The 144179-nt window shown below is 35.4% G+C and overlaps 4 protein-coding genes and 1 pseudogene across 5 annotated transcripts; 2 read left to right on the top strand and 3 right to left on the bottom strand.

The window, feature by feature from the left end:
* The first annotated feature begins 22224 nt into the window (after positions 1-22224).
* Positions 22225-25505, top strand: LOC100775479 (protein SMAX1-LIKE 3). Its single transcript, XM_006605652.4, has 3 exons — positions 22225-23691; positions 23796-24027; positions 24137-25505. The coding sequence occupies exons 1-3, from the start codon at positions 22493-22495 to the stop codon at positions 25274-25276; spliced, it is 2571 nt and encodes an 856-aa protein (XP_006605715.1). The 5' UTR covers positions 22225-22492; the 3' UTR covers positions 25277-25505.
* A 32036-nt stretch (positions 25506-57541) lies between these two features.
* Positions 57542-110240, bottom strand: LOC100797989 (exocyst complex component EXO70A1). Its single transcript, XM_003555648.5, has 12 exons — positions 109815-110240; positions 109052-109147; positions 107827-108032; positions 93467-93727; positions 91574-91712; positions 91286-91498; positions 83174-83379; positions 77287-77478; positions 77097-77196; positions 59159-59274; positions 58926-59072; positions 57542-57963 (listed from the first exon to the last, which is right to left on the bottom strand). The coding sequence occupies exons 1-12, from the start codon at positions 109974-109976 to the stop codon at positions 57846-57848; spliced, it is 1956 nt and encodes a 651-aa protein (XP_003555696.2). The 5' UTR covers positions 109977-110240; the 3' UTR covers positions 57542-57845.
* LOC106797718 (uncharacterized) lies at positions 88883-91123 on the top strand. The gene is made up of 2 exons (XM_041013611.1): positions 88883-89467; positions 89560-91123. The coding sequence occupies exon 2, from the start codon at positions 89953-89955 to the stop codon at positions 90334-90336; it is 384 nt and encodes a 127-aa protein (XP_040869545.1). The 5' UTR covers positions 88883-89467; positions 89560-89952; the 3' UTR covers positions 90337-91123.
* LOC102663196 (probable L-type lectin-domain containing receptor kinase S.5) lies at positions 114979-118693 on the bottom strand (annotated as a pseudogene).
* On the bottom strand, positions 121215-126077 carry UR2 (uricase-2 isozyme 2). Of its 2 annotated transcripts, XM_006605215.4 has the most exons (9): positions 125797-126077; positions 124550-124576; positions 124362-124454; positions 124094-124169; positions 123791-123900; positions 122773-122864; positions 122367-122540; positions 122118-122208; positions 121215-121552 (listed from the first exon to the last, which is right to left on the bottom strand). In XM_006605215.4, the coding sequence occupies exons 1-9, from the start codon at positions 126004-126006 to the stop codon at positions 121469-121471; spliced, it is 957 nt and encodes a 318-aa protein (XP_006605278.1). In that variant the 5' UTR covers positions 126007-126077; the 3' UTR covers positions 121215-121468. The 2 variants fall into 2 exon arrangements, with proteins under 2 accessions (XP_006605278.1, NP_001235948.2); NM_001249019.2 differs by lacking the exon at positions 124550-124576 and having other exon boundaries at positions 125797-126058.
* Positions 126078-144179: the final 18102 nt, after the last annotated feature.

Here is a 144179-nt window from a genome sequence, read left to right as displayed (position 1 = left end):
TTGCCCGAATTTCTCCACCATCAAAATCCACAACATCAAAAGAAAACACCTACCAACATAATAGAGCTCCACATTCTTGGCCTATAGAGTTTTACTATTGAAAGGCTAACATAAGGTAAAAGTGATGGAAGCTTGCTTGTGGGGCTTCTATGCAGGCTGGATCTTTGAGCTTTAATGAGGTCCTTTAATGGTGGTTTTCCACCATGGAGATGCAGCGGAAGACAAAGGAGAAGAGGTGAGAGGAGGCGCCATCCACTAGGGAATAAGCCATGGAAGAAGAAGCTTCACCACCAAGATGAGCCTTGGATAAGAAGCTTGGAGAGGATGCTTCAATGGAGGAAAAGAAAGAGGGAGAGCAAGAGAGAGGGGGGAGCACGAAATTTAAGGAAGAAAAAGGGAGAGAAGTTGAACTTTGAGTTGTGTCTCACAAGACTCTCATTCATCAAAGTTACAACAAGTGTTACACATGCTTCTATTTATAGACTAGGTAGCTTCCTTGAGAAAACTTCCTTGAGAAACTTCTTTGAGAAAACTTCCTTCGGAAGCTAGAGCTTAGCTACACACACCCCTCTCATAACTAAGCTCACCTCCTTGAGAAGCCTCCTTGAGAAGATTCCTAAAGAAGCTAGAGCTTAGCTACACACACCTTTCTAATAGCTAAGCTCACCTCCTTGAGATGAGAAGCTAGACCTTAGCTACACACCCCCTATAATAGCTAAGCTCACCCCCATGACAAAATACATGAAAAAACAAAAAAAGTCCCTACTACAAGGACTACTCAAAATGCCTCGAAATACAAGGCTAAAACCCTATACTACTAGAATGGCCAAAATACAAGGCCCAAACAAAGGAAAAACCTATTCTAATATTTACAAAGATAAATGGGCTCATACTTAGCCCATGGGCTCGAAATCTACCCTAAGGCTCATGAGAACCCTAGGGCCTTCCCTTGGATCTCTGGCCTAATCTACTTGGAGTCTTTTATCCAATCCCCTTGCGGGGTAGGATTGCATCATTCCCTCCACCTTGGAAAGGATTTGACCTCAAATCCTGAGGTTCTTCATACTATGGGCTCCTTCCGTGAACACCTGTAAAAAGAACAAAAACATATGTATTAGTGGTGTTTGGTATGTTGAAGTAAGGTAAGGTCTGAAAATCCATTTCCTGGGCATTTTCCCATGAAGGAACATGGTTCCTCACCAACTCAATGAGTGGTGCTACAAGTATAGAAAAATATGGGACAAACCTTTTGTAAAAGTTTGTTAAGTCATGGAAGCCCCAAATTTTTCTTATACTTGGTGGAGTGGGCCACTCAGGAATGACCTTTATTCTCTTAGGGTTCATGGGAACCCTTTGATCACTATTTGAAAAATTAAGAAAAGTAACACAATAAAACATACCTTTTTTTGTATTTTCATATTGATTATTCCTACCAAAAAGTATGACAAACCTAAGGTGTCCCATATGAGTACCTAAGTTTGTATTGAGACTAAAAATAAGAACAAACCTACCTAATGGGTCCCTATGTACACACACCATGAAGATGTTAGGTGCACGAGTGATTTTACAAAAGAGGGTTGCATCACTCAAAACATTCATCATACCACCTATTTTAAGGACTTGGTGCCTAATAATACCTATTTTGGGCACCAACAAAGCACAAGGATTTAAGCTCTTGCGAACCAAACCCTCATCCAACAACTTCTTTACTTGAGGAATAAACTCAAGCCCAAGAGGTGTGGCAATGCTAGCAAGTGTCTTTTTACAAAAGAGAAAATGTGGAGGTTGTCTAAGAGGGAAAGTTTCTTTAATGTTTATCTTTATTGTAAAATGAGTTTCCTTCTTAGCTAACCTCTTGGAGGAAACACTTACCTCCTTACACTTCTCTTTAACCACTAATGGTTGTCCTTCTTCTTGGGAGTAGATTTCTTCACTAGATTCTTCCCCTTTTTCTTCTTCACTTTCACTAGAGGAAGGTGAAGTAGTAGCCTTATCTTGGCTACTATAAATGTCTTGGCCCCTCATAATCATGGTTTTTGTGGTGGGGCATTGAGAAGTAATGTGTCCTCTTCCAAGACATTTAAAGCACTTTATAGAGCTAGTTTTCTCTTGCATACTAGCCTTAGGGGCTTGCTTTTCTATTGTCTTCCCCTTATCATCTTTGGGCTTAGAAGGTGTCACCCCTAAGATGCCTTGACCTTGGTCTTTCTTTGGATAAGAGTGAGAGCCATAAGATTTTGACGTAGACTTCTTTTCAAGTTGTTGCTCTACCCTTATTTCCCAATCTTAGTTAGCCTCTACATTGTCCTTCCTATGGAAGTATGGGAGGTTAATGTTAGCCTCTTGAGGCTTTCTTTCCTTTTCTCTCCTATGGGAGTGAGGTCTAAGATGTGACCTATGCCTTCCTTCGTAATAGTCATGAAGTTCTTCACTTAGGCTCTTGCAAGAGTTATGACTACTATAGGAGGCATATTTTTCTCTTTTCATTTCTTTCATTATTTTTCTTCTTTCTTCCTCTCTTATTTTCTTTCTTTCATCTTGACTTATTTCTTCCACTCTTTTTTTTCCTTTTTCTTTTCTCTCTTGTTTTTCTTTCCATAACTTGAGGGAACTCAACTCATCTAAGATTCTAGATAAAGGGTCTTTATGACTAGTACCCTTGCCATTAACACTAGATGAATGATGACTCATGTTAGTTCCTAAGTTGTGGTTCTTTCTTGTTGGAGGTTTGAAAACAAAAGGTAAAAGAAACTATGGTTGAAACTAGCCAAAAAAAATACTAAAAGAGGTGTGAAAGATAAGGTAAAAAAATAATTGGTAAAAGGAAAACTATCTAGTCGGTTTGAGAATGGAAGGTAAAGGAAATAAGCTATGAAAGTAAGCAAGTAAACTAGGCAAATCGTAAGAGTGTTTGGATGACCACATTCAAGGTTCCCAACAAAACACTCACTATCCTAAGGAAAAATTGCCTAAAATTATTACACACAAATGGAAGTTTGGTAACCTATTGGAGGCTCCCATCACACTTCCAATGAAAGGCCTTTTTGTTACAAAACTTGAAAGCAATGAAGGTAAGTAAATTGCAAATTACAAAATTACAAAACAGTCCTCAATTTTGGTGGTTGTTCTCTCTTTGGTGATTCACTCAATTTGGAGTGCTTCTTAGTCCAATATCTCTTAAGGTGGTTGTCCCATTTCTTCTTGACTCAAATTCTTCAAGGGATGACACCAATCCTCCTTCCAATTCCCTATATGGCAACCCACAAACAAGGAAACAAAGAGACAAGCAATAACCAAAGACCATAAAAAATGAAATGAAATCTAAACCAATGGAGTTTTAATAAGACAATTTTTTCAAGGATTACTCAACAATTAAAACAATGAAAAGGACATAGAAGCAAATTAGGACTCAAAGAGAAACTTAGAATGACTCTAGAGTAGAGTAAAAAAACTATATAAAAAAAGACTCAACAAACCTCTAGCTTTGGCACTTGTTTTCAGAGTAATTTTTAATTGAAATTTCGGAACTAAGATTGGTATAACATAGGCACCAATTATAGAATAAATTTTGAGCCAAAACAACAAGCACACTTCCCTTTCACTTTATTTTTTCCTGGATACTGATTTTTCTGCCAAATTGTGTGATTTTTAGTATTTTTTACTTTTATCCAAATCACTTTTTTCTTTTTGTATAACTTTTTTCCAGATGTCTAGAAAATTCAGTAAAAATTTCAGCTCAAAATTCGAAGTAACCAATTCTCAGTAATTTTTACAAGTTTGTATGTCCAAGCTGCCAGCACCAGCGATTTTTTTTATTTTAAGCATGGTATATTGATTGTCTTGGGCTTACTTTCAACCTTCATATGTATGTTGAACTCTCTAGTATTGTTTACCACAGTTTTAGGAGTTCAATATTCACTCAGGATCAACATTTCAGCCAGCAATTCAATCACCAAAACTCAAATTCACAATAGACACAATCATAAAGAAACCTAAAAGTTCAAGAAAAGGTTCACAATGAAAGACTCTCTAAGAATTTTGCATGAACATGTTAAGGACTAATTAACATGAAAGATTTGACTCAAATCAAATAATAGGCTAAAATAATTTCATACACTCATGAACAAATGAGTTAGACAAAGAAACAAGAAAATAAAATTCAGAACAACATAAGAAATCTTGTGACAAGTTTCATGACTAGACATGACTTCTATGACAAAACTACAATAGGTGAACAAGTCACTCTAGATTTTTGAGGTTTTCTTCTACTTTAATATTTTTGTAAGAATTTTATGGTTTAGGTTTCAGCCACAAAAAATAACAAGACAAAACTCAAAGGAACCTAAAGTCAACACAATTCATGGTTCAAGAAAAAGAACAAGAAATTTGAACCATAGAAAATCAAATCTAGCTTCTATAGCATGTTTAATCAGTGGAAACTCTAAAGAATCATGTTAACAACATTTATCACAAGACATGTGAGGAGATACATGCAGAAAAATGAAGAAACAAAAATGGAAGAGAAGGTAAAGCAAAAAAAATTAATGGAGGTTTAAGGAGCACCTACTTGAAGCTCTTGTGCTCTGATTACCACTTGATGGAAGCTTGCTTGTGGGGCTTCTATGGAGGCTGGATCTTTGAGTTTCAATGAGGTCCTTTAATGGTGGTTTTCCACCATGGAGATGCAGCGGAAGACAAAGGAGAAGAGGTGAGAGGAGGCGCCATCCACTAGGGAATAAGCCATGGAAGAAGAAGCTTCACCACCAAGATGAGCCTTGGATAAGAAGCTTGGAGAGGATGCTTCGATGGAGGAAAAGAAAGAGGGAGAGAAAGAGAGAGGGGGGAGCACGAAATTTAAGGAAGAAAAAGGGAGAGAAGTTGAACTTTGAGTTGTGTCTCACAAGACTCTCATTCATCAAAGTTACAACAAGTGTTACACATGCTTCTATTTATAGACTAGGTAGCTTCCTTGAGAAGCTTTCTTGAGAAAACTTCCTTGAGAAACTTCTTTGAGAAAACTTCCTTGGGAAGCTAGAGCTTAGCTACACACACCCCTCTCATAACTAAGCTCACCTCCTTGAGAAGCTTCCTTTAGAAGATTCCTAAAGAAGCTAGAGCTTAGCTACACACACCTTTCTAATAGTTAAGCTCACCTCCTTGAGATGAGAAGCTAGAGCTTAGCTACACACCCCCTATAATAGCTAAGCTCACCCCCATGACAAAATACATGAAAAAACAAAAAAAGTCCCTACTACAAAGACTACTCAAAATGCCTCGAAATACAAGGATAAAACCCTATACTACTAGAATGGCCAAAATACAAGGCCCAAACGAAGGAAAAACCTATTCTAATATTTACAAAGATAAATGGGCTCATACTTAGCCCATGGGCTCGAAATCTACCCTAAGGCTCATGAGAACCCTAGGGCCTTCCCTTGGATCTCTGGCCTAATCTACTTGGAGTCTTTTATCCAATTCCCTTGCGGGGTATGATTGCATCAAAAAGGCAATCAAAACTAGGCCAAAGTATATCATAGGCCTATCTATCATTGGATATTAATGGTTGACAAGGTCAAAAGATATAACTGGCAAGCCAAAATTCGTATGCCACAACTCTCCTTAGGAACCATCAGAATCCTATCATCGTGTGGTAAATTAGTTTCAAGCAGAAGTGTCATACAGAAACATTCAAGCGGCAGACCCAATGTTTTAAATATGAAATTCTCCATACCAAACATCTATGGGATATTACAATAAATTTGTATACGTATTTCCATAATTAGGTGATAAAAACTTAGAGGAGTTCAAATTTTGACAAACCTGGAGGACCTAATGTGTACAAATCAAGAACCAAAAACACCAAGAGCAAAAACATAGTGTGCTGTGAATGGTTCAACAATCTAAAAGTTGAATTTAAAAATTAAATCCAACTTTGTTTAGAAAGACTAACAGGCAAAGTTGAATGATAATTGTATTTATGAAGAGTGAAGACTAACTAGCAAAAGAATATATAATAACCACATCATAATCACCATTTAAAACATTCAAAAGATAATAAAGAAAAGGTAAAAGGCAGAAATGTATATCTTTGAGACCTTAGTGTTTTGCACGACCCGCAACTGAGGGAGAACAAAAATAGCTTCAAGATAAACACAAAATCAAACATTAAAATATATGTTTTTGAACAGCTTCAATAAAGATTTCAAAAACAAAAATTTGAACTAAGCACGCCTCCAAAATCACTGTCCTCATAATCATACATTAAAATATCTGTTTTTGAACAGGTAATCAAGCCAAACAAGCTTGCAGGAATGACAAAGCACACAATCAAACAATGCCCTTCCCTTCTCCTTTTCTGGAAAACTGTACGATCAATCAACAATAACAATCACAAACTAAACTTTAGTTTCAAGCTTTAAGGTGCAGTTTCTATGCAAGGAAAGATAAATACAGTTAATAATAACCATACAAATAATAAACTTAATAATTTTATAAATTTAAGAAGTTCCAAAACTGTTTTTAACACAATCGTACCCTAAAAGTTTGCAGAATAAATTACATTTTCCACCAATTGCAGTTTTGTAGTTAAAAAAATAAAAGTTTCTTATATAAGAGTTGATTAGGCATTGGATAACTGACCACATAGTATATTGCAAGGTTGTCCTTATCATCTATATAACTAGATTTCAATTTGAAACGTATCACTTGGACTATGGTTTTTTTTCAGGTTATCATATACTACTTTTAATTCGCATTGCTGTTGAAGCTCTTTAAGGTTATAGCAACTCCAGGTACGTATGTAGGAACTAGTATATACATATTGGTGTTTGATTTAAAATCTTATATACTGGTGTTTGATTTAAAATGTTGCATACTGGTGTTTGATTTAAAATATTATATGCAACACCTTTAAAAGGACTACACCAAATATAATGTTATGATTTGAAAGGGTACCTGAGATTTCGATGATGATTGTTGGACTGCCTTCTTATATCCCTTAACAACTCCTTGATGGCTGGCAAGGTCTGCAACAATGTTGTCCAACGACCATAGCACAAAGGAACCAAGTGCTTCATATACTAAAATTGTGTGTGTACGTAAACTAGAATTCATTCAGAACTTCCAACATTAAAGATTGCAACCTTAATTAGTCACTACTTGCCATTGCTGATCTTCAATAGTCTCTCAATCTATTTAGGGTTTTGTAGCACCAGCAACAACATTCTGGTATATTCTCAGTATTTTGAGGTTCCAAGAGCATTCCCTAGGACCAATCTCTTACTATAAGGGAAAATCTAGTCTTCTCTTCCAATCTATTTAGTAGCCTATCTCTGCCACATTTTGTTAGAAAGTTAACTAATAATGAATAAATAACTATAACTCTTACAACGAGCAGAATCAGCCCATTAGGGTTACCTATTAGAATTGATTTGATAGGATATGACTTTTTCTGTAAACCATATCAATTCAGAGATTGTAGCAGCTGTTTCTCTCTCTCTGAATCTCTCTATGCCAGCAATTGAAATTGCTCATGAGCATGGATGGAAGTGTTTATAGTTGGAGTGTGATTGAATCGTTGTTAACTTAGCTTTTGAGAATCTGAGTGTTATCCGTTGGTAGTTGCATAATAGATGGGAGAATTGTAGTGTCCTCCTAAGAAGGTCAATTCATGCTACTGCAAATTGATTATAATGCTTGTTTTGGCCTAATTGGTTTAGTAACTCTTCAATATAGGAGTGCATCGTGTGGGTGATGATGTTTAGAATATGATGATCCTTTGGTACCCTCGAATGACCCCCCACACACGCAGACACACACACACACACACACACACACACACACACACACACAACTGTTGATGTCCTTGTATGTCATGAATTTTATATGTTATACAAACAACTGTTGATGTCAATATTTTTCTGTAATCGAAATTTAGATTTTTTATGTTGTTGTACCTCATCAATGTAATTTTCTCTATAAACAATTGTTCCTCATGCTGAGTGAACCTTAGATTCCCGTTTGAGACTGAATGCAATGATTCTTGCGGACAGTTTGCATTAGTCATTGTATTTAGTCTTGAATTGTCCATTTGGACAGTTTGAGGAGACTGGTATTTTCATGTTAGATTCATTTGTTAAGGTTATTATTATTTTGATTAATTTGATGAAATTTCGGTACAATGCATTTCAAGTTGTTCTCTGAGTGCATACTTGATTATCAGGAAATTACTTCCACCGATGTAATGTCGTGTACTTGGAGACCAATGTGAAATGCTGCCGAAATTTAGTCAAATTTTTCAAAATAATGTTAACCCTGACGTATGAAGATAACATAAAAGACAGTCTTACTAAATGTGATAGGGCCACACCTATAAATATAAAAGTGAGATTTTCATGCATGGAATTGCTTAGATGGATTGAAGTTGGATGAGTGAAAGTCGCATGAGCCCAGAATATGAGGATGGTGTCGAGCAGTTCTTGCAATTTGCTTCAGAAAGAGGTCGACCAAATGAAGAAGGAAAATATTATTGTCCTTGCATCAACTATTTGAACGGAAGATGACAACTACTAGACGACATACGGGAGCATCTATTGTGTGATGGGATTAAGAAGAATTACACAATGTGGATATGGCATGGTGAAGTGAAAGACATGCAGAGTGGGTCCCAAGCTAAATCGTTTGATGTATAAATGGGAGATGCTTGGAGGACATGATTCGTGACCTTGGACAAGAGTCTTTTCAGCAAGCACACGCCCATGTGTATGAAGGATTGCAGAGTGATTCAAAGAAGCCTTTGTATATAGGGTGCAAGAATTCCTTAACTCTGTTGTCTGTAGTGTTAAATCTGGTTAATGTGAAGGCCAGGTATGGGTGGAGTGACAAAAGTTTTACCTCACTGCTTGAGGTAGTGCACAATCTGCTTCTAGAGGACAACACGCTGCCTAAAAATTACTATAAGGCGAAAAAGATACTGTGTTCGATAGGTATGGAGTATTAGAAGATTCATGCTTGCCCCAACAATTGCATATTGTACAGGCATGAATTCCAAGAAATGTCCAAATGCCCTATCTGTGGGACTTCACGGTACAAAGTGAAGGATGAAGAGGAAAGCAGTTCTGATGAAAACTCAAAGAAGGGCCCTCCAACAAAGGTTTTGTGGTATCTTCCAATCATTCCAAGGTTTAAGCATCTTTTTGCTAATGAGGACGATGCAAAAGACCTTACATGGCAAGCAAATGGAAGGATTTATGATGGAATGGTCCGTCATCTGGATGATTGCTCGCAGTGGAAGAAGATTGATGGTTTGTATCTAAATTTCGGGAAAGAGCCACAAAATCTTAGACTTGGACTAGCCAGTGATGGAATGAATCCATATGGCACCTTAAGCACTCAACACAGTTCATGGCCAGTTCTGCTAGTAATTTACAATTTTCCTCCTTGGTTGTGCATGAAGCGAAAATACATGATGTTGTCTATGATGATATCGGGCCCAAGACAGCCAGGAAATGACATTGATGTTTATCTAAGTTCGTTGGTTGAAGACTTGAGAAAGTTGTGGGACGAGAAGGGTTTTAGTGTTTCATGCGTTTCGCAATGAGATGTTTGAAATGCGTGCAATGCTTTTTTGTACCATTAATGACTTTCCAGCATGTGGGAATCTCAGCGGTTACAGTGTTAAGGGTCATCATGCATGCCCCATTTGTGAAGAAAACACAAGCTACATACAACTAAAACATGGAAGAAAAATAGTCTACAGTAGGCATCGCCATTTTCTAACACCCAATCATCCTTATAGACGACTGAAAAAAGCTTTTAATGGAAGTCAAGAGCACAATATTGCACTGAAACCGTTGACTGGTTAGCAAGTATACCAGCGGGTTCAACACCTAAATACTGTATTTGGAAAGACCCAAAAGAAGGATAAAAGTAAGAGTTGCATATGGAAGAAGAGGTCCATTTTCTTTGATCTTTCGTACTGGTCTGATCTAGATGTTAGACATTGTATTGATGTTATGCATGTGGAGAAAAATGTTTGTGACAATGTGATTGGGATGCTCCTTAACATTCAAGCCAAGATGAAGGATGGCTTGAATACCTGTCAAGATCTAGCTTATATAGGGATTCGATCACAGTTGCATCCAAGGTCTGATGGGAAGAAAATTTACTTGCCCCCAGCTTGTCATACTTTTTCCAAAAAGGAGAAGATAAGTTTTTGTCAGTGTCTTCGTCAGGTGAAGGTTCCACAAGGATACTCTTCAAATATTAAGAGCCTTGTTCAATTGAAGGAGCTTAAGCTTGTAGGGTTAAAGTCTCACGATTACCACATGCTCATGCAACAATTGTTAGCCGTGGTTATACGAGACATCTTGCCAAACAAAGTCAGGTTAGCCATAACTCGCCTGTGCTTTTTCTTCCATGCCATATGTAGCAAAGTCGTTGATCCTGTCAAGTTTGATGAGTTGGAAAATGAGGCCGCAATTATACTGTGCCAGTTAGAGATGTATTTTCCCCCTGCTTTCTTTGACATCATGATTCACTTGATTATGCATCTGGTCACACAAATCAAATGTTGTGGTCCTGTTTATTTGCGGTGGATGTACCCGTTTGAGCGATACATGAAGATCTTAAAAGGGTATACAAAGAATCTATATCATCCAGAAGCATCTATTGTTGAGAGGTACATTGCAGAAGAAGCCATTGAATTTTGTTCAGAATACATTGAGAAGGCTAAACCTGTTGGCCTTCTTAAGTCTCGGCATGATGACAGAGTGGGTGGTAAGGGTTCAAGAGGACTACATGTGATCACTCCAAGTCTAGAAGATTTATTACAAGCTCACTTGTATGTCTTGAACAACAGTAATGAAGTTTTGCCATACATACTTAAGCATGAAGCTTTAGTCAAATAGAATAATCCAAAAATGTCAAAGAATTGGGTGTTGAAAAAGCATAACAAGACTTTTTGTGCTTGGTTTAAAGATACAATCTTTGCAGATGAAAATGCTTCAGAAACATTAAGAAAACTAGCAGATGGGCCTAAAAGAAATGTTATAACTTGGCAAGGATGCGACATAAACAAGTATTCATTTTACACAAAAGCACAAGACGACAAAAGTACAATGCAGAACAGCGGGGTCACCCTAAGGGCTGAATCTCAACACTTTGCAAGTATGCATGACGCCAATCCCTATGTAGCTTCCATCCCTTACTTTGGGTTCATTGATGAAATTGGGGAGCTTAACTGTGTGAAATTTACTGTATGTATTTTCAAATGTAAATGGGTTGACAGCAACACCGGTGTGTACACCAATGATATAGGATTTACATTGGTAGACCTAAAGAAACTTGGTTACCACAATGACCCTTTCATCATGGCAGAACAAGCTAGACAAGTATTTTACGTGCAAGACCCTTATGATGAAAGGTGGTGCGTGGTTCTCTAGGGCAAAACAATTGGAGTTAATGTAGAAGATGATGATTCATACATGGACACCTATGTTAGTCCTTTGACCGCACAAATCACTCCTAACATTGTCCAAGAAGAAGAAGCTGACGACGTTCATGCTAATCGTAATGATCATGATAAAGGAGAATTAATTAACATCGTCTAATGTAATTTTCTATTTATATATTTGATTTTGCTAGATTCATTTACATAAGTCATACACATTATTCAGATTGATTAATATTTAATCCACATTTAATATCAATCCATAAAATGAAGCAAATCAATACTAGATTACTATTTAGAATAAAACATTGAAACTAAATAGAGTGTACACAAACCAATCATATGTGATTGGTTATTGTATGATTGGTTTGTGTGATCGGTTTACTAATTGCATTATTGAAAACATGCATATATTTGATGAAAGCTTTGAAAATGGAACTTATGCCATTTCATGTTTTTGTATTCAGTGGATCTCATCAATTGTTTTCTGGAGAAAGAGAGCTCACCAAAGCAAGTAAGTGACAACTACACTTTCTCTGATTGTTTAAAATTATATGTTTAGCTGTTGCAAAATTTATTTATAACTTTGTCTTGTTATTTATGGGTGGTTTACTAAAGAGGGAGTGAAATCAGGCATAATTCACCACTCCTATATTACAGTGGGTTGGGATAGTCAAAGTATTGAGTGTATTTAACACAAAAATCAGGTAGGGTTATGACAATAATAGGATTCCTGGGAGAGGGAGAAATATTGACCAAATTAAGACAAATGCAGACTAAATCTATTAATATGAATCAAATATTCTTAAAACAAATATTGTGGTGGTGCTAAAGAACAAGTTGTCAAGAGTAGATTGCTAATATTATTACCTCATGTGACTTCCTGATTTCCACCATATGTTCCTTCAAATCATCAAACTTGACATTCCCCCGTACTTGCATATACTGAATGCTAGAAGTAGTTGTCAATTGCCTCACTTTCAGATCATCGCTCACAACAAATAGACACAGCCTCTTCATAAATCTCACAACAGCTTCTCTTGCTCCATCATAACATCTTGGCTCAAAAAGTTTCAGTTTTGTTGGATATTGTAACATTTCTTTTTTCTTGAAATCATTTCTTGCATCTTGAGACATTTCTTGCATCTTGAGGCACACACCTTCAAGATTACATGTTCGAATCTCTATCACTAACAACCTAACAACTATTAATTAAAAAGATAATTAAAACTTTGGAAAATAGCTTTTAAATGGTTTGCTATGAACTATAAAGAGTGACACTTATCTTTTGTGTCTAACTAATAGAATGAAAAAGGTATTTTTAATGTACCTATTTTGAAGCAAAAATTAGAGAAGAAAGAAACAATGTAATTAGAGAAATGGCCACTGCTTGTTCCATATCCAATGTATTAATATATTCTTTTGGTTGTTCAAAAACAATCGTAATGGTTGGTAGCTCTTAAATTGTTGCAGGTCAGTGTAATATATATGTATCAAACTTGCTTTACGCAATTATTCCGTTTGTTCAATTGGTTTGTGCAATGTAACTGAAACCTGTCTACTGTTTGAACTTTAGCACTATAAGAAAGAAAGAAAAATAATTGTTGTGAATGTTTTGAACCAAAAGTTACAGAGAATTTATTAATTTCTGATTATTCGACCTTTTCTGATTTGTATAGTTTAAAAATCCAACCAAGCTCCGGATTCTTCAGATACTCTTCCTTCTTCGTAGCAGCTAGTGCCTCAATCATCTTCTTGTTAGCTCTAGACATTGACCTTGCTGTCCACAATGCTTTTGCAATCAGGTTACTCAACACAAATCTTATTGACATATTGTTCTTTGATTTTCCATAGATTAAATGTGTAAACATAGATTAAATTCTTATCCAAAATTTGGTTTTAAGTTTTTGGTAGGAGCAAGCTAATTGAGTTGCTCACCTTTTTAGTTAGGTAGTTGCAATTTTATATTAGTCACCATATTTTTTGTTGCTAGGTATGAATTACCAATTTCTGCTTTCTATTCATCCATTAAAATATCCTGGAGGCCAAGCTGATTGAATGAGAGAAGGCTAAAATAGAATGTTGTGGTCTATTTTGCAATTTTCGTTAAAAGATTTAATTATAGTCTGCGCTTGTACAATGATTTTCATCTACAAATGACATGTTTGACAAAACTATGATTGAGTCGTGTTCGAACATTATTTAACAACTAGAGGACTAATTTTACAAAAAAATTAGAATAATTTTAAGCAATTAGAGTTTTAAAGGGACCGAGTCACACAACCTACCTTTTAAGTTTGAAAGAGCGGAAAACAAGATGAATGAACAATAAAATGAGGTGGGATCCACACTTTTATTCTCTACTTTAATGAAAACTTTCATCTCAAATCACATTCATGTCATTTCTTTTTATTCAAACGAATAGACCCTTGTCATATACGGTATTCATATTCCTTGCCACCAACAAAGCCCAACATGACATCCACAAAATCCTAATGCACTTTTTCCAGTGAATTATGAGTCACCTTCACTGTTTTCCCTTTCCATCCTTTGTAGTATATTCTTGCCAAATCTTAGTTGACAGAATTTATTTGTAGCACCCATTTGTCGTTGCTTAAATTGGGCCTTTAGACTACTTGACCCCTAACATCATGCATCTTGTTATTTAAAGAATTGATATGTTCTTTCTTTGTCATTTCATTATAGCGAGGAGCATAATATGGTTCTTTACTCCTAAATCATCACAAAATATATTGAAGTAGGCAAAGACGTGTACTTCTCCCAATTATTAGTTGAGTTTTTCTTTTAATAAAAATGTAAGTAAACACACAGACACAGACACAAAGAAAGAGAGAGAGACACATACACACACAGAGCGAGAGACCTTTCCTCTCCAATCCAAAAGCCTCAGATAACAATGAATCACAGATAAAATGAATATGTCAAGCCTCTAACATATTCACAAAAGAAGACACATACCCAACTACAATAATAAAGCATAAGCACCCCAAAACCCAGATTTCCAATTTAGTTGCATAAACAGCTGTTGATGTCGATATTTGTCTGTAATTGAAATTTACATTTTCATGATGTATAAAGGATCATGGCTTCTCCACTGCCTCGCCTCCTCCTCCTCATCCTTCTCCTTCTCCTCCTCCTTCTCCTCCTCCTCTTCCTCCTCCTTCTTCTTCAGACGCATCAGCTTCGCCGTCTGCCGTGAAGCAGACACGCAAAGCCTCATGTCTACGATCCTTGTCTACCAGACCACCTGGTGCTGATAGACCAGTGGTCCACGTTGATCCTACTACCGACAAGGCCGAAGGTCCCCACGGGAAGAAATTAAGAACATATTTGGGGATTGTGGCGCGTGATAAGGGGGACGTCACATATGAGAACTGGAAGGAGGTCCCTACTTCTCAGAAGGACTTGATTTGGAAGGATATTCAGGTATTTTTCTTTTCTTATTTGATGTTGTTTAATTAATAGCCAAAAAATACATTATTGTAACAAATAAACCTTATTTGTTATTGTTAGGCAGAATTTGAAATCCCAAAGGCTTCTGACAGTAGGACGATAAAGAAGTTGCTTCAGACTGTCGACGAGAGATGGAGGCAGTTTAAATCAGACCTCACGAGGAAATGGGCCCTTGCAGCCGATTAGGATGGTGTGGACGACACTGTCTGTGAGAAATACGGCATAAGCAAGGAAAAATGGGCCCATTTTTGCCAGACTCGCAAAGACCCTTCTTGGGAGGTATGTTCCTTGCCATTTAAGTTGTTTTTCAAAAAACATTAACTTGTTATACTTCACTCTAGCAATTTGAAAGATTATTGTTTTATTTTTGCAGGATGTGCAGAAAAAGGCACAAGCCATCCAGAAACAGAACACTGCCCCCCACATTTTATCTCATGGGGGTTATGAATATTTGGAGCAGAAGCTCTTGGTTGAGAAAACCAAGAAGAAGCTGGAGGAAGATGCACAGTCAGGAAGCGTTGATAGCGTCATCGACCCTCCATCCCCAATCAGATGCCACGTGAAGTGGAAGATGGCCCACATGAAGAAAACAGGGGAGATGACGACTGAGGCCACAGAGGAAATTGTTGAGAAGATCGTAAGTCATTTTGAACTAACCATTAGAATTATATTTCAATATTTTGTGAATGTCATGTACAACTGTGTGTTTTATGTGCAAGATTCCTTTGAGGAGCAGGTGACACAGGGATCCTTCATACCCCATGGACGTCAGGATGTTCTCACCGCTACTATTGGACGTCCAGAGCACCCTAGACGTATCTGTGCTGCTGGAGCCGGTATCACCATCAAGAAATACTTCGGATCGGCTCCACGGACGTCCCGCAGCTCTTCCTCCCTACCTTCTAAAGAATTGCAACAACTCACCCAGCAAATCAGGGACCAACTAGAGGAGTTGATCACAGAAAAAGTGACGCGGCAGCTCATGGCATCGTTCAACCAGATGCAGTCCCAGATTCAGTCCCAGATGCAATCTCAGGGACTTGCACTGCCTCCAGAGCCTCTGGTTGGTCCCTCAGGTCCTCGAGTAAGCACAAAGGGGAGTTGTGTTGATCCCTCAGGAAACGATCTTGAGACAGGTGACTCAGATAGGTGCTATGGTTTGTACATCGAAGCAAATCCTGCCCACCTGGTTGCCTTGGGGAGAGTTTATGAGGGATCCACTGTTGTTCATAACACTCCTTTGTTGCCTGGCCAAGTAAAGGTGGGTGTGGAGGAGGTTAAAGATGCAGATGCTCCAGTTCCTGTACCCACTGATGAGGTTTCCTTAGTGGGGCAGGCAATTTACACCTTCCTTGCTTGGCTGACACATCTGGTCAAGTCTTTATCACAACAGGCACTTTACTCTTACTATAAGTTTCTTCTTTTAGAATTAATTCATTCAGCGTGCCTCAAATTAGGCCATTTAACTTTGTTTCATGAACAGGTAGCCGTGTCTCCGACAAAACCACCTCAAAAGCCGAATCCAGAGGTCGATGATCCGCTTTATCTGATGAGATCGACCATCCCAGAGCTTTTCTTGAGGCCTTACCAGGTTATATGGGATGCCACTGTGTTTGGGGTCTTTAATCTAGACTTCCCGCTCTACATAAAGCACAAAAACCTCTCCAAAATCGCACACGGTGGTCAATGTCTCAGCATATCAGTGTTACAACTGTGGATTCTATAAGTCATTTTAGATTACTTTTAATTACCTAAGTTATTTCTTAAAATTCATAAATATTTAACTTTGACTTAACATAAACAGGCATCTGACTGAAACAAGTATGCAAGTGGGGAATTCTGATATTTATGGATTCCTCGAGCCACAGCCCATTCTGAGGTCTGGGCAATCGCAGTTTGAGACTGAAAGTTACATAAAGAGTTGGATGCAAAGTTCAAAACACGATGTCTATCTTGGAGCCTACCTGAATGGGTAAGTCACACAAAATAGCTGAATTTAATTAATGTTTACTAATATACTAACTCATATTCATCCCCACTGCAGTGGACACTGGCAGATGGTGGTCATTGTGCCCAAGGAACACCTAGTTGTCTAGTTTTGTTCATTGCATAATAGGCCAAACAACTACCTTAAGGGGATAATTAATAGGTCAATATTATTTTCAATGCATTTGCATTCAAATACCTCAGCAACACCACTTTTTAATTGTTACTCGCCTAGAACAGTGCTTTAAAGGGTCTTGATGATGCTCCACAGCCTAAATCAAAGGCTCCTTCTAGGTGGATCGTCGTCAAGGTACGTCATTTACATAAAACTTCCACTTATATATACTTTTTATGTGTCTGTACACCAATTGTTTAATTTATATCCAAATTTATTATGTATTTAGTGTAATAGACAAAAAGGAAGTACTGAGTGCGACTATTATGTCATGCACTAGATGTCCATCATCATTTTAGGAAGTTTCAGGAATAATTGGGAAGCGGTATGTTTATTTCAAACAAATTCGATTTTTTTATAATTTGTATTACATTATTAACTTATTATCATTTATTTCGTCATGCAGTATTTTAACGATCCTAGACCATTGGAGCCAGAGAGATTAAAGGCGTTGCGGATCCAGTGGGCACAGTATTATCTTCGAGTTACATATTAGAGCTAGGATTTAGGGACATTAAGTTTAACTTAGTTTACTTTGGTTGGACATTTCCTATGTAATTTGAACATTGAATTCATTTGTTGATCGATGTTTATGATAAATCAATTATTCAATGTTTATTGTGGTTAAAACTGCTTGAAAGCAGAATAAAATGTTTATTTGCTGTGAATTGGGTCTGAAATTGCATTTTATAGGTACAATTTTGGGTTTATTGTAAAAACAAAAAGTTTATATAAAAAAAATCTTGAAAACAACATCGGTTATTAACAAAAACCGATGTTAATATAGTAAACAACATCAGTTATTTACAAAAACCGATGTCAACTTCTTTGTATATAACATCAGATATTTAGAAAATCGATGTTATCATTTTTATGTTAACATTGGTTTTGAAAAACCGATGTTAACAATAATACATTCAACATCGGTTTTAAAACCAATGTAGAATACCGTAAATAACCGATGTTGAAAGTATATTTTCTAATAGTGTCAGCACCATTGCCTCTTATGAGACTTATGATGTTATTCCTATGCAAGAAAAGAAGAAACTACATGATATTGGTCGTATTCTGTATATTACTGCCAAGACTACCATTTCTTCTTGTAATGTTGTGTTTGAAAGTCTTTTCTCTAGAATGATGAATAATTTGGGATTTTTTTGTTAGGTTTCCAAACGGTGATATTCCCCCCTTTTAGAGTCAAGTTCAGATTCTTTATGCCTGCATTGAACTACTTGCAGGATGCAGGGAGTTAATTGTTGGGTCTAATGAATCAACTCTGCAATATGTTTTTGAGCATGAAACATGTTGCACTATGCTTCATCGTTTTTCAACCCCATTGTTTAATGCCTTTGGTTTAGTCTTAGCAGTAAGTTCTGTTAGATGTCCTCTTGATCCGGATACATACATTGAAGGTGCATGCTCTTTTTATTTGATTATAACATTTTTTAAATACTTAGCTTTATTTTCCTGAATTTTAATCATATTTGTTCAATGGTACTTCTCCTAAGCAACTATCTATCAGAATGTATCTTCAACATTATGTATTTATGGGTTGAATGTGTTTGGTCCCTATAAAATGAATGAATTTTGGTTTTAGTCTCTAAACATTTTTTCTGTTTTTCATCCCTCTAAAATTTGAAATGATTAGTTTTTAGTCCTTGTATTTTTTTTTCCTGAGCCCACTTATTTGAATCTTGATCTTGTGAGTTTATTATTATATCTTCACATTACTGATTTCTTTTTGGTTCTTGGTACTGATTTGCAGTGAAGGGTTTGCAGATACTTGCCATGTTTCATTCTGATTTTTTTCCAATACAAAAATCAAAATTTGAGAATATTTTGAAAAAATTCATGTCAATTATCATAGAGGATTTCAACAAAACAATATTATGGGAAGCAGCATTGAAAGCATTATATCATGTCGGCTGATTTACAGTTCAAAACTGATTTTTTAAAACTAATTCGGTTTCAGACCACCAGTTTGAAGACCTGTTCGCAAATTTGGATTAAAAATCAAATTGGTTACTAGTTTGAAAATCAATTCGGTTCGGTTTTTTCTGAACCGGTTTTTGCAGTCCAGCGTATCTAGATTCATGCTAAGCTCTATGATTGTTCAATGAAAAGGAGATTTAGTTTTTGCGAGAAAACTAGCATCTACCTTATGAGTATTAGTGCGTTTTAACGATGAAAAAAATTATTTGTTCACTTGTTATTAAGAATGAAATAAAAAAATTACTCACTAAGTGGAGATAGAGACATCTCGAGACGTTTAAAATTCAAGGACCAAACCCATTAGGGGCACTCACAAAATCCATAGTTCCATCTAATATTAATCACTAAGTGAATTGTATAATAATGAATAAATGAATTCTATTTCTCAAGAATAGTTGTTGGTGAAAAGGATTAAAGCATAACTCAGTTGCACCTGTGACTAACCAATATTTATGACTGATTAAACAACATTAAAACCACGCTTTTTTTTTATTCCTAGTGAGCTTGAACACTTGAGCGTATGTCTCCACGGGATACTTTTTCACAAACCAATATAGAAAACTATGGTGTCTATCCATGATCTATGAAATACACCACCCTTGTCACTTCATCCGCGGTCTGACCTACTTCATCACCTTGAGTTAGTCTCCTGTGACGGGCAAATCCATTTATCTCAGTCCCAGTGAAGACATATCTGCCTTTTTTGTGAAGACCAGTTCAACCATCACTTCCGAATCCACATCATAAACTTGGAGTAGAATCCTATTTTGGAGCCGATCCTACGTGAGATTAAGTTTTCTATTTATAAACTTTTGAGCCTTCTTTTTGTACGTGGATCAGCCAAAATGCTCAGAAGCCATATAGAAAACCACGGTGTCTCTCCATGCTTTGTGAAATACATCACCATGTCACTTCATCCACGGGCAAACCCATTATTCCAGTTCCCATTAAAGACATATATAAGATCTGCCCCTTTTTGTAAAGACCAGTTCAACCATCACGTCCGAATCCACATCATAAACTTGGAGAGGAACACGATTATCAAGCTGTCCCTATTTAACATTAAGTTTTCTAATTATAAACCTCCGAGCCTTTCTTTGTAAGTGGATCAGAAAATGCTCAGAAGTCTTATAGAAAGCATGGTGTCTCTCCATGCTTTGTAAAATACACAACCCCTGTCACTTCATCCACCGCCAGACCTACTTCATCCCCAACCCCAAATGTGAATATGCAAGAAAACATGGGAAAATATTCGATAGTTATAACATAAAGAACATAGAATAAGGAAAGAGGAAATAGTTACTATAGGATAGCTATAAAGTGAGTTAAACATGGAAAACACAAGAATTCCCCATCTAGGTACTTAAATTGAAGGGCGGACAAAGCTCTAAGGCTTCCTTTTGTGGATCAAAAAATTCTTAGAAACCATATAGAAAACAATGGTGTCTCTCATTGTGAGTCTCTTCCTAATTTCTCAATTCTGAGGAATGTTGGGAACTAAATAGCTGCGCCTATAATTAACCAATATTAATCACTAAGTAAATTGTATATTCATGACTAAGTGAATTGTATTTCTCAAAATTAGTTGTTAGTGAAGATTAAAGCATAACTCATTTTTGCACCTGGAATTAACCCAATATTTATGAATAATTAAACAACATTAAAATCACATCTTTTTTTATTCCTAGTGAGCTTGAACACTTGAGCATACGTCTCCACAGGACACTTCACAATTAATAAAAAGACACATGCAAGTTTTAATTAAAAGGTTATTAAATTAAAAAGGCTATTAAAAGGCACAAGAATTTTTTTTAGTAAACTTACCTTGATCTTGAGCTTAATTAGCATATGTCATTGGGTGCTTCACAACCAGTTACTTTTGTAACATGAGGTTGACTTGAATTTAGGGATTTAATGATGTGAGACTCAACACTACACAAGAAACACCGAGTACAACAACTAAGAACTAGTGAATGGAGGTCAGCGATATATATATCTATGTACGGTCATTCTTGTATTTTGACACTTTATTTGTCACAAGGAATCAACCAACTGATCGAAAACGATGATTCATGACAAGTAAACAAATATTACCTCTAACCTAAACATAAAAGCAACAAAAAAATATTTTTGGACATAAATATTATAAGTAAATTTTAACTAATTAAATTTTATTTAATGATATCATTCTAAAATTATCTTTCAATTAATTGTGATTATATATAACTCAAATTATTTATTTTTATTTTTAATATTAAATTCCAATTAATAGTACTTTAGGAAAAAATTATTATTTAGATATCATTAAAAAATAGCATTAACTAATTTCTTAATATGTTTAGTTACATTTTATTATGTTTAGATTTAAAGGTAATATCAGCTCATTTCCATGTGCTATATATACACTATATCATTCTTCTATTAATTTTGTCAGCATATATATATATATATATATATATATATATATATATATATATATATATATATATATATATATATATATAGTGAGACAGCAGAAAACCATGATTTGAACATATTAAATGTTGAAAAAAAGCCAACTTTTGGAATGAATTACAAGACAAATACAGAGAGACACATTTCAAGCACATTCACATGTTGTCATATAAACAGTTATTTTATTTGATTTTGTGAAACATTATTCCATCAATCATTCAAGGATTATTGTTATTATTATTCCTCTCCTTGATCTTCTCATTAGACAAAAAGAAAAGTCAATCAAACAACCACTGTTCACTGTCCATTCAAACAGACAGACCGTCCTCTTCTCTTTTTCCTCACTACCTCGTTATTGGCAGAAACACCCTCATTTTATACACTTCTCTTTTCTTTTTTTCACCCTCTTTTCTCTTTGTCTTTCCATCATCAAGTTTTGAGCTTATTCACGACAAAAGCAATTATTCCATTCACTGTGATTAAAGCTAGCTTGTTGCTTTGCAACATATTTTATAGTACCACAAGATTGAATAGAAGCAGCTTTTGATAATCCACATAACTTTACATACAAATCAGAGAGAGAGAGAGAAAGAAAGTTGCATCACATGCAATCCACTTTCACATGCAAAGCCAAAATTTGCCTCACTAACAAGAAAGGCATAAAACCCTCATCATATCAATGGCGCAGACACTAGTCTTGGTGTACTCAAATGCACTGCTATAAGCTAACACACACATATAAATATATACCTGCATCTTCCTCATACTACCAATATCTGAGAAATAGAATTTTACTAATTCTTTCAACCCAAATTGGCTGAACCTCATTGAACCAAATCTCCATTTAAGTTATTTTTTCTAAACCTAGTATCCCTTCGAAAAGTTTGGTTTAACCAAAACTCCAAATTCTCTTTGTGAGGTATTATTATATATTGTTGTGGAAGTTGCAACAAGTTGGAAAGATGAGAGCAGGAGTTTGCAGCATACAGCTACAGGCTCTGACACCAGAGGCTGCAACCCTAGTTAAACAAGCTGTTACTCTTGCCACAAGAAGAGGTCATGCTCAAGTGACCCCTCTTCACATTGCCACTGTCATGCTTGCTACTTCCACAGGCCTTCTCCGCAAAGTTTTCCTTCAATGCCACTCTCACCCTCTCCAATACAAGGCACTAGAACTTTGCTTCAATGTTTCCCTCAACCGTTTGCCAGCACCCACACCAAGCCCTCTTCTGAGTCCTCCATATTCCACCACTCCCTCACTTTCCAATGCCTTGGTTGCAGCCTTCAAGCGTGCTCAGGCTCACCAACGCCGCGGTTCGATTGAGAACCAGCAGCAACCCATTCTGGCCTTGAAGATTGAGATGGAGCAGCTCATAGTCTCTATCCTTGATGACCCTAGCATTAGTAGGGTCATGAGAGAAGCTGGTTTCTCTAGTGCCCTTGTTAAAACAAGGGTTGAACAAGCTGTTTCAATGGAAGTTTGTTCACAGCACCAAGCTTCCAAGGAAAACACCACCACCAAGCTTCAAGTTCTTGGTGGTAGCAGCAGCATGTCCCCATCTAGATCTTTTGGTCAATTTGGGGCATCATTCAAGTCTATAGACCATGTTGGTGATCATGTAGATGATGTAACTAGTGTTTTGAGTGAACTTGTGAGCAAGAGGAGAAACACAGTCATTGTTGGGGAGAGTCTTGCTAGTGCTGAGGGAGTAGCTAGGGGAGTGATGGAAAGGTTAGAGACAGGGAGTGTTCAAGGAGAGTTGAGGTTTGTGCAATTTGTGAGTCTTCCTCTTGTCTCCTTTAGGAACATTAGCAAGGAGGAGGTTGAAAGGAAGCTTGTGGAGCTTAGAAACCTAGTAAAAAGTCATGTGGGGAGAGGGTTAATTCTATACTTGGGTGATCTGAAATGGTTGTTTGAGTTCTGGTCTAGTTATTGTGAGCAAAGAACAAACTATTACTGTTCTGTGGAGCATATGGTGATGGAGCTTAAAAAATTGATTAGTGGAAATAGGGAGAATAGTAGGTTGTGGCTTATGGGGATAGCAACTTTTAGAACATACATTAAGGGCAAAGCATGTCACCCCTCCCTTGAAACTATTTGGGATCTTCACCCCTTTACAGTTCCAGTTGGTAGCTTGAGCCTTGCTTTAAATTTTGATAGGTACGTAATTAATTCATTCTTCTATGTACTATTTTCTGCTTTGAATATTATTATTGTATTTTTTTTAGTGATATTGAATTTGCTTTTGTTTTTCTTTGTTTCAGTGATTTTCATGTTCAGGAGAGAAGCAAGGTAACATTCAAGGACGAATCTTTTGAAGAACGAGCCAAAGTGCGCAAGTATCTAACTTGCTGCAGAGATTGCTCATTGAATTTTGAAAAAGAAGCTAAAAGCATTGCTAGTAGTTTTACTATAAGCAAGAGAGATTGCACCACTAGCTTGCCAACATGGCTCAAAAATTGCAAGGCAGAGAGAAGTCGCATGATGGAGGATCAGGTTATTATTATAATTAACCACTCTTGCTTCAAAATAATAACAAGACATGGATTAATTTATGGATAAAAGTCTTGAAACTGATGTTTCTGTGTTTTTTGTTTTGAACCAGGAAAATGCTAAGCTTTGGGATATTTGCAAGAAATGGAACTCATTTTGCAGTTCAGCACATGGATTTCCGTCCAATCTTGAGAAACCATTTTTGTTCATTTCATCCTCTCCTTCATCCCCTACTTCAGTCTCTTCACATGAAAGAAAGCCTAGTTTAAATCTGAGCCACCTAAACTGGCCAGTCATTTCTGAACGAAAAGAAGTACCTAAAGAATGTGAGTTATACACTGAGACTACTGTTAGAAATGATTCCTATGAAGGAAACTTGATAATGTTCATGCCAGAGAGGAACCATCCTAAGCCAGACCTTTTATCAAATCCAAATTCTAGCCCCAATTCCGCTTCTTCAAGTGAGGCAGTGGAAGGTTTGGACAGCACTCAAATGTTCAAGGACCATAATGATGAAAATCTGAAGATTCTATGTGATGCATTGGAGAAAAAGGCTCCACAACAGAAAAAAACAGTGAAGGAGATTGCAAGCACTGTGCTTCTTTGCAGGTCAGGAATGAGAAAAGTAGGGAATCACTTAGTGAAGAGAGATGATAGGCAAGAAACTTGGTTTTTCTTTCTAGGTGTGGATTCTCAAGCAAAAGAAATGGTCTCAAAAGAGCTAGCTAAAGTAATTTTTGGCTCTTATAGTAACTTTGTCTCCATTGGTTTAAGCTGTTTCTCTTTAACTCATGAGGAGTCCAAAAATAAAAGGGCAAGAGATGAGTTTGGTGGCAGTTATCTTCAGAGATTTGGGGAAGCACTGAATGAGAATCCTCATAGGGTGTTCTTTATGGAAGATTTGGAGCAAGTTGATCACTTTTCTAAAAAGGGTGTTAAGCAAGGAATTGAAAGTGGAGCTATAACCCTTCCTGGTGGTGAATCTGTGCCTCTCAAGGATGCAATTGTCATTTTCAGTAGTGAATGCTTCAGTTCAGTACTGTCAAGAGCTTGTTCTCCTGCAAGAACTACTTCTCCATTTTCAGATGAAGACATGAAAGAGAATATTAACAACTCAGAGGAGAAAATTTCATGCCTCTCTTTGGATCTGAACATGGCCATTGAAGTTGATGTGCAAAAAAATGTGCATTTAGATGGAGAAACTGATGAGATCCTAGAGTTAGTTGATAAGAAAATTAATTTTAAAATATGAAGGGAAATAGTTTTCTATATTTTTTTTTCTTTTTCGGGTGATAATTTTGTTATATATGTTTTCCACTTATTTAGTGTTGCTTAGTTAGACACTTGGTGAGGGAATGAAAGAAAAACTGTTAGATATAGGTACACAACTTTATGTGTAATTTACATGCTTTGATGGGGTTGGCACACTTGGGAGATTACGCATCTGTATAAATGTTAAGTAATTTGATCTTCTTTCTTCATGTGCCAGTGTGCCTATTGTTTTATATGTTAACAACACTAATATAAATTATGCATTTTCATGAAATTTATCATTTTATTGCAATTATATTCCACACATGTATATCATGTACCAGTGTGAATAAAAAATTAATTTATTGCCGTCAAAACACATCTCTAATTAAATTAATGTATTATTATATGTTTAATTTTCAAGAAAATTAATTTATATGATAGTATAACATAACTATCGGAGTTTATAAGCATGTGACACAGAAAGTTAAACAATCAGTTCCAATATTTTTCAAGCAAATTAATTTTATGATTATACATAAGTTGTTTAAGCATGACACAAACTCAAACAATCAGCTCCGATATTGATTTTACTTTTCCTTCCTATATAGATATTTAGAGGGCATGTGAACTGTGAAGGCCTCGTTTTAATCATTTAATTTTACAAATTTGGTTAAGATAGATTTAAATTATTCATGCGTTTGTATGATAAAAAAAACTCTTACGTTCTCACGTAATGTATGTTAATAAAAAGATAATTCAATAACACGTATCTCGATTCATGTTAAGCTATATGATTGTTCAGAAGAGAAAGATGAAAATGAGATTTAATTTGTGAGAGAAAACTACCCTCTACCTTATTAGTGTTTCTGCATTTTAACAAAATTAAAATATATTTTTCATTCCTATAACATTAGTAAAGTTTAGATTTTGTCCTAAAAAAAATATTTATTTTTTGTTTTTGTAAAATTGTAATGTATCACATTTTGATTTGGAATAATATTCAGATAAATTTAAACCTATGTGAAAATTTTGAAGATTAAAAATTATCACAAATTATAAAAAAATTGTCACACGTTGTAGAAGAAGAAAAAATATAATTTGTGACAATTTTTTTGCAATTAATAATAATTTTTCTTCAATTAATAATAATTTTTAACCTTTAAATTAATAACAGTCACCAACTATTACATATAGGTTCAAACTTATCCTAACTTAGTCTACACTAAAATATAACACATTTTAATTTTTACTAAGACGAAAAATATTATAAAGACAAAATTCAAATTTTATTAATTTTATAAGAAAAAAACATATTATTAAGCCTTTTAACGATGACAAAATTTGTTTACTCACTTGTTATTAAAAAAACGCACTAAGTACGAAGATAGAGACATCTTGAGACTGTTAAAATTCAAGGACCAACCCAATAGGGACACTCATAAAATAAAACTCAATACAATGTCTATAAATTAGTTGGTTTAGTGTCATAATATAACTATTGATCATAATTAATATAGTGAAAATTGAATATAGTTCTTCATAATTAAAAATAATTCATAATAATAATTAATACTAATCCATACAATTAAGTAATTAGTCTAAGATTTTGCTGATGAAAGTAGTGAATAAGGAAGACTACAAGAACTTTCACAAGTCTCAAAACACACTAGGAACATATCCGATTTCTCATGCACAATGTCTTGGTAAAAACTCTTGGATGTCTTGCTGATTATATCCTCTAAGCTAGGATTATTTTACTCGACGTAAGTGGCAACATGAGCTATGCATCCCCATGTTCTTTCGAGTCACTTTATCTCATGGACAGTTCAAACAAGTCTTTCAAGGAAATAAGACTTGTCAAAAGGTTAAAGGTCATCTTAGGGTATATGAAAGAATGATTCATAGCGTAAGCATTCGGCAAAGAAAAAGGCTTGCTAACATCTCAAAGTACATTAAAAAGCACTTTCCACAAATCAATAAGTCAAAAGTTAAAATCGTTTAAAGATGATGCATGAGGATCTAATACTTCAAATACGAAGCAAATTGCAGAATTATGTAGATGCGTCATCAAGAAGAATATATCATGCTGGATGGAATGAGTATCTTAATTCATGTGTGAACATATATTATTTTATTCCTTCGATTCCTTATAGTCTCGTTCTCACTCCAAATTAAAATAAAATGCTTTAATTATTAAATACCAACCATAAAACCAAGTTATTGCTATTATTTGCATGACTAAGTCATATATAATGGAGTATTTAAAATAAAATAGATTTTGTGCAGTGAGAGGGAAAGTAACAAGAATATCTGTCGTTAAATTTGTTTATACATTAAAAAGTTAATAATAAAATATAAGCTCAAAAATATTTAAACCACTATATTTTGAATGCAAAATTGGCTGGTTGGGTGCACATTTCAGTTAAGTTATTTTATGGTGCAATCCCTTCTATTTAACCTAAGCAGCCAACTTTTTAAGGAACTTTAATTTATAAGCAGCGACCATTCAAGCATGAGTCATTATTTCCTTCTTGGTTCATGATGTACCTAAATAACCTTGGAAGATTTTTTCGTACTCAATTTTTCTTTTGTGTTTAGTGGTATACTTTATGAAAATTGCCAAAAGTACCCTCTCGTAGCATTACATAAGTAAAAAGAAAAGGAATGCATAAAAAAAACAAAAAAAACTCAAAATTCTCTCTTTCAATATAGATAAAACATTCATTGTTTAAAAGTTTTCCCTCCAAGAACATATGATTTGTTTTGAGATGACGGGGTAAGTTTCACTTTAGAGTGTCTCCAGATTTCAAAGTTTTAAAAATTGTACGTAGTGGTTTAAGGGTATAAAGATACTAAATTAAATTAAGATTTAATAGTATAATCATGATTAAAAAAATTATTTTAATTTTTAATATGACATATTAAACCTAATATAATATTTATTGTTTCATAATATTAAAAATTCAACTTCATATATATATATATATATATATATATATATATATATATATATATATATATATATATATATATATCAACATTGAACTCTATTTAAAATTAAATCAAATTTTTTTTTACAAAGTATACTTAAGAGTTTAATAGTTATATATTATTAGTATAAGAGAAAAATATACTATCAATCAATTAAAATTAATCATTGATATATTTTTTAGAGTAATTATTATAAAAGATAATAAATTTATTATATATACTAATTTATAATTAAATAATTATGTAAAATTATTTTATAGTATGTATATAACTTATTCTTAATATACTTTATTGTAAACTGACTTTTCTTTGGTTCTTTACAAAATTGATTTTTCATACTAACTAATCTAATATCATTTCATAGTTGCACTAGTCCAATCCGTTTTTGAATCTTATTTGATATATAATATTTAAATTATATAATCAACATTTTAAGGAAATATTTTTTTTTGTCTGACGGAGAATTTTAAGAAAAATTATTAAAAAAAAATAATTTTCATACACTACTGACAATGTAAAATTTCGTGAGCTATTAATTAATTAACCATCACCCCATACATATGTAACTGCTATGATTGAATATCTTATCATATAACAATTTATGATTGCATGAAATTATATACAAAAGCTTTTAAATGTGCATTGTAATTAAATTCTTAATGAAAAGCCTTAATGTACTTTTTACCTTTAACTTTTTACTTTTTGATGGATTTTATTCTTGATATATTAATTTGAACTTTTTTTTTCAGGAAAAAAACTTACCAATTTTACCTTTCATAGTTAAGTTAATGTAACAGCATTAAAGTTGGGATTAAAATTTGACAAAACAAATAAAATATTGAAATAAAATTTATCAAAAAATAAAATATGCAATTATTTTAGCATGACACATTGATTCAAAGGATATACATATTGTATTCTATTTCAAGGTATAATTATAAGTATTGTTTGGAACAATAAGATAAAATTATAATATTTTATATAGTTGGGGATAAAAGAGTATATTATTTATTGGAGGATACTTGAACATGATCGTTTTCATTACATGTTTCACAGTTTACTATTACAATATATGGATTTTTTTAACTAACTAACATGATAATTGTGCTTCTGCAAATCGACTACTTCCACACATCTTATAGGCACATAAACAATGTAATACATAAACAAAAAAAATAAAATATTGAAATAAAATTTGTCAAAAAATAAAATATACAATTATTTTAGCATGACACATCAATTCAACTACAGAAGTAGGATACATATTATATTCTATTTCAAGGTATAATTATAATTAAGTATTATTTGGTTGTTTCTAAAAAAAATCAACGAGAATATTAGATTATAATATTTTATAAAGTTGGGGATAAAAGAGTGTATTATTTATTAGAGGATACTTGAACATGATCATTCTCATTACATGTTCCAATTTTTTTAACTAACTAGCATGATAATCAAGCTTCTGCTGGGTGACTCGACTACTTCCACACGTTTCATAGGCACATAAACAATGTAATACATAAACAAAATAAAATAAAATATTGAAATAAAATTTGTCAAAAAATAAAATATTCAATTATTTTAGCATGACACATCAATTCAACTAAAGAAGTATGATACATATTGTATTCTATTTCAAGTTTAATTATAAGTATTATTTGGTTGTTTCAAAAAACAAATCAATGAGAAGATAAAATTATAATATTTTATAAAGTTGGAGATAAAAGAGTGTATTGTTTATTTGAGGATACTTGAACATGATCATTCTCATTACATGTTTCATAGTTTACTATTACAACATACGGATTTTTCTTAACTAACTAACATGATAATTGTGCTTCTGTCTTAGGGTGACTCGACTACTTCCACACCTTTTATAGGCACATAAACAATGTAATACATAAACAATTTACTAAGGTCATTATTGTTGATTAAAAGAATCAATGTTTAATGGAATCAATATTTTTTAGTGAGTACATTGTTTACATAAGTCTAAATTACATTTCTTTTGCGGTTAATTAATAAGAAGTAACAATAAGATCAAAACCTTTGAGGAAGAGTAAATATGATGAAAATTTGTATATTTAAAAACATGATACCATGCGCAAAATAAGAGTAGATATAGATAGAATTAAAAGTTAGTATATTAGCTATAACAAAAAAATAATAGGATAAATTGTGTTGTATATAATGATATAGTATTATATGATAAATTGATCTAATAAATACATGTGAATTGATCAAAGTATTTTTTAATATAGAAAAAAATTAAAATACTAAAAAGTATTTTAATCTTATCCAAATCTTTAGCTATTTAAAACCAAAAAATGGCAACAAGACAAGGCAGAAATAGATGTCCCCATCGCCTTCTTCACTCAATAAAATTAAAACCAAAAATTAAAATAATGGAAAGCCAAAAAGATATTATAACCTTATCTTAATTTGTAATTACTTAACACCAAAAAATGTATAAATGATAAATGTAAATAGACATGACAACCAGGTGGGGCGGGGATGGGTATGTCATTTCCCACCCCATCCTCATCCTTTATCCCTATACTTATTGAGGATTACCCTCCTTGTCTCCATTTGTGGTCGGGTATATTCATCTCATCCCCATCCTTCTCCACTAAAATCACTATTACTTTAAAACAATATATTTGTAGATATTTTTTCTCCACTTTTAAATTGAAAACTAATTTTAGATGTCACTTAATTGAATAAGACATAAAAATACAATTATTCATAACATAAACTCAACCCATCACAATGAAAAAATTTCAAATCTCGGGAAAAGTTTAAATATATTTTAAGAAAACATAGTTAATTGTTTAAACTTTTTGAAAATGCAAAAAGAGTAGAAGTATTCAAATAGAGAAAATATATTTGATTATAGTCGTACACTTTTTTATTTGATTTAAAATATTTAAAAAATAGTATCATATATTATAGAATGATATATTAGATAACACAACTGGGAAAGGAAAGAATATTGTCAATTCCAAGATTTTCTTGCATTCACCAAACACCCTCACCTCATTCAATCATATTGAAATAAACCCAACTCTATCACAAATAAATAGAATAGCTCCAAAAATGGAGTGATTTTGAAAGCATAAAATGAAATCATATCATCAAAACGATTAACTGCATCTTGCTACCCTCATTTATTCCTTTAAAAAGAGCTCTCCATGTCATCAAACCTTTAACATGCACCACAATAAGCACCAACTACACCCTATCAACTTCTCCACGATAATGTAAAGTTCTTAAGCTTCATCTTCCCTAAGGATACCTATGCAAGGAACTATTCTTCATAACTCATAGCAAGAACTTCTTCATAGTAGCTTATGAGTATCTAGGACATTTATATATGGCATGTTTTAGTTAGAATTCGACATTTATATATGGTGTTGTGGTCAGTTGAGTAGAATAAATGGTTGTGGTTTAGAAAGTGTCTGGGATTGGAATCATGAGTGCATATAATACCGAAGAGTGTGAGGGAATAGAACAGTAAGCAATCAATTAAAGGAGCCTTCATAGTAGATGTCTCATTAAAATGGTATGTCATAGACCTACTCCAAACATGCAACTGTATGAGCCTAAAAGCTTATTGAAATTATTTAAATAGTGTGACAAACTATAATTCAGGAGTTGATTTTAGTCATATCAATGATGAAAATATGTTGTAATTAGCAAAAATTACACTTTAGACTCATAATTTAACAATCAATAATCGGTCACTATACCAAAACTACTGAAAAAACCTATATCTTGTAATTTAAAACCTAAACCAACTGCAATTAGATATTGGTACCAATACAACACTAGATCCATTACACGTAATAAGACATCCACAAATGAAAACCAAGGGTTTCTAACGACAAATAGAATTACCTTGATGATAATATGATAGACATGATTAGCAAGAAGAATAGCCTTCCATGCAAATGTTTGATTAAAATAATATGCCATAGTCCTTATTCAAAACATGTAGTTGTAAGAGTCTAAAATCTGATTGGCATGTTTGAATAGTGTGACAAAGTCTAATTGTTAGGTTGATTAGTCATACCTATACTTGGCAAAAAAAAAAGTCATAACTATCATGATCAACTACTGATATGGTGAAGCAGAGTGCATAGTCTAGTTGAGGATGCTATAAACTTTGGAATATCTAATGTGCTAGGAGGTTAATACAAATTGTTATTTGTCAAAATATAACACTAAGCCAATGATATAGATGGCAACAACTTGCAAAACTAAAAAGAAATATTAAAAGATAAATAATAGTAAATTAACATAATTTAAATGACATTGATTTGGTGGACAATAAAAAGATAAAATTGAATACAACATTGTCATTATAAAATAAAAAAATTCAACAACATGGCCCACAAAAGTGGTTGTGACAAACAACAATATCTAAGAAGCTATCCTCTCTTTTCTAAAAACAAAAACATATTGGCTCACAAATGTGGCTTTCCATAGTGGGTTCTCGCAAGATCTCTTGTGGGTTACAATTGAGCCACTATATGAATGTTTCTCAAACACATCACCCCAAGAAATCTCAACCTCAACTCTGAGGCCTTAAGATTCATCCCAGGTTCAACCTCTTTACCTCAACTCTGTGGCCTTAAGATTCATCCCAGTTTCAACCTGCTTAATCAACAAAAAAAAGTCTTTTAGATCGTGTTAAACTAATGGTATGCGATGATAGCTACATGCTTTCAGGTCATTCACCCTGGTTTAAATTGCATAATTGTCAAATGCTCTATAAAATTCACATAGAGATTATAAAATAAAAAATTGTCAAGTGTTATTACGAACTGAGAAGCCATAACACATTCAAAAGCACACACTCAACCATTGTGCTAACTTTTGAATGACCAAAGAAGAAAAATAGTAATGGAAATAATAAATCAATTTTATATAGGACCATTGACGATCACCCATATTCATAACTTTCAAGAATACATAAGGAAATGAACAGGTATAAGAACATCTTTTTCTCTAGCATCGAGTTTGACCTCCAGTGTAGATAACTCCTTGTTGAGATCCAAGTTTATTCTAACGAATCATATTCCTGTATTAGAGGATATGGACCAATTAATACATGATACCAGAATAAACAAAAATAAGATAAATAAACACAGAAACAAATATCTATTGTCTCGTTTAAAGTTATATTTGCAAGCCAATTGTTATTCAAATCATCTTTATTTCAAATTGTTACATTAGTTGTGACAAATGTTATTCTCATTAGCCTTTGCTCTCTTTCATTGAGAATTTCTTGATCCTTTGCCAACGTCTCCTCTTCCTCTTAAAGTTTCTTCTTCCACTATACAAATTAACATTAAATAAACTTAGTTTTAAGTTGTATTTAAACTTACAAATATGATTTATTTTTACCCAAAAATTTTGTGAAATATATACAAACTACAAACTATACTTTACACCATTGGCAAAAAGTCTTCAAAAGAAATAAAAAAATTGCTCCTACTTACCAAGGAAATAAACTAAGTACATGACTGCTCAAAAAATTGAAGAAACCAATTAAAACTTTCATTACCTGCTCAAAAGTATTCTCATTGTTAAGCACTACAAACAACAACAACAACAACGGAACAAAGTAGACAATGCAAACTCACAATGACATAATGTTAAAGCATTGAATACCAACATAAGACACCATGGGAAAACCTGAAAGCAAAAACAACTAATGTGCGGATCATCCCTAGTCCATACAAGGGAATTAGGAATTATTGACCAATCTGACTTAGATTCCTAGTCCATACAATTACCTATGATATTTTCCTCCAACTAATTCTTAGCCTAGTTATCATCCTTATTAGAACTCTAAGACTTGTTTCAATTACATTAGGTTATTTCATACTTTAGAATTTCAGACTTATTGCATTAGGTTATTTTAGTACTTTAGTCCTTTAGACTTGTTTATGTTACATTGCTTACTACTATTCTGTTTTATGGTACTTTGAATGGTATGGTATAGTGTGGTATCTTACTTATTATAATCGTTGTATGCTTTTCTTGTCTTTGCTCCTAATTTGTTTTTGATGTTTCCAAAAAAGGGAGATAGATGGTAAGGAGAATTATATATTTTTTGTACAGGTATTGCAAATGTTTTTGAGATAGATGAGATAGACTTATTATCCATTTTTATTGAAAAGGTTTCTATATATAAATTTTTTTATCACGTCTTAAAAATATTCATATAAGCAATCACTGAAAAAGCAAGGGGGAGTGAACGACCCAAATGGATATTATTATTTCTCTCTTTACTCCTTACCTAAAGATGGTTGTCATCATAAAAAAAAGGAGGAGAATGTGAATGTATATCTTGCAGGTTTTGATGATGCCAAAAATTTTATTTGATGAGCACAGATTGATTCAAGTCAACAAATAAGATCAAGAAAATCTAAGATAAGGACTTAGTCCATTTGTTAAATGAATCCCATTTTTATTGCTATAGTTTGGCATCAAAGTCTTTTATCAAAATTTCTTTATCAAAGTTAAATCAATTCAAAATAATATCTTTTTGAACTGGTAATCAATTACCAGGTTCCTGTAATCGATTACCAAAGAGATTGTGAACATGACTTTTTGAAATTTTGAACTGGTGGAATAACAGCATAAACTTATTTGAATTTTGGTTTGTGTAATCAATTACCAGAATCCTGTAATCGATTACCAGCGAAGAGATTTCAGAGAAAAATTTGAAAAGTCATGACTCTTCAAAATATAATTGTGTAATCAATTACCAAAATCTTGTAATCAATTGTCAGTGAAAAAGTTTTTGAAAAGGCACATCTCTTCAAACTATTTTAAACAGCCACAATGGACCTGTGTGTGTGTGTGTCCTTACTTTGAAAAAAAAGAGAGAGCATTTTCAGAGAACTTAATTGACAAAATATCTCTAAACAACTTTGGCCAAATACTTGCAAATTATTGAGAATTCTTCTAGGAACTTCAAATTGTATCATCTACTCTATAAGAGAAAAATCATTATGTACATCTTATAAACTCAGTTGTCATCAAGAAACTGTTTGTCTCTAGGTGTGTGAGAATCTTGAACACAAGGGTGAGGGATCCCAAGGTGTGTTCAAAGATTTTGAAGGATTTACAAAGATAGTGAAAAATATCAAGTGGGTTACTCGAGGACTGGACGTAGACACGGGAAGTGGCCGAACTAGTATAAATCGAGTTTGCAATTCTCTCTTTCCTTATCTCTTATTTTATTACAACTAGTTTTGTCTTGCACATTTAAAGAACATTGATTAACTTAGTTGCTGTTTCTTCTTCTGCATTCTGAGCCTATCATATATTATTTAAAAGGAGATTAAAATTTGTTAGTGGAAAAATTTTGAAACTTAATTCACCCCCTCTTAAGTTATTGAGGTCACTTGTCCAACAGTTGAATCTTGTTAGTTGTTTGGTGGGTTATTGTTGTTACAAATTATGACAAATAACTCCACAAATGATAGTGTTGGGTTGTTGTAAAAAATGTTGAACATGTATCCAACATCATGATCATGTCCCAGAATAAAACATGTGTACATATATGGTTGTCCTAACTCAAATATGAGACATCAAAAGTGGATATGTTGGTGTGGTTCAATGTTTATCTTTTGTTTAACAAGTTCAACCAATTGTGTAATGGTTATGACCTTGTTGACCATGAAATTTTTTCCACCGATACTAACGAAGGTGGTGCCCTCATTAGTGTTGCAGATTTGACTGTTTTAGTAAACACAAACATATGCATTTGGGTGAGACATAGTGGTAAGGGTTCAAATGAATATTTAAAAGTTATACAAATGTCTTTAGTTGGTAGTGGTATTTATAAAATTTGTCGGTTACGTGCATGTGTTCACTATGCAGTCACATGCATTAGTAAATGGCATGTGAGCCTCTTCAGCACATGGCCTCGAGATGCGATAAGGGTTAGTATGGTGAGCAGTAATAATCTAAAAAGCAACTTGAATTGTTTGCATAGGTTTTTGTATGTTGCGCGCAGGTGTTCACTGTGCGGTCACATGCACTAGTAATTGACATGTGAGTCTGACCAACACATGGCCTCGAGATACGATGAGGGTCAGTCCGATAACAAACAATTTTTTAAATTCAAAATTATTGGAATTGTTCATAAACTATAAATATGAGGTTTTAAGGGTCTAAAACATAGTTTTTTTTATGTCTGAGTAATAATTTTAGGTCCTTATTGATCAAACTGTTACACAATATATATTTTTTGGATTCTTTGACATGAAAACTAAGAAGTAAATTTGGCATATATATTTTTAATGTATCAAAAATAAATTTTATAGATTGTATAACATGACCACTTAAACATAGTTTTATGGGTCAAAAACTTAGTTATTTTTTATTTTTTACTATTAATTTGAGGTTCTTCTTGATGAAACTGTTACACGATATATTTTTTTTATTTTTTGACATAAAAAATATGAAATAAAATTATCACAAATATTTTTAATGTATCGGAGACAAATTTTATAAATTTCATAACATGGCCACTAAAACATTTTTTTAAGGGTTGAAAACATAGTTTTTTTATTTTTTACTATTAATTTGAGGTCATTCTTGATGAAACTGTTACACAATATAGTTTTTTGGATTTTTTTGTCATGAAAACCATGAAATAAATTTGCCACAGATATTTTTAATGTATTGAAAATAAATTTTATAAATTGCATAACACGATCACTTAAACATAACATAACATGACATGACCACTTTAACATCATTTTTAAAACTACATTAGAAGGATACTTAAACATAATTGATCCCATTATCAAAACATTTTATACTTTAATGACCAAGACGATGACCAGTCGCACAAGGTAATGGAATTCGATTAGGTTACAAATTTCTTCTCTCTTGTATCATTGGTTCTTCCTCATGATGATGATGTTGGTGTTTTGTCTTAGGGTTTTAACTATGGGTTGTTACAACTAAAGAACTTTGTTCTTGCTCTCTAAACGAATATAGTGCATTAAACTTTTGTAAAGAAGTTAAATATGATGCCGCAGAATATGGTGTATTTAAATTAAAACCAAATAAATTGGTCAACCATTCAGGATTAGTTGCATTGACTGACTCGTGAGTCTAGCCAAAAGTTTGTTGAACAGGTGATGCAGTACAAAACGTTGACTGGGAATAGGGAACTACGAAATGAGTTTCTTCAACGGTTGTCCCTACGACATTATGGGCATCCTATCACCATAGACTTTGCATAGTTGCATCAAATCACAATGTGCGAGAAAACAGAAAGAGCAAGCAAAATGAGTTCAGAACCCATTTATGCGTACATCTATATCAATGGTGAGATAATCCACAACTCAAGTGCAAATGCAGTTTTCAAAAGTGACAAGAATAAATCGATATTGTTGAATCCAACAATGACACTGCTAAACATAATCACCACAATACAGTCATCAATTAGAGATGATGATGTTATGTCTATAATTACTGCATTTTGATATCGTTGTCTAGTATACCAATTCAATGGTCGTGTTGAGTATAGAGCAATTCAAATTATTGACAAAGAAGGTGTTTGGTGCATGTTTGGTACATTTGCAAATATGGCAAGTGTAATATGTATGGAACTTAAAGTTGATGTTCATAATTCATCATCACCTTCTAAGTTTAATGGCCTAAGCTGGGCAGAGATGAAGTAGAAGCTGAAGAATTCCCTAAAATTAGAATGAATAATTTAACATATTTTGTTGTTGTATTGCTTTTAATTATTCGTTAGCCTTTATTATGTATTTGGCGTTGTCCCATGCTCTTTAGTTTTTATTTTCAATTTACTTCAATAATATGATCATTTACTAAACCACTTGGGCTCGGTGAGCGATGTACAAAAATGTGGTCAAGATTCATGATGCAAGGGATAGACTTTTTTGTATGTGATGTGCACATGTGCACACTATTCACTCACATGCACCAACAACTGTATTAATGCAAATACCAATAATTTTTTTGGACTCGATGAGCAATGCAGAACAGTGCAGTCAAGAATCATGATGCAACAAACATCTTTTTGGTTGTGATATGCGTGGGTGCACACTTGTCCACTCACATGCACCGACAACCGCATTAATGCATATGCCAATAATTTGTGTGGGCTCAATGAGCGATGTAGAACAGTGTGGTCAAGAGTCATGATGCAACGGACATGTTTTTGTTTGTGATATGTGCAAGTGCACATTGTTCACTCACATGCACCAACTATAACACCCCATTTTTCGTAAAATAAATTTAAAAGGTTTTTTAGTTAAAAATAGAGTTTTAGAAAAAAGGTGAGGTTTTTATAATTAAATAAATAAGGAGAAATAACTTTATTAAAATAATGGTTAGAAGGAAAAAAAATATTTGATTTATTCATTTGATGGAAAATAAAATAGAATATTTCTTTATAAGACAATAAATAAAGAAAAATAGAGTAAATAATAGGTTGGGAGTAGCCTAGCTATAAATAGAGATATGTTGGGTCAGTTTTCAGACTGACGATAGTCTCTACAATTCCTCTTCCTCTCAATTTTGTTTTCTCTTCTCCTCCTCCCAAAATTCTCTCTTTTTCCCGCATACACTCAAACCTGTCTCAGTAAAACAAAAATTCGCTACAAAAAACCTATTCCAGTAAAACTACAATCTCAAATTCGCTAACTATTGGATCATTGTGCAATATGGACACCACCTTCGGACTCCACTTTCACACATCGTCACCGTTGGGATTTGCGAAATAATGTTCACAAAGAGAGAAACGTCCCTCTCACTTTGACAGTAAAATGGAGGCTACAATCTCTTCTCCTTTTCTCTAACTCTAGGAAACCCTAACCGAACAAACAGAGGAAAAGCTTGAGGAATCTTAGGAAACTGCTAGAGACATAGCTATCATTGTCGGACTACACACATGAGCCCGCTTAGAGATAAGGGATGAGTTTATCACATTTGAGATTAGAATGAACATGTGTAGGGATCCTTAGAGGATTAAATTAGGTTTATTTTGGGATGTTTATTAAATTATAATTTTTCCTTTATGATTATAAATATGATATTGTTGTGTTTGACGAACCAATTGATGTCCTCTATGAATTGGTTGATAAATTGAGTGCTCTTAGTGTTTTCGTATTTTCTTACCTATGATTTTGACTCCTTGATAATGATATGATTATGTGAAATTGTTTGAGGGATTTTACTCCCCGTGTTATGAGAAACATGTTTGTATAAAATTTTTTTTATTTTGGATAAGATTTACTAGGTGAGCATGATAAATTGTAATATTGAGATCATGAAATTGTGATTAAAATTGTGTGTAAATGATAAATTGAATATGTGATGAATTGTGGGATAACATGTTGCTTTAAGATTATAATATTGTTATTGGGATTGAGTATAAGTGTAAAGTTGAACATGTGTTAATTTATGAGATACACGTAAACATGTGATGATGGATTGTGACATTATGAGAAGTTAAATTGTGGACATGAGATTTGATTGTGAATAAGTGTGTGGTTAACACTTGACGTGACAATACTTGTGTTGTGAGCTGTGAATTATACAATAACCCGACTGGTGTTTATCTTGAGAAAAGTGTTTATGCCCAGTGTTAAAGGAAAAGTGTAAGTTTCCTAGTTAGAAACCAGTGTTAAATTGTAGTGCAATGTGTTAAACGTGTTTGAAACACGAGTGTGAGGTCGTGGGTATTGTATAATTCCCGAGCAGTGTCTACGTGCAAAAAAATTGTTTTAAGGGTCGGACCTGAATTAGGAAGGTGAGGCCCTAACGAATTCTTCAAAGTCTAGGTCTTGGGAGTAAATGTAGAAGCAAAGCTTCATGGTGAATCAAAGGTGTTTTGATGATAACAATGATGATGACAAAGGTGATGACAAAAAGCTCAAAGATCAATCAAAAGAACAACTCAAGTGAATCAAGAACAATTCAAGAGTTCAAGATAAGAATCAAGAAGAATTCAAGAACTCAAGAAGAAAGTCTAGAGACAAGAGTCAAGATTCAAGGTTCAAGATCTCAAGAATCAAGATCAAGATTCAAGAATAAAGAGAAGACTCAATCAAGATAAGTATTAAAAAGTTTTTTCGAAACTTTGAATAGCACATGAATTTTTTACAAAACATTTTACCAAAGAGTTTTTACTCTCTGGTAATCGATTACCATATTGTTGTAATCGATTACCAGTAGTAAAATGAGTTTGAAAAAGTTTTCAAACTGAATTTACAACGTTCCAATTATTTTCAAAAAGCTGTAATCGATTACTATGTTTTGGTAATCGATTACCAGTGCCCTTGAATGTTGAAATTCAAATTCAAATGTGAAGAGTCACATCCTTTCACTCAAAAGCTTTGTGTAATCGATTACACTTATTTGGTAATCGATTACCAGTGACTGTTTCTGAACAAATCAAAAGATGTAACTCTCCAAAAAGGTTTTTGACTTTTTCAAATTGGTTTTAAGTTTTTCTAAAAGTTATAACTCTTCTAAATGGTCTTCTTGACCAAACATGAAGAGACTATAAAGCAAGGCTTTGTTTTGCATTTCACGCATCTTCAATACTTTTCCAATTAATTCTTTACAAGCCTTGAATCTCTTTAAACTTCTTCTTCTTCTTTGTACCAAAAGCTTTATGAAGTTTTCTGGTTTTCCAAACCTTGAAAACTTGTGCTATTCATCTTTTCATTCTCTTCTCCCTTTGCCAAAAAGAATTCGCCAATGACTAACTGCCTGAATTCTTTTTGTGTCTCTCTTCTCCCTTTTCCAAAAGAATAAAGGACTAACCGCCTGAATTCTTTTGTGTCTCCCTTCTCCCTTGTCAAAGAATTCAAAACGACACAGTCTGAGAATTCTTTTGATTCTTCCCTTTCCCTAATACAAAAGTGTTCAAAGGACTAACCGCCTGAGAATTCTTTTGTATCCCCATTCACAAAGTAGTAAAGGTTTAACAGCCTGAGATCTTTGTCTTAACACATTGGAGGGTACATCCTTTGTGGTACAAGTAGAGGGTACATCTACTTGGGTTTGACTGAGAACAAGAGAGGGTACATCTCTCGTGGATCAGTTCTAGTGGAGGGTACATCCACTAGGTTCAAAGAGAACAAGGGAGGGTACATCCCTTGTGGATCTTTGCTTGTAAAAGGATTTTTACAAGGTTGAAAGAAATCTCAAGGACCGCAGGTCGCTTAGGGACTGGATGTAGGCACGGATTGTTGCCGAACCAGTATAAAAACTCTTGTGTGTTTGTTTCCTTCTTCCCTACTCTTTTACTTTTCGCTGTGCATTTAATTTCCGCTTTTACTTTCTGTTAAGATTCTCTTCTACTCCTCATTCTCTTAACAATTTAGTAAAAGCCTTAAAAGAGTAATTTTTTAATTGGTAAAGGTTTAGGAATAATTAATTCAACCCCCCCTTCTTAATTATTCTGAGGCCACTCGATCCAACCAGTGGTATTAGAGCAGGTTTCTTGTAGAATGGCCTCCTCAAATCCCTTGTTTCCTAAAGGAAATTCCATTCACAGGCCACCCATTTTCAATGGTGAGGGTTACCATTATTGGAAAACCCACATGCAGATATTCATTGAAGCCATAGATCTAAATATTTGGGAAGCAATAGAATTAGGACCACACATACCCACTATAGTAGATGTAAGCACAAACACTACAACCCAAAAACCTAGAGATAAGTGGACAGAAGAAGATAGGAGAAAAATCCAGTATGATCTCAAAGCCAAAAACATCATCACTTCAGCCCTAGGGATAGATGAGTACTTTAGAGTGTCAAATTGTACTAATGCCAAGGATATGTGGGATACTCTCCAGTTAACCCATGAAGGAACCACAGATGTAAAAAGGTCTAGAATTAATACCCTTACCCATGAATATGAATTATTTAGGATAAACCCAAATAAAAATATCCATAGTTTGCAAAAAAGATTTACACATATAGTAAACCATCTTGCATCTTTAGGAAAAACCTTTCCTAATGAGGATTTAATTAATAAAGTCTTAAGATGTTTAAGTAGGGAATGGTAGCCCAAGGTAACTGCTATTTCTGAAAGCAAAGATCTTTCTTCCATGTCTCTTGCCACTTTATTTGGTAAATTGCAGGAACACGAGATGGAACTTCAACGCCTCAATCAGAATGAAGAAAATGACAAAAATAAGAAAAGCATAGCCCTTAAAGCCTCATCTTCAATACAAGAAGAAAACGAAGAAGAAGATTCAGATGATGAAAAAGATTTTTCTTTCTTTGTTAAGAAATTTCAGAAATTCATCAAGAAAAGAAGAATTGGCAGGCGTCAGAATTTCAATAATGGAAGAAAATCACAAGATGATTCTCAAGTTCATAGGTGCTACAAATGCAACCAAATTGGTCACATCAAGGCCAACTGTCCGTCAAATGAAGAATGGTTGGAGAAAAGTGAAAAGAAAGATTTGACAAAAGAAGAACTAAGAAAGCATACATTGCATGGGATGACAATGATTCATCCGATGGTTCAGAAAAGGAGATTAATCTTCTAACCAAAGATTATGAAAGTGACGAGAACATCTCTCAAGGATGAAAAACAAGGTGAAAAAGCATGATCCTCATCTTTGAAGATCTAGACACTTCAATCCTGAAAAAGGTAATATCAAAACCTTTATCTTATTAAAATTTCTCTTTAAAGTTGAAATTTTTATTCAAACAATTTGATTATGATGACTAACAATTCTTTATTTGTTTGTCTTTTGATTGTTTGAAATCATGAGTATATTTGCTTGATTGATTTCATCCTATTTGCATGAAATATTCATTCATTTATTTAAGTAAAATCAATATTCTTCATACTTGTGATAAAATGGATTATCTTCATGTTTTAAATATTTTTGCATGACATGATATGTAAATTACATGATTGAAAATTATTCATAAATTAGTCCACCCCCGCCCCGCAAACCCCACGGGTCAAACGGACCGGTCCGCGGGCCTAGTTTTAAAAGAGTTTCAATAAAAATATAATACAATCAAATTAAGTTCAATATGAATATAAATAAAATCTCAACAATTATTCAATTACATCAATAAAATAAATAATATCTTAACAAAAAAAATCAAGCAATAAATCTAAAATCTGAAATTTAAACATCTCCAACAACAAATAATTACATATTTGAAGTAGCTTAAGTCTTCTCCATCTTCACATCTTCATCTTCTTTTCCTAAAACAAAATAATAATAAATATTAGAATAAAGTCAAGTTAAGTGATTAAAAGACAACAATTATTACATATTATTTACCTTGCATATCAAATCATAGTAACCAATTTCTAGTACATATCAAGGCTTGTACATTGTCAGCAAGAAGCCTGGTTCGATATTTGTTAAGCACCCATGAGCCAATACTAAATGTTGATTCGGAAGCCACCGTTGTAATTTGGATGCTTAAGAGTACAACAACAATGAACCAGCCCAAAAAAAAAAATAGGATAAAAACAAATTCTAGAGGGAGAAGAGATGTATTTTGCGTGGTGGCGCGGTGGTGGGTCGAGGCTGTGCCGCTGAGGTGTGTCGTGTGATTGTGTGAGTGTGAGTCGCGTTTTATTTTCTTTGTAAGAGAAAGAGTCATATAACTTGCGTGGATGCATGACTGCGTGGTGGAGAAGAACCGTGAAGAGAAAAAGTGTTCTTAGCCTGCTGCAATGATAACTGCTAAATGTGATATGAGCTATTTTTTATAATAAAAATATATTGAAATATCTTTAAAAATATTTATTTAACAATTATTTTTTACTTAAATGATAAGAATTGACATTTTTATTATTTTTGGCTTGCAGATATGAAAAGAATAGATTAAAAGAGAAAAAAGATCGAGAAAATATCAAAAAGGAAGATTTTTAGCATGTTATCACTTATCTTTTTTATCTTAATCTTTTATTTCTATTATCTTTTACTTTTCTTATTTTATCTTTATCATATTTTAATTTAGATCTTTTATTTTTATCTTTAAATCTTTATTTTATCTAATATATTTCTTTATCTGTTATTTTAAAAGAAAAGTTTAAAGTGAAAAAGAGAAAATCAAACCTAATGTAATTGGGTCAGGGTCACACAAATCAAACCTAATGCGGGCTACGGGCAACCTGCGGACCTCGCAGGCTAAACCCACATAGTCTACGGGTTAAGCGGGGTAGACCCAAAAATATGACAGTACCATGGACCGTTTATAAAAATTGGTCTATAACCCGCGCGGACCGCGGCCCCGTGGGCCAGTCCATGGACCTGGCCCGTTTACTCACCCCTACCAAAGGGTAGGTTGTGACAGGTGTCACACCGACAACCGCATTAATACATTGATAATTTACCCTAAATCCTAAACTCTGAAACCTAATCCTCTTACCAAACCATCTAATTAAATTCTCCTACCAAACTTTCTCATCCTATATATAATCCCACCACTTCACAAAACATCACACACAACAACATGCTCACAAAAGTAATCTCTATCCCTAACTCTCATAGCCTTCCCACTCACATCACCCAAACACCACCCCTGGCTCCACGTAAAGAAATATCGATTGTCATTTATCACCATAGTCAGATTAGAGGAAACTCGGTTCAAGGATTGACGTACTCATGCGCAAACCCAATATTTTTATATGTCAGTAGGTCTATTATGTTAGACAATTGATTTGGAAAATTAACCACGTCTCCCTACTCGAGCAACTGAAAAAGTTGTTCAATTATTATATCATGTCCCTATATCATTTCATCATGGCCAAACATGTTTTATTTCATCAGCACAATTACATGACAATGATGACCTCAGAGGCATGCTGGAAACAATGGTCCAAAATCAAGAATTGAATTTCGTTGAATTGTACGTTGTTACTAAGCTTATTCCTCAACCACAACCACAACCACAACTAGCATCTCCACAACCACCGTCTCCACAACCATTATTGTACAATAACCTTGACCTTAATGGTTCATTATCTTCATACAACAACCTTGAAACACAAGACGCCTTTGACATTTATACTTCATACACACAACTATTATCCCAAAATGATTCTTTTTTTTTTTGTGCCCAACAAACCTCCTTACACCAACAAAACTATCATCCATCACAATATTTTATAGCATCACCCTATCACAACAACCACAAACACAAACATCAAACCCAAAAAACACAATATATTTGAGCAATCAAAGAATACAACATCATAAATAATTTTGACCAGAAAAGACTAAACTTCGTGTGTAAATTACATGAAAATGGTCTTACATGGAGCTTAGGTGCATGCAACTCAAAGACGCATAAGATATAGATCATCAAAAGTATCAGAAGTCAACATACTTGTCTCGCACCAATGCTCAGACAAGATCATAGGCAACTCGACAAGCACATCATAACACAGATCATCCAACCCATTGTCAAAATGAACCCAATAGTCTCCATCAAAATGTTGATTGCAAAGATCAAAATGTTCATGAAGTATACTCCATCCTACAAAGAGACAGGTTAGCAAAGAAAATTACGGGTTTCAAAAAAAAATTATGAAAACCAAACCAAACCAAACCGAACCAAACTGAATTTGATCAAAATCAGTTTGAACCGGCTCGCGAACACCCCTAACTACTCAAATAGAATCGATGTTTGCATAGGGAGAAATGGTACATAACAACAAAATGCTTAAACGTGTCTTTTGGTCATTTGGTCCATGCATTAATGGGTTTGCAGTTGTAAACCCATTGTACAAGTAGATGGTACATGACTTTACGGGAAGTATACTTACACATTATTGATAGCTACAACACAATACAAGACGGTGCTAACCATATCTTCTTGATTGCCAACATCATAGTAGAAGGGGAGACAACTTAGCATGGAAGTTCTTCCTAAAGAATTTGAGAAGTCATGTTACTCTACAAAGTAACATTTCTCTCCTCATTTTAGATAGGCACCCTTCGATTATAAGCTCCTAAAACAACCCATGTAACTTATAGGTTAGGGATGCATCCCATTTATTTTGTCTGTGCCACATTGAACAAAATTTTTATCACGATAACTCAAACTACAAACATTTGAAGAAACCACTCATGGAGATTGGTGTGAATTTTAATATTTTTTTCATTAAATTATATTTTAATTCAAATTTCGTAATGTATTAAATTGATTGAATATTTAGATGATACGCATACACGAAGAAGATGCACTGGTGGCATCTTAGGGATATCCGTGCGAATAAGCCAAGTGCAGCTGAATGGCTTGATCAGTTACCCAAAAAATATCGGGTACAATGCTTCGATGAGGGAAAACATTGGGGACATATAACAAATTTGTTTCATTCGGTCAATTTCATGTTCAAAGGCACAAGATATTTGTTAGTGTCATTGTTGGTTGAGGAGATGTGCTTCAAGACTGTGAAACTTTTTGCTATTTACATATTGCACGTCTAGGACAACTCCTTTGGTTTACTGGTTTACTATCACATGAATTAATGTGACAAGAATATGAAGGAGATTAGTGGGGTCCTTATCCAAGGAGAAGGAGGAGTGCAAAGGGTCGTCTGGTTTCAAATCTCATTTCTACTTAAATGGACAAAGAAATTGAATAGGATACTAGAAAAAAAATGTGAAATCTGTCGACAACAAGGCCATAACAGAAAAAATTGTCCCAACATGCCATCATCTTCAACTCTTCTTTAGGCAAATATTATTGTTCATGTATTTATTTATGATGTATTTTGGTATAAATAAATTATTAAACCAAAAATGTTATCTTTTGTTTTAAAATTAAATAATATAAATAAAAAATATTTTTTAAAATTAAATTTAATAAAATAAGATTTAGAAAAATCAATACAAAAGTCAAGTTGACCCAACCCAGCTTCTTAACTTAAAAAAAAATGAAAGTGGAAAGTTGAGTCCTGAAAACAGAACTTCTCAAAGGGTAGTGTAGTTCATGCATTAAATTAAAAACTAGTGTACATTGAGAATTATTTGAAGAAAAGTAGTGTAGATAGGAAAAAATTCCAATTTTGGCTTCTTTCTCTATGTGGAGAAGGGTAAAGTTAACTTTTGTTTTTTTGGCGTTATTAAAATAATTGAAAAAAGTGTTATTTAGTTTTGGGAGGGAAAGTTTTTACTTAGAGTGTGATACATAGGCAACCAAAGCTTGCTTTATTATAGGGTAAATAGTTATTTTTGTTTCTGAAAGTGTGTAGGACTAACAAATCTATCCCTAAAAGATGAAAATATAAAGACTAGTCCTCAAAAGTATAAAAAGGAAGGCAAATTCAGTACATTCTTAACTTTCGCTCGTTAACATTAAAGAATTCCTCTACTTGGCATACAGAGATGTAAATGTCATGAAATAATTTCTCACATGGCATTCATTAGTTGTTATTGAGGCAATGACTTATAAGGACATGAATGTTAGTATAATTTGTCTTTGTTACTACTTCAATCAAATCCAAACACAAGGTCATTTATCGTTTGTCACTTCTTCTCTTTTCACCTTCCCCTTCCCGCCTTTTGAGACTTCCAACAACCTTCATAGCCACCGTGAAGGAGCACCGTTCTTCTGCCGTTGAAGACAAAGTCGTCATTTCGTACTATGAGGTGCAGGGTAAGAAAGCAATCCTTTTTTGAAGGACGAAAATGTTAATAAGTTGTTTAATTCAAGGGCATATTTGTCAGTAACTTAAATGAATGGAGGTGAGATAAAAAAAAACAAGAAATACCCAAAGAGGAAAAAGAGGGAGGACGAACAAGAAGCTCGGTCCTTTATTCATGGAGAACAATATATAAGACGAGGGAAGAAGTAGTCGTTGCAAGTCTAACAGTCAAAAGGAGAAGGGATTAAAAAAATCCTTACTAACAAATTAGTTCTTCTATCCATGTAAGTAATTCTTTTATGATATTTTCTCCTTGCATGGCACGTAGAATGATTGATTAACATTAATGGATATAATTTAAAGGAAGGATGAATTTGTCTCACTTTTTACAGTTTTAGAGACTAATTTTTGTTTTTTCATCTTTTAAAGGTGAATTTGTCAGCATTATACATTTTCAAGAACAAAAATAATTATTTATCCTTTATTATAAGATAGATATTTGGAGAAATCTACCACACACAAAAAATAGCATGCCTTTTTTTTTCTTTTTAATGTCATCCTTTAAGTTACTTTAACTTGTAAAAAAAATTAATGAATTAGGATTCTTTCTTCTTCTTTTTTCCCCCATTAAGGGAGTCTGGAAAACTAAAGCTAAAAATGCAAATACTGAATTAAATGGCAAAATAATCATTACTAGGAAGCGTAGACCCCATACTTAATTATTTGATCCATCATGTTCGAGAGACCAAAAAGAGCAAAAGAAATAAATTGATCTTTAGGCTTTTAAATTTTCACTATGTTAATCCCAAAGGTATGTTCCTTACCCACCTTACAAGAAACCTAGACCTTCCTTTCCCGAAGATTGTGGAAATTCTCATTTCAATTTCAATGTTCTGAGGTTTATTAAAATTTTCGCCAACAATACAAAAGATTTTTTTAAACGTTAATTATTTATATATGATTGAATATATATATATATATATATATATATATATATATATATGCGTGAGAGAGACTAATAAAATTAAACTGATGATGACGTACATATAAAATTATGTCTATAAGCTGTCAAAAAATATGTCTATAAATAAAACTATATATACATTTATGTAAAAGGACATATTTATATGTATGTGTGAGTGTATAATAATTAAACATTTACTTAATTTATATAAATATATTATTATTATTATTACGTTTTTTTAACTTATTATTATTATTAGACTAAAATATGTTTTTTTTTGTTTGTGAATATGAAAATATTTAAATTTAGTTCCTGCAAAATTTTAAATAATTTTTTGGTTGTCACAAAATTAAAATTTATAACTTTTTTACCTGGACATGGGTTCAGATTTTTAAGAATCTATGTTTTTCAATTTAAATGTCAAAAAATAATTTAAAGATTAAAAATTGTGACAAAATATAAAGACAAAATTGTATTTTTAGTCCCTCGATTTGTCTCCCATTCCGAATTTCATCCCTAATAAATTAATTCACAAATTTTGTCTTCCTATTTTCTAAAATCATGCAATGTTGGTCTCCAATCCATAATTGGACGGTGACCGTTAGCAAGTGACGTTGACTGTCACGTGTCACTTTCTTATTAGATGATGACGGTGAGTGTCATGTTCTAATTGGATGTCAACTCCATGAAAGATGAAATGCATTGTTGTTTTTATTGACCAATCAGAAAATGACACACGTGACCATCATCATCTAATAAAAAAGTGACACGTGACATTCTATATTCTTTTGTGACTATCAAAATTGAAGGACAAAATTTATGAATTAATTTAGTGGGAACTAAATCTAAAATTGGAGATAAACTGAAAGATCAAATTTACAATTTTACCAAATATAAAAGATTGAGTTACCACAAATTTTCTAATGAAATTTCAAAGTCATTCCAACTACATAGAAGTGCATATCTATATAGCAGAAATGGAAAGTCATTATTTTTCATGCTATCAATCCCAGCACCTGAGATCAAGCAAAGCAAATAAAATCGAAAGCCAAACTTGGAATGTGTTCTTCAGCTGCTCATCCCCTACAGCAAAGAGACATAAAGGGAACCTTTGTGAGTGATGAAAAAAGATCTCAGAAGAACAAAAGAATTAATGTAGTCTTAATCGAATTTCAAACAATTTGAAGCTCACCATTCCAAAACAAAATTCCCCTTTTCATATTCTCCCAAAACACGGAACACGCATGCATTCTTCCAATACACACACAACATTAATTAATTACTAGTGTCTTCAATTCTTTATTCGAAATAAAGGAGATTACTAGTGTCTCCAATACACACAACATTAATTAATTACAAGTATGGGATGCACCTTCTCGCATTGCCGCAGCTGAAGTTGAGGTGCATCAAGGGTTTGACCAAGCGCTTGACCACCGTCAACGTGCTGCAACTCGCACACACTCAAATCTCACGTAACAATGATCTCATGCCGCTGAGATCGTCGTTTGGTGGTAATTTATAAAATAATAATGAAGAATTAATTTGAAAATAATAAAAAAAATAATTAGTAAGAAGATGACATATAATTTAATTGATTAAAAAAATTAATAATATCAAAATTCCCAAATTATTAGAGGCACTGTAGAAATTGTCAACAATTAATAGATTTCATTGGGAGGACAAAAAAACTATTCAAAATTTTATAGGGATGAAATTTCAACATTTTCATGACAAAAAATATATTTTAATATTATCATTATTATTATTAATCTTATTAGGTAAATCATAGTGAATAAAAAAATAAAAAATGAAATTATTATGTATGCATAACAATTTTATTAAAAATAAGAATATTAATTAGAAAAGGATAAAAACTTGTCATTTAAAAAAAAAATTAACAGGAGCAAAATAGGTAAAATATGATTTTGGTATCTATAAAATAAGATATTTTTTATTTGAGTCCTTTAAAGATTTTTGTTTTGAGTTTAGTCCTTTAAAGATATTTTAATCTTCAATTAATATTGTATATTAGAGATTTAAAGATACAGTTTGCAAAAAAAAAAAAAAACATTGCATATGATTATCCTATCAAATTAATTTCTTGATGAGGTAAGTAACAAGCTAATAAACTATCAACATCGATATTAAGTCATCAATTAATATTGTTTAGAGACTAAAATTAAAACTTGTAGATCTTTAAAGAACTAGAAAAAAAGACTCTAAAGAACTAAAATTAAAAAAAAAGGCAAATTTGATTTTTAAAATATAGGTAAATCATAATTTAAGTTAATTTTGAATATGATAATTTAGTCCCTAAAAATAAAATTTTTATTTAGTTTCTGAATATGTAAAAAATGTAATAATTACGTTATGTCTATAGTCTAGTTTCTTAATATCAAATTGATTTCAAAAATATAACTTAATGTCAAATTAGTCAATGAACAATATAACTTAATAATAAAATGGTCTCATAAATCTAATAACAGAATGTAATTGTCGCACTTTTTATACATAAAAACTAAAATCAAAATTTTCATTTTTTAGAAACTAAATTACTATCTATTTACACTTTCAGAAACAAAATGATCAATTTTTATTTTTACAAATATTGATATTATGACAATGAGCTATATATAGTCCATTTGGTTGCATCATAATGGGACGACAGTCTTTAACAAAAGAACATGATCTTTTTTTCTTCTAGGCTTGATAAAAGCTTTTGTCATATATAGTTCTTTTCAAAGGCACATGATTTCTTTTACTCGTTTTCAGATTAGTGTATTTGCCATCTAGAATATATCGAAGTGTTAAAGATTGTAATTGATCTTAGGTGATGTTTTGATTTATATTAAGTTTTTTTTTATGGATTAGAATACTTTGTTTTACTTAATTTCGTTAATATAATTAATTTCTTGTCTTACCAAAAATAAATAAATAAATAAATTTTATAAAGTAGCAGTTCAGCTTAGAATGCTATCAATTCACCAGAAGTTACTAATTATCAACATGCAAGAACTACGGAAATTATATATATTGTATATGGTAAATTAACTAAATTGATAGTGAATATTTAAAGCATTTTCCAAACAAATTAAACTGACTAATTTCCTGTTCCCAAATTTCCAGTTTATTAATCACAAAAACATTTTAACTGTACTTTTGGTCTTCCTATTTCATAAAATAAGCAATTTTGGTTCCTTTATTTTAAAATAGAGATATTTTTTTAAAAAAAATTTAGCAATTTTAATCTTTTTATTTAAATTAAAGACATTTATTCCTCTAATTTTTTAAAATTTACAATTTTAATTCTTTCATCAAATTAAAAAGCATTGATCGATAAGAAATTAATTTAATGTAACCTAATTTAGTGATGTGACATGAAATAATTTGTTTAATTTATATCGTAGTTAATATTAATCTTTTAACAATGCGTTCAATTTGAGTGAAAAATCAAAATTACAAATTTTACAAAATTGGAGACTAAATATCTTATTTTAAAATAAAAGATAAAAATTATGTGTTTTAAAATATAGAAAGTAATTTATTACGTGGTTGTTAGTGTGCAACTTATCATTGAAGTGATCATCCCGAGATGACCAAAAGGTTCTATAAAATATGAAGATATATATTCAAAGAACACGATCCAAAAATCATTAGGGACGCAAGGAAAAAGAGAAATTGAAAAGCATATGACTCCACTAATTTCATTCTTCTTTTTTTTTTTTTTTGGGGGGGGGGGGGGGGGGGGGGGGGGGGGTCATTAAAGCTTTCATAAGCATTCAAAAATTTTAAAAAATAAAAAGAGAGCCCATATAAGCATTCAAAATGTTCATACTTATCAAAAGGCAATGCAACTTTTCTTTGAATATATCGTAGTTATGCGTTGCCCGACACTAGCTACAACGCCCCAAACTTGTTGAGTGAAGGGAGATAGTGGCAAATAAGAATTTGCCATGGAGACAAAGTTTCCACACATGGAGCTTTTGCAGTCTTTAGTAAAAGAGATTGGGAGGGGAATTAATAAAGCCAAAACGGTTGTTTTATACATATAAGACCACTTTCTTTTTTCTGCCATCGATCTCTTCTTTCGATTACAAGAATTTTGTAAATGAAAGTAAGGGATTTCTTGGATCTCCAACTCCCAATAATCAATATATAATTGTGGCATCACTATCTGGCATAGTCCTATCGTAGAATCGTTTTGGATTCTTCAACTACCTAGCTCTATACGAACAATTGCACAAACATGGTAAGAAAGTATAAAATCATTCACAAATATTTACTTTTATATTTCCTAAACTTTAATATATTACTATTTTAGTTTATATAATATATAGAATAAATATTTTCTTAAATAACTAAGATAAATAAATATTTTTAAACAAATAAATCATATTTTAGATTTACTATATATAAATAAGTTATATTGTGAAATAAAGTTATTTTTAACAATTGATAATGTAAAAAAAAAATATTGAAATTTAGTTTAGAAATAAACATGAAAAAGATAGAGTGATAGAGAAAAGCAGTCAGTATATATAAGATTAGGATGAAACATGTGACTCAATAAATAATTATAACTCTTAAAAACACTTATTCAAGAAGAAGAAAAAATCTTACAAACACTCTGTTGAAAAATAATTTCTAAAATTCTCTCATATTAGAAATCAAATTACCAATAAGTCATTGGTTAGAGTAGAAATGATTTGGCCCCCTTAGAAAAAGTTTTGAATTTTGAGTTTTTGGAATGAAATAAACATAATTAAAAGAAAAAATTTCACTAAAAGTGGTCAACCAAATTTTCTAGTAGAGATTAGTCCTGAGTAAAGTTGATGAATATTTTATACCAATAACATGATTATCTAAAATGTATTAGAAATTAAATTAATAATATAGGATTAGATAGAAAGTAGACTTAAAAGAGGAAAATATTAACTACTTTATTTTTTATTAGTTATTTAATACTCTCTTTGGATTTATATATAAGCATAATAATTATTTTCACACTAATTAAAAAAAATAATTAGAATTATTTAATTTTACTAATTTCAAGTAAACTATATGGTTATTCCTAAAATGTCCTATATCAGAACTTAATATAATAAATAAAATAGAGTCCTTGAAAATAAAGATGCAATTAAATGAAGGTTGTTTTAAGATTGACATCAATAAATAAGAGTGGAATTAATTAGATTTATTTATATTTGAGTCCAAGATAAAAATATTTTTTTTTGCTTATAAATGAGTCAAGAAGGAGTATTATATATTGCAACAAAAGTTAAGAAAAATAGTTTTTTTTGTTTTTATTAAAAATGATTAATTAAGTTTTTTTTATAAAAATAGGTCGTTTTCATATTACTATTCATTTTTTTCACCTAAATACCTGAAAAAAATTTATATTTCAATTTACTAGCTACCGTTAGTTTCATTTCGTTAAGTGATGATGTGACAGACAAAATGTCATATCATCACGCCTTACTGACACATCATCACCTTCAATGACATGGCAATGAGGTGTCAGTGATTGAGTGTGATGGCGTGGTGATCCATTTGTCACGTCATCACTTAACAGAAAGGGACTAACAACATCTAGTAAATTGAAACAATTTTTTTCAGGTAGTTATTTGACAAAAAAAATTGTTAGGTAATAATCCCAAAATAACCTATTTTCTAGATATGAAAAATATATCAAAACCAATCTGAAAAATAATTTTTTAGTTAACAAATGATAAGGAGGAATTTTATCAAAATAAATAATTTAATTTCAGATAAAATGATAAATTTTATTACTTTATTGAAAATAAAATTAAAAATGGTAATAATAAATTTGAGTTATGTTTAAAAGCAAATCTTATAAGTCAATAAGAAAAAATGGTTTCTCAAACACTTTTATTTGATTAAATAAATTTGTAAACTTTATCCTATTTTTTTATTGGTAGGAATAAAAAAAACACTTCTTGAAATTTATAATAACTCACCTATCAATTTGTCATATTTAACCAACTAAACTAGATTAATAAGATAGTATTAAAGGTGAAATTAAAAAGTTTATATGTGTATATTCAATATCTAGACAAAGCTAAAAGAGAACACAACAAGATTAAATATATATTTTGGGTCCAGATAATATGAAGAAAGAGTGAGGGAAGACATAACATGTTATATGCGTACATTGATCAAATGATAGAATATATATGATTTAAATATATTTTTCATAAAAAATATGTCTTTTTTATATTATTACCTAACATTCACTTTTTTCAATCAAGTACCTGAAAAAATTGTTTTAATTTACTACCTGTCATTAGTCCCATTCTGTTAAGTGATGACATGACAGACAGAGTGTCATGTCATCACATCTAATCATTGACATGGCGTTGCCACTTCATTGAAGGTGATGACATGACAATAAAACGGTAAGTAATTAATTGAAACAAATTTTTTTCAAGTACTTGATTGAAAGAAATAAATATTTTGTAGTAATTTGAAAACAACCTATTTTTAGGTATGAAAGACTTATTTAAGCCTAAAAATATATATATAATTTTACTAATATATCTTTTTATTTATATGTTATTTTACATTTATGGTCTACTATTTTCTCCTTCTTTTATTAGGTTATAAATGTCATATCAAAGTTTTAAAATGATAGATAAATAAAAACTAAATAATTCTTTAAAAGTGATAAATAGAATATGGATTTATAATATGGCTATTACTAAAAGTTTCAAAATAATCAAAGTAATTATACACAAGTGGTTAATGTATTAAAATATAAATTAAATTGTTTAAATAATATCTAAGTTTGATATTTAAGATAAATAATTTTTTATCAAACTTTTATCTTCCGGATAAATTGCAAATTAATTTGGTCCCTTTTCATTTTGAACCAGAAGTTTAAGATCTAAAAACTTTCCTTTAAATTATTGATGGCAGGATGTGCCCTATGCTGTGTAAAAACAGTGTATGATCTAAGGTCAGTGACAATGGATATGACCAGTTAAAAAGAGAATTTTTCATGAAAAGATGGTGATAACAATAAGCACACGGTGAACCCATCTTATAAGATCCCAGTCTATAATTATACAAGTGAACTGTGAACAGTAAAACGAGCCACCTTGTGAACTAAATTAAAAAGACATCAAATAATAATGACTTATATATATTTTAATCTGTTAAAGTTAAAATATTTTTAGTTTTTATTTCTCGATTAAAAATTAACATTTCTAGTCCCTTAATTATAGTAATCGAGAGTGAATTTAATGGACTAAAAAGAACAATTTTTTAGTTCTTTAAAATGAAATAGAAAGACTAAAAAAACAGATTTTGTTTATTAATTTTATTCCCTTTCACACAAAAAATGTATGACCAATCACCATCCTTAAAGAAGAATCTTTCTCTATGACTTCAGGTCAGCGAGGGCTTCAAGCATCGGAAATACGCCATGGTTGTAAATGAAAAAATTTTGGGGGATTAAAACATTATTTTTTTTTTAACTGGAAGACCAAGATAAAAGTATCCTAAATTTAAATGACTAAACAATAGTTAAGTGCAGTATAAAAACATAGTTAAGCCAATAATATTTAATTGGTTAAATTATAATTTTAGTTCTCCTATAATTTTAAATTTATAGTTTTAATCTTTCTATTTCTAAATCAAGACTAGTCTTTGTATTTTTTAGAACAAATAATTTCAATCTTTCAGTCACTTAATCATTAATTAACCATGCAAAGTTAAATGTTGAATTTATTGTGATATAATGATACTGTCTAAGGCTTATATAGGTTATTGACATAGAGGCTTATATGATAAAAAGTAAAATAAAGTGGAAAAAAATTGATAAGAATTAAATTCATGATAATAACATACTAGGAAACTTATTCTGTTTAGTTAATATTATAATCACTATTTTACATGTATCATTAATGAAGAATTATTAATTTTTTTAATTATAAAAATTGATAAATTAAAATGAATATTTAATATTTAATTTTATATGTATTTATTTTAATTATATAATTTTATTTTAATATAAATAAATTATTATATATAAAAGTTAGATGTTACAAAAATAATTTATCATACTATGGTATTATATGATATTTTTTTTCTTTATAATTTGTAAACTAGTAAATATCCACTTATATCGTTTGATGTTTGATATCCACTACGACCAGTCACTTGCTAATAAAAATGGGGACAGATGCTTAAAGCCCACACCCACCTTGACCCCATTATCATCACTATACTGAAACAGTACTCAACACTTCTTTTTTTAATATAAAATTTCTTGAATTAAATAAATGGCAATTCAAATATCAAGGAGTCAGAAGTAGTACAATATACGTCTTTCATCTAACAAGTAATAAGTTCAAGTCCCCATTAGTTTCCAACCTAACTTATTGGCATTATATACACGTTATCTAATGAAACTGCATCAAATACAAATAAACGTTGCAGAAGCTATAATTTTCGCTTCCGGTTGACGCGCGTCAGAGAACCTTAAATGTGAAATCAAACATGTAGTGACAAGATCATAGTTGCATAGTAGCTCATGGATTTGGCATGGGTTAGTTTGTTAGGTGGCTTATTTATTGCAACTGCCTATACTTAGCTAGCATTTCTGATTATGTTTACTTATATAGATCCCATTCCAGTAGCTCCCATGCTCATCGCTTCTATAAATATAGTTTGTGTATCACTTGTTACATATCTCTTTATTCTATCAATAAATACAATAACAGATTACTTCTATCCCCTCTCCTTTACTTTGAACTTTATGACCTTTGACCTCACCATGTTTGATGGGGCACCAATCCCTTATTACATATATATGCATCTCAAAAGAGATAAACTAAGACATTAAAAATTCCATATGTGCTAAATGTAAAATCTAGATCCTATTGATCTCTAAATACCATGATGTAGAGGCAAACTAGCCTACCTCCAACATGGCTCCGATTACCGCTTATTATCATTCATGTTTTTTCCTTCAAAAAACTCACCTAAGATTCGCTCTAGATCTTCAGCAGTGTATTTGACGTACCTCTGAGTACTCTTTACATTCTCCACTAGTGGCCTGTGAAGCACAAGGATCTCAGTTATAATTTAATAAATTTATATAGCTAAATAATAGCTCGTACCAAAACCACAAGACAAGGCCAACAAATTAACCCTTGAGGTGTTGAAGGAGTGAATTGGTAACTAGATAAAACTGTCAGAAAATTTATTTACTTTATTTGCCAAGGAGGAAAACACATTAGTTCACTACATGGATACTTGTTCCCATAAAGTAAAGATAAACTGATTAGGATACACTACACACTCTCAAAGATACTCAAATTACAGTTATCCCCTCTGGTTTTAAAAATTACACTCCGTCACTTAAGGATGAAATCTTATATTTTTACTATTTTAATGTAAATGAACCTTAGTAGTGATAACTGATGAGCAACTACGACTATGAGCCTCCCAAAAACATTTTTCCTCTGCCATTTTCACTATCATTGGCAACTATTTTTTAACACCTTACCTCCCCTATTGTCTTTGTCTAACTTTGGAACATCACCCAAAATCTTCGTATCTAATAGTAAAGGTTCATAACTATCACCAATGATGCTTAGAATCACAGGAGAGAAAAAATTGTCCCAAAGAAGCTAGTTCACACTAAATTGGACTTAAACATAACATATTAATCTCTCAAGGAAAAGAAGTGTAATTTAACTATTAGATGGAATTTGGCCAATGATGGCATTTACCAGGGGTGGTCAGAGTGCAATTTTCCTAATTGAGTAAATGATGCAATCATATAAAACAGTTACAAAAATACTAACAACACTCTCTAACACACTCTTAACTATTAGATGGAATTTTGTCAATTACAAAATTATGGGGGTCCCACTCCTAGTGTAACGAGTCTCATGATATTGTAGTTTCTACTTTGTAATATATTTCAGCTAATAGTTTGGAGCGTGTTAAAAAGAAAATACCAAGGAGTGTGTTGCTAGAATTCAAGCAGTTGGTTAAAAGGAGAATACGCACCCAAAACGTTTCACAAATGATCTGTAGGCAGGCAGCAAGACTTCAGCAACTGCAAGAATAAGAGACTCACGCAACTCTGTGTCTGGTACTGTCCACTGAGATTGTTTCTGATGAAGTTCCTCAAACATAGTATTGAATGTCTTAAACCTGAGAACAGAGACACTGACATGTGAAAAGAAAGGCCAAATGGTTTACTTGAAATAAAGTCCATAAGGAAGCAACAAAAAAGCTACCTGTCTTTAACAATTGCTCTTGAAGCACCACTACTCCCTGCATCGCCACTAGCAGTACTACCACCACCACCACCACTTGATGAGATGAGGCCCTGAATAGAGAGGGACTGAAGAATCTGCTAATGGAAAGAATAAAACTTCAGAAATGGTACAGTACCTTCTCAGTAATTGCCAACCAATGGAGGATGGGGTGACATTGTGCTTTAAGTTGTGTGCATAAAGGTCAAAACAAAAATTTAACTGAAGGGAAGAAATTACTTCTCAAGATGAGTGCTAGCAACACACTCTTCCAAACATACACTTTATTATTAGTTAAAACTTATTAAAAACTACAAAATTCGGAAAGAAACTCATTAAGTGAACACCCACGAAAAGTTGTGTTTTTCAATAAATTTAAGCCAATAATAAAGAGTGTATTCAAAAGAGAGTGTCAGAGAGCATGTTGCTAGCATTTCTCTTGATAGAAAAGATAAATAGAATGGCTCTGACTTTCTTTCAAAAAAAGTAGGATGCTAAATGAACAAATTTGTATGAGACTTATTTTGGCCCCTTATACAAAAGGAACCATCCTTCAATTCATTCAAGCACTTAGAACTTTTAAGAATCACAATGTAATACCAGAGTAAGAAGTCAAACAAGGGTCAAACAACCAGCTATACAAGCTAGAAGAAAGAGTCTAGTATCAACACTCGACCTGGTCAAGCCACACTTCGCAAATTGTTTTTAAAATTTAAACCAAAGCACAGACTCAATGAATTATATAATGATAGAAGCGTCAATGAGGCCATCTCTGTTCTTTTCTGAAAACAAACTTGCATCATCCATACATAGCAAATGGAAAACTACAACTTCCTCTAACACACTTAACCCTTTTGACGAGAACTTCTACCTTATCTCTAATTTCAACAAAACAATTATTTGATTTTATATTTATATGAACTCTCTAATTTTTTCTTCTCTTGATACTATACAAGGTGTGATTTACTTTATTCTTTCCTAAATTAGCTGGGTACTCTTAGATTCCAAACCATAAATATAAATTTCAGTAGTTTTTTAAGCACACATGTTCAATGATTTAATTAATGTCAGCACTTTATTCTTCTAAAGATCATGAAGCTAATTAAAATTGAAAAGAGCAAACTTCTAAAATGGTTCCCCAATGATTACAGTGTCATCACTTTATTCTTCTAAAGTTTTTGTCACCAAGTTAGTCCCTTAAAGATCTGAATCGTCACCACATTTGTTCTTATGAAGGACAAAAATGGTGATCCCAAATGAAAAATTTAGTAACCAGAATGTGTATTTTGACAGACAAATTGGCGACAAAAGCATTTAAAAACCTTCAGAAGACTAAGATGGTAACATCAAATATTTGTAGGATCATTTTAGGCTTTTCTACATTTCAAACAATATAATGGTTAAATAAAGAAGATCAAGCTAGCAGAATTCTTGATGCCTTTTTTTTTCTTTTTCCCTTGTACATTCACAATTCAAAGGATAGCATCAGAATTCCAAAAAGTGAACAAAAAGAATTTATGCAACAAAATTTATAAAGATCCACTTCACATGGAACCAAACATTAACCAATCATAACCATCTGTTTTTCTTAATAATCTTCATAACTAACAAAAAACTGAAGTAACATTTGTTGAAATTACACACATTGTATGGATAGTTGTTCCACACATTGTATGGGTACTTGTTCCAACAAAGAATAGTTATTAATGTACCTTGTACATAGGTACTAGAACTTCATTAATATTCTTGTAAATTTCAAATTGTATTTACTCCCTAAGTCTATATAAATATAGATCAGCTGAGTGGGTTAAGCACTCAAGCATTTCGCAACCTCTAGTCTCTTCAATATGGTATCTAGAGCCACCTTGTTTGTTCTTTAAAAGTTTCTGCATCTGGTCAACAGAACCTAAAGTCCCATCTTTGTCCCTTTGTCCAAACAGCAACCTCAATATCCAAAAGTCCCTTCCACTGACCTGCCCACTATCCAAGGCCGCCTTGGTCACCCTCACCACCCTCACCAAAAATCGCCGGCCTCTCTTCTTCCTTCCTAGGTGATCAGTTCTTCGATTAGACAGCTCTTAGACAAGTGCTGAAATGGCTTCAGACTCTCAGAAAACTGATGGTCCTGCCTTCTCTATCTCTGGAACACCAACAATCACTTCAGAAAAATTGAATGGAAAAAATTATTTAGCATGGTCAGCCTCTGTTAAACTTTGGTTTCTTGGCCAAGGTTATCAAGAACATCTAGAGCAATCCTCAGAAAAGATTTCAGAAGACAAACGCGAGCAGTGGAAGGAACTTGATTATCAACTTTGTGCTATCTTGTGGCAGTCTGTTGAGCCAACTATATTGACAAATTTCAGAGCCTTCAAAACTTGTTATTCTTTTTGGAAAAAGGCACAAAGTATTTTACTAATGACATTCAACAATTGTATGATGCTGCTCAAAAATTGATCACTCTTAAACAAACTGATCATGGCATGGTTGCCTATGTTTCGAAAGCCCAATCTGCAGTGGAGGAGTTAAAATTATCATTGGAAGCCGATAAACTTGAAGACATAAAGAGGAAACTTGATAATCTATATATGGTGTTGGTACTACGTGGGATGCATCCAAATTTTGATCATATTCGTGACCAAGTCTTAACTGGCCAAGAAGTTCCTTCTCTAGAGAATTTAATTACCCGACTCCTTCGAGTCCCCTCACCAAAAATAGGAGGAAATTCAGTTGATAGTATTGAAACTTTTGCCATGGTATCTAATCGAGGGGGACGAGGTGGTCGTGGAAATCGAGGAAGAGGAGTTGGAAGAGGAGGTCGCCCTCAATGTTCTTACTGTAAGAGAGCGGGCCACACACAAGACACTTGTTATTCTATTCACGGATTCCCCGAAAAATCAGTGAATATTTCAAAGTCTGAAACATCTAAGATAAATTTTTCGAAGGTTGACTATGAAGAATATCTCCAGCTAAACGCTGCCAAGGAATCTCTAACATCATCTACTATAAGTGGTCATAACTCCACTGTCTGCATTTCCCAATCTAGTAACAATCAAAGTCCATGGATAATTGATTCAGGTGCTTCTGATCACATTGCTGGTAATAGTTTTTTTTATTTTCATCCCTTTCTCCTCCTAAAATTCCTCATTTCATTACTTAAGCCGATGGTTCTAGAGTTGCAACAATAGGAATTGGTCATGTATCACCCACTTCTTCTTTATCTTTAAACTTTGTTTTGCTCATACCTGGTTGTTCTTTCAATATAATATCTCTTAGTCAGCTTACTCGTTCTCGTAATTGTTCAATAACATTTGATGCTAACTCCTTTGTCATACAGGAATGTGGTATGGATCGGACGATTGGCGTAGGACATGAATCTCATGGTCTTTACTACCTCAAGCCTAATCTTTCTTGGGTTTGCAGTGCTGCCACATCACCAAAGCTCCTTCGTGAACGTTTGGGACACTCACATTTATCTAAATTAAAAATAATAGTTTCGAGTCTTAAAAATTTTGTAAGTCATGTCAACTAGGAAAGCATGTCTGTTCTTCTTTTAGGCATGTTGAAAGTCGTGTTGATTCTCCTTTTTCGGTTATTCACTCTGATATATGGGGTCCTAGTCGTGTTTCGTCTATGGGTTATAGATATTTCGTTACTTTCATTGATGAATTTTCTCGATGTACTTGGATTATCTTAATGAAAGAACGATCTGAAATTTTGTCCATTCTCAATTCTTTTGTTAATGAAATTTTTTTAATCAACAAAAATAAGTATGTATATTGCTTTAGTACCAGAGGTACTGAAAAGTACATTATAAGTTAATTGGTATTTGGTTCCAAAGCAGACTTAAAGAAGTATGTGAACCAAATTTTGGATACATAGATGAAACTAATATCTGATCTGAATGTACTGTTATACCCTGCACTACACAATAAATCCACTTCTAAGGTTACTAGATCACTGATTGTAATGAGTGGCAAAACCCTTTGCCAAATTTCTGAGCCATGTCCATAGCAGGAAAACTGCATCATCTAGCACTTTGCTGGCATCAAAGGTGTCATTGGAAAAGATAACCTTGTTCCTTTGCTGCCTAATGATCCATGTCAGGGCTAACCACCACCACTTCCAACTGTTAGCCCTTATTCCCTCGGGCACTCCAAGAATGTGTTGGAAGAAATGTTGTTTTGGGTTCATTGGGGAAACCCCTACAATATTCACCCAAGACCATGATTCCCACCACACAGGGATGATTTTGCTGCAATGAAAAAACAGATGGCCTACATTCTTGTCCATGCTTCTACAGAAAGGGCAGTTGCTGTCATTTATCTCTATTTGTTGCCTTTGCAGATTTGCTTTTGTCGGTAGTCTGTCGTTGAGTAATCTCCAGGCAAAGACAGAAATTTTATTTGGGACCTTGAGTTTCCACAGTTCCTCGAAAGTCCTATCCTGAATCTCCTCCATTATCTATCCCCTCAACATATTGTAGGTACTTTTAACCGAGTATTGACTGCTTGGATCTACCGTCCACACCCACTGGTCTGTTCTCTAAGGAGGAATTGTCTTTCCTTCAACATCTGCTAGGAATGAAACAACCATGTCTATCTCACTTTCAAAAAATGCTCTCCTCCACCTTAAATCCCATTCTCATCCTGTCTTTGTGAGATCCCATCTGCTGGATAACTTAATTCTGCTAACAGGATATGATGTATAACCTTGAATATTTGGCTAATAGGGTACCGTCGTCGCCCAGCCAATTGTATTTCAAGAACTTAGTCTTGTCACCACATCCAACCCTCCATGACCTTGCATTTTGCAATGCATCACCGTGTTGCGGATTTTGAAAAACCAGCCTGAAGTCCCTCCACCATGTGGATTCAATGATGTGTGGAGGTGCTTCACTCAAACTCCTCCAGCCCCCGTATTTAGACTCCAACACCCTTGCCCACAACTCCCCTTGGTTCTGAAATAGGTTCCACTTCCATTTTCCAAGTAGTACCAGATTAAAAGTCGTTATGTCCTTGATTCCCAGTCCCCCATGCTCCTTTGGACGGCTCACTGTGTCCCATTTGATCCAGGCTATCTTGTTTTTCTTATCTGCACCATCCCACAGGAATCTCCTCTGTAGTCTCACCAATTTGTCCACCACCTTTTTAAGGACCCTGAAAAAAGAAAAGAAATAAATAGGAATGGATGTTAAGACCGACTGTATGAGAGTCACTCTCCCCCCCAAAGAAAGGTGTCTTTGCTTCCATTTCGCTAATTTTCTCTCACACTTGCTAATGATAGGGTCCCATGTCTGACATTTTCTTGGATTTGCTCCAATAGGAATGTCAAGGTAGGTAAAAGGAATGGACATCAAGCTACAATTGAGGTAATTTGCTGCCTCAGATTTCCACTGTTCCGACGTGCCAAAAGCTCCAAAGCTGCTTTTTGCAAAATTAATTTTGAGGCCTGATATAAGTTCAAAGGTCCTCAGAATCGCCTTGATTACTCTAACATTCTCCATGGATGTCTCACCAAAGAATATTGTGCCATCCACATATTATAGAATGTTGATTTCCACCTTATTTAAGCCCACTAGGAATCCCCTAAATAGGTTTCTCCCCATAGCTTGTGAAATCATCCCATTTAGGGCCTCAGCAACAATATTAAATAGGAGAGGTGCCAATGGATCCCCTTGTCGAAGTCCATTTTGAGGTAGGAACTTGGATGTGGGACTCCCATTTACTAAGACCGAAATAGATGCGAATTTTAGACACCCTTCAATCCATTGTATCCATTTGGAGCAGAAACCCATCCTTCTCATCATATAGATTAGAAAATCCCAAGAAACTGAGTCATATGCCTTCTCATAATCAACCTTGAATACAATGCATGGCTTTTGACTTCTCCTAGTTTCTTCAATCACCTCGTTTGCTATCAGCACACTATGTATCATATGTCTTCCTTCTATAAATGCAGATTGCCTTTCATCTATGATAAGAGGCATGATCTTCTTCAGTCTGTTAGCCAAGATCTTAGCTACTATCTTGTATATACAACCTATTAGTGAAATAGGTCTGTATTCCTTTAGCATTTGTGGACCCGCCACCTTGGGAATTAAGGCTATGAAAGAGGCATTGCAGCCCCTTGGGAAAATTCGATTGACATAGAATTCATCCAAGAACCGAAGTACATCAGGTTTAATAATATGCCAAAATTGCTTTACGAATTTAAAGTTGAGTCCATCTGGGCCTGGACTTTTGTCACTCCTGCAACTCCAAACAGCTCTTCTGACCTCATCCTCTTGAAATTGTTCAACCAACATCTCATTTTGATGGCTGCCTAAGGTCTGGAAACAGATCCCATCCAATTGGGGTCTATGATGATCAGATTCCTGGAAATGCTATAAGAAGTGTAACCTGACTGCCTCTTTAACTCTTATTGGTTCTTCAATCCAAGATCCATCAATCATCATCCCTTTTAGGCAATTTTTCCAACGGCTCGCATTCATCATCAAATGGAAGTATCGAGAATTACAATTACCCTCTTTAATCCATCTAGATCTTGCCTTCTATCTTAATAGGGACTCGTGATTGAGCTACTACCCACAGGTCTTCCTAAAGCTGCTTCCTAGACAACATTTCTTGGGGAGATAATTGTCTGTCTATTGTCTTCTCTTCCAACTTGTTTAAATCTTCCTCAATCTTCTTGTATTTCTTGAAAGTATCACCAAAATGTTCTCTATTCCATGCCTTCAACCTCTCCTTTAGCCTTTTAATTTTTTCTTTTGGTGCATACCCTCCTTATCCTCTTTGTTGATTAGAGGTCTAGCTTTCTTGTACAGTTTTCTTGAAAGAGTTGTCCAAAAGCCAACATTCAAGAATCCTAAATGGTTTGGGACCCTAATCTACACATTTGGATGAAAGCAGAACTAGGCAATGATCTGAGAAGTTCCTATCCAATGTGCATTGAGTGGTTCCAGGCCATTTAGTAAGCCATTCTGGAGATATAAGAAATTTGTCCAGCTTACTCCTAGCACTCCCATTTGGTCTGAATCATGTGAATTTTCTTCCCAACCATGGCGCTTCTTCCATCTCCAACTCTTCTATCCATTCAGTGAACTCGCTCATGCTGCTATCTCCCAGCCCCCTTTGGCAAGCACCCATCCTTTCTGCAGGAATTCTGATATTATTGAAGTCCCCCAATATGCACCACAAACCCCCAGGGTTTAGGTTTTTCAGCTGCTTAATATTGTCCTATAGCACTCTCTTATTTTGAGAGTCACATGGTGAGTAAATGTTGATGAGGTGAACTTCTTGTGCCTCCCTGATCAGCTTCCCTGTCAGCATTATGAAACCATTCCCGCTAACCTTCCTCTCCAGCTGAAATGTTTTCTCACTCCATATACATAAGATTCCCCCTGCTGAATTAATTGATGGTTGTGCTTCCCAAGTAACATCAACATCTCCCCACAATGCTTGGCACATGGGTTTATCAATTGCCTCCTTTTTTGTTTCCTGAATACAGAGCATGTCTATGTCTTGTTTATTAACCAACCTTCTAATTGCTGGCCATTTAACCCCCCCTCCCTAACCCTCTAACATTATATGTGATAATGTTCATGGGGTCACACTCCTATTTCCCAACCTCTCTGCCTCTTTGTTGTCTCTTTCCTCCATCTCCATTATTTTCTCCACAAAGCTCTTTTGTATTGGCCCGCTAGTGACACCCAACTCTTGTGCCATTTTCCATAAAACTTCTGCCTCTTGAGTCTGATTGTTGACTAAATCAGCTTCCACCGCTACTGCTTGTGCTGTTTTGTTTTCGAGACATTTAGTGGCTTGTTCTTGCTTTTTTGTTTGATTGTCATTGATGCGTGGTTGTTGCTGTTGTGGGGGAGTTATTAATTCCGTAGCTGTGTGAGGGAGTGGACAAGCTAGACAACTTGGGTCATCTTGCTTTGTGCACCATCTTTTCCTAACGTACTCTCTGCATGCGCTATTTGGGCCTGCAGTGCTTATATATTTGAACTAGCAGCGTGCTGGAAAGGTGTTTCCAGGGGGGGTGTTCAGCAAAGCCCAGTCCAATTAGAGGGTCTTCCCCATGGTCACGTGACTGGGGATTATTTAAAATCTGCCTTCCCAAAGGCATAAAGCTCTTGTCCACGTCATAGCTTCCTATTTCAGGCAACTTTGTTGTACTGTCGGCAGGTCTCATGTTCACTTTTTTCTGCGCTTCCCCTTCATTAGCCATGGCACAGTGGTGGTCATGTGTGACCGTGCCAAAAGTAGTGTTTCCAGCCCCGGCGATAGCCGTTGGAGTTGCAACGCTGACTTTTAACTTGGATAGCACAAAAGGCCGCTGGATAATTGCTTTATCCATTGGGTTTTTTGTGGTTATTGATCCTCCGGTTAATAGCGCGGTCACGGTGCGATGTTCCCGACGACGTTACTTCCGATGGTGATGTTTGGCTGAATATTAACGCCGCTATGGTGGCTCCCGGCACCGCCTTGAACTGCACCTCATGCTCCTTCTCCATTGTCGCCGCTATGGTGGCTCTCGGCACCGCCATGAACTGCACCTCATGCTCCTTCTCCATTGTCGCCGCTATGGTGACTCCCGACGCTGTCATGGACTGCACCTCATGCTCCTTCTCCATTCTCAAGTTCGTTACGCTCCGAGGCGTTCCAGCATCACTATCCTCTGAGTAGATTTCTTCCGATGAGCTCAAATACCTCTTTCGGAGGCAATGGCACGCGCCTGAGTGATTTGCGCTTTCCTCCGTGATGTGTATACTGAATACCTTCCCTTGGATGTGTACGTCGACAGTGTGTTCTTCTATCGGCGTCCACGGTGTTTTGATTAGGACTCGGGCCTTGTCCAGTTTTTGGAGTTCCTCAACATCGTCGTCGACGTCGATCAAGTCCTCGATAGAAGCCACTATCTTCTGTATTTGGGTGGTGTCCTAGGCCGCTAAAGGTATTCCCCAGCAGCTTACCCATGTCAACTATAACCCGTACGCATCCGCAGGTTCCACTTCTCTAGTGAATAGAACAACGAATCCCCTCCTTCACTTTCCACGTCAATCATTCGCTTTGCTTTGTCATTGGTGAGGCCGAGAAGCAGAACCATATCGTCCCCGATGTATTTCGGCGATATGTTGGTTCCGATATCCCAGAGGAGATCGTCTTTGACCCTATCAAACAAAGCTGGATTTTTCAGCCTCCCCACCCATGCCTCATTAAGCCATTTTTGCCCTGTTAGTGAAATGTCTAGATACACCGATGAACGTGATCTGTGAGTGTTGTGATCGTCAGTGGCTGATGTTCTCCTCTGGTGTGGTCTTGGAACGTTCCTCATCACAACCTCCGCGTACGATCCTTGCTTCATTCCCGCTCCTTGTTGTCTTCCACTGTTTGTCTCCATAACAATTTGCTCAACACATTCTCGTCTTTTGGCTGCTGAAAGTGTCTTTCTAACCTGTGCTCTTTCAAACTTTGGGGTGTTGACGTGCATCTTTAGCCCACCAAAGATGGAGTTGTCTAGTCTTCTTTCTAGCTTGTGAATGTCCTCCACTCCTCTAAATCTTGCAAAACCATACTTCCTGCCAAGCTTGTTTCTCTTTTTGGAAATAAAGATTTCCCTTACATCGCCAAATTTTTTGAAGTAGTGCCACAAATCTTTCTCAGTTGCGTCCTCAGGGAAACGGGTGAAATAGAAGGATGTTATGTCTTTCTGATCTCTCTAATTTGCTCGCTTGTAGCTTTGGCCATGTCCGTTCCTTTTCCCGGCATAGGTCAGGCGGGGACCCTCCCTCAAGTTCTCTCTAACACTCTGTTTCCTCTTCCTTTTAGTCCTAACTCTCTCCCACCCAGTGTTTCTCTCTCTACTCATTTCTCTCTCTTCGGTTAGGTCATACCTTGGTTGTAGTACATCACTAGTTTGTTAATGAAATTAAAACTCAGTTTGGTAAGACAATTAAGATCCTTAGGAGTGATAATGCGAAAGAATACTTTTCTTTTGCTATTTCTTTTTTGTCAGCGCAAGCCATTCTCCATCAGTCCTCTTGTCCTCATACTCCTCAAGAGAATGGCATTGCCGAAAGGAAGAATAGGCATCTTATTGAGATTGTTCGGACATTATTACTTCATGCCAATGTACCTGTCCAACATTGGGGTGATGCAGTCTTGACAGCCTGTTTTTTGATAAATCGGATGCCTTCTTCCTCTATTAAAAATAAAATATCACATTCCATTTTGTTTCCTAAAGAACCATTGTTTCATGTTGATCCACGTATTTTTGGATGCACCTGTTTTGTTCATAACTTGTCTCCAGGTCTTGATAAGCTTGCTGCTCGAGCCATCAAATGTGTTTTCCTTGGATATTCCAGATTACAGCAAGGTTACCGATGTTACTCTCCTGTTCACAATCGTTATTATATCTCTGTAGATGTAACTTTTTTTGAAGAAAAACTATACTTTGCTCCCTCCATGGTTGAGTCCAATACTTTTCAAGAAGTTTTTCCTATTCCCTATCTAGGTCCATCACCTTCTTTGCAGGAATCAGAGTCAACTGTAGATTCTACCATAGATATTCCTGACAATCTTCCACTTGAGCAGACTCAAAGATCACCCATCGTATATCGACGTCATCTTCGAATTCCTGACGCAGAACTTGAAGGTAATGAAAGACCAGCTGAATCATGTCCTACTCCGGCAAACAACCCTATCCGAAGAAAATCTTGACTTGCCCATTGCTCTTAGGAAAGGTACTCGGTCTACACGTAATCCTTATCCTATTTATAACTTCTTAAGTTATCATCGTCTTTCTTCTTCGTACCATTCTTTTGTTTCCTCTTTATCTTCTGTTTTTCTTCCTAAAAATCTTTGTGAAGCACTTGATCATCCGGGATGGCGACAAGCCATGATTGATGAAATGCAGGCTTTGGAGGATAATGGTACTTGGGAGCTGATTCCTCTTCCCCTAGACAAGAAACCTGTTGGTTGTCGATGGCTATGTGCTATAAAAGTTGGGGCCAATGGACAGATTGATCGCCTCAAAGCTCGATTGGTAACCAAAGGTTATACCCTGATTTATAGCCTAGATTATGGAGATACTTTCTCCCCTGTGGCTAAAATTACTTTTGTTCGACTTTTTCATGCCATAACTGCCATCCGTCATTGGCCATTGTATCAGTTGGATATTAAAAATGCATTCCTACATGGGGAATTAGAAGAGGAGATTTATATGAAGCAACCATCAGGATTTGTTGCTCAGGGAGAATCTAGCTTGGTTTGCAAACTTCGGAGGTCTCTTTATGGACTCAAACAATCCCCACGAGCTTGGTTTGGAAAATTCAGCTCAGTTGTTCAGGCTTTTGGGATGAAACGAGGTGAAGCAGACCATTAAATTTTTTATTGTCATACCTCATCGAGTAGATGTGTTTACTTGGTGGTCTATGTAGATGATATAGTCATCACAGGAAATGACCAGGAAAAAATTGCTCAACTGAAGGAATATTTATTTAGTCATTTTCAGATTGAGGATTTGGACAAACTTAAATATTTTCTTGGAATTGAAGTTGCTCAGTCAAAAGATGGGATTATCATCGCACAAAGGAAGTATCATCTCATGGGATTATAGACCAATTGATAATCCCATGGGATTATCATCTCACAAAGCAAGCTGGGAATGTCACACCAAGCAGCTCAGGGAAGAGAAATGGGAGAGCAAAAGGAGGAGTACAGAGGTAGGTACCTAAGAATGAAGCCAGAAGTGAATGTGGGAGTGAAGGGCGGATCTTACGTGGAAGCTGTGACGAGAAACCTCTCCACAACGGCACAAAGGGGCAGATTTACCAAAGATGATGGTATCTGCTATAGGTCGCGATCCATGGTGCATCTCGATATACCGACAACAGGGCAGAAGTGGCTTAAGGAAGCATGGGTGGGGAGATTGAACAACGTGGCACTGTATGACAGAGTCGAAGAAGAACTCCCGTGGGAAATAGCCGCTACCACATCGCCAAAGTACATCGGAGACGACATGGCCCTGCTTCTTGGACTCACAGACGATCAAGCTCGAAATTTGATGGAAGAACAGATTGAAGGACAAGAATCCATTTTCTACTCAATGGAGAAGTGGAATCCGAGGATGCGTCCAGGGCACAGGTTAACCTAGGTACGATGTTGGGGGATTCCACTAACGATGTGGGATACTCAGCACATCAAGAAGATTACGGCAAGTATAGGCGAGATGGTGGATGTTGAAGACGACGTAGAGAATCTCCGGCAGCTGGACGTGGCACAGGTGTTGATAAAAACACCTTGGAGCCCCCTAATCAACCATACAGTCAGCGTACACATGCAAGGGGAGATCCTCAATGTGCACATCATCGAGGAAAGCGCAAGCTTAGCAGACCCACCCTATTGTAGGCGTTGAAGGGAGGCTAGTTCATCGGAGGAAGTGTTATGGAGGAGAGTGACATGGCCTCGCCGCGGTCAGTCACAATGCCGTCGCTGCAAACCTCACCTACCTTGCAGGTAGTGGCGGCAGTTTCAGCACCCACAGTCAACAGTGTGGGCTCGATGCCGAGAGGGAAGACCACAGACAGCGCGTGCCTGTCATCGGACATCACTAACTTGCAGGTAGCGGCGGCAGCCCCAGCGCCTACGGTCGATAGCGAGTGCTCGACGCCGGGAGGCATGACCACGGACAGCGAGCGCCGTTCATCGGACATCGACGGCCATACACTTTTACCTGGCGGTATTGAAAACAAACATTATCCAACGGGTAAAGCTTGTACCCAAAGGGACTTTGCGTTTGTCCAGGACCAAGTCAGAATCTCTAGCCCAGACGATACCCCAAAGGACCCCGTGATGTACATGCCACCTGACCCACAGGCCCGACAGTGGACCTTGCATGAAAATGGAGATAACCAACTCGCGGGGATGTGCACCCCTGTCGGGAGGCATAGCCCCTTGCTAGAAAGAGGGAAGTGTTGTGTGCAGGAGACCGTTGTCTCCAAGGGGAAGGAGATCCTTATTTTAAATAGCCCACGTGACCAGCAAAGGAGTGATAAGGTTAGGCCATTTTTTGCTATTTACACCCCCACCACACTACCAACCCAACATCCCGAAACCTTAATGAAGGGAATTACGGACCCAAATGTTTCCAGCACGCATCGTACACCAAAATAGTGGTGCAATAATAACCAAGCCCAATCATGTGCAGTCAAACCTAATGCCTTGACCACAAAAACGCCTCTACCACATCAAACCTCCACTTCAAGTGACCCGAAGACAGTGGATAATACTGGGTTGGTGTCTGCTACCCACACTCCTAGCAAATTACTAGCCCCATACCTTGGTAGCCCATTGCGAAATCATCTGACCCCACATAACTCATTCAGCTTTTACTCGAGGAAAACTTGACAAAAGAAGAAACCTCTCGAGGCCACAATAGCATCACCAGCAACTGAGGAAGAAATCTCAGCTCACAATCCGTCTAAAGAGGCAGAGCATATCTGGAACGTGGCAATGGATTTAGGTGTGACTTCTGGGTCTATGCAAAAGGGGTATGTGCAGAAGCTAATGAAAATGGAAGATAGAGACACCAAAGAGGTCGAGAGACTGGGGAACAGGAGGACAACCCATGAATATCATCACCTACAATGTAAGAGGGTTAGGGAAAGGGATCAAGTGGCCAGCAATTAGAAGGATGGTCAACACACAACACATAGATATGTTGTGTATCCAGGAAACAAAGAAGGAGACAATTGACAGGTCTATATGTCAAGCTTTATGGGGGGACACTGAAGTCAACTGGGAAGCACAACCCTCATTGAATACAGCAGGTGGTATCTTATGCATTTGGAGTGAGAAATCTTTTGTGCTAGAGAGGAAGGTCATTGGGAATGGATTTCTACTGCTGATAGGAATGTGGCTTCAAGAGGCCGTGCGAGTTCACATTGTCAACATTTACTCGCCTTGCGATATTCACAATAAAAGATTGTTGTGGGACAATATTAAGCAGATCAAAAGCCCCGCATCTGGGGGTCTTTGGTGCATGGTAGGTGATTTCAATAGCATTAGGCAGCCAGCAGAGAAAATGGGTGTATGCCACAAAGCTATGGAAGACGGTACCTCTAGGGAGTTCAATGATTGGATTGCGGAGATGGAGGTAGAGGAAGCACCGTGGGTAGGCATAAAATTTACATGGTTCAGACCAAATGGTACAGCCAAAACCAAGCTTGATAGATTCTTGTTATCCCCTGAATGGTTTTCTAAATGGTTGGGGACTGCCCAATACACACTAGACAGGAATTTTTCTAATCATTGCCCTCTATTACTTAGATCCAAATGCGTCGATTGGGGACCTAAACCTTTTAGGATCCTTGATTGCTGGCTCACAGATTCATCCTTCAGGGAGACCGTTCATCAAAGCTGGTCTTCCAATCGGCAAAGTGGTTGGGGAGGATTTATACTAAAGGAGAAAATTAAAAGACTCAAAGCTGACATCAAGAACTGGAACCGAGATCATTTTGGTGACACGCTCAAGAAGTATAAGAAGATAGAGGAAGACTTAAACAAATTGGAAGAGGACACCATTGACAGACCTCTAGAGCCTCAAGAAGTAGTGTCTAGAAAAAAGCTTCAGGAAGAGTTATGGGTGGCAGCTCAATCGCATGAATCCTTACTGAGACAAAAAGTGAGGTCCAGGTGGATTAGAGAGGGTGATTGTAATTCCAGATACTTCCACTTGTTGATTAATTCAAGCCGCAGGAAAAATTGTCTGAAGGGAATGATGATTAATGGGTCGTGGACTGAGGAGCCGACAATAGTTAAAGAGGCAGTTAGGGCGTTTTTCTTGAAGCATTTTCAAGAACCTGACTTTGCAAGACCTAGATTGGATGGGATTACCTTCAAGACTGTACACAACCACCAAAATGATATGCTAGTGGGTCGATTTTAGGAAGATGAGGTGAAAAGGGCAGTTTGGAGTTGCGGGAGTGAAAAAAGTCCAGGCCCAAATGGATTGAATTTCAAATTTATTAAGCAATTTTGGCACGTCTTTCAACCTGATTTCCTCTGCTTTCTGGATGATTTTTTTGTAAATGGAATCTTCCCAAAGGGTTCCAATGCATCCTTCATTGCTCTCATTCCCAAAGTGGCGGACCCACTCATGTTGAAAGATTATAGACCCATTTCACTGATTGGTTGCATGTATAAAATAATGGCTAAGATTCTTGCTAACAGACTGAAAAAGGTTTTGCATAACCTCATTGATGAAAGTCAATCAGTATTTATAGAGGGAAGACATATGCTGCACAGTGTGGTAACCACAAATCAGGTGGTTGATGAAGCCAAAAGGAAAAATAAGCCATGTATTGTGTTCAAGGTTGATTACAAGAAGGCGTATGATTCGGTGTCTTGGGATTTCCTGCTATATATGCTTAAGCGTATGAGTTTTTGCTCCAGATGGATACTTTGGATAGAGGGGTGTCTAAAATTCACATCTGTCTCGGTCCTTGTAAACGGTAGTCCAACCTAGGATTTCCTCCCTCAATGTGGACTTAGGCAAGGGGATCCCTTAGCACCGCTCCTCTTTAACATCATTGCTGAAGCCCTAAGTGGTCTGATGTCACAAGCCATTCGAAAGGGTCTATACAGGGGATTCTCAGTGGGCGTGAATCAAGTGGAGGTTAGTCTCCTCCAATATGCAGACGACACAACTTTCTTTGGTGAGGCTACTATGCAAAATGTCAAAGCAATCAAGGCAATTTTGAGGACTTTCGAGCTTGTGTCAGGCCTCAAAATTAATTTTGCCAAAAGTAGTTTCGGGTCGTTTGGTGTGTCGGATCAATGGAAGACTGAGGCAGCCAATTACCTCAACTGTAGCTTGATGTCTTTTCCTTTCACCTACCTAGGTGTTCCTATTGGAGCGAATCCTAGAAGAACTCAGATGTGGGACCCTATCATTACCAAGTGCGAGAGAAAACTATGGAAATGGAAACAAAGACATTTGTCTTTTGGGGGGAGAGTGACACTAATACAGTCAATGCTAACATCAATACCTATTAATTTCTTCTCTTTTTTCAGGGTACCTAAATCAGTGTGCTAGTGAGATTGCAGCGTAGATTTCTATGGGGAGGCGGACCCGACCAAAACAAGATTGCATGGATCAGGTGGGAATCAGTATGTCTACCAAAGGAAAAGGGCGGTTTGGGCATTAAGGACGTCAATAACTTCAACCTTGCATTGCTTGGAAAATGGGGGTGGAATCTCATGCAACACAACGGAGAATTATGGGCTAGAATAGTGGAATTCAAATATGGAGGATGGCGAGGTTTGTTTGAAGCAGATAGAGCAGGACCTCAATCAATATGGTGGAGATATTTAAAAAGGGCCCTCAATCATACACAATAGGGACAGCTTATTAAAAATAGATTGAAGTGGAAGGTAGGCAGCGGAGATAAAATCAAATTCTGGGAGGATAGGTGGATATGTGGGTAGGAAAAATTTCCTAGATTGTATTTGATTTCCTTACAGCAGCACCAGGTTATACAACAGGTGGGAAGCCACAACGACAATGGATGGGAGTGGAATTTCACATGGAGAAGGCCATTGTTTGACAATGAAGTTGACAGGGCTGTTAGCTTCCTAAATGAGGTCCAACATAAGATCATTCAGCAACAAGGATCTGATAGGTGGGAGTGGATGGGAGACCCAACAGGCCAATATTCAGCACACAATGCCTACAACATGCTAACGGAGGAATCTGCAGGTGGAAGCCGGGAGGATTGTTTTGACAAATTGTGGAGTATAAAGGTTCCAAGTAGAATAACAGTTTTTGCTTGGAGGTTAATTAATGATAGGTTGTCCACAAGAAAGAATTTACAGCGAAGACAAGTGCAGCTCATAGAAATCTTATGCCCTTTTTGCAGAACTAATGAGGAGGATTCAGCCCACTTATTTCTTCATTGCAACAAAATCCAACCTATTTGGTGGGAAACTTCGTCATGGCTGAATTTAAAAGGTGCTGTCCCCCTCACCCCGAAACAACACTTCCTCCAACACATAGATGTTCAGGCTGATGGTGTTAGGATGAAGAGGTGGCAATGCTGGTGGCTGGCCTTAACATGGTCCACTTGGAAGCTTAGGAACAGCATAGTGTTTTCTAATGCAACTTTCAACACTAACATTGTTTGAAGATGCAATATTCACTCTATGGACGTGGCTCAGGCACTTTGAGAAAGTTTTCACTATCCACTTTAACCATTGGTCTAGTAGCATTAGACAGGGTTTTGTATCAGTAGAGGATAGAACGTTTTTACTACTAAATGTAAATTTTACTAGTATCCATAGAATGGTTCCCTCTCAGACTAGGTTTGTCTGATTCTGGAACCATTTGTATGGTACTCAGATTGATGTACTCTAGTACCTCTGGTACTCCATTTCATATTTATAATATATTATCTTTGCTAATAAAAAAAAATCTTTACAAAATCTCTAAAGGGGACCAAGAATTCAAAATATTTGTTCCAAGCTTGGAGCATTTGACTTATATGCTCCAGCTTGAGGGGGAGTGTTGGAATTACACACATTGTATGGATAGTTGTTCCACACAATGTATACGTACTTGTTCCAAGTGTTGGAATTACACACATTGTATGGATACTTGTTCCAACAAAGAATAGTTATTAATGTACCTAGTTAATCACATATTCATGTATCTAAAAATTCACATGCATGTACATAGGTAATAGAACTTCATTAATATTCTTGTAAATTTCACATTGTATTTACTCCCTAAGTCTATATAAATATAGATCAGTTGAGTGGGTTAAGCACTCAAGCATTTCACAACCTCTAGTCTCTTCAATAACATCCAAGAAAGCTGCAAGCCATATAGTAGTCATATAAATCAATAGGAAAACCACCTTTGCCCAAGCATTTCTTTTGTATTGATTGGCATGCTGTTGCACAATCTTCCTATGTCGTTGTATCCAATCGTCCCCCAACAAGTCCTTCGCTTCAGACCTAAAATAGAAGAGGATTAGGAGAACAATATATTTGAACTGAAACTTCACGTTTCAGTGAAATTAAAACCACAACATGTGTATGAAATACCTCCGAACCGATCTGACAATATAATGAATATTGTTCATGAGAAATAGATGTGTCAAAGCAGGGTCTCTATAGTGCTTTGATTTCCCATCTAAATTGGTTTGGAGAGCTTGCAATATCCGCATTGTCACAGATGCTAGCTGTGAAGAATCACCTTCAATTCCTTGGAAAAGTTGGTGTAAGGTAGATCGATAGCTGCAAATATTTATTGAATTCTGGTATGGTTAAATATGTCGAGATCTCAAATAAATAGAGGCACAATTTACAAACACGAACAAAGGAGAAAGTATAAAAGGTTTAAGCATTATCCTAGCATAAAGTGAGAGAAATTGAATGGTTGATAAGTATAGAAAAACAAACTGTATTTTTCTATTGTTTGAAAAAAGGTACAATGGTGTGTATAAATAAGGTTACAAGACTGATTCTGTACACTAATTTAGAGCTAAAAATCAGGAACCAAAATCCCTATAATTGTTGTAACTAAGAAAGGAAATAATAGCAAATCCTAATTATAGTTGTACAATCAGAATCGCATGATTCTGTCTAATTTCCGCAATCATCTACACTCCCCCTCAATCTGGGTGATAGATATCTATCATTCCCAGATTGGTTCTGATGTCCTCATATGAGCGTCTTGGAAGAGCTTTAGTTAGGATGTCTGCTGTTTGGTTACATGATGGAACATGGGTAACAGCTATAATGTCTTGGTCAGTTTTTTCCTTAATGAAGCATCAATCTCTACATGTTTTGTTTGATCATGGTGAACTGGATTTTTGGCCATGCTTATGGCAGCTCTGTTGTCAGAGTATCTTCATTGTTGAGTTGGTGGGAATCCTGATTTCTTCCAACATCCTTTTCAGCCAAATTCCTTCGCAAATGTCATGTGCCATGGCTCTTAGTTCGGCTTCTGCCCTACTCCTGGCTACCAAGGACTGCTTCTTGCTCCTCCAAGTTACCAAGTTCCCCCACACAAAGGTTCAATAACCAGTAGTTGATTTCCTGTCAGATGCACAACCTGCCCAATCCGAGTCTGCATATACTTCAATGCCCTTGTCTTTGTTTTCTTGAAGTAGAGACCTCTGCCTGGGGTACCTTTGAGTTATTGTAGGATTCTCCTCACAATTTTCTCATGAACATCTGTGGGATTTGACATATGGCGAATTGCCATACTTACTGCAAAACCAATGTTCGGCCTGGTATGTGTCAAGTAGATTAATTTTCCAACCAGATTTTGGTACCTGATTTTATCAGCTGGAGGACTATCATCTTTGGAGCTATTCTGGTTGGTTGGTTCTATAGGGGTGGCTGCCTTGCACCCAAGCATCCCTGTTTCTTGAAGTAGATCTAGGGTGTACTTCCTTTGAGACATATAGATCTCATGCTTTGTTCGAGCCACTTCCATCCCTAGAAAGTACTTAAGCTGCCCCAAATTTTTTACCTTGAATTCTCTAGTCAGAAAACTCTTCAAGTGATTGATAGGGTTATGGTCTTCTCCCGTGATTACAATGTCATCCACATAAACGATAAATAGTGTTACCTTCCCTTCCAATGAGTGTTTAACAAATATTGTGTGATCTGACTGACATTGGGTGAACCCCTCTTTCTTGACAACTCAGGTCAGCCTCTCAAACCAAGCTCTCGAAGATTGCTTAAGACCATACAATGACTTCTGGAGTTTGCATACCTTATTTGAGGTGCTGACTGCTTCACAACCTAAAGTAATCTTAATGTACACTTCCTCTTCCAACTCGTCGTTCAGGAAGGCATTTTTGATATCCAGCTGGTGCAAGGGCCAATCTAGGTTTGCTGCCAAGGACAAAATAACTCGAACTGAGTTGAGTTTAGCTACTGGTGCAAAGGTTTCTTCATAGTCCACCCCATATAATTTGGTGAATCCTTTTTGCCACTAACCTGGCTTTCTACCAGTTTATACTACCATCAGCATTGTACTTAATAGTAAATATCCACTTGCATCCAACTGGTCTCTTTCCTTTAGGAAGAGTAGTGATCTCCCAGGTGTTATTCTTTGCCAATGCTTGAAGCTCTTCATTCACTACTGCAGTCCATTCAGGATGTTGGAAAGCTTCCTGAATGTTTCTTGGGACGTGAGTGCTATCAAGCAATGCTACAAAAGCCTTGTATCCCGGTGATAATTTTCCATAGGACATATTTTTCAATGGGGTGTTGAGTGCAGGTTCTCATCCCTTTTCTCAAGGCAATAGGCATATCCAAGTTACTTGTATTAGTATGAACGGATTCAGAGATGGGAACAAAGTTACCTGTAGGGATTTCATTTTCAAGAGCCTGGTCAGATTTATGGCTTTGCATTGGAACTGTGATTGGCTCTACCGCCTTCTGGTTTCTCCTTTTTCTAACGTTAACCCTCCAGTTTTGGTCTTGACTCCTTGGTTGAGTTTCTTCTGATTCCGCAGAAGCAGTTTCTGTTGGTACTGCTGATATAGTTTCTTCAATATCCGGTTCTGTAGGAGCAGTTTCTGCCATCTCCAAAAATGATCTCACCCTTTTTTGAGTCTAAAAGTTGGAATTCTGTCATGTCAGTCAAAACTGGCATCTTCTCCCCCTGAATGCCAACTTTGGGATAGTAAGGCTGATGCTTGAAAAATGTAACATCCATTGTATGATAGAATTTTCTGGTTGTGGGAGAGTAGCACTTATACCCCTTTTGGTGAGGTGACTATCCTAGGAATATGCTTTTGATGGACTTGGGATCAAGTTTACTACGGTGTGGGTCTAGGTTGTGAACAAAAGCTGAACAGCCAAACACTTTCAAGGGAATTGAGGTGAGGATTTTGCTGGTTGGGTAAGTGGTCTGAAGGACTGTGTGAGGGGAGCTGAAATTAAGGACACTAGAAGGCATTCTGTTATGAGATAGGTTGAGGACAATACAGCTTCTCCTCAAAATTGTTTTGGTACATTTGTGGCCAACATCAGTGATCTCGCCACTTCCAGTAGGTGTCTATTTTTCCTCTCCGTCACTCCATTCTGTTCTGGAATGTCTACACATGAACTCTGATGCACAATTCCATTTTTCTGTAGGTAGGAATTCAACATGAAATTATAGTATTCACGACCATTATCTGTTCTCAACACCTTAATGTTGGTCTGGAATTGTGTTTGCACCATTGTATGAAAAATTTCAAATATTCATCCTACTTCTGACTTTTCCTTCATAAGAAACACCCATGTGACTCTTGTGTGGTCATCGATGAACGTCACAAACCATCTAGAGCCGGTAATATTGTTGGCTCTTGATGGATGGTCCCCATACATCACTGTGGATTAGCGAGAATGGTTGGGAAGGTTTGTAAGGTTGTGGGGGGTAAGTGCTCCTGGTATGCTTGGATAATTGACAAGTTTCACAATGAAAATTTCTTAGTCTTTTATTGAATAATGATGGGAACATTATTTTCAAATACATAAAATTTGGATGGCCTAATCTATAGTGCCACAACATTACCAACACTTCGCTTTTTGAAGGGATCACTACACATGAATTAGCTTTGGGTTTCGTATTGGAATTTTAACCTGAAGGAGATAGAGCTCATTACATACTTCAGCACTGCCAATTGTCTTCCCCAACCCCAAAATCTGAAAAACACACACATTAGGGGAAAATTTAGTGACACAGTTCAAATCATTTGTCAATTTGCTGATGGACAGCAAGTTGCAGTCAAGTTTGGGTACATAAAGTACTGAATTTAGAGTGATATCTTCTGAAATCACAACTGAACCTTTACCAACAACTTTAGAGAGTGTACCATCTGCTATCCGAACTGTAGAGTGATCATGACATGGAGAATAGTTGTCCAAAACAGTTATGTCCCCAGTCATGTGATCTGAAGCTCCAGAGTCTACAATCCAGGATTTCCTTTTCCCTTTGGAGGTGTTTAAAGCATGTGAAAAAGTACCTTTCTGGGTTATTTTTGCTGTACTAGTAGGTTTCCCTCTGCTCAACAAGGTTTGTTGGAGAAGTTTCTGCAGGGCTTCCATTTGTTCCCTGCTAAAGGGACTTGGATCAGAACTTACCTCTCCTTCTTGAGAAGTGTTATAAGCTGTGTTGCCTCTGGTTTCCTTATTCCAGAATGACTTTGCATCTGGTGGTTTACCATGGATGTCCCAGCAAGTTTCCTTGGTGTGGCCTAGTTTCCTGCAATGATCACACCAGGGGCGGTTCTTCTTCTATGGTGGACGGATCTGATTCCCTCTTGCTGCCAATGTCGTGTTTTAAATGTATGGGGCTGGCGCAATGTTCCCTAGCATAAATTTTCTTCTACGTACTTCATCAAGGTCCCTATTAAGCCCCAACAGAAATTTGTAGATTCTGTCCTTTTCCACCAGCTCTCTGTATTTCTTCTTGTCATCTGGACACTTCCATTCTATTTCTTCGTAGGTATCCAATTGCTGCCAGTATCTACTCAAGGTGATGAAAAATTCAGTGACTGATTTTTCTCCCTGGCGCATGTCATGGAGCAGGCTCTTGATCTCAAAAATGGCAGAAGTGTTGTCAATATTTGAGTATGTCTCCTTCACTGCATCCCATATCTCCTATGCGGTGTCATAATACATGAAGTTCTCCCCACTTTCATTTGTCATGGTATTGAGAAGGCACGACATCACCAAACTGTTTTCCAGTTGCCATTTTTGAAGGTTGGGATCCCCTTTTCTGGTTGTTTGGGGTCACCCGAGATATACCTTTCCTTTCCTTTTCCTTGGAGGAAGATGCAAACTGACCTCTCCCATTGGATGAAGTTTTGCCCATTCAGTTTGTGGCCTGTGATAGGGAGAGCAATCCCTTCAGGTGAGCAGGAGAGCAGGTTAGCAGCATGTTAGTCTCCCCTTTGGTTGCGTTTTCTGTTTTCTCCCATTCCATGGTAGGCCCGGCACTGGGTTCAGGGAAGTATCAGATCGAGCTCTGATACCATATAGAAAAATGAACTGTATTTTTCTATTGTTTGAAAAAGGTGCAATGGTGTGTATAAATAGGGTTACAAGACTGATTTTGTACACTAATTTAGAGCTAAAAATCAGGAACCAAAATCCCTATAACTGTTGTAACTAAGAAAGGAAATAATAGCATATCCTAATTATAGTCGTACAATCAGAATCACATGATTCTGCCTAATTTTCGCAATCATCTACAATAAGTAACTTCACTTAATTTAGAATTAATGCATGGGACTTCCCAATTTTTTCAATGAAACATCAATAGAATGGAAAATAAAAGTCAATTAACAAGAGTTGGAATTTTCAAATTAGTACAATAGAATAATCGACAGGATGATTTTGTAAAGATCTGACAAAGTTGAAGACAACAAATTTGTAAAAGTAGAGGCAAGCTACAGCACAGCACCCTTTTACAGTCACAATTGATCTTATTGGCATTGGGAAATCTGATGCAATATTCTGCAGCTCCCTGCTTATTCTTTGTGGGAGACCATACATATAAATTATTAACAATAGACATTCTAGGAATCATCTTTCTTGCACATGCAAGCTAAATGTTATCCAAACCTGGACAAACTACCAAAACACATCAACTTTTTATACCTCCAAATTTCTGTTTTGCTCTAGCCAAGTAATATTAGTTTCCTGGCAAGAGTTTTAGGACTCATGAACCAACTCCCGCAAGTACATAACTAATTTTTAGCATAGCTTCTAAACAAATAAATACAAACAAGTGAAGATAATTGGCAGAAGAAATTAAACAAAGAAGCTGTACCCATAGAAAAATGAGAAAACCTAAAATTCTACACATCCTAGATGAATAAAGATGCAGCTTTTTCACCAATGAAAACAATATACAATGCTAGAGATAACTTCATGGGTGTGGTTGAGAATTTGAAGCAGAATACAGCACATATGAACTTACTCAAATAAAAACTTCACATAGTTAATCACATAGCTTGTCAAAGGATGGACAGTTCCATCAGTTACTGCAGTCTTTGTAGCATCTTTCTCAACTGCTTCTTCAAAATCTCCAAAGGTCTCCTGGGCTGTTTGTGCAAGCTGTATTGCCAAACCCATTACAGCTTCTCTTATTTTAGTGCAAGCTCTGCCTTTAAAGAGTATTTCAATCTGCAAATTAACCAGAGCAAAAGTTGATAATAAGTTACAACCATTGAAATATGCCTCCTATTTTCTAATTAACCAAATGCAAAACAGCCACAAAAACCTATAATGCATGACTTGAACACAATATATCAGACATCTTGGACTTGTGACATCATTACTGCCATGGCTAATGTGAAATTCTATCACAGGTTGACTGAAAAATTGTTGGGAGTAAAAACTAGTAAGAGACCCACTTTAACGAGGAGAAAAGTATAGGCTTTGATTGTTTAAATTAGAGACAGGCATATGAGTATAAATTTTATATGATGCAGGGCAACCAGTTCATCATGGCTTTCCTTGGTGAAACTGTATCTGCTACAGCCTCTGTTCTTATGTTTCAAATCATTGTCCAATGCTGATCAATTTTGAAAAATATGGATCCTGGTTCCTATTATCAGCCTCTGACTCCTGATACTGAACTTTCTAGGGACATCTTTCCAGTGTTGTTAAATGGCGGCCATGGCGGTGCCATGGCGGATTTAGGTGGCGGATTTGCGAAAAAACACCACCGAATAGCGGTGGCGTGGCGGGTTTGGGATGGCGGCCGCCATAGCCATGGCGGTCGTGGCGGTTATGGCGGGGTGGTGGAAATGGTGGGATTTTGCTTGGTTTTTGTCCGCGGTAGGAGTTGGGCCGACCCAACCCTACCCAGTTATTCATTCAATTAAAAGCGACCCATGCAGCTGTGATTCAGAACAGCCCCTGCGTCCCTCCCGCACCTCTGCATCCCTCCCTCACCCCGCCGCACCCAGCCGCCGCCGCGACAGGCGACACCTGCAGTCCACACACCCAGCCGCCGCCGCCCGCGACACCCCTTACACGAAGACGAAGGCCAACTTCGCGCGAGCCCCGGCAACGCAGCCTCCCGCGACACCCCTTCTTTCTGTCTCGCGAAGAAGACGAAGAAGACGAATGCGGGTCAGCCTTGATCTTTTTTTTTTTTTTAAATTTTGTTTTGGGCTTTTTGCTGTTTGACACCCCATTTTTCTGTCAACAGCTTTTTTTTTGCCTAGGTTAGCTTTGCTATTCTTAGCCGGTCCCAAGCCCGGATAAAAGGAGAGGGTTGTGTTAGGCTTTCGACAGCCAACGTAAAACTTTGTCGAATCTCTATGACATGGATCAATTACGTAATAATGTGAATGCTAGGTCGTTGCCCGGAAGCAACGCGCTGTATGGCTCGAGTACAGTGTCAAAAGAGCAAGGGCCGCTGCATCGCCGCCCGGATGTAGTGAAAAGTAAGCAAGGGTTCCCACATTTTCGTGAACGGGTGTGGGTAAAGAAGCTAGTTCATGACAGGAGGATTCGCTTTGGTACATGGAATATAGGCACACTTACTGGAAAATCTATGGAAATAGTGGATGTTATGGTGAGGAGGAAGATCAATTTTATGTGCCTACAAGAAACTAAGTGGACAGGTGAAAAAGCGAAAGAATTAGACAACTCGGGATTTAAGCTGTGGTATACGGGAAAAATCAGATCAAGAAATGGGGTAGGGATTATTGTGGACAAGGAGTGGAAGAAGGATGTCGTAGATGTAAGAAGAGTAGGAGATCGTATCATAGCCTTAAAATTGGTAGTGGGACAGGACACCTTTAATGTTATTAGTGGGTACGCACCTCAGGTTGGGTTAGCAGAACACTTTAAGGTAAAATTCTGGGAGGATCTAGAAGGGGTACTTCAGGATATACCCCAAGGAGAGAAAGTTTTCCTAGGAGGGGATCTCAATGGACATGTAGGTAGCGTGGATAGAGGTTTTGAGGGGGTGCATGGGGGTTTTGGCCTAGGGGAGATGAATGGGGAGGGTAAATCCATCTTGGAGTTTTCGGAGGCTTTGGATCTTTCTATAGGCAATACATGGTTTAAGAAAAGAGAGGAACATCTTATCACTTACAAAAGTGGAGGGACATGTTCTCAGATAGATTTCTTCCTTATCAGGAAGTCTGATAGGAAGTATTGCTTGAACTGTAAAGTTATCCCGGGAGAGAGCTTGACTACCCAACATAGAGTTTTGGTTATGGATGTAAGAATTAGAGATAGGGCAAAGAGAAGAAGTCCTATGGTAGCACCAAGGATCAAATGGTGGCACTTGAAGGGTGAGAAACAAGGAATCTTCCAACAAAAGATATGGGAGGGATGGTGTGGACAATCACAAGGAAGTGCAAATGATATGTGGAACAAGACGTCCCAAGAGATTATTAAAGTGGCTAAAGAGACGTTGGGTGAATCTAGAGGTTTTGGACCTAGGGGTAAAGAATCGTGGTGGTGGAATGAAAGTGTTCAGAGCAAAGTTAGAGTAAAAAAGGAGTGTTTCAAGGAGTGGTCTAGGTGTAAAAATTCTGAAACTTGGGATAAGTATAAGATAGCTAGAAATGAAACCAAAAAGGCGGTGAGTGAGGCAAGAGCCCAAGCTTTTGACGGACTATACCAAGCTCTAGGAACCAGGGACGGAGAAAGATCTATATATAGGCTTGCTAAGGGTAGAGAGAGGAAGACTAGAGATTTGGATCACGTAAAGTGTGTTAAGGATGAAGAAGGCAAAGTCTTAGTGCATGAAAAAGATATCAAGGAAAGGTGGAAGGTGTATTTCCACAACTTATTTAATGATGGATATGGATATGACTCTAGCAGTCTAGACACAAGAGAAGAGGACCGGAACTATAAGTATTATCGTCGGATTCAGAAACAGGAAGTAAAGGAAGCGTTGAAAAGAATGAGTAACGGTAAGGCGGTGGGGTCAGACAACATACCTATTGAAGTGTGGAAAACTCTTGGAGATAGAGGTCTTGAGTGGCTCACCAAACTCTTTAATGAAATTATGAGGTCAAAACGCATGCCGGAGGAATGGAGGAGAAGCACGTTAGTGCCAATCTATAAGAACAAGGGGGATATACAAAATTGTGCAAATTATAGGGGAATCAAGCTCATGAGTCATACCATGAAATTATGGGAAAGAGTGATCGAACGGAGATTAAGAAAGGAGACTCAAGTTACTGAGAATCAATTTGGTTTCATGCCGGGAAGGTCGACCATGGAAGCGATTTATTTATTACGGCGGGTGATGGAGCAATATCGCATGGACCAACAAGACTTGCACTTGATTTTTATTGACTTGGAGAAAGCGTATGATAGAGTGCCTAGAGAGATTTTATGGAAAGCTCTAGAGAAGAAAGGGGTTAAGGTTGCATATATTCGAGCTATCCAAGATATGTATGATAGGGTATCGACTAGTGTTAGGACACAGGGTGGAGAGTCAGACGATTTTCCCATCACAATTGGTTTGCATCAAGGGTCAACCCTTAGCCCCTACCTTTTTACCTTAATTCTGGATGTCCTCACAGAACAAATCCAAGAGATAGCGCCGAGATGCATGCTTTTTGCAGATGACATAGTCCTCCTTGGAGAGTCGAGGGAGGAGTTGAATGAGAGGTTGGAAACTTGGAGACGAGCTCTAGAAACACATGACTTTCGCCTAAGCAGAAGCAAATCGGAGTATATGGAATGTAAGTTCAACAAAAGTAGGAGGGTATCTAACTCAGAGGTGAAAATAGGAGACCATATTATCCCTCAAGTCACACGGTTTAAATATCTTGGGTCTGTAATACAAGATGATGGAGAAATTGAAGGGGATGTGAATCATCGCATTCAAGCAGGATGGATGAAATGGAGAAAAGCATCGGGGGTGTTATGTGATGCAAAGGTACCGATCAAGCTAAAGGGAAAGTTTTATCGGACTGCGGTAAGACCGGCGATTTTGTACGGAACAAAATGTTGGGCGGTCAAGAGCCAACATGAGACTAAAGTAGGTGTAGCGGAGATGAGGATGTTGCGGTGGATGTGTGGTAAGACTCGACAGGATAAAATTAGAAACGGAGCTATTAGAGAGAGGGTTGGAGTAGCGCCTATTGTAGAGAAGATGGTGGAAAATAGACTTAGGTGGTTTGGGCATGTAGAGAGAAGACCGGTAGACTCTGTAGTGAGGAGAGTAGACCAGATGGAGAGAAGGCAAACAATTCGAGGCAGAGGAAGACCCAAAAAGACTATAAGAGAGGTTATCAAGAAGGATCTCGAACTTAATGATTTTGATAGAAGTATGGTACTTGATAGAACATTATGGCGGAAGTTGATCCATGTAGCCGACCCCACCTAGTGGGATAAGGCGTTGTTGTTGTTGTTGTTGCTATTTGACACCCCTTTTTACTGTTAACAGTCCCTTTTATTTTCGTATTTGACACCACAATTTTTTCTTTCTGTTCAGTCCTCTTTTAAATGGCTGAACCATCATCCGATGCTGCTACTGCAAGTGCAACGAGGAAAAATAAGACAGACCCAGGCTGGAAATATTGCCATTCACTAGTGGAAGGAGATACAAACACCATTGTTTGTAATTTCTGTGGAAAAATCACTAAGGGAGGAATAACCCGAGCCAAACAACACCTGATTGGGAAGTCGGGCAACGTTGCAGCTTGCAAGAAAACTCCCCCAAATATAGTTGAAGAGTTGAAGGAATATATGACTACAAAAAAAAGCGAGACCACTTACAGTACTTCTGGCAGTGGTAATATGGCAAATATAAGAGATTTTGAATTTGGTGAACCGATTGGATGTGATGGAAGTGAAGAAGATGAGTTTGCGGACTCTTGTAATGCTGCTGCAAGTGCAAAGACAAAGTGTGGGACTAAAAAAGGACCAATGGACAAATTTTGTAAGAATCCAAAAAATGCAATCAATCGGAGAAAAATGGAGATGCTGAGGCAAATGAACATAAGAGAGTCAATGGATAAGAATGAAGTATTGAAGGTGCATCAACATATTGCTCGCTTTTGGTACCAAGCAGGTTTGTCATTCAACCTCATTAAATTGAAAAGCTTTGAGAACATAGTTGCAACCATTGGTCAATATGGGCCACATTTGCCCATTCCTAGCTATCATGACATCAGAGTTCCACTCTTGAAGAAGGAAGTTGAATATACTGAAAATTTGATGAAAGGCCATAGGGAGCAATGGGTCAAGTATGGTTGTACTATTATGTCCGATGCATGGACTGATCGGAAACAAAGATGCATCATTAATTTTTTGATTAACTCTCAAGCTGGTACCATGTTTTTGAAGTCTATTGATGGCTCTGATTTTGTAAAGACAGGTGAAAAGCTTTTTGAGTTGCTTGATGCCATTGTGGAGGAAGTTGGAGAAGAGAATGTTGTTCAAGTTGTAACCGATAATGGGAGCAACTATGTTTTAGCGGGTAAGTTGTTGGAGGAGAAAAGGAAACATATTTATTGGACTCCTTGTGCAGCTCATTGTATTGATTTGATGCTTGAAGATATTAGGAAGCTTCCCTTGATAAGGAAGACAATTAGAAGGGCAATTAATCTAGTTGGATTTATCTATGCCCATTCTAGTACCTTAAGTTTGTTGAGAAATTTTACAAACAAGAGGGAATTGATGAGACATGCTATTACTAGATTTGCCACTTCTTATCTAACCTTGGAAAGGCTTCACAAAGAGAAAGCCAATATTAGAAAGATGTTTACTTCTGATGAATGGACCTTGAACAAGCTATCTAAGGAGCCTAAGGGAAAAGAAGTTGCAAAGGTAGTGCTCATGCCTTCTTTTTGGAATAGTGTGGTTTACACTCTTAAAGTCATGGCTCCACTTGTGAAAGTACTTCGTCTTGTGGATGGTGAAAGGAAACCAGCCATGGGCTATATTTATGAAGCAATGGACAAGGCAAAAGAAACAATTATCAAGTCTTTCAACAACAATGAAAGCAAGTACAAAGATGTGTTTGCAATCATTGATAAAAGATGGAATTGTCAGTTTCATAGGCCATTGCATGCAGCTGCCCACTTCTTAAATTCAGAGTTCTTTTATGACAACACTGACTTGGAATTTGATTTTGAGGTCACCAATGGTTTGTTTGAGTGCATTAAGAAGTTGATTCCACAATTTGATGTGCAACAGAAAATTCTAACCGAGTTGCATCTTTACAAGATTGGTGCTGACCACTTTGGTTCCGACTTTGCAATGGCTCAAAGGAAAACCCATTCTCCTAGTAAGAAACTTTTATCATACTATTTTTTTTATGTATTAGTGTTATAATTCAGAATTCTAAGTTATGCTCTTGGTTGGTAATTGGTATTGCAGCATATTGGTGGCGAATGTTTGGGTCACAAACTCCAAATTTGCAGAAGCTAGCTATTAAGATTTTGAGTTTAACTTGCAGTGCTTTAGGATGTGAAAGAAATTGGAGTGTGTTTGAGCAAGTAATTGTGACAAAACTCTAACTATACTTTTTAATTTTATTTAATTTTGATGATCAAGTTTTATTTGGAGTATATTTGAGATTGAAATCAACATTTATTTGTTATGTTGTAGATTCATTCCAAAAAAAGAAATAGGCTTGAGCACAAGAGGTTGCATGATTTGGTGTTTGTCAAATACAACCAACAATTGAAGCCAAGATATAATGCAAGAGATGAAATTGATCCAATTTCTCTTAATGATATTGATGTATGCAATGAATGGCTCGTGGGAGAGATGGATCAAGATGATGATAATGATGCTGGAAATGATTTGGTATTTGAAGATGATGATGCTCTAAATTGGGCAACTGTGTATCAGGCTTCGGGGGTTGGAGAGTGTAGGATGTATACTAGGCGGAAAAAGCAAAAAACAAGTGTTGCTGCTGCCCAAACTTCTAAAAAACAGGCAATGGTTGTTGGATCTTCATCAAGGAAGCAAAAAGCAGTCCAAGAAAATGATGAGGATCTAGATGTTGAGAAAAATATTGATGTTGAATCTGAAGAAGAAGAAATCATGGTCAATTTTGAGGCGTCTGATGGGGAAGAGGGAGAGGGAGATGCTTCATTACCATATGATAACAACGAAGATGATTATGTTGGGATTGGAGAAGATGATTAGAGCCTCACTTTGCACTTTGCATTATGTTTTTATCATTTTCTTATTTTGAACTCTTTAATGAGTTTATGTGGTGTTGGTACTTGATTATTGTATGAACTCATGAAACTTTTTTAGTGTATTTGAATGCAATCCTTTGTTTTTTTCAATTTCAATGAGTTTATATATATGTTTTTTTTTTTTTGTCCGCCATGACATCCGCCATTTTCCGCTACGCCATCCGCCATATTTTTATGGCGGAATTTTGACTTTCCGCCATTAACAACATTGCATCTTTCTCAACTCTTATGCTAACTTGACATCTCTGATAGATGTGTTACATGTGTTTTTTGGATAACCGTTAAGACTAGTATGTTATAGAGAGGGAAAACTGCTACTTTGAATATTTTGGGAGAAGTGTTGTGACTTGTGACCTCTGACCACAAATTTGTTAGTTTTCACCTCTCAACATTTGTCAAGTTGATATTTGCAACAAATCACTTCCCCTGTAACATGAAATTTAGAACTAATGTCTGTTGTTGCCTTGGTGTTTGGATTTTATATAACTTCATACAACAGTATACAAAACTAAATTTGTAAAGAAAAAAAAAGATAAGAGAATGTGTCAGTAATGCTATTGATAACTGAGCATGGAATGCTAATGAGAATGTATCAGATGTTATCTGAATGTATCAGTAATGATATTGATAGCTGGACATCAAATGCTTAAAGCTACAACTAGCTGCAAATGATGCTGGATGCTTATGAAATTCATTTGTTGCCTTAGATCAATTGTGATAAAAATACTAAGGTTAAAGAGAATCATACTTTGGCTATTGAATATATATATATATATATATATATATATATATATATATATATAACCCAATTAAGATTTATGAAATCTTCACAGTGGACAGAATTACAGAAAGTAGCAGAGAGATTCATGAATTTGGATGTTAAAAGTTAATACCTCTGAATGTATCTCTTGCAATATTTCGTACATGTCCAAAAGTACAAATAACTTTTCAGGTGATCTCTTGCTTTTAGCAATTGCTTCTCCAAAACTAAGTAGCATGAAAATACTGTTTGTAGTTACTTCAGCGAAACACTGATCACCAAGTGAGTCAAATCCTTCAAATATCTGATCACAAACTTTCCGTTCCGCAGCAAACAACAATTTGACCTGTTCAAGTACAATTGCATATTTAAATGAAAATATAAAGATAAAATATGTGAACAAATTTGACAGTGGTCTTACAGCAATACGCATGAAATGAATCCAGTTTCCAATTTTGGCTTCCAAAACCTCCCATTGTAGCTTTTGAACATCATCTTTGCTTAGTTTTTCAACTCCAAGCTTTTGCAGGCTTTCTTCCAATACTTTAGAACGGGTATCTCTGAACAATAATAATGATGATAATCATAATTATATAAATAGTAATATTAGTTACAATGATAACATTTAATACGCTTCAAACAGGTAATAGGAGGCATGCAATTCATAGATGATGGTAATTGTCTTAAGCATGTGGACATACACAAAATTACACAGATATCGTTATGCAATATACAGGGGAACAAGTATAATTTTGTGAACACATTATATACAACTACTTGTCCATCAAATAGAAGTATAAATATTGACAAAGTAATGGAGGATATTGACAATCTATGCATAACTCTTCTTTGATTGGTACACAAACAACCCAGAAATGCAGTAAGAATGTTACCAATAGCTGCACTCTGAATGAAACACCAGTAAGGAAGTATCAAAAGACAGATTCTTACAACTTTTTTCTGCAGAAGACAATTTTCTGAGAATTATACTCAAGTCTAAAGTGATTTTTTTTTTCCAAGTCAGAGTTGGTCTCTGACAGTACTACACTTAGCTGTCAGAAAGAATAGAAATGGCTTACCTATTGCTGGTTCCATAGAATTAATCAACCAAGCAATGGAATTTTCTAGACCATGTTGCAAATCTGCATAATTTTCCTCTTTTTTCTTTTCTTTTCTTTTTTGTTCCTTTAAGGAGTCCAAGCTTGGCTTTTTACCCTATTATAATTATAATTTATAAGCTTCACAGTTTGTGCCCAGTCTAGATAAATTTTAGTTTACAATTCACGTTATGAATACTAAACTGAGTGGAATTAGATCTTGTAGAAAACAGGATATCAATGCCAGGCCAGCTGCTGAGTATTGGTAGAAATGCTGTCCACAGTATCTCCAAAAGATACCAGGCCACAATTAGCTCCTGTTGCAGTCAATTTTACCACGGTTTGGATAAGTTCCCAAAGCACTTGCTTAAGAAATAATGGATAAGAACAAAGTTTATTCATTTATTATTCTCAGCAGGAAATTACAATTATAAATACAAAGGGAGGAAAGCAGATGTCTCCACAAACATCTCAACTCGACTCCTCAGATCATCAAGGGAAACTGGAACAATAAAAGGAAAGACAACTCTTATCCTTATCCTAACAGAACAAAAAAAACAAAATCCAAAAACCTCCTAACTTTTGTAACGCATACAAAACCCAAAACATAATAGGAAAAACAGAAACAAATAACATAACCCATCAATCAAAGAAGACAGAGATCTAATGTTGGACTTGATAACATCCACAGCCTCCTTTAAGTTGAAACACATTGGTATAACACCAACCACCTGCAACTCTTTTTAAGCTGCACCACAACAGAACAGATTATAGCTTCCCCTGCTCCATGTCGCAATACCACAACCCAACCAGCTGTAGATCACCCAAAAGAACAAGCAACCTCACCAAACCACACAGAAAGATATAAAACTGACAAAGAAGCACCAATCATACTGGAAAGGAATATAAACCTTCCCTACCAGAAATTGCCAAAAAGAATGCACATTGAAACATGTACTGCCTCTAGCCCACTGCTATATCTATATTATAGAATTGAGTTGTCAATCAATCACAAGTTACTTAAGGCCAAGACATCATAGAAAAAAATCTCCTTAATCATTTTCTAAACTTCTAACAGGATTGAACATGATAAAAAGCTTCAAAAGAAAATATACTTTTCAGTTCAGACTACTTATGCAATATGCATCTATAGAGGACCACAGCAAGGAAATTTCCTTTTCCTTTTAAAATAAAACAGTCAAGAGAAGGAGCTTTACCTGTATGCTTTGAGCAACTGTTGTTGGTGACCAGCTTGAACCATTTGCTGGGTTAAATTATTGAGCAGCGGCAAAATTCTTGGTGGTATAAGAACAGGAAGTGTGTATTGAACAGCATCAGCATTATTTTTATGTAACTCAGAATGGAAATTAGAAGAATGATTCTTTCCATTAGGATCACCATCACGACCTGGTGATGCTGCTGAAGGTCGCATTGAGTTTGGAAGAGAACCAAAGAGGCACTCAGGTTCCACAGGTTTGCTGTAATCACACAGATCAAGAGGTGTTGCAAAATAACATAAATATAATTTTCACCCAAAAAAAAAATTAAACCATTTAGTCATGCAGAAGACCAAAGGTTCCTCAAGAATACCATTATGCTTCTATGACAGGTAAACCATTTCCTATATAATTTGAAGATACTTCTATGATTAATATTATCAAGGACACCATCGAGCTGTTACCAACCCTAGCATCACGGACAATCAATAAACCTTTGAAATTTATAAAGCATAAGACCTACTACAACAAAAATACCAAACCCTTTTAAGGATAGCAACCAGATGGATGATACAAGAGGCAAAATCAAATTAAACTTCAAAATGGATTGAATTCATTTCATATTTCTTATTTCTTATAATATTTACATTTCAAATATTATTAAAAATACCTCCAGTCCTATATAAGAAACAAAAGACAACACTTTCTTGGTCCTAATAATAAGAAACAGAGAACTAATTTATTGCTAAATTTTCTTTTTACCCCTAATTAATTGTGAGGTTTATTAATGATTACACTCATTTTCCCATGAAAGTGGGTTCATTTATTGAGCTATCAACAAAAGAAGATATACTCATTGGTTGAAAAATTATCTTTTGAAAAAACAACCACCTCCTAAATCATTAATGTAATGGGTAGTCTTGGAATGAAATTTATGATAAATTAACTAATCTAACCACTTTTATTGGTCTTGATGAATTAGGTAATTGGTTCTTATACATAGAACCAGAGGTAGTACTATTTATAAGACCTATCCCCATTCATATTATACAACAACCATAGTAGTTAACGGCGGATAGCGGCACCGAGCGGCCACCTCCAGAAAATGCTATAGCAGGATAGTGGTAGCGGATGACCACTATTCTGATTTTCTTGTTTAGTATACAGGCTTGACTATTTGAACCAGAGCAAGAGAAAACGAGTAGAGAGGAGAGTGGGTGGGTGAGAGTGAGGTCTAGGAGAGAGAAAACAAAGAGAGAGTGAGGGAGGATCCTTATCGGAATCATGCTGGAGATAGGAGTGGACAACGACAGAGCTACAATCAAGATAATTGGAGGGGTCGGAAAGATATTGCATTGTTCTACTTCACTCGTTTCCCAGAGGATGCTACTGAGAAAGATTTATGGCACCATTTCAAGAAGTTTGGTGATATAAGGGAGATTTTCGTCTCCAAGAACAGGAACAGGAATGGCACGAGGTATGGGTTCGCCAGATTTAAAGGGGTAGAGGATGTGTATAATCTAGAAAGGAAGCTAGATAACATCGTCTATGGTGGCCTAAAGATGTACGTCAACACCCCAAAATTCAGGAGAAACAGGTTTCAGAGGACAAACCTGCAGGCAAAACGAGTGGAATATGTTGAGCAAAAAGAAGAGGAGGCAACTCGGCCAAGGCATGTACACCAAAGTGTGAATCAAGGGACGTATGCAAAGGTCGTGGCAGAGAATAATAAAGGAACAGGGGCAAGCAGACCAGCAGGCAATGCAAATCGCAGATATGAAGGATCATGGTCATCGGTGTATCTCGACGTAACGGAAACAGGGAGCAATTGGGCTAAGGAGGCTTGGGTAGGGAGATTAAAAAATCTGGCCATTTTTGACAGAGTAGAAAACGACCTGTATTGGGACTTTGAGGATGACATATCGCCGAAGTATGTGGGGGATGATATGGTCTTGTTAATAGGCCTCACCGACGAAAGAGTAAAGCAGATGATGGAGGAAGAAGAAAGAAGGGCCACCCCATTCCATTCCCTGGAAAAATGGAGCCCGAAGATACACACGGGGTACAGACTGACATGGGTCACTTGCTGGGGTATACCACTGCTGGCCTGGGACACCAAACAAATAAGCAAGATAGTGGTTGTCATTAGGGACATGGTGGACGTGGACGACGACGTCGAGCTGGTACGAAGGCTGGATAGGGCACGGGTCCTTCTTAAAACACCGCGGAGGCCATTCATACAGCACACAGTTAACGTACACATTCAAGGGGAGACGTACAGTGTGCACATAGTGGAAGAAGGTGGCAGCAACCCAGAAAGATGTCAATGTCGGCGTCGGAGTATGCATGAGTAATCGGAGGAGATCGAAACAGAAGATAGTGACGGTGGAACACCGAGCGTAAAAAGCACATTCAGGATGGATAGGGATGATGGGTCTAAGTTCACGGCGGGGATTGGAAACAAGGAGACAACAACAGCATCACCGTTACATCGTCGGAACACGACGGCATTCTTACCCGACGTCGACGGGGCAACGTTCGAAGAAACAACAGCGAGCAGGTCGGTAAGTAGTCGGCGAGAAACGGCGACCGTGCCCGATGTCGACGTGGCGGCGGTACCCAAAGCTGAGGTGGCGGTGTTCGAACCAATAGAAGCATCGTCGGGAACAGGGTCGCTCGAAAATGAGATATTGCCCATTGGACAATGGGCCTACAGCAAGCTAAAGGAGAAAAGCATTGCACGGTGTATAATAAGCCCAACGGCTACTAACATGTGTCGGGCCAGCGGTAGTAGATTGATGGGTAATATCGCAACCCATCTTGTGGACCTCTGTACTGTTTAGGAAGAAAGAGAAGCTCAGTTTCACACAAAGGGAGCCATGCAAGGCATCGAGAAATCAACCCATGAGGCGAGGGAGGAAAGTGGGAGCGAAAAGGAAAGTCTGAAAAGGAGAAGCTTGATGACGTGGGGGAAGAGATATTCAAAACGAAGCAGTCACGTGAGTGTGAAGATGCATTTGAAGGTGGCGTGGGCCTTTCTATCCACACACCCCATGTTTCATATAAACAGCAGCCTTCTAGCCCACAAACAAGTAAATTCCAGGTTTACTCACGAAAAAGATATTTTCAAAAGAAGAAACTGCAGCTGGGGTGCGCAGATGGCCCAATTACAGTTACAAATACTGATACACAGCTTATCAATTCAACCTCACCCCATCATCAGCACGAACAAAATGGCAAATACGGACCTGCCCAAGAAGAAATAATTTCCATCACAGAAAAAAGGGCAGCACAAAAGGACCAGTTGGACGCAGAAATTGACAACAATTACAAGCAAGAAGCAGCAGCATTATGGGAAATGGCAAAGGCAATGGGGCTCACTTGCAGGTCAATGCCAAGGAATTATGTAAGCAAAATAATGGAAATGGAGGAAAGGGATGAAAATGAGGCGCAGAGATTGGGAAGCAAGAGGAGTTTACAATGAACATTATCACATACAATGTCAGAGGGCTAGGGAGGGGGGTCAAATGGCCAGCAATTAGAAGAATGGTCAAAAAACAGCATATAGACATGTTTTTTTTTTTTGGAAGGCAAAAATAGATATATATTAATATATGCAAGAACAGTACAAGTGGTACCGGATATAGGAAATACAAGGCACCAGTGGTGCTGCCCTCCAAAAAGCCCAAGCTAACCCAACTAAAAAGGTTATCCCATACAGGTTTAACCAAAGGAGTTCGAGATGTTGGAAGACCAATGGTTAAAACTGATGTTGTAGCCTTTTTGTCTAGCCTTTAACCAAGACCAAATTGAGAACATAGCATCTTCCATGACCTTCTGCGGCTCGAAAGGTTTGTCCTGAAAAATGAGGAAGTTCCTATGCTTCCATATAGTACTTGTCAACGCAACCCACCATCCACAGCAAGTACTATGATTTTTCTCTGCTCCAAAACCATCACAAAACTGAAGAAAATGGTCCACTGGAGAAACTGAGAGAGGTCCCATAGCCTGAATCCAGCTCATGGACTCCCACCAAAGCCCTACTATCTTCTTGCAATTGAAAAATAGATGCCCCACCTCCTCTTGCTCATCACCACATAAAGGACAAGCAGTATCCTGAATGTTCACCCCTCTCCTTGAGAGATTAGCTCTAGTGGGGAGTCTGTCTCTTAAAAGCTTCCAAGTGAAAACTGCATCTTTTGGAGGAATTTTCATATTCCAAAGTAACTGTGATGTTCTCCTATCCAAGGCTGGTGTAGAAGGAGTTATCAGTAATTTATAAGCAGACTTAGTGGTATACACCCCACTAGGGTCAGCTTTCCATAATATGGCATCTTTAACATATCTCTGAATGTACATGGAATTGACCTCCTCCATAAAATTCACAGCTTGAACACTCTCATAATCAAACAGATTCCTCCGCCACTTGAAATTCCAACTCCACCTGTCTTGGTCAAAAGTCCCCATCATAGAAATGAGATCAGCTTGCTGTTCATTGATGAGAAACAGCTGATTGTATTTCTGTTGGAGAGTATAATCCTCCCCTATCCACTTGTCTTTCCAGAAATAAACTTTATCCCCACAACCCACCTTCCATCTCATGCAATGCTGAAAAATGCTCTGCCCATCATGATGATACAACTTTCTTAGATCCCTCCACCAACCAGAATGTCTTCCTTGGACCCAAGCAGACTGCAAGGCCTCCCAACCTCCATACTTAGAGTTGATAATCCTAACCCAAAGCTGTTGATGATCAGAAGCTAAGGCCCAAATCCATTTGCCCAACAAAGCTGTATTAAATTTTGCTGTGTCTTTTATCCCTAGGCCCCCCTCAAACTTGGGAAGACAGACGATGTCCCATTTCACCCAAGGAATTTTTTTATTATCTTGGTCTCCTCCCCACAGAAAATTCCTCTGCAAATTCACCAATCTGTTTATTACCTTTTGAGGGATCTTGAAGAATGACAGGAGGTATATAGGCAGAGCATTAAGAACTGATTTGATTAGAGTGATCTTCCCTCCCATGGATATGTTTTTCTGGGCCCATTTAGACAGCTTAGCCTCACATTTTTTAATTAAAGGCTCCCATACTATACTGCTTGATGATTTAACCCCTATAGGAATACCCAAGTAGCTGAAAGGGGTTTCTAATTGTCTGCAATTCAAGGTTTGTGCTGCTGCATTGATCCAATTAACATCTCCCCCTAGAACTCCAACCTGGCTCTTGGCATAATTAATCTTCAAGCCTGATACCATTTCGAAACCTCTCAGCAAAGCCTTCAATGCCACAACATTATCCCAATTAGCTTCACCCACAAAAACAGTGTCATCTGCATACTGCAGAATGTTTGTGGGTTCTTTTTGCTTCCCCACCCTGTAGCTTTTGTACAGCTGTTTCCGAACTGCTTCCCTCATAAGGCCAGTAATGCCTTCCCCAACTATATTAAAGAGCAGAGGGGCTAGAGGATCCCCTTGTCTCAGCCCTCTAGATGGACAAAACTCCTTTGTAGGGCTGCCATTAACCAAAACAGATATGGTTGCTGAGTGGAGACAAGCTGAGATCCATTTTCTCCATTTGAGACAAAAACCCATTCTATGTAGCATATAATCCAAGAAAGACCATGAAACTGTGTCATAAGCCTTTTCAAAGTCCACCTTGAAGATCATGGCTGGCTTTTTACTCCTAACAGCTTTCTCAATCACCTCATTAAGAACCAAGATGCCATGAAGTATATGCCTATCTTTAATGAAAGCTGTTTGTCTTTCATTAATTAAGGCAGGTATGACATTCCTCAACCTGTTTGCTAGTAGCTTAGCAATCACCTTGTACATGCATCCAATCAAAGAGATTGGTCTATAGTCATTGAAGGACTGTGGGTGGTTTATTTTGGGGATTAAAGCTAGGAAAGAGGCATTGCTGCCTCTAGGGAAGCATCCATGGACATGAAACTCATCCACAAATCTTCTAAACTCGGGTTTCAGCACTCCCCAGAAGTGTTTAATAAAATTAAAATTAAAACCGTCGGGCCCAGGGCATTTGTCTCCACCACAACTCCACACAGCTTCCTTTAATTCCTCATCTGTGAAAGGAAGAATTAATTCCTGTCTCTGACTATGAGAAGGAGATGGAAATTGTACTCCATCAAGGGCTGGCCTAGAGCAGTTTTGTTCAGAAAATCTCATCAGAAAAAATTTCACAGCTTCAGCTTTCACTTCTTCTGGTTGCTGAACCCACCTTCCTTCTATGAGAATTCCTTGAATAGAATTATAGTTTCTCCTGGAATTTATAACCTTATGGAAATATGCTGTGTTGTTGTCCCCCTCTTGAAGCCATCTTGATCTAGATTTTTGCCGCAATAGAGATTCATAAGCAGTGGAAACTTCCCACAGCTGCTGTTGGAGGGAATGCCTAACCTTGATCTCTTCCTCAGACAGAGGTCTGGTAGATGCTATATCTTCTACATCGTTTAACTTTTGCTGAATTCTGTGAATCTCCTTAGAGCTGATATTACCATACTCCTTACTCCACTGTTTGATTGAGAATTTTAGCATTCTCAGTTTGTTCTTAAGCAGAATTCCCCCCCATCCAGGTTGTTGATCAGCTCTCCAAGCCTCTCTAACCAATCTTTGATACCCTTTTTGATGGAGCCACCAGTCTGCTACCCGAAACGGCTTAGGACCCCAGTCCACTTTCTTAGTTTGCAAGATTATAGGGCAATGATCGGAGAAATCCCTTGGGAGGGTATAATGAGAGCTATCAGGCCAAGAAAGTAGCCACTGATCTGATACCAAAAAACGGTCAAGTCTGCTCTTGACCCTTGCATTTGGTCTTATCCAGGTATAAGTACTGCCAACACACTTAATTTCCTGCAATTCCATTTCAGCTATCCAAGTGTTGAATTCTGAAATACTCAGGGGATCAGCACGACTTTGGGATAAGCTGAATCTCTCATCTTGGTTTCTAATACTATTGAAATCCCCCATGAAGCACCAAATACCAGGAGGTTTAGATGCCCTCAGCTGTTTCAGATCATCCCACAGGAGCCTCTTCCCAGCAAGATCACAAAGGGCATAAATGTTTACCACAACCATCCTTTGATTAATATCCACACACCTCCCTTCCAGCAATAAATAATTACTGCCTTTTACTCTAGTATCCACCTCGAAAACAGAATTGTTCCAAAGACAGAGCAGTCCCCCCGAGGCCTGAATAGAGGGAACATACTCCCAAGACGATGATGAGTCCCCCCAAATTGCCTGACAAGTCCCTTTATCAAAGCTTTCTTTTTTGGTTTCTTGAAAGCAAGCTATGTCCACTTTATTCTTTATAATGGTCCTTCTAATGGCTGCCCATTTGATTCCCCTCCCCAAACCTCTTGAATTATAATCTTGAATTATAAGAAAGGATGATCATAACTGCTGGTTTTTAATGCCCATCTCGACTGCCATTGTGTTATCTCTGGTGTCCATGTCCTTCATAAACTGTTGGACCTTCGAAACATCACCCCCATGGGTCACTCCCAGGTCTTTTAACAGGGCATATTGCCTCTCCACTTCGTCTTCTTGATCAGAAGGTATGCCAACAGGTTGTAAGCCCGTTGCTGAGTTCACAGTTGGACTCTTAGGATATTGGGCCTGTCCCCTACTAGCCAGCACCACTTTTCTTCTAACATATACCTTTGTGACAGATTCAGATGGGCCCATAACCTTGGCGCCCAAAACATCTTCAGGCTCGTTGGATTCTAAAAGCTCGTTGTATGTGTTAACTAAAGGTGCCTCCTTTACGTTTTCTTCTCTGATGCAGGAGGACATAGCCTCAGACATAAAAGCCTCCAACTTTCCCGTTTCTTTGCAAGTAGATCTGTTTCCATTGGTTATCACAGAAAGGTCTCTGTGCTGGTCTAAACCATCTTGTTTGACTCTAGCTTTCCTTTTTTCCTTTTGCATGCTATTCTTCTTTTTACTTTCAACAAAGGCATTTAAATCTTTGCCTTGTTGGGTAAAATGAACGTTACTGGGTTCGTGCACTGCTCCAAGGCCTTCTTCTGCTCTTCTCTGATGACGATACTCATGTGATTGGTCCACGTCAGCGTTGACGATGACGGACCGAACAGGGTGGTTCTGACCTTTGGGTTTTATCCATTGGTCAGAGCTACCGGAAAGCATCCGGTGTTTGCCCCATTGTCTGGACGACTCACCCTCACGGTAGTCGGAACCACCGTCTGGAGTAGCTGGGGGGCTGTCGTCTGCCAATATCGGAGTGTTTGGTGGTGTCGAGAAAGGGGACGACGGGAAATCTGCTTCGCTCCAGTGATGTTTCCTCAGCGCGCATAAACCAGGCATCTCTTCAATGACGTCCAGGTGGTAGGCGACGCCGTCAATGGTGGCCAGCACCACCTCTTGAAGACGCGGTCTTTTATTCGTACGAATAAGGATGCGAGCGATAGCCATCCTCTTACGATCCTCCACAAATCCGTCCACCTCTACCATCTCCCCAAAATCTTCCATCACCTTCTGCATGATTTCCGGCGCCCACACCGTCGGCGGAAGACCCATTGAAGCTCTCCATCTAAAATCCATTGAAGCTCTTCTTCTAGCCTCTCGAACATACCTCTGTTTTTTAGCCTTCCAACCCAAGCTTTCTGGAGCCATTCGTTGGTCTCCTTATGGGAGCTCAAAACCACCGTCCTCTGCTTAGGCCTTGCCTTGCCTTTAGATGATTCTCCGTTACGGTAAAGACCTCCTACAACCTCCATCTCCTCTCTAACAACCTCCGCATAGGATCTTTTCCTATCCTCGGAATATAAAGGCTTCGTCTCCTTCCCCTCTACCTCCCTCCTCTGTGAGTAAGTGACACTCTTGTTATTCCGACTCACCCTCCCCCTGTCATATCTTGGCCTATTAACAAAAAGTTTCATGCTTCCGATGTATATGTTGGCATCAAGCTGTAGCTCCAGTCTCCGTTCATCTTGTACGTCTTTAAATCTAACGAATCTGAACCTGTGGCCTTCCTTGTTCTTATACTTGGGAATAAAGACTTCCCAAACTTTACCCCACTTCTGGAAAATCTTCCAGAGGTCTTCCTCCTTGATTCCAGCAGGGAATCTAGAAAAATAGAAAGTCGTGACATCGAATTTGTTTCGCCATGTCCCCGTTTTGTCCTGACGTTTGAAGCTGTTCGTGTGCACTCTATCCCTGCTTTCTACCGGTCTCCATTTCCGCTTGCTCCTTACTTCATGCCATACTCCACCGTGAGTGTCGTCATTTGCCGAGTCAAGTTGTTCTGGATTCCGTCTTACGTCTACTCTTCCGTACTTAGTTTCTAGCTCCTTCTCTCTAGAACGATTTATGTCCTCTCTCAACTTGACACAACTATCTGTTTCTCTCACTCTCTCTCTCTCTCCACCGTGTTTCTCTCTCTCTCTGTGTATCTCTCTCTCACCCTGTTTCTCTCTCTCCCCCTGTTTCTCTCTCTCGCCCTCATGAGTTCTCAATCTACATCAAGGAATATGCAAGAGACGAAAAAGGAGGTTATAGACAAATCTATGTGTCAAGCATTGTGGGGGGATTCCGAAGTCAGTTGGGAGGCACAACCTTCAATAAATTCAGCAGGTGGAATTTTATGCATTTGGAGTGAAAAATCTTTCAAACTAGAAAGGAAAGTCAGTGGGCCTAGGTTCATAATGTTGGTAGGAAAGTGGCATCAGGAGATTGAACAGATACATATCATTAGCATTTATTCACCGTGTGATATCCAGAATAAAAGAGTTCTATGGGATAATGTCAAACAGCTGAAAAACCAAAGCCAAGGGGGACTATGGTGCATCTTGGGCGATTTTAACAACATCAGAAATTCATCTGAAAGACTTGGTGTTTGCCAGAGGGGGATGGGGGAAAGCAACATTATTGAGTTCAATGAATGGATTGAAGAGTTGTAGATAGAGGAAGTGTCATGGTTGGGAAGAAAATTCACCTGGTTCAGACCAAACGGAACTGTTAGGAGCAAGTTGGATAGATTCTTGGTATCTCCAGAATGGCTTGCCAAATGGCCTGGAAGCACCCAACACACATTGGATAGAAACTTCTCTGATCACTGTCCAATTATGCTTACATCCAAATATGTTGATTGGGGTCCCAAACCGTTCAGGATCCTCGATTGTTGGCTCTCGGACAATTCATTCAAGAAAATTGTCCAAGAGTCATGGAGCTCTAATCAGCAAAGTGGCTAGGGAGGGTTAGTGCTTAAAGAAAAAATTAAAAGATTGAAGCAAAGTTTGAAGGCCTGGAATAGAGAACATTTCGATGACACGTTTAAAAAATACAAGAAAATTGAGGAGAAGCTAAACAAGCTAGAGAACGACACAAGTGACAGAAACTTAACCCCTCAAGAGATGATGATCAGGAAGCAGCTCCAGGAAGAACTGTGGATAGCGGCTCAATCACATGAGTCTATTCTAAGACAGAAGGCGAAATCTAGATGGATCAGAGAGGGTGACTGCAACTCAAGATATTTTCATTTGTTGATAAATGCCAGCCGTAGAAATAATTGTTTGAAAGGAGTAATGATTGATAGATCTTGGATTGAAGAGCCAACAAAAGTCAAAGAGGCAGTAAGATCTTTCTTTATGCAACGTTTTCAAGAACCTGATCAAGACAGACCATGGCTGGATGGTATATTCTTCCGAACCATAGAAAGACATCATAATGATAAGCTATTGGAGCGTTTCAAGGAAGGCGAGGTGACAAGTGCTGTGTGGGAATGCGGGAGTGAGAAAAGTCCAGGACCAGATGGACTAAATTTCAAATTCATCAAGAAATTCTTGCATCTAATTAAACCCGATGTCCTTAGGTTTTTAGATGAATTCTATGTTAACGGAAAATTTCCTAGGGGCTGCAACGCTTCATTTATAGCCCTTCTCCCCAAAGTACAGGAGCCACAGCTTTTGAATGATTACAGGCCCATCTCACTGATAGGGTGCGTATACAAGATTGTGGCAAAGCTACTGGTCAACCAATTGAAGGTCATGCCTCTCATCATAGATGAAAGGCAATCCGCATTCATAGAAGGAAAGCATATGCTACGCAGCACGGTAATTGCAAATGAGGTGGTTGAGGAAGCTAGGAGAGGGCATAAGTCATGCATTGTTTTTAAAGTTGATTATGAGAAGGCGTATGACTCAGTATCATGGAATTTTCTGCTTTACATGATAAGGAGGATGGGTTTCTGCTCTAAGTGGATTCGATGGATGGAGGGATGCTTAAAATCTGCTTCTATCTCAATATTGGTGAATGGTAGCCCCTCGCATGAGTTCATACCACAGAGAGGCCTAAGGCAAGGGGATCCATTAGCACCGCTTCTATTTAACATTGTGACTGAAGCTTTAAATGGACTGGTAAGAGAAGCTATTGGGAAAAACCTTTACAGGGAATTCCTAGAAGGGTCAAACAATGTCAATATCAGCATCCTCCAGTATGCAGATGATACAATATTCTTTGGGGAGGCATCCATGAGAAATGTAAAAGCAATCAAAGCAATTTTGAGGACCTTTGAACTTGTATCGGGACTCAAAATTAACTTTGTAAAAAGCAGTTTTGGTGCATTCGGCATGTCTGAGTAGTGGAAAATTGAAGCAGCAAATTATCTCAATTGTAGCTCGTTGGTCATTCCTTTTATCTACCTAGGCATACCTATTGGAGCAAATCCAAGAAGGTGTCAGATGTGGGATCCTCTAATCAACAAGTGTGAGAGAAAATTAGAGAGATGGAAGTAAAAACACCTGTCTTTTGGGAGGAGAGTGACTCTCATACAGTCGGTTCTAACATCCATACCTATATATTTCTTTTCTTTTTTCAGGGTTTCCAAGAAGGTGGTGGACAAGCTAGTATGCGTACAGAGAAAATTCCTATGGGGAGGAGTTGCAGATCACAACAAGATAGCCTGGGTCAAATGGACACAGTGTGCCTTCCAAAGGATAAGGGGGGGCTCGGGATCAAGGATGTAAACACTTTCAATCTTGCATTACTAGCAAAATGGAAGTGGCACTTATTCCAGCATCAAGGACAACTGTGGGCCAAGGTATTGGAGTCCAAATACGGAGGTTGGAGGGGTCTAAATGAGGCACCTAGAATTAACAGTGAATCCATATGGTGGAGGGATTTAAAGATGGTATCCCATCATCCGGAAAATGGTGAAGCACTACAGAGGAGCACAGTCTGGAGGGTTGGATGTGATGACAGAATTAAGTTTTGGGAGGATAACTGGATCGGAGGTCACGGAGCATTAGTAGCAAAATACCCTAGGTTATACCTCATCTCTAGTCAACAAAACCAAACCATTCAGCAAATGGGGGTCCATAAGGATATAGGGTGGGAATGGGAGTTCACTTGGAGGAGACCGCTGTTTGATAATGACATAGAAATGGCTGTCTCATTCCTAAAAGACTTGGAAAGCAAGCTAATTCAGTCACAAAGGTCAGATGATTGGGTGTGGATGACAGATCCCAGTGGCCAGTTCTCAACAAAAAGTGCATACAATGTCATGAGGGGGGTTTTATCAGAGGGGACAGAAGATATAGCTTTTGAAGAATTGTGGAGGTTAAAGGTACCAAATAAAATATTAATCTTCACATGGAGATTACTTAGAGACAGACTTCCCACAAGAAGAAACCTTCATAGACAACAAGTGGAGATAAATGATAGAAGATGTCTTTTTTGCAGTAGCATGGAGGAGGACACAGGACACTTGTTTTTTCATTGTAGCAAAATCAGTCCAGTTTGGTGGGAATCGTTGTCTTGGGTGAACAGTATGGGTCCTTTCCCGCAAAACCCAAAACAGCATTTTCTCGAACACATTTTTGGAGTGGCTCAGGGAGTAAGGGGCAACAGGTGGAGGTGGTGGTGGCTGGCTCTCACATGGTCTATTTGGCAGCAACGGAATAAGATACTCTTCTCCAACGACACATTTGATGCCAACAAAATCATGGACGACGCATCCTTTCTACTTTGGTCGTGGCTTCGAAGTTTAGAGAGGGACTTCGGGACAAGCTACAACCAATGGTCGAGTAATCTTAGATCAGCGATAGTCTGTTAGATGGTGATTGTACAGTACATAGATGCAGAAAACAGGGATGTCGATCTATAGGCTTTCGGTTCTTGTCATGACTACATAAGTCTGATATGGAACCATTTGTCTGTGGCCTCAAACTGTAAACTTTGTAAAGCTTGTACCTCTAGTACTCAGTTAATATAATATCTATTTTTTCTGAGCAAAAAAAAAAATATATATATATATTGTTTTTCTAGTTTTTTACATGTATATAGTTTGAAATATGTAACAATATATGTAATTTTAATAGTATTTTGTATTTTTTTAGTTATTATTTATATTTCTTATTATTATGTTATTTAGAAATTTTGTTATTAATATTTTTATTAATTTATTATATCACATATCATGCTTTATTTAATTTATTATTATTTAGTTGATTATATTATGCTTCAAGTTTTTTTATATTTTTAAAAATTATATTATTATTATCATTATTATTCTTTAGTCCATTATATTATATATTATACTATTACATTTATTATTATTATTATTATTATTTAGTTGTATGTTATGTTTTACATAAGAAAAAGAAAGGTATTGGGACTCATTTTGAGGCCAAAAAAATCAAAACAAACAAGAGAGGAAAAACAACATAAGAAAGAACACCCTGAAATGAAACCAGACCCAACCCATAAACTTCACTATTAGCATGCACCGCCCCTATGGAAGAGGAAGACAACACAATAGATGCGTGAAAGGTCAGCGACGGCAAGACGGAGGCTGAAGAAGACGTCGCCAGAGATAGTGAAGGTTGTTGAGCCTTGTCTGTCGACAACGCAAACAGAGTAGCGGCTACAAAACCCATAAATCACTGCGATTATCCATGATTTGCCCCGCTAATGGCGCTGTGGCGGCCGCTAGAGCTAGGCGCTCCGTGACGAATGTCTTAGGAGCAACAAAGAGCCGTTCCACTACCCCGCGATTGCAGCACTATCACGTGCGATTGATTACTATGAGAACAAAAACAATAGTCTTCTCCTACTAGATATGGAACATACGATGATACTGGGTTTGGTTCAAAAGCAAATTCATATTATATATAAATACATAATGATGAGAGAAGTGTGTTATATGTTAGCAGCTAGAAGTTAAAGGACCTGACCGTTACCAGGACGCTGCTTCATTTTTGCATTAAACATTGATTTATCTAATGAAATGACATTTACCTGAGAGAAACAATAGTGATTAAGTTCATGCAAGAAATTGAAGTTTTGGTTGAACATGTCAAAAATCAACAACATTGAATACATACCTGTAAGATGATAATAGCCGCTTAAATTCATCTTCTAGCTTAGAAATAGCTTCGCTTATCAAATTGTTGGCACGGATGACAACATCATCATCATTCTTAAAACCCTTCTTATTACCAAAAAATCTAATGTTTCTTCTCAGCTGATCAATTGCTTCAAGATAGTTCTTCACATCTTCATGTGGTCCTTTAACTATTTTTGCTTCTGCCTGTATATTAGATCATTGTTAACACCACCATATATACATACATATGTATATATGTATATATGCAATGAAACAAATCATAAGTTTAAGATATATCTGCACCACATATATGGCAATCAAAGGAAAATTCCTTAAGTTGGTAAAGAAAAAGCAGAAGAAAGATAAAGCAAAAACAGATTTCATAGTACCTAAGGGCTAGGGCAGTACTTTACACATCAAAAAGGGCTAAAAGAATAATGAAATAATGATATAAAGAAGTAAACAAGAATATGATCAGCAAGATGCAAAATAATAAAAAAAATGTAAATAAAACAAACACTACAACATTTCTTAACATCAGTATGGTTTCGTTTTCGTTCAAGACATTTTCCACCTAATTTATGATTGTTACGAAGCATTAAAACAGGCTCTATCTGGGACAGGGCATTTCCCCATAAAATCTTAGATAGATGGACTTAGAAAACAAAAATGGGTTTGGAAATTTTTCTTTCAACCAAAGCCGAAAATGTCTATTAACCTACAATTGGAATTACTGTCTAGGTTCACTGTATCATGTAATATAAAATCAGGATCAGAAATTGTATCACTGTATTTAATATAATCATATTTATTTGCAGAAATTGTCTGTCATGCTTTTTAGCAAATCTTGACATAACCAGACCCAAGTTCAAATGAAAGAGGAGGGTTGTGTTAGGCCATTGAGAACCCTTGTTCATCCGTTTTATTCTTCCTCTTCATCTAACTTCTCTTGGGATTTTCAATATTTTCCAGAAACTTGCATGATACAGATGCCAGTGCCAGATTTCGTTCTCAAACACTTGCATTTCATTAACAAAACATTAGCATTATGAAGATGACCATGACAAAATATAGGCCCATAAAAGCAAATTCTAAAGCCTTATACCCATATCAAAGGATGGAACAATTTTCCAAAAAACAAAAAATCAGTTTAGAGTGATGAAGATCATGAAGTGATACAAAACTTCATACAGTGAACAATGGTAACCACCACAAGAACGAACCTGATAATATTGATCAAAGTGAGCCAATATGGCCTCTGCAGACTTCAAAGTCCTATCAATATTCTCATGGGCTTTCCGAATAGAATGTGTTCTGATCTGCAAAACCAAACCCAAAAGAAAAAGAAAAAAAAAAAACACCACACATTCAGCAACCACCACATGTGAGTACCTTGAAAAAGAAGCAAAAGAAAAACCCAGAGGTCCCTTAAAAGCTAAGCAAGAAATAAAGTCCACAATCCTTGATACTGTGGGAAATTGCAGACAAATGTGCCCACAATTGAGGTGGCAAAACCACAAGTGAGGACTTTGTTTGTGGCCGCAGTAACGATTTTGTTGCGATCTTTGATACGATAGGAAATTGCTGACAAATGTGGCCACAATTGCGGTCGCAAAACCACAAGTAAGGTTTTATTTGTGGCTGCAGTCGCGGTTTTAATGACAATCTTTGATATTTCAAGAAGTGGCAGACAAATGCGGCCACAGTAGCAGAGACCCCCAAAAAGGTCTTTGTTTGTGACTGTAATCACAATTTATCGCAATTTTGATATTGCAAGAAATTGCAGACAAATGCAGCCACAAATTGCAGTACAAATAAGGTCTCTGTTCATGACTGCAGTCGCAATTTCGTCGCGATCTTTGATACAGCAACAATTGCAGTCACGAAGAGTATAAAAATCTTGACATAGCAGTCAAAATCACAGTTTTTCCAAAAAAATAGCAAAGACCCAATTCAAAAGAACCGATTTTGAGTCGAGAGAGCGACCTGGGTGGGGCGCATGGCGGCTTCGAGGGCGGAGAGGCGGTGATCGAAGGAGCCGAGAATCGAGACGACGTCGTCTGTGATGGCTTGGCTTCTCTCCAGAGACGCTCTCATCGCCGCAGCTTTCTTGCTCAGCAAATCGTCACTCGCCACCGCCATTCCCATCTTCTTTCTTCTGATTCTTCTTTTGATTTGATTTGGTTTCTTTGCTGTGCTTAGCTTATTGCTATGAACACGAACGAAACAACACAGTGGCAATTGCTAACGAACACGTCACCTCTAAAGAGTGCTGTCACCAGGTTTGCGCACTTTGTCTGTTTTGGACTTTCGGTAGCGTTTTCATGGCTTCTGCTTCCTTCCCCGCTTGTCGGTTTGTAGTACTCTTCTATAGTCTTCTTTTGAATTTTCTTTTAATGTACCATCTAGGATAAATTAAATTTCCTAGTCATGCCACGTGATATTTTATCCTGGTTTAATTGCACAATTCTTATATATATATATATATATATATATATATATATATATATATATATATATATATATATATTGTTAAAAATTGTGATCAGAACCAATTCCTATAATAACTCTCTCATAACTGTCGCAAACCCAAACATTTTGGGATATTTTCTCTTTATGTATAAAGTGTCCATTGATGTCAATACAAGTACACATGTGAAGAGTGAATCACATTTGGGACACAAGTAATTAATTATTTGGTACACCAAATAATAATATTGGTTGGCTTAATAGTTTTTTTCTTTTCATTATTGTAAAATTGTTTTTTATTTTTACTATTCAAAATATTAATTAATGTGTTTTAAGGACTAAAAATTAAAAAAAGAATAATTTACAAACATTAAAAACAATAAAATAATTTTATAAGAAGTAAAAATATATTTAAATCATAATAATTTAATTACTCTTTTCATTATATAGTTACAAGATTTTTTTTAATTTCTATAGTTTAAGGTTATGTTCAACAAAAATAGTTAAAAAGTTATCGATAAGTTAAAAAGCTAATAGCTGAAAAACTAACTTGTTAACTTACAAGTGTTCGGTAAAATTAGTTGTTGAAGTAATTAAAAAATGTAAAATGACAAAAAAATAATAAATAATGATTTATTTAAAAAGAATAATTAGAAAAATTGATAAATATATTGATGATAAAAATGGAAGAAAATATAAAAAAAAAACTTAAAGTTAGAAGTTAAGTTTTCTAAAATACTACTTCAAGTAACATTTCAAAAAACGTTAGAAACTACTAAAAAAATCATTTATCCAATAGTCAAGCAAGTTTTTCAACTAGTAAAAAAAATTAAAAATTAGTTTAAATGTCTTGTCCAACATAACAAAAAAGAGGCTTAATAATTAATTTAGTAATTATTTTTAATAGTTCAATTTGGTCCCCAAAATTTTAATAACTTGAGAATCAAATTGAATCATTTAAAATAATTTGGAAATCAAATTGATTCATTTTTAAAAATTTGAGAACCAAATTCAATATTTTAAAATTTTGAAAACCAAATTGAACCTTTTAAATATTTAGGGACTAAATTGAACCATTTAAAATAATTTAGGTACCAAATTGATAATTAAACCTTTAAAAGTTCTAATTTTGGTATCTATAATTGTAAAAAAAAATTATCATGTTGGTCATCACCACCTAGTGTCGTGTGACATCATTTGAAATGAATGTCATGACTATATGACTATTTATTAAACATGTCAATTGACACTTAACAGTGATGAAAAAAAGATTAAAAAAATATTACTAAGATAAAATATTTTAAATTATATGAATTAAAAGAAAAAAAAATGTTAACAATTGTGATAACTTAGTGGTTAACCATCACCGCTAACAGAGGCAAAGACATGAATTAAATTCTACTTGTCTAACTAATAATGATCTCAAAGTGGCTATTGGTTTGATTTTATAAAGGAACATCGATCTTGACTCATTACACACACTAGAGTTAATATTCTCCAGAGTACAATCAATCTCATCTACTAGCTTTGAACACTTTAATATATTATCTCGTAACCAAAGAGTGTAGCTCAATTTGTTAAATAAAGTGTATGAGTTGTTATAAATATCTTAATATTAATTTTTAATTCTTATAAATAAATAAAATATTATCCCAAACTGATCATTGACGTCCATTTTAGGGATGAATCTAGAGGGGGTGGGTAGGGACTTTAACCCCCCTCTCTTGGGTCTTCTCATGTATATATGCATGTATATTTTAAAGTTAGTTAGGGTAAAATTATATAAAATTAATTGTATTTGTTGTTATTATAATTACAATTAAGGATAGCTTGTGTAAAATGGTGTAAAATTAATTATACTAATTATATGTTTGTTGTTATTACAACAACAATTAAGATTATTATAATTTAAAAAATTAACTTCAATTTTATGTGTAAAACTAGTAAATATTTTTAAAAATTATTATTTATTTGAAGTTAAATATTTAAATAATTACAAAGGAATAAAAAAAACTAGTCCTCCATTAATAGATTTCTTTATAATATAAAGTTTTAAAATTTGATAATTTCAATAATAAAAATTAAAAGTAAGAAGTTGAGACCAAATATTTTTCCTTCTATTCTCTTCCATTCATGATTTTTAAATTTAATAAATTTTATAATTTTAATCAAATAAAGTATTACTTTAATCTAATAAATTATAAGATATCTAATTGTCATGTCAAACCGGATACTTTTATATAAATATAGATTAAGATGACATAATTGTCGGAAAAAAGATTATGGTGATACATAACATAATTATGAAAAAAAATTCAACTTACCAACAGAGAGAATATTTTAAAACAATATTTGTAAATTCCTCTATAAAACCCTAATAATTTATCTTTCTAATCGATCATTGCTTAAAAAAGATTATTAATAAATATTTATGTATTAATTAGTTTTATTAGAATGTTTGTGGAAAGATTTGAGTCGCATCTTCTTCCTCTCTCATTCTCAAATCCACTGCCTCTTTTTTTTCTCATTCTTCTTTTAACTATCAAACTAATCATATAACTTCAATCGAATTAGTTAATGCATCCTGATAATAAGAAAATCTTTCTATTCTTTTTTACAGCAGAAAATCTTTCTATTAAGACATTTTTTTTATAAATCATTGTTTACTCAAAACTTAAATTAAATCACACTCATTAGATTGAAACGACCTTGCACCTATTGATTCGAAAGCTGAATGTTAGTTTAAATTGTATAAAAGTTACAATTATTTTACCGTCTGATCACATACAATTTAATAATAATATTATACGAGGAACAATTAAAATTTTTATTTCTATATATTTTAAAAAGTATAATGCATGTACATTATATCCTATCTTTGTAAAATATTTTATTTTTTAATCAGTTTTAGACCAAAATTTCAAATATTAAGGGTGTATTCAGTTAGGATTTTAAAATAATTCTATTTTTATATAAAAAAAAAGTTTTATAGTATTTAATTAAGATTTTTAAAAAAGTTTTATAGCAATTGTGAAAAGAGGAGTTGCACGGCACCCTTATCTGGTGCTCTACTTCCTTCATAGATTAATCTCGTGACTTTTTCAATTACAGGGATACCATGCTTTCAAGGAAAAAAATTCTCCCTAGTTGCTAATTTAGGTAAGTCGGTTATGTCAGTTTTGGCTGCAAGGCCAATTATCTTTTGAAACTAGTGGTTTAATTTGTGGGAAGTAGTATCAGCTGTCACATAACTTGCTTCGTATCAGTCATTTGTTGCCATAATTTGTACTTTGTATGGTTCTATATTTAAATGACTACTTTTTTTGTCATGTTCTAATTAAACTTAAAAAAATTGGAACCGATACACTAGAGAGAAGTGTTACCCTAATGCCTAAGTTACAAACTAGTGTATGTTAAGGTTTAATATGCTGCATAATTTTCTTGTTATGAAGAACTAGAACTGATCAATAGGCAACCTAAATGCATCATTTTAAGCTGGTGATTCCTAATCTATCAAACCGGAAGCATCTTTGAAAGAATTATTTATCACACTGGCGGCTGTTGAGGAGTTAACTTCATTATTACAATTCTGAAACTGCTTCATGTGGTAGAAGTCATTGATTAAAAGATTTGATATCTATACACTGACCAAACTTTCTATGCTATGAATAGGCTTCTTACCATGGGACCAGCATCTTATTAAGGCTTGAAGGTAAGCATTGACACAAATTACTTTATACATATTTGACACATTTAGTACTAGTTTATTAGTATTTGGTAATGCTTGAATTTAGAGACTTAGATCACTTAATTTCCAAAAAGAATTCTAAAATTAACTGACAAAAATAAGCTATTATTTCTTCAAAATAACACCTGCAAAATGCTCATCGAAGTAATATATGAAAACACTACCCTGAGTCTCTGACTCACAAAGCAAGGAATGACCATTTATAGCCTTGTTCAATGCCACCAAAATGCTTCATCCAAGTAAAATACGAAGATACAACCCTGACCCACAAAGCAAGCAATGACAATTTATGGCTTCGTTCAGTGTCAAGTACCAAACATGCTTCTACATTTATTTGATTTGATGTTTTATCATTACCTTGATCTTCTATTTCCTTTGTTAATTTATCATTTTGCTATTTTCTTATTTCTTGTTTACAAGTTACAGACAAGGTTGTAACTTGAGGACACGTCTCTGCGTGAGCGTCACCATTTATAGCTTTATAGGTTTATTCAAAGCATAATGTTGCAAGAGAAAATTGACACACCATATGTATCTAAATTCTGACTTATTTTGTACTGCAACTCCTTGATCTTGTGTTACCCGAGCTCAATGTATAAAATCATATAAGCATATAGGAAGAGAAAAGCTAGGATGTAAATAAAATTGAATCAGAATGAAATGGGATAACATTAGATTTTAGTGAAATTTTGAGCTCTAAAAGTAATTAAGTCAAAACTGTATCAACTTTATACATCAAGTAAAAACTCAAACTCAAGACGCCTCATACATAGACATGGATGCCAATGGCACAGCAAATACAGATTATAAACAATCCAAATTTGTTCCTATGAAAATAATGTTCCTACTTATAACTCTTTCCAAAGAATCTTGTTTTGTCTTTAATAGAATAGTCAATGTATTGAAATTGAATTTAGAAAATAAAAAAGATAATTATCTTCCCCAATTCACTAATTGGTGGTGAATTGCAGTCACAGTCAAGGTTGTGGTTTCATCGTGATCTTTGATAATCTGGACAATTGTGGACAAATGCAGCCGCAACTACGGTTGCAAAGATTCCAAAAACCCTGCTGGTAAATAATCATAGACAATGACCTCTGGCATGCAGTTGCAAATGATGTTACTGCTGATCATACTTCACACATAATTGAATTTTCCATCTGATGATTTTGTGGATGATTGGATCTGTAACTCACCTCTAGAGCTAGAGTTGGAGGCTGATGTACTAGAAGAAACTGATACATAAACTCCAGTTGGCCTCACTCCTGGTAATTCCATTAAAGGTTCATTTGGGTTCTGAAAAATGTTCACCACTTTTCTCATCCTTGGCCTGAACAAGGAATCAGGATGCATACATGCCAATCCAACCATCAATGCCCTTTTAGCTTCTTCCTCATCAAATTTGTTCTCTAGTCTTTGGTCAACGCACTCCAGCAATGCATTTTGAGAATGCAAATTCCACACAGAATCTACAAAACTGTTCCCTTGCTTAAGCCAGTTTAACCTTTTCCCGCATGTGACCTCAAGAACTACCATGCCAAAGCTATACACATCTGATTCAGGTGTAGCTCTCCCTGTAAAGCTTAGTTCAGGAGCCAAATATCCTAGAGTTCCATTTAGATTTGTAGTCACTGAACCTTCATTTTTGAGTAATCTTGCTAACCCAAAATCTCCCAAATGAGCATCGTGATTAGAGTCCAGCATGACATTGTTAGGCTTAACATCTCTGTGAACAAAAGGGTTTCCACACTCTTCATGAAGGTAAAGTAGCGCTGATGCCAATCCCTGCAATATCCTTGTGGCCTGGTTTGCCAGTTCAAACTGCCCTTGCCTATAAAGTGATCAAGGCTTCCAATTTTGCAAGTAGTCATAACCAAGAGAAGATTATTCCTTCACTGGCACCACCCTGGAGCTTCACTAAGTTTTTGTGCCTAAGACGCCCTATGGTACATATTTCAGCTAAGAATTCTCTTTCACCTGTGTACACAACCAAAGAAACAAGGAAAAAAAAATGGTCAAGAATAGAAGAAAACCAAAATCATAGGGAGATTATGGAAGGTGTAACAAATAAGGTGCAACTACTTTAAGTAGGTTCAAAATCATGGAATCAATATCCATGCATATAGTATTTGACTACAATGCCAAAATGGATTCAAGTCACTTGTTCCCTTTGTATGTTCCATTCAAAGGGAGATGCCTATCAATGAACCACGAGCCAGCCACACAAGTGAACTAGACACCACTTTCAACCTAAAATCTTAAGGACTAAAGACATTAGGTTTGTAGGTCCTTCTCAATTGTATGTTGCTCAACTAGCCAATTCCTAGGCAATTTGGGACTTCTTACTCATACTTGCCTATGTTAAATAATGACACATTATCTCTTGCAGTTATTAGTATCCTTTATTGAGGTATGGTATTTACCAAAACATACCTTGCTTAGAAGTTGCTGAAATCTTCTTTACTGCTACAGTTTTTCCAGAGTCTAATATGATACCTTTATAAACACTACCAAATGCACCTCTTCCCAAAAGATTTTCCTGGCTGAAGTTGCATGTAGCCCTTGATAGTTGCTTGTAAGTGAACACCTCGGCGATATCTGCAGCCTTCTTTGATAGGCTTTCTATATCCCCTTTCTTTTTAGCCCTCATATATCTTCTCCTCAAAGAAGCAGCTATCCAAATGAAAGGAAATAAGCATACCGCGACAACTACCAATATGGTCTTGATGGTGCCAACTTTAGTGTGTTCAGCTGAAAGAATAGGCAGTGGCACTGATGTGAATACCCAATTGAGGACTTGGTGGCTTTCGGGAAAAGTGTTGCCTGTGGAGGCTGTGAAACCTACATAAATGGAGCTTGGAACTATGTCTGGTAGGTTAATTGAATGGTTAAGGACACTCTTCAATTGGCTTTCAGAGTATCCCACAGAGACAAAAATCATTTTACTCCATCCATCATAGTCAATTTTGACCTCAATGTCTCTTCCACTTTTGAGGTCAATGCCAGAGCTATTGAGACTCTCAGATGCAAGTGGATTTGTGATGCTTGTTGTGACTATCCCAATGTGGTTTCCATCTAGATCAAATTCATTCATGAAAGTGTCCATCTCCACAGCTATTTGTTGAAAACCCCCTCCTACACAACATCATTTTCAGTTTAGACTTTAGACTAAAATGTTTTGTTTTCTTTCCAGCAAAATTAATGAAATAAGGATATGTTTGGATTTCTATTTAAAATGCGGTGCAAGAATCCCAAGGAAAATCTAATGGTCCACAAACTCAGTTTTGGAAGAGGAAGGGTCCGGATGCTTTTGCAAATCTCATTTTGCCCCAAAAATCTTTGCAACAATAAAATAAACATGCACTAAAGGGTCACATGACAACCTAAGTATCATTCACAGAATCATAGGGATAGTATGCATCTTGCTGAAGTATTAAACGAATTGAAACCAATGCAAAATATTAAAACAAATCTTATTTTTGGTCATGAGTAATCACTAGTTAATTTCTAGTTGAAATTTTGGATTTGGAAAAAGACAAAAAAAGCTTACGCTATGCTTTTAGTTGGTTTTCGGGATGCTCTTACTTGTTTGATCATATGAGCATATGTGTGCAGTTGCAATATTTATACAACTCACATTCAAAATACACAAATAGTGTTACACACCATGAAAAAAACCCAAAAGCTTGCACAATTTTTACCTCGTTTCCTTTTTATATAATAAAACAATAAAAACATGCATGCCGATATACCATCAACTTCTTTTCCAACTCTTCTATTTTTTTAGACAAAACCAGTAAAAAATTCTTTTAAATCGTGTCCCTTATTTTAGAGGATTTAAATACCAACCTAAAAGTGGGTTTATATTTGTTACAGATATTAGTTAATCATCTTTTCTTAGAAGTTGTTAGTTAGTTAGTGGGTTGGTTAATCAATTAGTTACTTCCCTATAAATAGAATATCATTGTAACATATTCATGATCTTTATCAATTCTAATCAATATGAGTGTTTTCTATGGAACTCCTCTCCTATTCTGAGTGGTATGATGTGTGGCCACATCAAATGGGTGTTACTTGCATCACCCATTAAGATTCTGATAATTTTTTCTTTTTGACTTATCCAATATACATAGGGTGATATGTGGCCAGAAACAGAAAACTTTGAAACAACGTATTTCATACAATAAATCAATATAGTATGTTTACCTTGTGTAGACTGATCAAACATTCCAAGATATGAGCCATAGCTAGCATTTGGTGAGGGCCTGTTATCTTGTGCAAACACTAGTGCCATTCCATCCCCAGAGCCGGTTGAATTTTCTGAAAAAGGAGTGATCCTAACAGTGAATGTGGTGGAGATAATTGCTGGCCAAACATTCACAGGAAGAGGGTATAAAACCCTTCCAACATTGTTTGTTGTGTTAGACAATGACGAACTCGAATTGCCACTTTGTTGTGGCTCTGGAGTGAGACTCAAGTACCCATTTCCAGCAGTGGCTGAACCCATGCAAAGCAACTCACCATTGGTGCAACTCTCAGGAGTGAAAGTAACAAAGGAGAAAGTGTTGGGGTCAATTACCACAGTGCTTGCGCCACTTTGAGTTTGGATCAGCAAGTTAGAGAGCAACAAAAGAATGATGACGAACATGGTTGTTGTATTGTGAAATGTTAAAGACCTTGAACTTAATTAGAAGAGTTTTTTACTTAGTCCATGTTTGGTGTGCATGTAGCTAGAGATATATAAATATATTGTGGGGTGTTAAGTTTTTTTGCGATTTGAATGTTGTGTTGTGTTGTTGCTAAGAAGGGAAAACATTGTTGACTTGTGCATGTAGATAAATATGGGCAATGCCAGAGTAGCACTCTGAGTTTTACTTGACACACAAGTTGACTTGTGGACAAAATTTATGCTTCTTGTTAATTTTATTTGTTAGGTTGGTCAAGAGGGGTCTCATATGGGACAATGGTTCATGCAAATATGAGAAAGGACAAGGAGCATAATATTACTTGGGAATTTACACCTGTTTTGTCTTTTTCGATGTTTAAAATTTGACCCTTAATTGTTTTTCAACCCAAACAATAGCACCAAACAAGAGGTCCGATTAGCTACTTTTCTGTACTATTTATGTACTATGGGTGACTTTAGAATCACGTTGAAGGAAGAAAACGCGATTTTAAGGGGGAAATAAACAAGAGTAATCTTACATCAATACACTTCCACTTCCATTAACGAGAAAATACATGGTGACTTTATTTTATGGTCTCTTGATTCTAATCAATCTTTGTGTACCACAATCACAGATTTTAATTTAAAAGAATTAATAACATATAACATAAAAATGAGTCGAAACTAGATCATCCAGCATTATATAATAATTTAATTTTCCTTATTAACACTTACTATTTTTTTATCACTCTTTTTTTATTACATCATATTATTTCAAATAAGACTTACTATTCAAATTAAAGTGCATTTATCTATTTATTGGAATACATTATATTGAAATACAAGTTCGAGAGTTGACACCCCACCTCTTCCATTAGTATACTATTTTGTTAAATCAACAAAATTACGAGTCAATTCCAATATTTTAATTATTGTCTTTTTGTATTATATAATGCCCTTCCATATACTTATCATTCTATATTAAATTCTTAATCTTGCATTATTCATCGGAAACAGACCACTGGTAATTTCTTTTCAAACTTCAATTTCATGCGTTGTCAAATTATTTATGATATTCTTAACTTTTGATTATGTTTACTATTTTAACTAATTATTATTAATTTCTAATCTCTCTCATTAACTCTTATTAATTTATGCTTCGTTCTTTTTCATATTAATTGTACAAAGAACAATTCAAACTAACAAACTCTTTGAATCACTTAGGCTTCTCTCATTCTTAGTTATTAATTATTACATGTTGTTTTACCTATGGAAATCAAGGGGAAAACAAAGATATGTTAGAAAATAGAGAGAAAAAAAATATAAATTAGAGAAAAGAAACCAAAGTATATTACTGAGAGAAAAAATGAGCTACAAAATTAATAAAACAAGTAACAATTTTTATATTGCCCTCTCTAATTTTTTTCAATACACTTTTTTACTATTTTGAATTTTTTAATAAAATATTTTATATTTAAAAAAGTTAAATAGTTTAAAATTCATAAAAAGAACTGAAACTATAATTACCTAAAAATATTTTTTATTTACAAAACAAAAACAGAATGCATATAAAAGTTGTATTAATATATTCTCTTATATCATTTTACATTTATCAACATCAGCTACTCTAACAATATCAAATATTTTAATTCAAAAGTTAATCTATAAACTTTCAAGGTGGTCAATTTTACCTGCTTATAAATTGCAAGCTAGTTCATCAACTAACTTTATCAAAAACAGTTATGTTCATAATAAACTCATGTGAATAAAATTTTATAAAAACAATTTAATTCAAACAAAATATTTCTAGTCAAATCCACACATAAGGTGTACCTCTAAACAATAAACGGGATGATTCAATTTAGGTTTTATATAAGATTAGATATTTCATTCATTATTCAATATAAAGCTCTAAAAAATTATGCAATATAATGGTTACCTTCTTTCTTGTGTTATTATTGGACCTTTCTATCATTATTTTCTTTATCTTATTCTTAAATATAGGACATGAAACATAATTAAATTTATTACTTCGTATATTATATAAATTTCAAAATAAGAGAAATGTTGACAACATTTTTTCTAACACTCTTTACTATTAATAAAAATTTATTAAATTTAAAAGTGACACTCACAAAAATTAATGATTTTAAATAAATTTAGAGAAACGTTGACAACATTTTCTCTAACACTCTTTACTATTAGTAAAAATTTATTAAATCATTAATTTTGATAGATTTCACTCTTCATTTAAAGACTTTTCTCTCTGATTTAAAAGTGACACAAAAATTAATGATTTTAAATAAATTTCTATCAATTACAAAAAGTGCTAGAAAAACAGTGGCGTTAAAAATATATATCAAATTATGCTCACTGGTTATTAAACCATAAACCACGTCTTTACCAGTTTGGTGACAACTCTGGGTTTATAAATCTTGACTATAATGTATGAGTATGACCATAAAAAAGCATTGCATCAACGTCATAGTAAGACATAATTCAGTTTCCATAATAAGGACACTAGGAATTTATTGGAATTTAGGACATCAAAAACTTAACATTGGTGTAACTTGCAGAATATCCCTCCTGGAAGTTATTCATGCATAATAGTTCTCCACGAAACAAATACAACGATGACAAAAACCAGAATTACAAGACACATTAATGGAAAGCACTATCTCTAAGGCCAGGTTCGGTATTTTAGGCTGCACTGGCAATCCACCACAGAAGGGATGAGCACCATAGCTTCTGCAGTTTCTACAGCTTTGACCAAAGGCGGCTCAAGCTAGCTTGAATTGACCCATGAGGCTCATCCGTTGGCAAGTACACATCATCCTCAAACTGCATAAGCATCAGTATCATTAACAGCTGTAAGATATTGAAGAAAAGGTAAACTCTAAAATTTAGAACACATTAGGTGATTGATGTGATAATCGTTTGAACAACTTATACTTTCAAGTTTCAACATAATTGCATCTCCAATGGTAGCTCTTAGGTGGGTTCTTAAAGTTAAGAATCTGCTTTTAACTAGGTTCAACATTGGAAGAAGATGATGTGGATGCTACTTGTAAGAACTATTCTTATATGAGAACCGATTGTAAACCATTAAAAAATAATTGAGGTAACCTCTACAACCCATTTTAAAGAAATATAAAAATATGGAATAAATTATTAGTCCTAATTTAAGTTCTTAAACAATTTCATAATTGGCGTAAAAAGTTGCTATAATCTTACTTAAAACTGATGTAACATGGTAAGACCCATTAAAAAGGAGTTAAAATCTCTAATTGTGTTCATCATTGGAAATGCTCTAAGGACAGTCAAATGGTGAACAATGAACATCAATTAAGACTTCATAATGGGGTCCACTAACTTCTGCAAGATTTTCAGGAAAAAGAATCAATACCTTCACAATAGGACCATCCTTGTTTGAGATATTGACAGGTAAGAAATGAAGATTTGGCATCTTTAGACTGACATAAGCTATGTCAGGAAATCTGAAGCATAAAAATCAATAGTCACTCCCTCTATGATTATCACACATGCATTAAACTTGTGGTTATTTAGGGGGAAAACTAAAAGTGGCTGTGAAATGCAGAGACAATAGAGAGGTAGATAGATTTGTACACATGCAGTGAGTTAGACAGTGAGAAACCTGTTCAGTGTGGCCTTTGCCATCAGGTAGAGTGTGTTTTGAACAGATGGGCTATAGACTCCCCCATTTGGTGGGCCAAAAAAAGTGTCAGCCAGAACTTTTTTCACTTCCTGATACTTTTCTGTAAAGTAAAATGGCTTCTGAGGGAGGCTATACTGTGATTCATACGAATACCTACAAACAACCACATCCAGGTTAAAGAATACCGGTGTAATGATCAATGAGAAAACTTTTCAGTCTTGAATTCCTTACCTCCATGATGCTATATGAACTCTTTCATTTTACAATTAATAAATGACAAGAAAATTTTCTAGAAATTGTAATGAAGTTGACCATAATTATGCCAACAGGACTGGCTTCCATAAGATTAAGGGACCATTTTAAATTATATGGGGACAGAAGTTACCTCCACAGTGCGGTTACTTCTGTTGCCAGAATCCTTTCACGGGTATCAGGAAGTGCTGTGTACTTGTCTCTTATGAAATTCACAAAACCAGACTGCTCCCATGTCACAAAAATAAATAAATAAATAAACTTGAACATCAACTTGTAATTTCTAAGTATGCAGAAAACCAGCTCTCTAATAAATGCTGTGTATGAATCTATATGCTCATGCAAATTTTACAAGTTCCATAACCCAAACAGTTTAATTTTGTCTACCATCTGGACAAGTTCATATCATCCATGAAGATATGTAACTTCTTCTTTAACCAATTTCAGAACTACAAATAAAAGAATGATCCTCCTCACCCTTTGAGCACCAAGGAAATTTCAACATGAAAAATATGAAAAAGGGGTGTAGCGATGCTATGCCAGGTAATGCAGCAGCTTTCGAATTAGACTCTTGTGTTGAAGTGCATTGCCATTTTATTTGTTTGATTTTGTCTTTTGCTCTTTCTGTTATTTAGAAATTATTTTCTCTCTCTTATTTTACTGAAAATCATTTTGAGTAACCTCATCTTCTACACAAGTGAAAATTTTGGTAGAATCATTATCATACATATGGTACTGTAATACTGATTTTAACTAAAAATCTACAATACTTTATAAGCCTTGATATAGTTGCAATTTATATATTTTCAATAGAGTTTGTTTAAATACAAGTTGTGATTTTAAAAGTACTCAGCCTATTTGTGTTACTTTCCTATGTATTTATGAATAAATTATATAAAATGCAGAATCAGTCATCCTGTGTTACAATCCCATGTTTTATGTATAATGCATTTACTATAAGTAAATGATGTGTGCAGAATTTTTTTTGAGCAAATGGTCACATTTTTAAAGCATTTATCTCAAGCTTAAAATTATATCATGCCACTCGTACCGACAACCACATATTGTTTTGAGAACATCTGTAATAGAGTTGCAGAAATTGGAAACACCACATGAAAATCAAAGCACTTGTTTCTATATAGCAAGCTTACCTGGGTTGTCTTCAACACTGACAATCCTTCAATACCAGAAGTCAACTGAAGTGAACCAGACTTTTGTACTATTGCCTCTGTTGTATGCTTCTCAGACCCAAGTTTGAAACCTAACACAAACAAAGCCAAGGACTTGAGGACAGAAAAGAAACAAACTATAACTATAATTAAATCAAGAATCTTCAACTGCAACACAAATTGAGTACAAAGGCTAACAAAAGCAGACCCTCTACAGAGACTGCCATATATGTGAGCACCTTCTAAAACAAGCAAGTTACAACAGTGTATTATAGTTTGACTAACCATGTTCATGAGGTTGACCATCCACAATGACACGCTCCCATGGTTTTTCCACAATATTCACAATAGCACCAGTAACCTACAGAAAAGCAAGAATTTTCTTTCCATCAAGTAGCATATATTTCAGATAAAACAAAGTTCAAAGCAAAATGCTTAGCCTAAAAAAGATCAAAGAAAAAACACAGTGCAAGATAAAGGAACAACAAAAACAAATAAAGAGAAGAAAATTACAAATAATCTCAAGATTGATATTAGATTTTCAGTCACCAACCTTCTTGTAAAATGATACAAAGTGCTTAGCAAGCAAAATAGCAAAGTCCTCAGCAGAGAGTATGTCTGAGCATTCCTTTGCTTTTGCATACACCTAATGGCACATTAGTTAAAAATTCAAAACTCAGTGAACTGACAATGGTGAATAAAAACCAAATGAAAATGAACTAGTAGTAAATGATATGTTACCTTCACACAACCACAGGCAAACATTTCCTGTTCTGGATAAAGTCAACTTCACAGAAACATGTACTAGAACAAGAAAATAGGATTTACTTTTATATATATGATCTAACCCTGAAAAGTTCAAACTAAATCCTATTACTATGTCTTTGGCACAAGGAAAATATCATATTAGTTTCAGATATTTCCGCTTGAGTGGTGCACTACATCCTTTGATATGTCAAAGTTTACCCACTTCATGAAAATTCATAAGTTCCACATGAAAGACAAGCACAATAAAAGCATTTTGATTAGCCAGGTGAGTACCAACATTCAATAAAAACAACAACAAAGCCTTATTTCGCTAGGTGAGGTCAACTACATGGACCACACCACGTCATTCGGCATGGTTAAATACCAATGCTTCAGGAATAGCCAGGTGAGTCTCATTTGCAATAAAACATGTTTGACTATAATCCAATCAATTCCCAAGTAGCATAATAAACCCCCATATTGAAATTCAACTAATATGAATAAACCATTCAAAATAGATCTCAAGTAAGGAGCACACATTTAGATCAAAAGGGTCTCCCAATCACTGGCTATTCTATTCAGCCCCTTTGAAGAACCTGAATAATCAAAATTCTATTCTATACTTCACAAACCCAAACACCTGATTTCATTTGCACAACAAGATGCAGAGTTCAGATTCTCTGCAGAAAATTAGAAAAATTCAAGCAGTGAAACTCATTGAGTAATGAGTAATGATCATGAACTGAGCAAACAAGTTCAAGTTGCACCGCTCAGCCTCTCTCCTCCAAACACCCAAAAATACAATAAAAAGATGAATTTCACTCACTCCTCTGTAGTGAAAGGTGTGAAACAAAACAAGGGTGTGTCATGATCAAAATTAAAGCAATTCAAATCTGACCCAAATGACCAAAATTTGTGGAGATATATCAAGATCCTAACAAAATGTCAAAAATCTTAATTAGGGTGGTTCAAAAAAACTAATCCATTTTAAATCAAACCTAAATGCAGTTTTCCTTTATCAATTTACACTTATCACTCCATACGACAAAACTCCAGAAAAAAAAAAAGTCAAAATGGGATTGAATAAAACCTCAGATCAAGTACAACTTATGAAAACGAAGCCATCACCAATCAGAGTAAAACGGTAAAAAAAAAAAAAAACAGAAATCAATAATAAAAATTGAAAGAAAGAAAGAGAAAAACAAATAGCGGGTGAGAACTGAGAAGGTTCAGGTTGTTACTGTGTTTTTCATGGTATCAGTAGCAACGATGTCAGAGTTGTCATCGCGGAGATACGAGTTGACGCAGTCTGAGAAGAGAGTGATGCCCACGCGCCACTCCACAACGAAGTGCTGCCCCTGCCTCGTCTTCCACACGCGCGCCACTCTCACGCGCTCTTTCCCGTGCCTCTGTTCGAACTTGAACCCTTCTACCACTTCCTGCTGAGCCATCTTTTCGGAACACTACTTGTTTTTTAAGGTTTCTTAGAACTGAAGAATGTTTGAGTTAACTATTGAGTTTTCGCCCTATTTATATGTGTGTGTATCGGGTGAGGACAAGGCCGTGTTTGCCGGTTTTACTTTCCCCCGATTTTTACCATTTGATTTAAAATGCAAATCCATCAATAATCGTTGAAACAAATACACAAAATGAATAAAAATTAAAATATGATATCTCAAAATCTAGAAATTGCAATAAATTAAAATAGAAAAAGAACAAAATGTGATAAACAAAATACTCTTCACTATATGTGCCTCACATTCATAAATTGAGTTGAGGAACCATGCTATACAACACATAAATAAAAATATTCAGTTGTGCACATAAATGGTGTAGCAAGTAAACACATAAAATGAGCTTCATGTAAGCATGTCCATTAGTCATCCCCTGCTATATGATCCATAAGCTCCAACTGAAAATACAGAGGTCTCCCATTTTACATCAAATAACAATTGATTCAATCAAAATAATATATTTGTCCTATAAAATGGAAGTAGTGTTACATAATAAAAATAATATAGAAGACCTTATACTGGGAGTATAAAATAACGTCTAACTCATTATATTTCACAATCAACCAGCCAGGATGAGACTTTTCCCCATTACAAAGTGTATGAAATTAGGGCAAAAACATAAAGCAATGGATGATACTTAGCAGAGGCTTTGAATTTTCTCTCAAAATGTGTTTTGCAATAGACGGATCAAATACTATTAGAAAGGACTTCAGGATAACCAAGAACAAAACTCAATAAGAAACACATTGAACTCAATTTTGTTTATGTATTCATAGAGAATTTCCATTTGCTTAAATTGCTGAAGCTCTAAAAGATTTATTCCAAATATTGAAACTTTAATCAGAAGACAAATACATCTGGAACTGAATCTTGCCAAATAGAGCAAAATCAAATTTAAAAAAGGAAAAAAGAGTAAAATAGAAATAATAGTGAGAATGAGAATTTGTAGGATAAATATAGGATTTCTCTTAAGGCCAAAGAGGTAAGCTAAGATTCAAAAGCTAATACAAATAACAAAACAAAATATAATTACAATTAGTTACCCCAAAACCAAGAAGAAAAAATATTAATAGAGAATTTTCATTTCTTAAACTGCTGAAGCTCTAAAAGCTTTATTCCAAACGCTGAAACTTCAATCAGATGTGAAACAATGTTTATTTCAAACGTTGAGCTACCTCTATAATTATCCCGTCTAAAATATTTACAACAACATATTACTATTTTATTATGCCCCTCTGAAATGCTAATATGTAATAAGATGTGAAACAATGTTAGCAACTACAACTCAAATACTCAATTATTGCTTTTTCTCTGATGTATATGTTTTTGCACATAAAGATATAATAAACTCAACCTCAAAGGGTTCTTTTCGGTTCAAGAGCTAGGGAGTAAGCATGCAGAAGCAATGCCTCCAACGAATTGAACAGATGATTTGGCTAATTAACTTAAGACTGTCAAACATCAAAAACCATTTGATGTGTCAGAAAATTAACTTAAAAAAACCAACCAAAAGCTGGGGATTGAAAATAAAATATTATCACTGCAATGTAAAAATCGATATACTTTACTTACAGCAATATGAGTAATTATTTTTTAGTGTCTCTCTCTTAAAAACTTAACTCACAATTAACCAATCAACTTTAATAATCTAAAATCCTCAAGAACTGGCAAATTCCCAAAATATTAAAAAAATAAAAACAAAAATAGTCACCAATCTGCCGTCTAAAATATTTACAACAACATATTACTACTTTATTATGCCCCTCTTAAATGCTAATCTGTAATAAGATGTGAAACGATGTTAGGAACTACAACTCAAATACTCAATTATTGTTTTTTCTATGATGTATATGTTTTTGCACATAAAAATATAATCAACTTACCATTGCAGTGAATTACAAACTTAAGCCTGTCAAACATAAAAAACCATTTGATGTATCAAAAAATTAACTTTAGAAAACCAACCAAAAGCTCGGAACTAAAAAGAAAATGCTATCATTGCAATGTAAAAAATCAATACGCTTTACTTACAACAATATAAGTAATTATTTTTTCAGTGGCTCTCTCTTAAAAACTTAACTCACAATTAACCAATCAACTTTAATAATCTAAAATCCTCAAGAATGGAAAACTCCCAAAATATTTTTTAAAAAATAAAAACTAAAATAGTCACCAATTGTCCAATCCCTTTAATTATCTCAAGAACGGGCAAATACCCCAATGTTACAAAACAAATTAAAATCAAAACAGTCGGAGCCTAACAATTCCATGAAAAGCAAAGCATAATATATTAACTAACCATGTACAAATCAATAATATACTCGAATGCAAACAGCATTCAAGTATTTCTCAATGTCCTTTTCTTTTTCACCTTATTATAGCCCGAAATTTACCTCGTTAACAAACTAAAGCCGTGGCTGCTGGATTCTGCATAAATCAACAATCTATAAATAATGAATTAGAATGTCCATGAAAACTCAAAATTAATCAAACCTTTGGACTCGATCGTGATGTGTGATCCAACTGAGTAGATTGAGAAAATAGGCCATTGGTGCTTGCATATGTTGATAAAAAATAAAACATTAAAAATGATATATAATAAGTTAACAAATTAATAAATAAAAAATAAACACACTTGCTAAAGTTAAATCAACTAAATGAAAGTTCTAGAAGTGCTAATGTAAGAACATTATCATTACACAAAATTTGCTTCCACTATTGTTTCTACCTTGTTCTATTTTCACCAGAGCAAGCGCGGCCATGCCGTTCTCTCTCTTTGCTACCGCCACTGCATGCGTCTGAAACTGAAACGTCTACTTTGAAACATCAAGAAATCCATTAAATGAAGTTGAGGGAAATTAAAAACAAATATGAAATACCTGTAATAATAAGAAAGATGTAAATGAAAAAAAATGAGAAAACAAACTTAGCAATGAATATCGATGCAGTGGTGAAGGAACTCCCTCTGCAAGAAAACAACATAGAGATGCATATTAATATGAAAAAAATTTTACTTAGCCACACTTTCTCTCAAACAAACCCAACCAAAAGCTGATTCAAAGACAAAGATACAACAACAAAGTGGAATCTTGAAGTATCATAGTTCTGGGTATAAGGTTTCTAATGTTGGATCAAGTGGCCCCGGAATAATTAAGAAGGGGGGTTGAATTAATTATTAATGTGTCTTGAATAATTAAAAAATTTATCCTTCTTAATGTTACTAGATTTAACTAGGCTTTTACTACTTAGTTAAGAAAGTAAAGAACATAAACAATAACTTAACCAAAAGTAAAAGCGGCAATTAAAAGTACACAGCGGAAATTAAAGAGTGTAGGGAAGAAGAAGACAAACATAAGATTTATACTGGTTCGGCAACAACCAGTGCCTACATCTAGTCCCCAAGCAACCAACGGTTCTTGAGATTTCTTTCAACCTTGTAAAATCCTTTACAAGCCAAAGATCCACAAGGGATGTACCCTCCCTTGTTCTCTTTGAACAACCAAGTGGATGTACCCTCCACTTGAACTGATCCATAAGAGATGTACCCTCTCTTGTTCTCAGTATAACAACCCAAGTAGATGCACCCTCTACTTGTACCACAAAGGATGTACCCTCCAATGTGTTAGGACAAAGAATTCTTAGGCGGTTAGTCCCTTGAATTCTCTGTGAGGGGGATACAAAAGATATCTCAGGCGGTTAGTCCTTTGAAATATTTTGTATAAAGGAAAAGGGAAAAAAATATCTCAAGTGGTCAGTCCTTTGAAATCTTTTGTAAGAAACAGAAGATATCTCAGACGGTTAGTCCTTTGAAATCTTTTGTCAAGAGGGAGAAGGGAAAAAACAAAAGAATTCTCAGGCGGTTAGTCCTTTGAATCTTTTGGCAAGAGAAAGAAGTGAATGAAGAAGAAGAGTAGCACAAATTTTTGAACAATGAACTTTTCTTGGAAGAGAAAGTATTGAACAAAAACTCTATGAAAAAAATCTGTTAATCATGAAAGGAATCAGTCTCTTCAGTATTTGAAATTCGTGTCATGATCACATATTTATAATCATTTGATGATTCAAGTTAAAGTTTGTGACTCTTGGAAATTTCTTTAAAACTAGTCACTTTAAAAGTTGTGACTTTTTTGAAAAACCAGTCACTTTAAAAGTTGTGATTCTTTTGAAAACTAGTCACTTAAAGGTTATGACTTTTGAAAAATCTTCAAAAACAAGTCACCTTAAGAATTATGACTTTTGGTAATTTATTTTCGAAATCAGTTACTGGTAATCGATTACCATCATAGTGTAATCGATTACACATCAACAGATGTGACTCTTCATGTTTAAATTTGAAAATCAAAATGTTTAGAAACTCTGGTAATCGATTACAAGTATTGTGTAATCGATTACATAAGTTTAAAATGACTTGAAAATGTTTTATCACTAGTTGTGACTCTTGAAATTTGAAATCTAACATTTTAAAACATTGGTAATTGATTACATGCTCATGGTAATCGATTACAGTTTTGTAAATCAGTTTGAAAAACAATGTTGGCTACTGGTAATCGATTACTACCTTCTGGTAATCGATTACTAGAGAGTAAAACTCTTTGGTAAAAGATTTTGTGAAAAATTCTTGTGCTACTCAATGTTTTGAAAAACTTCTTTAGTACTTATCTTGATTGAATCTTCTCTTGATTCTTGAATCTTGATCTTGATTGTTCTTGAATCTTGAATCTTGAAACTTGATTGTTCTTGAATCTTGAAACTTGATTGTTCTTGAATCTTGATTCTTTGAAACTTGATTCTTGAAGCTTTTTGACTCCTGATTGTTTGGAACTTGCTTAACTCTTGATTCCTTGGCATCATCAAAATAATCTTGGAAGTCATTGCTTCCACATCTAAGTCTATTCTATACATGCCTTGAAATGTCATGTATGTCTGTCATTTGTAACATATAAGAGAAAGAAAAACATGATAAAAATGACAGAAAATGAACGAAAAAAGAGTTACCTTTTGTTGATATTGCACCTCCAATTGCACATCCACTCAACAAAGCAACCATTTATTTTCTTCCCCAATCCTTTTTATTTATTTTCTGATTAGAAAAAAAACTAAGGAACTATAGTAGAACAAAGCCTAGATAATAATAATAATAATAATAATAATGAAACAAAACCAAAATAATTCCCAAGTTTTCTTCCCTAATCCTTTTTATTTTTTTTCTAATTAGAAAACAAACTAAGAAACTATAGAAGAACAGAGCCTACATAATAATAATAATAATAATAATAATAATAATAATAATAATAATAATAATAATAATAATAATAATAATAATAATAATAATAATAATAATTATAGACATGCATAAAACAAAGCACAAAGAAAGAAACTTGCCGGTGGGATTTTTTTCATGGATCACTTTGCAAGTGGGAAAGTCAGAAAGAAAACAAAAAACAAAGCGGGAAAAATCAGTAAGGAAGGAAAAACATGAAACAAACAACTATAAGTTACCAACAAAACATGAATAATAGTAAACAAAAGTAGATTGATTCTGTAACTTAAAATGTATAACACTGAGAAATGAAAAGCAAACATGCATGAGAACAAAAGGCAAACATCCATGAGAAATCAAAAACACCAAACAAACAACCATGACTTACCAGGAAAACATCAATAACAAGAAGCAAAAGTCAAAACTTCTCCACTCAACAAAAAATGTACAACAACAAAGGGACAAAAAATATAACAATATTAACGATCATGTTATTGACAGAGAGAAAAACATAACTATGAAAGATGTTATTATGTGGTACAGAAATAATGAAAAATAAAAGATATTGACTAACATTTTAAGGAGAATGATTGTAAAAAACAAAATAAAATTAAGGAGAATGGAGTGTCTAAAAATCCTTACTTTTGAAAATAATAAATCTGAGAAAGACAATATATCAGCCAAGAAAAAGAAAAGAGAGATATTATTGAAAATGTAAAGCATGCATAGTTCCATTCTTAAAAAGGAAATGAATTACAATGCCCATATGGTTGGAAATAGCTCCGTGCAATGGTGAGGATGAAGTTGTTGTTGCTGGCGTCGACGGAGGAGTCCCCGAAGACGACCACCGCAGAAATCTTGATTTCTCATATGGAAAACATCAAGAAATCCAGCCACTGGGGTCAAGAAATCCATTAAAAAAATTGAAGGAAGAAACTAAAACAATAAATGGAAAAGAGGAGAAGATTGAGGAAGAGAAAGACAGAGAAAGAGAAGATTGAGGGAGAGAGGGTAACGCAGCGGAGAAAAGGCAAGAGAGAGAGCATATTTTTTATTATTAAGTGGAATTAAATGGGGAGTTGAAATCCTCCAATCAGGGAGCGACATGTGGCGAAGGCAGTTCTGATTATTAAGTGGAATTAAATGTGAAGGTGAAATCCACCAATCAGAAAGCGACACGTGGTAAGAGCAACAAAAAAACTATGCAAAAAAAAGGAGGGGGCAAAATGACCAAAAAACCGGAAAAAAATGACACGTGTCAGCATTTCAGGTAGGGGCACAACATGCTTTTTCAAGTACTTCTCTTTTATTAGATAGTATATAGATATATTACATTTATTTTTAGGAAAATTACATTTTTCATCTTTTACTGTTTTTATATTTTTGAGAGCAAATACATATTTTGGTCCATGAGAGGGTGACAAATTAGTCTAAAAAAATATGAAAAATTTAAATTTAATTTCCAAATATGTAAAAGATGTGATAAATTAGTTTTTCTAGTAAAGATTGTTGCTCGTTTCCCTTCAATAATAAGATATTGAGTTTGAACTTTATAAATGAAAATAAATATAATGACAAAGAAAAACACTACTAAAGGTAGTTTGTTAAGTTCTTGACAAAAATTAGTCATCAATAAAATTAGTGAATATTCGGGATCAATATGACATGTTTAAAAAAAAGTGTAAACTTGTGAAACTTAAATTAACTCAACACTTAAAAGTTTAATCATTAACTTGTAAGAGGTTACATAATAGAAAAAATCATATAAATTTATTAGTCGTGTATACGCTTAACAAAATATTTTTTAACACAACAATAATTTAATATTTTAATTTATAATAAATAAAAATAGAAAATCACAATAATAAAGTGTAATTGTAGATGGGTATTAAAATTAATGCCAAAATTTACTTTTTATCGTTATAGTTTCATGTACAATTTTGGTCTCTAAACTTTTATTGCACATTTAGTCTTTCACATTTTTTTAATTGAGTAATTTTGGTTCACAATTGTTTGTCATAAATATTTTAACAAAAATTATTGATGTCACAATAGTGACAACATAGCATTGACATAATGACGTAGCAATCTTACATTATGTTGAGGTAGCATTAATAATGTGCTTACATGACATTGACATACTGAAATCAACACACTATTAGTGTCATGACAACAAATGTGTTAGACTCACATGTCATCTCTCATGTTAGTGTGTTTATGTCATGTCATCGCTAGCATGCGCATTGATAATTTTCATTAAAAAATTGACAATGGACTGATGATGGACTAAAATTACTCAATTTTAAAAACATGAGGAACCAATTATGCAATAAAAAAATTATGAACCAAAATTGCACAATCATAAAACTATAGGAACCCAAAGTGAATTTAAGCCTAATATCAAACTACATAAATGACCAAACCATTTAAAAATTCATAAAAGTAAAAACATTTGTAAAAAGTGTTAACTTCTTTGAATCACTTAAGTCATGGTATAAACAATGTGCAGAGTCAAATATGACAAGGGGGTTGAATTATAATTTTAGAATTTTTAAACCCTTTTTCATTGAAAACAAAGCTATCATCTAAAATATAACTTTGTAAAACATATAAGAAATTTTAGCAAAAACAAGTTCAAATGATAGAAATAGATTTTGCAAAACACAATGTGTATACAAACTATATCAAATTCAAATCCTAGGTCAATTTAAAAGAAAATAAAAACAAAAGGCATATAAGACATGAAGATTTATATTGATTCGTCTCTATCACTAAGACTATGTCCATTTCTTGGCTAACAACCAAGTTTCATTAACTTCACAAAGTTGCAAGTATTTGTAACTGCCAGTTTTGCCTCTACAACTCAAGCTTTACTCCAAGCTTAAAACAACCTAATATTCTTTGTTCTACCAAATCACTGTTGGCTCTAAACAAATCAACATATTTGAGGTTTGTTTGCTCACAAAATAACTCTTAATTGTCTTACAGAATGATATGAAAACTAAACTCTTAGTCTTTTCTCTTATGATATACAAGTTGTTTTGAAAGCATTTCAAAATTTACAAGAATATAGAAAAAGCTTTTTATAAAAAGAATTTGAATGATAGTGCACAAATCTTTATCTTAGTAACAATAAGGCATGTTTTTTTTTTACACTTGATCTTCAAAGTGTTGAATATTCCTTTGTGCTTCTTAGGATTCAAGAGATCCTAGGATGTCATCTAAGACAGTTCTTGCAAAATAGATCTCAGACACAAAGTATTAAATGAACTTCTTAAATGCATTTTTTAATGTTGTATCATATCATGGAGTATCTCTGCTATTGTTTAGAAATACAGACACAGATACATGAGACACGATCTAATATTATATAAGACACAACTTTTAACCTTTGTATTTATTTGCATCTAATCAAAATAATTAAGGGTTCTAATTCATCTTAAGACACAAATATCTTTTAACGTAACAATCTCCCTTTTTTATGATGTCAAATAAATACAAATTTAAAAGTTGAAGGAAAACTTATAAAATATAACACTTAAGAGCAAAATAGTCTTATTAGATTCAGAAAAAATATAACAGATATAACACATGCATCATAAGACTTTGAGATAAAGTTTGTTAAAACTTCTGAAAACAAATCATTTTATTCATAAAATGAATTTTCACATCAAGAAGATGTGTTTTTAGTATATATAATAAAATGAATACAAAGAAAACATAAGAGATTTAAGCAATTAAAGCTCCCCCTAAGTTGATGTTTTCTTCAGACTTTAGCTCTCCCTCAAATGATCAACCTAGCTTCAGCTTTTACTTTTTATTCCCCTTTTGTTTGGCATCTTCGTCATCAATTTTCGTTAAAAACTCATCACCAAATGATTCAGAATCGAAGGAAAGATGTATAGGCGATGGAGGAAGGGAAGGGGATCTAGGAGATCCATAACCAATGGCCTTCTTGTAAAATAAGTCACCAATTTATTGCCACTTCACTACTTGCTCCTCAGTATAACATCATTCTTTTAGAGCTCAAGCAAGTACTTCCATTATCCTTAGTAGCTCAGCCTTGATAAGTTTAACATATTCCCTTGATGGTGGAGGATTATAGACTTCAAGAGCAAAAGCATCAGGATTAGCAACTGGTTCACCATCATAATTAACTTCTTTAATGATGGGTTGGACGCGATGAGTAAAGATGAATATGGAGTATGGCAGAAAGACAACAAAGGAGAAATTGCAATCAGACTCAACAAAGAACTTCCTTGTTGATGCAATCCTACCTAGGAAGGGACCAATTACCAGAGCCATAAGCAAGAGGCTCCAAGAGGATTGGGCTAGAGCTGTTGAAGAAGGCCCGAGGGTTCTCATGAACCTCAGGATAGATTTTTGAGCCCATGGGCTAAGGTTGGGTCCACTTATTTTTGTACATATTAGATTAGGATTTCATTATTTTTTTGTCTTTCTATTTAGGGCTCCATAATGTAGGTAGGGTACCCTAGAAATATATAATTTTCAGCCTTTGTATTTTAGGGCACCTAGACTAGTTTTTGTATTAGGGGTAGTTTAGTAATTTCATATGCACTAAGTGAATATTTGATGTGTGTGTTGGGAAATAAATTTAGTTGAATTGGTAGAAGTCCAATCCAATTAAATTTTAGAGGGGGAGGTGAGCATTTGCTTACTACACCCCATTGTCACATCATATAGTCACACTTTGGGCATGTCCTTCATGCTTTACATGCCTCATGACACCAAAGCACACTTAGTGGAGAATCTTGGAATTGATCTTGGATTAGTGGGTTGAGCCATAACTGAAATTCACTAATCATAATTAGTGAAATTTTGGCTCCACAAATTTAATTTCAAATTCAAGTGAAATTTGAATTGAAATTTAAATTTTCCTCCAATTTTGTGTGACACTTAGGCTATAAATAGAAGTCATGTGTGTGCATTTTTTCAACTATGATCATTTGAGAATTAAACTTCAAAGTTCATACCTCTTTTGAAGCACAAAATTTCGTGCTCCCTCTCCTTCTCCCTCCATTCTTCTTCTCCTACCTCCAAGCTCTTATTCATGGCTTCCTATGGTGGTGAGCTTCTTCTTGACTCATCTTCTCCTTGAAATGGCGTCTCCATTCATCTTTCTTCTTCTCCATTCTGCTACAATCAGATCTTAAGAAGCAAAGGAATCCATTGATGAAGAAGATCCAAGGCCTACAAGCTCCACATGGAGCTACATCACTTGTCCATGGGCAGACCATGTTGAAAGGAGTTTCCCATGTAAAACAGGTGTGCCATTGTAGATACATCAACACCAGCATCTCGCATGATCTGAGTGAAGAGCATACCAAAGGAAACATGGTTCTTCTTCACTTTAGGGTTGAATTTTTCCTTGAAAGCTTGTATTCAGTAGAAGAAGATGACTTTGGATAGATTAACCTTTTCACCCACCATCACTTTGTACATGCAAAAGCTATCTTTGTGATGAGAATCCTAAAACTACCTAAATATAAGGATCTATGACCAGGAGTAGGACCAAACAGACCATGGATATCCTCCAAGAAATGGTAGCAGACGCACTTAACAAGGCCCAAGTGGAGAAGAATGAAGGCCTAAAGGTAAAGGCACTACTAAGAATATTAATTGTTGTTGAAGGTCCAAATTGTTTTAAAGGCCTGTGTCTATTTCTATCTTTTCATTTAGATATTCTATATGTATGGATTTCATTTTCAATAGAGGACTTTTTGGCATTTGATATAATTTGGTGAGAGCGTTTCTCTAGGTTCCTTGTTGAACCAATCTCAGACTTATCAAGGTAATCCTTGTGGTGTCTACCCTGACTTATCTTCCCTCTCTAGAAGTGGCATAACCCAAAACTCTGTAACTTGTATCAAGCAATCCGCTCATAATAAGGATCACATCATCTGGTATCAGAGCTTCGACTCTTGTTACAGGTTCTATACTATCCAATTTTTTTTCTTTGTCATTTATGTCTCAGTTTGTCTTTGTGTCTTGTTTTCTTCTTGTTTACATCTTGTTTCGTTCTTGTTTGCGTCTTGTTTGCATTCATGTTTGCGTTCTTGTTTGTGTTCTTGTTCTTGTTCTTGTTCTCATTTCTTTCAGATTCTGTGTAAAAAAAAAAAATCTGTTTGAAATTCTATTGCAAATTATGTTTAGGGACAATTTGGCTTACTAGAAGAATTTTGGGGGTTTAGGGTTTAATAGGCCATTAAATTTCTCATATTTTTTTGTTTGACTATTAAACGAATTGCCCAATTGCCTATTGAATTTGGACTAGTGGAATTGATTGAGTGAAAAAAAATCTATTATCCTTGATGAATTTTGAAAAAAAGAAAAAAAATGCTGTAGAAAGTTTGAAAAAAAAGGGTGTTTGAATCTTTGAACACGAATTTGAGGCAGTTAGAGGCATTTTATTTTGACAAAAATCTGTTATCCAAGTTTGTTATCCAATCTGTTAGTTTGTTATCCAATCTATTAGTTTGTTATCCTAATTTGTTATCTAAGTTTGTTATCCAATCTGTGTTAGTTTGTTATCCAATTTGATATTACATAATTAAGTTGTCTTTCCTGTTCTATTACCTTTCTACGTCCAATTTGATTCATCCAGGAACTTACGAGGGAGTGAGTGGCAAAAGGCAAGGGTGACAAAAAAAACATCATACAAAAGCCTATATTGAGAGCATCAAACACGAATGAACTACCATCAAAGAGAGAAACACGTGAGTAGAGTGTGGTGAGGTCCTGTGATCTTTGTTTAAATTACTGCAGAATTGTTTGTTCCTTAATCATGGCGGAAGGTGGTGATGGTGGTGGTAAATATCATCAACTGGACGGATCTCGGCACCTATTACTGGACGCGATGACTACACAAATGCAACATTTGTTGAACTGTAACAATGAAGAGCTCTACAGACTAATAGAAGGACTAGAGCACCAAATGAATCCAAATGCTGGGAGACCTTATGGTGGGAACAGAAGGGCCAATGATGGACCAAACCGAATGGATGGACATAATAAAATTGAGGGAGTAAAACTCAATGTACCCCTTTTCAAAGGAATAAGTAACCCAGACGCCTACCTTGACTGGGAAATGAAGATTCAACATGTATTCTCTTGTAATGATTATATTGAAGAGTAGAAGGTGGAGTTAGCAGCAATTGAATTCTTAGACTATGCCCTTATTTGGTGGAATAAAAATCAAAGAGAGATGATGAGAGAAGAGAGACGGGAGATAGATACATGACTGAGATGAGAAGGGTTATGCGAAAGAGGTATGTTCCAACTAGCTACAACAGAACCATGCGACAGAAACTCCAGAGGCTGTCCTAGGGAAGTTTGACTGAGGAGTACTACAAGGAGATGGAGATGTCACTAGTGAGGGCCAACATTGAAGAGGACATTGAGGACACAATGGCTCGTTTTTTGAATGGTCTAAATCTTGACATTAGAGATGTTATTGAATTACAAGAGTACGTGGAATTAGATGAGTTGTTGCATAAGGCAGTCCAGGTTGAACAACAGCTAAAGCAGAAAATTGCAACAAGAAGGAACTCATCCAACAATTTCAACTAGAACTGGACCAACAGATCCAAGAAGGAGGGAGGCAACTCGTCTAGTCGCCATGGAAAGTCACCAATTTCCAGTGCTGAAACCAAGCATAATTTTGTCTCATCATCCAACACTGGTTACTGAGAATCAATTTGGTTTCATGCCGGGAAGGTCGACCATGGAAGCGATTTATTTATTACGGCGGGTGATGGAGCAATATCGCATGGCCCAACAAGACTTGCACTTGATTTTTATTGACTTGGAGAAAGCGTATGATAGAGTGCCTAGAGAGATTTTGTGGAAAGCTCTAGAGAAGAAAGGGGTTAGGGTTGCATATATTCGAGCTATCCAAGATATGTATGATAGGGTATCGACTAGTGTTAGGACACAGGGTGGAGAGTCAGACGATTTTCCCATCACAATTGGTTTACATCAAGGGTCAACCCTTAGCCCCTACCTTTTTACCTTAATTCTGGATGTCCTCACGGAACAAATCCAAGAGATAGCGCCGAGATGCATGCTTTTTGCAGATGACATAGTCCTCCTTGGAGAGTCGAGGGAGGAGTTGAATGAGAGGTTGGAAACTTGGAGACGAGCTCTAGAAACACATGGCTTTTGCCTAAGCAGAAGCAAATCGGAGTATATGGAATGTAAGTTCAACAAAAGAAGGAGGGTTTCTAACTCAGAGGTGAAAATAGGAGACCATATTATCCCTTAAGTCACACGGTTTAAATATCTTGGGTCTGTAATACAGGATGATGGGGAAATTGAAGGGGATGTGAATCATCGCATTCAAGCAGGATGGATGAAATGGAGAAAAGCATCGGGGGTGTTATGTGATGCAAAGGTACCGATCAAGCTAAAGGGAAAGTTTTATCGGACTGCGGTAAGACCGGCGATTTTGTACGGAACAGAATGTTGGGCGGTCAAGAGCCAACATGAGAATAAAGTAGGTGTAGCGGAGATGAGGATGTTGCGGTGGATGTGTGGTAAGACTCGACAGGATAAAATTAGAAACGAAGCTATTAGAGAGAGGGTTGGAGTAGCGCCTATTGTAGAGAAGATGGTGGAAAATAGACTTAGGTGGTTTGGGCATGTAGAGAGAAGACCGGTAGACTCTGTAGTGAGGAGAGTAGACCAGATGGAGAGAAGACAAACAATTCGAGGCAGAGGAAGACCCAAAAAGACTATAAGAGAGGTTATAAAAAAGGATCTCGAAATTAATGGTTTGGATAGAAGTATGGTACTTGATAGAACATTATGGCGGAAGTTGATCCATGTAGCCGACCCCACCTAGTGGGATAAGGCGTTGTTGTTGTTGTTGTTGTATCCAACACTGGTACCAGAAACATAAAATGCTTCAAATGGTTAGGTAGAGGACATATTGCTTTTCAGTGTCCAACTAGGAGGACCATGATCATGAAGGCAGATGGAGAAATCACCAGTGAATCTGAAATCAATGAAGAAGAAGAAGTGAAAGAAGAGCTTGAGGAGGAAGCTATGCAGGCTGATATGCTAATGGTGAGAAGGCTATTGGGAAGTCAGATGTAACCATTGAATGACACCCAAAGAGAAAATATTTTCCACACCAGATGTACAATTAATGGTAAGCTTTGCTCTTTAATTGTTGATGGAGGAAGTTGTACCAATGTTGCAAGTTTCAGGTTAGTGTCCAAACTGAATTTAGATACCCAACCCTATCTTAGGCCATTTAGATTTCAGTGGCTTAGTAAAGATGAAAAGGTAAAAGTGATTCGGCAGGTTGAGGTGTTTTTTACCATTGGAAGCTACAATGATATGGTGTCGTGTGATATGGTTCCAGTGGAGGCGACTCATATACTATTGGGAAGACCATGACAGTATGACACCAAAGTAGTGCATCATGGCTTCACTAACAAGATTTCTTTCTAGCACCATGACCAGAAAATTATTCTTAAACCTCTATCCCCTAGAGAAATGTGTGATGACCAAACTAGAATGAGAGAAAAGAGAGAACAAGAGAAAGAAAAAGTGAAACACCAAAGAGGAATAGGAAAAAGAAGAGTGATACACCTGAAAAAAAAGAGTGATACACCTGAGAGAAAGAGTGATACACATGAGAGAAAATTTAATTGTTTAGCAAAGGCGAGTGAAGTGAGAAAAGTGTTACTTGCTCATGAGCCACTCTATCTATTGCATTACAAAGACAGTAAAATTTCTACTGATAATTCTAATGAGTTAACTATTTATGTTTCTCCTAGTGTTGAACCCTTATTGCAATAATTTAAAGATGTCTTTCCTAAGGAGATTCCTCATGGACTGCCACCTTCAAGAGGCATAGAACATCAAATTGATCTCCTTCCAAGACCTTCATTGCCTAGCAGGCCAACTTACAAAAGCAATCCCCAAGAGACTCAACATAAGAATGCACAGGCTAAAGTTGAGTATGTGAAAAGATTGCATTAGCAAGTGAAGGCTCAAATTACAAAGAAGAATGAAAGATATGCCAAGCAAGCCAACAAGAACAGGAAGGAAGTGGTACTTAAACCATGTGATGATTTTGAACATTTGAGGGCATATGTTTTCCAAGAAGGAGGGAATGATGAGAATCCTAAAACTACCCAAATACATGGATCTATGACCAGGAGTAGGACCAAACAGACCGTGGATACTCTCCAACAAATGGTAGCAGACTCACTTAACAAGGCCCAAGTGGAGAAGGATGAAGGTCCAAAGGTAGAGGCACTACTAAGAATATTAATTGCTGCTAAAGGCCCAAATTGTTTTAAAGGTCCATGTCTATTTCTATCTTTTCATTCAAATACTCTATATGTATGGATTTTGTTTTCAATAGAGGAATTTTGGCATTTGATAAAATTTGGTGAGAGCGTCTCTCTGGATTCCTTGTTGAACCAATCTCAGACTTATCAAGGTAATTCTTGTGGTGTCTACCTTGACTTATCTTCCCTTTCTAGAAGTGGTGTCATCCAAAACTCTGTAACCTGTATCAAGCAATCACATAATCTTTGGACCCAAGTATGGGTATCACCATGTTAACATTGAATAAGAAACTATGAATGAGTCAGCACATGTAAGACATATTTGTAGTTTTCAGGAACCTATTCAACTTTGTCATATCTTCTGTAATAGGTCATGGACCACCATAGAGCATCTTGTCCACTATTTCCTGGGATATCTCCTTCTCCCAATATTTGTCAAACACTAATCATTCTTCCAGGCATCTAAACATTGTAGTGATGGTTTGCTGGAGAGATTATCACCTCTTTTCCATTGATGGGGCCTCTGATGCTGACTCCATCGTGATGTGCATTTCCCTAAAACAATGCATAGGGGGCATAATGCCATGCACTAAACTTTTGTAAAAATTTCATCCATCCAACATGATTAAAAATGTTGCTGATGGAAAAACCCTTTTTTCTTGAAGTCTTTGGAAGTTCACCCATTGCCTAGGGATGAAGGAATCCTATAGAAAAACCTTCTTGGAATCATCTTCATTGTTGATGCTTGGAATCACAACTGCTTCATTTTGTTGGGTGCCATTGATCACAAAGATTAAAACTTTTTGATGAAAAAGATGAGATTTTTAAAATTTGACTTCTCAGACGCAAACAAAAACACAAAGGAATTATGAGAGTGCAAAGATTTCAAAAGAATCTCTTGAATGTTTGCCTTTGTCTTTTATATATTTTGAAAAAAAAAAGAGAAATGCATAGTAACGGTTCAAATTGCATTAAATAATTTTTGAAAATTGTCATTTCAGTCATGACGAAAATGGTGACACACGTCTTTTAAGAGAAAATGAAGAGTTTTTATCTTTGTGAACACATTTTCCCACTTTGTCTGAACACTTGAACACATGTTAGTCCTAACAGTTTAATGAAAGTTTATAAGACGATACAAAAACTAAAACTTGCATCATTAATCTGATAGTTCAACCATATTCAAATGTTTCCTAATATAGACAAAATGATCTTCAGACAAAGGTTTAATAAAGATATTAGTCCATTGATGACTATGTCTATAAACATTATATCAAAAGTGCCTTTTTTCACATAATTACGAATGAAATTATATCTTATTTCAATATGTTTAGCCTTTGAATGTTGTATGAGATTTTTAGATATATTAATTGCACTAGTATTGACACAATACACATGCATATTATTTTTAAAACAAGAGTAATCTTCTAGCCGGTACTTTACCCATAATAGTTGTGAACTTGCAGTAGACACATATTCAACTTCTATTGTAGATAAAGTGATAGAGTTTTGCTTCTTGCTTGTCCAAGATATCAGATAAGGTCCAATGTAATGACATCTACCACTTGTGCTTTTTCATTCAATTTTGTCTTATGCATAGTCAAATATAGAAAATTATTTGTAGAATTTTTATTTTATTTTTGTCAAAGTATTATTTTAACTATGTGCATTGAACTTCTAAGGAGATAGATAAATGTATATAATTGTTAATCAGATCAAGAAACACAAGATAAATGTATAAGTAGAAAAAAATCATTGCAAGAACTAAAAAAGTATTGTGAAGTTTATTAGACAATTTAAAATAAGAAATATATTATAATATTGTGACTTTTGATCGATTACTACACAAATTTAAATTAGTTATATTGTAATTTAGATTATAAAATATTAATATATATTTTTTTCAATTCTAAAATTTCACTTGGTTCTTTTTTTTGTTATACATCTCTTTAATTTTTATTCAACATCCCACACCTGTTAAACTGAACAAAAAAAATACTATTATATAATAATGCAAAAAAAAAGGTGCAAAATGAAAAAGATAAATAAAAGGAAGGGGAAAAAAAGTTAGCAATAAAGAGAAGAAAGGAAGCAAACCATATAATAGAAAGGATGGATAAAGAATACATTTAAATTTAAAATGATAATTAAATTAAATTCAAATAATTAATAAATAATCAAAACTTAAAGATGATTAATCTTAATTACATATTTTGTTGATTGTTTCTAATTTATTCTATCAACTAACAATATTTTAAAATAAGTTGATTGATTGCTTAATAAAAAGCTAACTAGTTGCAAAAAATTAGCTAAATTATATTTTATAATACTTTTTTATATTATTTTCAATAATAATTGGGTTGCTCGAAATTAGCTAACTTATGAATTAAGTTTTAATTTTAAAAAACTAATCAACCAATTAATTTATTATGGATGGTTGATATCAATCCACTTATATTAGTTTAATAATTTTTTACATATTGATATGTAAATTTGATTGCTTAAAAAATAGCTAATTTATAATA

The sequence above is a fragment of the Glycine max genome, chromosome 20, assembly GCF_000004515.6.
Source record: "Glycine max cultivar Williams 82 chromosome 20, Glycine_max_v4.0, whole genome shotgun sequence".
Lineage (NCBI taxonomy): Eukaryota > Viridiplantae > Streptophyta > Magnoliopsida > Fabales > Fabaceae > Glycine > Glycine max.
The sequence above is the reverse complement of the archived record's forward strand: the minus strand, read 5'-3'. Positions and strand labels throughout refer to the sequence as shown.

Excerpts from the sequence above, each read along its gene's own strand:
- LOC100775479 (XM_006605652.4), top strand. The coding sequence starts at position 22,493 with ATGAGAGCAGGAGTTTGCAGCATACAGCTACAGGCTCTGACACCAGAG. Across the intron at positions 23,692-23,795 it reads CTTGCTTTAAATTTTGATAG|TGATTTTCATGTTCAGGAGA; the intron begins GTACGTAATTAA and ends TCTTTGTTTCAG. Across the intron at positions 24,028-24,136 it reads GTCGCATGATGGAGGATCAG|GAAAATGCTAAGCTTTGGGA; the intron begins GTTATTATTATA and ends GTTTTGAACCAG.
- LOC106797718 (XM_041013611.1), top strand. The coding sequence starts at position 89,953 with ATGGATCAAGATGATGATAATGATGCTGGAAATGATTTGGTATTTGAA.
- LOC100797989 (XM_003555648.5), bottom strand. The coding sequence starts at position 109,976 with ATGGGAATGGCGGTGGCGAGTGACGATTTGCTGAGCAAGAAAGCTGCG. Across the intron at positions 108,033-109,051 it reads ACTTTGATCAATATTATCAG|GCAGAAGCAAAAATAGTTAA; the intron begins GTTCGTTCTTGT and ends TCTAATATACAG. Across the intron at positions 77,479-83,173 it reads TATGTGAAGTTTTTATTTGA|CTATCGATCTACCTTACACC; the intron begins GTAAGTTCATAT and ends AAATATTTGCAG.
- UR2 (XM_006605215.4), bottom strand. The coding sequence starts at position 126,006 with ATGGCTCAGCAGGAAGTGGTAGAAGGGTTCAAGTTCGAACAGAGGCAC. Across the intron at positions 124,577-125,796 it reads CTGATACCATGAAAAACACA|GAAATGTTTGCCTGTGGTTG; the intron begins GTAACAACCTGA and ends TATCCAGAACAG. Across the intron at positions 123,901-124,093 it reads TGGTCAACCTCATGAACATG|GTTTCAAACTTGGGTCTGAG; the intron begins GTTAGTCAAACT and ends TGTTTGTGTTAG.